Here is a 110386-nt window from a genome sequence, read left to right on the forward strand (position 1 = left end):
CTCAGTGGGTTAAACCTCTGCCTTAGGCTCAGGTCATGATCTCAGGGTCCTGGGATTGAGCCCCGCATCGGGCTCTCTGCTCGGCGGCAAGCCTGCTTCCCTTTCTCTCTGCCTACTTGTGATCTTTATCAAGTAAATAAATAAAATCTTTAAAAAACCAAAAAAAAACCAAAAAACTGGCATCTAAGGTTCAGGAACATCATCTGGACTCTTACAATTTATTGCAAATGTATTTATCAGGAAAATTAGATTTTGATAATGACCTCCAATCCACTCAAGGACTTTCTGTCTCTAACTCAGTTCTGATTAGAGATTTGGCTTCTCGTTCTTTTCTCTGGAAGGAGGAGGCCTTCACGGCAACAGGCAGCGCAGGTCCCAGTGAACACGCCCTCCCCGCTGTGACAGAGCTGTGTGTAAGGGTGCAGGGTGGAAGGCCCGATGGCGGTGTCCTCTTGGGGAGAGAAAAGAAAGGAAGGAAGGAAAAAGTACTCAGTCTTGTCTCTTTTTGCCCCTCACTGACTCAGTGACCCTGGGCAGGTATCCAGTCTGCTCGTCTGTGCAGAGGAGGGTCGGTGGCACTTGAGATGGTGCCTGCGGTCTGGCCCGCTTCCCTTCCGAGTCTGGGTTCTTCGCCTTCTGGCTCATTATGTCTGTGGTAAAGCCAGTTCCGGCTAAAGAGGAAATCCCTCAAAATGCCCTCAGTCAGCAGGCACAGAGCGCTGGTGAGAAAGAGTGCTTGGCCCCCTCCTAGAAGTTTTAAGACTGTTTCATCAGGTTGGAAGCCAACTTCCCACCACCCCCTTTCCTCCTTTAAATGCAGTTTGAAGAATTCTTTTTCAAGATTCCCCGGTGGACCTTTTGGTATCATGTGCTGTTTAGAAATAATCCCACAAAGTTGCTTTTGAGACCTGCATCCTAAAACCAAAATAGCTCGTGATACAGCCTCTAAGTCATCATTTATTGATTTACAGAGCACCCACCACATGGCGCAGGGGCTTTACAATACAGCAAACATCACAACAGAACTCACACAGTTAAATACAATCAAGGAGTTACAGAACTAAAAACAGCTGGAATGAAGCAACATTGTGTCAAATTTCAAAGATGCTGGGCGGTGTGGCAGGTACAAAGAAGGTAGTTCCACCAACTGGAGACCAGACGGGCAAAGATAGATACACAGGCAACACTGCCCAAAATGTGATCTGTAGGGGGTGAGTGAGCACACAGAATAAAATTTCACACCCGAGAATGAAGGCCATTGAAGATACCAGGACACCCAAGTGATCAGAGAACTCGTGGCATCGCCTCACAAAGAGACTGCCTTGTGATGACAAGGAAACCAATCCTGCGTGGATTTTAAACTCACAGAAGAGAGGCCAGAAAGCCACTGAGATCATCCGTCCCATTATGAGCACAGACTGAGATCTATAAGCCTTTACAAGAACTTGGAATCAATTTAAGAAACAGCCAACAGTTCTAAAACCCATAAGACTGTGTAGATGTTGTTGATAGTTGGCACAGAGTTGGGGAGAAAAATCCTTTCCTAAAGCAGAGAGGACTCGCCTCACACTAGTGATGAGACACTGGTGGCACAAAAGCCACCTGGATCAGTGCCACCTGAGAGTGGTTGAGTATCAAACATGGAGGTGTCAAGTTCACTGTCAGATGAACACGGGGAAAGGCACGGGAGACGCCCCTGGCAGAGAACAGGCCACACCACCTCCTGAGGCCCGTGTGTCCACATGCAGCACGCCAGGGCGCCAGGTGGAAAGGAGCGCGAAGGGAGGGGCACTGGTTCCTGGCTCGCCCTTCCACTCCCCTAGATCTAGCCCCAAAACACACACGGTCACACCGAAGTACCTGCATGAAAGTGGCACTTAGGGTTCAGTGAGAGTTGTCCCTGAGTGAGTAGGTCACTGGCTGCTCCCTGAGGACTCAAACCCCAGGTTCGAACCCAACAGACCACGAGCAGGATCACAGCCAAGAGGAGAGCAAAATTCAGACTCCGTTCCGCCTCCTGCAACCATGTGAAGTTTCTGATTTGAGAGTAAAAAGGACTGCATTCAGATCCCAGGAGGCTGTGCAGCACCAGCACTTTGGGGCAACAAGTTTTACAGCCTCTGAGTAAGAAAAGTCACAAAATGAAGTTCTTGAAGAAAATCAGCTCCAAGGGATCAAACACTTTCCACGTTCAGTCATTACGCATTGATGGGTCCCTACAATGCTTCAGAGTGCAGAACAGACGGACTCAGAAAAATCACTCTCTGCTGCGTCTACATCCTTAACCATTTTACTTCCGCTGAAAGAAGGACATGTGGAGTCGCAGGGATGGGCAACTCGTAGGGACCCTTCACTCTCTGCCAGAGTGTCTCTCCGAGCCCCATGGGCCAGAGAGCGCCGGTCCTCACAGAACCGTGTCCCATTGGGCACTGCTTCCGTTTCTGTCCCTTGCCCGCCAACTACTACACTTCCCAGCCCCAACCTCACACCCAACACAGGGGAACCTGGGCCTGCCGTTCACACCGCACACGGTCACTTCATCACTTCCTGAAGCTGCTTTAGAAGACATGATATGAAGTACACTTATGCTCAAACTTTAATAAAATCCAAGTGCACGGTGTCAGTGACAGAATCGATGTATCAGAGAGCAAAGCATTCACACCCTGGAATGCTTTGAAACCCACATAAGAACCTAGATAGAGCCCAGTACATACACTGCCATGGCCATGGGATTTTCAAGTATTAAGTCTGTTTGCATAAGGAATCAACCTGAGATTTTTCTAAACTGCACTTCTCTGGCATTCAGTATTATAACCTTCATTCAATACAATAAAAGTCAACAACTTGACGATTATTGGAAAAAAATTATATTTTGGAAGAACTCACTACATAAGGTGACAGAATTCCAAAATCAAATTACATGAAAATATACATCGCCATTTCTTTGTACAATAAGTGAGAAAAATCTGCAATATAGAAGAATAGAGGCAAAGAAACGCGGAGGACCGTGGAGAAGGGGATGGGGGGTCCACAGCATCTGTAAGAGCAAACTCACGAGTTAAGCAGAAAGCCTACAGCCGTGCACACTAATCCATCCAACCTGAACGCCCAGGGACCAACGGGAAGGCAAAAGCCAAACCAAACCAGATTTTGTTCTGTCTGGGGCAAATTTCAGTAAGTTGAATTCTGAACCAACTCTCTGTTGTTCTCAGGGATGACGGAGTTCAAGAGCTCTCAACAGCCAAAATGTGGTATTGCTCCACCCGATCCAAGAGACGGTGCAACCAGAGCACAAAACGACAAGCACCTAGTGATGACCAATGCTCTGAAGTCCTCGTCAAAATCAAGTAGTTGCTTACTAAGTGTTTCAGTACTGGAACTAAATGACTTGATAAACCTTCCGGCAGAGAGAAGAGAGAAAAGCAAAGGGGAGTGTGTCAAAACAAAGAAGATACAAAAGTTTAGTAAGTGAAAAGAGTTTAATGAAGCCTCAATGGTTTAAAGGAAATTAAATGGAAACTTTTAATCCTAATTGTTTTTCATCTGACATGCTTTAAGGAGTCTTTTAAAACTGATAAGAAACAATGAATAGGGAAAGAAAACCTGCTAAAATCTTTGAGAATTTACACGATTCTTGTCCTACTACAAGAGAGCATTATTTGGTACAAGGTGTATTGGTGGATGTACATGAATGGTATATATATTATCCGGATCATGTTGTGCTATGTACAGGTCTTTACAAGTCTTCCTGAAGGCTAAAACAGTTCATGAGAATTCAAACTGCGCAATCCCCTGTAAGTTGGCACTTGTTAGGCTCTTGTCAGCACGGTACTGGCTTGTTCTACTGCAGCCCAGCTCCAGCCAGTGTCCGCCAACTTGTTACAACAGAAGTCCAGCAATAGGTGGGTAGAGTGCAGGAAAACAGTGCCATGTTTCTCAGTTGGAGACCTGCAACGAAACAACAGCATTACATCATGAATTTGCAAATCACAAAAGAATCAACCGGTCAGACATTTTTATTTCTGTTCTAGTTTTTCGGAAACAAGCTCTTAATTTCAACTTAAGCTCATTTCTGTGCTCATCCAACATGGCAGCCAAGTAGGGCCATTTTATTTCAGTTTTAAATTATATAAATGAAATTTACATTTTCGTTCAAGTGCTCAATATGGCTGGTGACTACCATGCTGGACGGTACAGAGGTACAGCATTTCTACCTATCGGCACAGATAGCTCTATGGCACTTCCCTACTTTACATCATTTTCAATATCCCAAATGTCTTTCAACTTATATTGAATCTAGAGTCAAACACTGAACTACTTACAAGTCATGTGATTGGGAAATTTATTAAGTATTTAAGGATATTCAGAAAAACAATGTAAGACTGCCACATTTCGGGGCACTTGGGTGGCTCAGTGGGTTAAAGCCTCTGCCTTCAGCTCAGGTCATGATCCCAGCATCCTCAGATCAAGCCCCGCATCAGATCTCTGCTCGGCAGGAAACCTGCTTCCCCCCCCTTCTCTCTGCCTCTCTACCTACCTGTGATCTCTGTCAAATAAATAAATAAAATACTAAAATTAAAAAAAAAAAAAAAAAAAAAAAAAAGACTGCCACACTTCCCAACTTGTTAAATTTTATCCAACCCCAGAGGTTCAGTCTAAACCCATTTTCTACGTGAGGCTGCCCACGACAGACCGTCTACTCCAAGTACAGGTACTTCCACTATGTTGCGTCTGGCCAGTCTTTTGCCCTCAGCCAGCCCAGATGTCAAGAACCCCATCTACCTAAAAACAAACTTCTCTGGTGCAGTGTTCAGAGGTACCACACGAAGGAACTTCCCCCTATTTCACAGGGTAACTGAGACGAGGTGACGCCGCTGATAAGGGCAGGGTTTCCTGCTCAAAAACTGAGAAAAACTAGGTCCAATTAAGAAAAAAGTCTATGTTAATGATTGGACTTCCATTCAGACTTGCTCCTGTTCTACTGTGTGCTCTGAGCACACAGGGCAGCACGGGGGGGAGCAGGGAGGAGAGTGTCGGTCGTCTTCTTTCCGGTCCAGGCATTCCAGAAACTCACACACCTGTTGTCTGCCAAGCACGCTGCTGGGCACCAAGAACCTGAAGAGAAGGTGGCTGGAGACTCCAAGGACATAATAAGCTCCTAACAAATAAGTCAGGTATACTCAGAGTTAGGACAAAAATTTAAGTCACACCAGAGTGTGTCTTCCAATGTCCTGAACTAATTTATTAGCACCCAAGTTCAACCATATCACAGCTCTGCTGTGGGCAGAAACCAAGCAGCGGGCCTGTCCATGCATGGCCCTGCATATGCCCATTTCCCTGACTTGGGCACAAAAACAGCGCCTGCGAGGCAGAACGACTGCTCAATTTCCTTCCAAAGGGGCTGTGCCAGCTGACACGTTCGGCCCTGGCAAAGCTGGCAGTGCACCAAAAACGCGCGTATCACCGTCCCCAGAAGCGGGATCTTCCACTGGCACAAAGACACACAAAGTGTGCACAGATGTTCTGTTGGAAGATGGAAAGACGTTACTGAAATGAAGAAACACCATCACAGAACAGGCGTTATGTAGTTTTTAGGTGATGTTACTTGAATGTTTTCCCAAGGACTCGATCAACCACACCCACACTACTTCCTGGCCATTTAACCTCTCAGGGCTGAAGGAGAGCTGGGGACAGAGACTCTAATCATTCCCCGAGGACATGAACACAAAATTTCAGGGCTCTGAAACAGTCATTTAAAACTGTCTCTTTGTAAGGTTTTAAAAAGAAAATACTCCAGGGCGCCTGGGTGGCTCAGAGGGTTGAGCCTCTGCCTTCCGCTCAGGTCATGATCTCGGGGTCCTGGGATCGAGTCCCGCGTCGGGCTCTCTGCTCGGCGGGGAGCCTGCTTCCTCCTCTCTCTCTCTGCCTGCCTCTCTACCTGCTTGTGATCTCTGTCTGTCAAATAAATAAATAAAATCTTAAAAAAAAAATAATAAAATAAAATAAAATAAATAAAAAGAAAATACTTCAGAGGGGACTGACTGCTCAAAGTCATTAAACACCTAAAATCAAGCAACCCAGCTTTAAATAGCATTAACTTTTTCAGCAGGAACAGAAAAATCCATTTTCCCCTCATGAACAAAAGGTTCAGTACCGAAAAAGCAAGTCTGTCGGCTTTTCTCTAAAAAGATAAATGTGAGACTCGCTCTCCTGGCCACACCCTGTCCATTTAAACAGATGCTGCTGACCTCCGACGTCACTGACGTTGTGCATTGTCCTATCTCCAACCGCATCGGCCTGTTACTAAAATCACACACATTTTATATTAATTGAAATTCCTTCAATTGTATGTCTTTATGAAATAACTTTATTTTTTTTATAATCTCAAAACTTCGTATTAGTCCCTATTTTTAATCTACAAATCTGAAGATGGTTTCCCTCTACAGGACATTGGTACCTTGGTCTATTTATTTCTAAAACTAGAATCAAATGAATTTCCTATGCGGCTACACAACTTAATTTTTTTTTAAGTCTAAAAAAATACAAATCAGGCGAGCATGCTTCCAAATAAAAACTACTTTTGATGTTAAGGATAATAATACAAGGAATTCCACACTCTGGAATAAATGTTCCAGTAATCTCAACCATTCTCCACCGAGAGCAGTCCCTGTGTGGGGGGAGCTTCCCACTACCTTCCATACAGAGGACCCCGGTGCCCCTCTGCTTCCTGCCAGGGCCCTCGTGACCACCCAAAGCCACTTCCTTTCTGAGGCCCAAAGTACCTCACACAGTCTGGCTCCCCTCCTGTGACCAGCCAGCCCACAGATTTCTGTTTCTTCCTTCTGCCCCGACACGTGGCCCTTCTACATGAACGTCTTGTCTACTCTAGGGCCTTCCCATCTCAGCAGGACCCTCCCGTGGCAGCCATATGCCATATATGCCACACTCTCCCAAGACAACACCACCTGTGCAAATGGAAGGAAAGGAACCAATATTCGTTCACAAGAACAGACATGTGCTCGGGCCAGCTGTTCTTGGTGTCAGCTCCCATTTCAAAATACAAACCTTCATCCTTAATGATATGCCACTGTTAAAAAGCTGACCTATGTTCTCACACTGATACACATAAATCACATTGAACTAGCGAAGTATCAGAAAACCATGTTACATTTTTAAAACGTACTAGTCTCTGCCCACATTATTATACGCCCAACAGGGACGAGTCATGATACATTTTTAAAACGTACTCGTCTCTGCCCACATTATTATACGCCCAACACGGACGAGTCGTTATCACACACCCGACACGGACGAGACGTTATTACACACCTGACACAGACGTGACATTATCACACGCCCGACGCTGACGAGATGTTATTACACAACATGGATGAGACGTTATTACACGCCCAACATGGACAGACATTATTACACGCCTGACACCAACGAGACGTTATTACACAACACGGACAAGATGTTATTACAAGCCTGACACGGACGAGACATTATCACACACCTGACACCGACGAGATGTTATTACACAACATAGACGAGACGTTATTACACGCCCGACATGGACAGATGTTATCACACGCCCGACACCAATGAGACGTTATTACACAACACGGACGAGACGTTATTACATGCCCGACACAGATGCGACTTTATCACAAGCCCGACAACGACGAGACGTTAATACACAACACAGACGAGACGTTATTACACGCCCGACACGAACGTGATGTTATTACACGCCCGACACCGACGAGACATTATTACACACCCGACGCCACGCCCGACGCATACGTGAGTGTCGGGAGGAGTCACATCTCTGAAGATGAAGCCACCGTGTGTCAGGGGTTGACCCATCTGGGAACAGAACTGGGGCCATGACAGGACTTACTTTTCCTCACATGGACAAGCTTCCATCTCCAGAGTGTTGTCATGCCAGCTTTGTCCCTGTAGCTGGGAACAGGAGTGAGGACAGAAGAGGGGCAGGATGAAGAGGCAGGCAGGGAGCAGTTGGGCTGAGAAGGCACCGGGGCAGAGCCCTAGCTTGCATGCGTGAGGATGGAAGACACTTCCAGAGGTACTGTCAACAGTGTCAAGTCAAAGAGATTAAGAATCAACACCATGTGAAGCCACTGGGGCCAACACGCTGTCCCCAATGTCCCGGTCAGTTTAGTCTCCTGAGGGGAGGACAGAAGACGAGCCAACTGTTAAGGGGACAAGGCAAAGCCCCCTGCTCCCAGTGCACTCCTCCTCCCAAAGTTAAGTGCCACTGCAATCTTTGCGACTTTTGTGTGTTTCCTCAAGTCCCTGCTTTAAGAGAGAGAGCTCTTTACCACAGAGCAAGTACATACTTTTAACTTACATGAACAGCACCTTACTTGACGCTGTTTTTTCTTTTTTGCAAATTATTTTCCTACTCAAGACTGTTTCCTGAGATTGAACCACCCAGTGACCTACAGCTAAGTCTGTACCACGCACAAGGCCGGCTGCTGGTAGTTCTCCGCTGCATCAGTCCCAGCTGCGCACACTGCTGACGGGCCTCGTGACGACGACACACAGCATGGCCCAACGCCATGGCTCTCCAACGCCAACACGCCTGCACTCTCGCCCGACCTCAAGGACGCCGCTTCCCCAGATCCTCAACAGCACTTGGGTTTCTCGGACATTTTGATTTCTGACAATCCAGTCCATGTGATGGTACCTCCCTGCACTCTCCGAGTTCTGATTACAAACACAGTCATCTTTCACATGTGTAACAATTAGCTTTCTTTAGTACCGAGGCAGGTGATTTTCCTTAGTACCACTTGTTTTCTCACCGATTTACCCAAGCTGGTGTAGATTCTAGATACAATCCAGAACATCAGGTGGACGGTGATCTTTTCCCAGTCTATTGTTTTTAAAAGTCTATTGTCATAATATTTAAGTTTTCAGTTTTGACACAGATCGGTTTTTTCTCTTTTTCGGGTGTTTCCTGTGCCTAACAAGTCCTTCTCTGCCTTGCAATTCTCCCTTATTTTGTTCTACAATAGCTATGTTTTTCATACTTAATCTGTTGCCTTACCGGAGATGGCTAACAAGGTAAGGCTACCTGCTGGTGGGGGGGCCATGCTCCAAAAGCCCTGCAGTGGATTGGGCCAAGTGTTTCTTACGCACTCTTGCAGCCACACAGGAGGTTAGAAAGATGCAACACGGCAGGAGCCGTGATGGCTGGAAGCCTAGGTGAGACGTGGTATGAAACCCAGCAAGGACGCAGTCGGCTTGGGACCATCTCTTACTCCACATGTGGTCTTGACTAACCACTGGAGAGAATACGCACCCCCCACCACTTGTGCTTTTCACTTTCTCTCAAATAAAATCTTTTTTTAAAAATACTGTTTTGGGGCGCCTGGATGGCTCAGTGGGTTAAAGCCTCTGCCTTTGGCTCGGGTCATGGTCTCAGGGTCCTGGGATCGAGCCCCGCATCGGGCTCTCTGCTCAGTGGGGAGCCTGCTTCCTCCTCTCTCTCTCTCTGCCTGCCTCTCTGACTATTTCTGATCTGTCAAATAAATAAATAAAAATCTTAAAAAAAAAAAATACTGTTTTAAGCCCAAGGATTTTAGGTAATTTGGAACACAGCGCTAGAGACTACAATAATCCCTCTGGCCTTAAGGCAGAGCAGTGCACAGAGTCTTGCCGTCTGCTGGCCCAGATGTGGTCCCGCTGCTCATCCAAGGGATGGGAGGGAGGGTTCACTCCTCCCCTGTGTCCTCTCTTCCTCCCCTCCTGTACCGGAGGCCATTCAGGTCTTTACGGAGGACGAGGTACAAATATGAAGAAAAAGCGCAATAAGGAGACACAAACAACAGGACCCCAGTTCTAGGAGACACCCAAGGAACCAAACTCCTAGACGGGGCCTGACGGAGGGACTGGAGAGCGAGAAAAGCGCTTCCGTCAGGAGGAGGGTCTGTCGTGCACCAGGGCCGGTAAGAAGTGGGAAAAGGGCAAACCCATGTTTTTTAAAAAGTGAAATAACGTCTGCATCAAGTTCTTGAATGGCGATACTTCCATCTGTAGAAAGCACACGTCGTGGATCTGGACGGAGATTTTTTTAGAACAATTTTATTTTAAATTTTTTTACTTTATTTTTTTTTTTTAAGATTTTATTTATTTGACCGAGAGAGAGAAATCACAAGTAGGAAGAGAGGCAGGCAGAGAGAGAGATGGGGGAGGAAGCAGGCTCCCTGCAGAGCAGAGAGCCCGATGCAGGGCTTGATCCCAGGACCCTGGGATCATGACCTGAGCCAAAGGCAGAGGCTTTAACCCACTGAGCCACCCAGGCGCCCTTTTAGAACAATTTTAAATCTATTTTTGCTTCACCACAGGATTTATATTTCACATCTGCAGTCTATGGTGCCGACGGAAGCTGCTGAGGACACGCAGAAACCGCACGGTGATGAGTCACCAAGAGAACCAGACTTTATGAAGAGCCTGAGGGGCAAGCCCACCTGGCCATGCCTGCGGCCATGCCCCAGGTTCCTGTGATGTAGCCTCCCGCGGGACCTTGACAGAAGGACAAGGGCACATGAGGGTCATGCAGGCACCTGAGTCCAGCGTACGAGCGCCATGTGTTGCGGGGGCGGGGGAGGGCGCGCCACAGACCTGCTTTTAGAAGGCCTGAGTTGGGGCGCCTGGGGGCGCTCAGTGGGTTAAGCCTCTGCCTTCAGCTTAGGTCATGATCTCAGGGTCCTGGGATAGAGTCCCACATTGGGCTCTCTGCTCAGCGGGGAGCCTGCTTCCCCCCCACCCCCCTGCCTGCCTCTCTGCCTACTTGTGATCTGGTCTGTCAAATAAATAAATAAGTAAATAAATAATCTTTAGAAGGCCTGAGTTAAGTCATGGATTTTGATGCAAATTTTTTAAAGTCCAATTTTCAAATGGTTTCACTCTCCGTTAATCCAGAGATGACTGGGCTCAGGTGCTCACCGTGGGAACGTGGTAACAACAGGAGTAAAAGAACACTCATCCGTGACTGTGAGTTAGGGCCCTGAGCACTGTGAGGCTTGGGGCTGGGGGAGCACCTGTTGGAAGGGCAACTGCTTCATGAGAGAAGGAGGCCGAGACGGGCCTCGTCCCAGCTCGTGGCAGAACGAGGAGACGTGTGCCAGGGCCCAGGTGTGGAAACTAGCTCCCTCCTGGCCGCCACTCAAACACTCCCCGAGTGACGGGAAGATGCATCCCAGCGAGAGGAGAGCTACAGGAACAAAGGGGGAAACAACTAGGAATGTCTGACACACAACAGAGCTGGGGACTTGCATGCTGGTCGGGCAGGTCCGCATTAATATGCGTTGATCAGTGTTTCCCAAGGAATGTCGGTTGCTGCCCAGGGGTGAGCCAAACAGTCCTTCTGGTGAGCTTTGAACTGACAAGATACTAACTCCTTCATTCAGTTCTTACCAACGTAAGACACACACATTTCAAGCATGATCCTTTTTACACAAAATCCTGAGCTTAAGTAGTAACTACAGTGATCATTCACACAACTGGTTTACTAACTTTCTTTAAAATTCTGCTCTATCAAGGACTCTGGCTGCCAGGCCCTCTGCGGCGACACAGAGCCATCACAATGCACCCGGTGGACAGGCAACACCCGAGGGTGTTCTGCTACTGGCCTGTGTCGGTCAAGATTTCCCATCACTGCTTCCTTCCTCTCTCACGGAGGCTCTCGGTCCAGTGCCCTCAACCACAGTGTATCATATTTTCACTTAACCTGTTCTAGACCATCAGGTATTTTGAATCAACATTATTTCCTGCCTCCATCTTTCTGATGAGTGGACTTCACTCTTGATAAGTATGAACACGTGTGTGTGGTTTTTTTTTTTTAAGATTTATATATTTATTTGACACAGAGACAGAGATCACAAGTAGGCAGAGAGGCAGGCAGAGAGAGAGGGGTAAAAGGCTCCCCACTGAGCAGAGAGCCTGATGCAGGGCTCGATCCCAGGACCCTGGGATTATGACCTGAGCTGAAGGCAGAGGCTTAACCCACTGAGCGACCCAGGCGCCCAAACACCTGTGTGTTGTGAGCAGATATAAATTAACGGTAATTCCACTAGCAAAGGAAAGTATAAAATTCCTTACAAAATTTGTCTGTGGCCCCTCATTAGTATGTATATTTAACTAATTTGAAATATACTATCAAGGTAAATATAATAAAATTCTTGGTTATTTCTTAAATCTATTAAGTAGTTTAAGAGATGGAATCACGCGGGTACTTGGGCTTCAGTATCTGCAGTTCTGTCGCTGTCCAGCCCGTCTCTGACTGGGAGACCGTGTGGGAAGAGTCCCTTAGGATGTGGCCACACGCACGCAAGCACCAATGCAAAGATCAGGGAGGACGACCGGCATGGTGGGGCATCCAGGACAAGCACCTGGATGAAGGACCGGCAGGAATACCCACAGTCCCCGCAGACCGAGACATGGTCCAAGAAGAACAGTGGGAAGCAGGGACCATGTAGTAGATGGGAGGGAAGGGTGAGGTAAGGACATGAGGACAGGATTACTAACAAAGTGTAAGCAGGCGGGACAAGGATAAGCTACTGGAAAGCAGTGTGAAGGCCACGGGTCACTGCTATCCTCGGTCGCAACAGAAAGGAGGGCTGATCAGCGTTTCCGGTTATTATGAGGAGACCAGAAACCAGGGATCTCAAACACAGAAACAGGACAAGTGGTAGGCAGACTCAGTCTTTCTTCTGATTTGCACTTTGCATTTGATATAGTCATTATAGAAATAATAAAAATTAAAACAACATGAAGCTAGTTTAGGAGTAAGACAGGCCAACTCACAGAACACATTCAGGTCCGAAATAGATGAACACACCTGGAAATGGAATTACCTAGGACAACGGACCCTGAGTGTCAGGGGTGACAGAACCTGCCAACAATGGATGTGGCCCACGGTTTCTGCCCGGGGCGCGGACACAGCCGCGCCCTGCATGCCCAGCAATTCCAGGGCTTCAACACAGATACCAACGGGAAAACCGTATAACCTTCACCAGACAAGATGCAACGCGAATCTTCTGGTGTTATATAAGAAGCTAGAACACAAAACCTAGCTCCGTGCAGGAGAGGTCTAATACCTCTGCATTAAGATTAAGGATCTCCGTTCATCAGGGCGTCTGGGTGGCTCGGTTGAGTGTGCTTCTGGACGTCGGCTTGGGTCATGAGCTCAGGGTCATGATGAGCCTTGTGTCGGGCTCCGTGCACAGTGCCGTCTGCTTGAGACTCTCTCCCCCTCTCCCTCAGCCCCTCCGCTGGCTTCTGTGCACACACACTCTCTCTCTCTCTCTCAAAAAATCTGTTCATCCCGAGGTTCCACAAAGAAAGGGAACTGACCAGGGGACAAGTCCAGAGCTAACAGAACAGCCCAAAGAACAGGAATTTCGCAAACAGCCAAACACATGAAACGACAGTCAGCAGCACCGGCCACACCCGTCGGAGCAAGGGCTCACCCACCCGCTTCCATATGGAAAACTTCAGAGAATGCAGGGGCAGCTCTGGAGTAAATGGGAACATTATCCTTGTGAAAAGGAGTGAAAATAGATGCAGAACTCTGGTGACAACTTGGCATTATCCACTCAAAGTGATGTGCACAGACCCGAACTCAGTAACCCCACCCCCACACACAAAGCCGGAGAGCTCTCCTCACGAATGTGCACCAAGAAACAAGCCAGCCACACCCGCTCTGGCAGGGACACAAAGCAGATATGGGGCTGACAGACCTCTCCCCACACCGGAAGACAACTGCAGTCAGCAGCGAGGGCAAGATGGTGACTCAGCGACTGAGGTCTCACATGACAGTGACAACAGTTGGTACAACCAGACCCAACACAGGCCAGTGACAGGACAAGTCTGGGAGCAGTGCATGGCAGCTCCATGCACGGCGTTCAGAGGCCGGGGGCACACTCTTTAGGACGGACCAACCGGATGAAGGGACAGCGGAAAACCGTGGTAAGCCCAGACTAGGCATGGGAGAGGAGGCGGGGGCAGAGGGGAACGTGGGGTAAAACAGGCGGCAGGTCCAGCATGACTCATGATCCTTTACATGCTCCAAATCCTAAATAATTTTATCACCCCAACATTTAAAAAAAAAGGAAGAAAAGAAACCAAATAACTAAAATGTCACACATTTCGTCAGTGGTCCCCACTGTGTCCCCATCTATCCTAGACTCCATACTGGGTGCAATAAAAGCCTCTGGACACGGTGTACAACCTGACAGAGTGTATGACACGAGAGAGAACTGTCCTACTGGCCCTAATAGTAATAAACAGGGAGATAAAGACCAATGAAAACATGGAAACTAGCAGCGTCTGGGTGGCTCAGTCAGTTAAGCATCTGCTTTCGGCTCAGGTCATGATCCCACGGTCCTGGGATCAAGTCCCCCATTGGGATCCCTGCTCAACTGGGAGTCCGCTTCTCCCTCTGCCTCTGCTCGCTTGCTCTCTTTCTCTCTCTCTGCCTGTCTCTCAAATAAATGAATAAAAGCTTAAAAAAAAAAAATTTAAGAACAACATGGAAGATGATGTTTAATGGTCTTGCCAGTTCATTACAAAATATAATCTTCCTTTAAAAAAAATTAGGAAATGAAAATTCACATCATCCTTTGCTATAAACCACACAGAAATAGGCACTTTCCTCTCTCACCGTCAGTGAAAAAACAGAGATCACGACCCCACGCCAGCCCGTGTAACACAACTACCTAGATGAAGACGCGGAGTCTGTTGGAGCAAAACGCGGTGGGCTACACGGTTTCTGTTGAGAAAACAACAACAGACCACTGGACACTCCCGCTAAAAAATGAAGCTAGTGAAATCAGGCAATTCAAATATCCAAATCACACAATTCCCAAAAAACGTATATGCCATTTATCACAAGGCAAAGAGTAGGATTTTAAAATGAACTCACCCTGAAATAATGAAGTTATAGCTGTTGAACAAATGTCACTCGAAAGCTGTCTCTTGGCTTTTTCTTACACAGCGGGCAACTTTCCTTTTGAATTCTCCATTTCTGTCTTCCCTCCACTCTTTCTGTAGATACAAAAGTAACATGAAGTGACTTTATCCAAGCTCTTCTTAAAATCTCAAATACAACTTTTAATTCTGAATGTATCACTTTGGCAACATGCACATTTTTAAAACGCTGAAAAGCTGGTAAGTCGGAAAAAGCAGTCAAATACTTTTGCAGACTCTGCTGCGACCTAAGAGCAGAAATCACTCAGGCAAGTCACCTGTGCAGGTGCGGTTCTCCTAAAGAAAAAACTCCATGAAGAACATAGACGGTTCTCATTACTGGAAAAGGCGGTCTTGCCTTACACATTAGCTCTTCAGGCCCCGGGAAGGGCTGCGGGCTCCCTCCGGAGGCTCCAGAAATTTGAGCCGACACAAAAAGCAAAATTTCTTCCAGAAGACCAAAAGCAGACGGCAGAAGCATGAAGCATGCAGCAGAGGACAGAGGTCTCTGTGGAACGAGAGCAAGGAGGGGCACGGCCGACCGAGCAGCAGGCAGAGTTTAGACCGTCACTGAGATGCAGGACTGGACACAGAGGCCCAGCTCAACAGTTTGGCGTTTTCCTCCCACCCACATCCAAAAGTCAAATGCTCTCCTGAAACGGTGACCACCGTTATGACGCACAGATGCGCGCATATATGAAGAGCTCTCGACACAGGGCCACTAGTGGGGAGCAGAGGACGGAACTGCCTCTCAGCCTGGGGCTCAGGCAGGCTCGGGCCCTCACACCTGAGCCGAGCAGGCGCTCTGTGCGTGCACGTGCTCTCCTGGACCTGTGTGTCCGGTCGTCTGGGGTCACGCGCACAGCACTGTGCGGAAAGCCCACGGGTTCTGGCGCAGTCTTCAAAATACAGAAGAAACACAAAAGAAAACAATGGCCTCAGAGAATGACCAGAATTTAACTTGGAAAATTTTAATTTGAACTCCCACGAGATAGACCTATTAACTTCATCAAACAGCGACAAGATTTTATGAAAAAGATAATCAATGCAGAAAAGAACAAGCTACTTCAAATTAAGAGTAACAGCGCCAAAATGAGCATCCACCAGGGACTAGAGTCAGCAGCCGTGGAGGTGAAACCGAACACAAGAGTCAGTGTAGGCAACAGCTGCGCACCAGAGAAGCAGCGAGAACCACTCCAATAAGAACTTGATGAAAGACAAGAGGAGAGAACGCTGCACACGAGCTCAAGCCCTGCAAGTACACACTGACCCCAGGAGGCCCCCCAACCACCCAGCCACAGCTATGCCCCCTGTGGGCTTACCTGTCTCCCAGCCGACCCCGGGCTGTCCAGGAGCAGACAGTCCCCCATCGGACGTAACAGCAGGTCAACAGCATCCTCAGACCACACTGCTGGCTGAGTAGCTCGCCCTGTGGGCACGTGACCCTGTCACACCCTCACAAGTAGGGCGCGTGCGCAGGACACCAAGGTACTGAGAGCCCCACGGTCCCACGACTTTCATCACAGTGCACCATCCTAACTGCCCTATTTCATTACCAGTTACGGCTGTAAACCTCTCACTGAGCCCAACTCATAAACTAGACTCATCCTGTGTATGTACCTACAGAAGAAATCCTAATGCAGATAGGGTTGGTACCTATCACTGCTTTCAGGCATCCGCCAGGGGTCTCGGAACACACCCCTCACAGAGAAGGGGGGATACCGTACAGAAATGAAAATATCTTAAACTCTACACAACAACATGAAATTCCAAAGACCAAGAATCAGAATAGAATCTGAAGGGAACAGGGAAAACAGAGGAAGAAAGAAAAGGTCACCCATAATCAGCGACGCATCAACTTCCTCGTCAGCAACAATAAATGTGAAAAGATGAATTCTGGAGAAATCTGCATTCCTCCTCCAGAATTCTACAAACTGTCACTTAAGGCTAAGGGCAGGATAAACCCTTCCAGCCAGGTAAGGAAGGACCCAGGTCTTCATTCCCACCCAGCCTTCCTGAAGCACGACTCTCAGATAAGGTACAAAAACAGGAAGAAGTCAACCCAGAAAAAGGAACTGGGATCCGGGAAACAGAAGAGCAGGAAGGGCAAGTCCAAGGAAGGCAGCTGTGCAGCAGCTGAGCCAACCTAACCCAGAGCCCACGGATGGAGGGGTCCAGGAGAGGGATCACCAAGAAAAATGCAGGTTTCCTGGAGTAGCTTTCGCTGACTGAGAGGTCAGAAAAACAAACAGAAAACCTATGAAAATATGGCAAGGTGTACAATGAAAACATGAAAGGTAAATGAAACCGTGGCTTAACTAGGAGACGACTGACTGGTTATTTCAGCAAGGGCAGCAACGGCTTTCTAGCGACAACCGGACCGGTGCTGCACGGCCCATGGTGTGCAGATCTGAGTCCCATCTGCACGGCTCAGCTTCACACAGCATCAGGCCAGGACGGCCCTTCCTCAGGAGGCCTATGGTTCCAGGACCCAACTGCCTGGAAGATGAAGTGACTTCTGCAGTCATTCATCAGATACTTGCTCTGAATTTATCCTTAACTTTAACCTTCATGAAGATTAAGATACAGTTTGTCAGTTCTGATGTTACTGCAAAGAGGTATAGCTGATCACGAATCAAAGTGAACAAAAATTAGTTCTCACTCAAAATGATGCCCAGGATTCCTTCTCCCTCACACGTCTCTGACAGTGATCAGACTGACATTCCACTAAATAAGAGGCTAGGATGGCATTCTGTCAATTTTTTACTTCAATTTGATCACTAAATTAAAAAATAAGAGGCATACATTTAAAAAGAGTTTATCGAACTAGTGTTTTCCCACATAGACTAAATACGAACTCACCCCAGGGTTAGTCACCCATGTAACAGGCAAGTAGCAAAGTAAATTTCATCTCCTGGCTTTGATACATACTAACAAAAGTTCTAAGAATGAGAATTAGAATGAAAGGCTTTTCAAAGGAGAAGAGAAGGCTGAGACACTAGACTACTAGTAAAGGAGACTAATAAAACATGAACACAAGGGGCGCCTGGGTGGTTCAGTGGGTTAAACCTGTGCCTTCGGCTCAGGTCAGGATCTCAGGGTCCTGGGATCCAGCCCAGAGTTGGGCTCTCTGCTCAGCGGGGAGCCCGCTTCCCCCTCTCTCTCTGCCTGCCTCTCTGCCTACTTGTGATCTCTGTCAAATAAATAAAATCTTAGAAAAAAACAAAACAAAACAAAAAAACCCTACAAGAACACAAAATGAAATGAAATGCGGGTTTCCCAGATTCTGGATTTTAAAAAAAAGAAAACAAAAACCCAGATACAAGGAACAATACTGGAGCACACACCTGTGCATGCGACAGTATTATTGGAGGCAGACTTGTGCTGTGGTTACAAGGAAGGATGTCTGCACTCTCAGAAGAGGCCACAGCAGTATGCACACGTGGAGAGCCAGGGCATCGACAGACTCATCAAACAGGTTAGGGGAAAACAACATCTCCATAACCAGCGAATCTCAGCGGAAGAGTGTTTATAGCTATGAAAGACAGGTTCCTCATTCCTAAAAGATGAGGTTCAAGTACTTAGGGGTAAAGCTCAGTTACATCTATAACTATTTTTGGGCAGATTGAGGAGAAACTTAACTGTATGTAAATCAATCTGCAGATAGATACACATACACACACACACACACACACACACACACACACACACACACACTCGTCATCAAGTGTAGGGGAAGGGGAGGAGAGATTCCGGCATGACCACCTTACCGCAGCATCAACGTTAGCAGGTGAGTCTCCATTAGGGTCTGCCAGCATTGAAATGACACTAATCATGATGGTTTCCACAGTGTGAATAGGGAGCCAGCGTTCCTCTGGCTTTTCATAACCGTATTTATCTTCCCCGGGCTCATGAAGAATGGAAATGCATACATCACCATTTTTATCAACTGCAAAATTAGAGGATAACAGTACTGTTTAAAGTATTTAAAATAACAAAACAAAAAAAAGTATTTAAAATAATATGGTTAGGGCGCCTGGGTGGCTCAGTGGGTTAAGCGGCTGCCTTCGGCTCAGGTCATGATCTCAGGGTCCTGGGATCGAGTCCCGCATCGGGCTCTCTGCTCAGCAGGGAGTCTGCTTCCTCCTCTCTCTCTCTGCCTGCCTCTCTGCCTACTTGTGATCTCTCTCTGTCAAATAAATAAGTAAAATCTTTAAAAATAAAATAAAACAAAATGGTTACACATAAAGTACCTATTACAGACGTGGCCCTGGCTCCCGCAGTCCTTTATAAAACACTGAATATATACAGAAGACGATTTCCAAAATGGACCCCGTTCACTTTTCAGGAAGACCGCAGGTTTTACCAAACAGGACGCACGTGTCGGAGCCAACAGACACAGACATGGTGTTTCCCACTGGTGCAGGACTCCCTAGACAGCTGGCCCACCGACAGAATCTAGCATTTACACGCAGTGAAGACAATGAACCTGCTCTTTGTACATAAAGTGCACCATCCAAACACCAGAACCGAGTCTCTGTGTTAATGATGGCCTAGACTCCGCACTAACGGATCTACATGGGCGACAGTCAAACATTCTGAGACTCTCCTAAGAAAACAATGACAAGTAACCTCATAATGTACTTTTCAAATCACAGAAAGGCAAACTTACATTTTCAGGGAAAGAAGTGCACTCAAATTTACAAAAGGAACATGTCATATTGCTAGTGAAAATACATCAACATAAATGAAATTCATGAGGCATCTCTTCCATAAAACTAGGATTTAAAATCCAAGACAAATTAATTGTTGGTCAAAACAAAGGTGAGTTTCAACTCCACCAGCTCACTTTAATCACACAGACACTCCTTATTGCTCAAACTACCAGAATCGACACAAATCTCTTATGGTGAAGTTTGCTCTACTGCAAAATACAAAATAATAGTACAATAAAGTATGCTTACTTAGAAAATATAAGAGAAGACAGAAAAGTAAAGAAATTTTGGTGTAAAAAATGTCAATCAAATATCCAAATCCCATAAATCATCAATGGCAATATGTACGTCTGTTTCATTCCAAACTTCCTACCTAAAGTCTAACAGATTTTTAAAACATTTTATGTAATTATTCGGCAGAGAGAGAGCAAATGAGAGAGCACGCACAAGCAGGGGCAGAGGCAGGCAGAGGGAGAAGGAGAAGCAGGCTCCCTGCGGAGCTCCATCCCAGGATGCTGGGAGCATGACCGGAGCTGAAAGCAGACCTCCAGCCGACTGAGCCCCCAGGCGCCCCAGATCTGGGATCGGTATCATTCTCAAGGTTATTTTTTATCTCCTGACTTGGGCACTTCCCTGGCTGTTAAAAACTCCGGGGAAGCGGAGCCAGGGTCTGCACACACTGCTGCTCCCCGACAAACCCTTCCCAGTGTGCACTGGGCACACGGGCATGGAAGCGCAGACGGTGACAACCCCATGCACTGCGGGCTTGACTGGGCTCCTCTTCCCAGTGCCCCGTAAAATCTGCTGCGTGCAGTCACTAGATCGAGAGGCAAGAAAACTAACAGGCTGTGAGCACACTGCAAAGTCCAACACGAAATGCTATTCCCATCTCTTTTAGATAACCTCCTCACACTATACTTAAAAAGGATTTTTTCCAAGTCATTTTCTTTGAAAACATAGTATTAAATGTTTCTATAAAACTCTATCAGAGAGAGAGAATCAATGTAAGATCTATTTTCCTTTATTGGAAATTACTGTCATTATCTAGCATCTTTAAATGTTTAACCTTGAGTCCTTTCATTTTAAACGTAATTTTTTTAAATGAAAGGGTTCTTAGGCTTCAGACTTATTACCAAATTACAGTTTAAAATGGGAAACATGGGGGGCGCCTGGGTGGCTCAGTGGGTTAAAGCCTCTGCCTTCGGCTCAGGTCATGATCCCAGGGTACTGGGATCGAGCCCCGCATCGGGCCGTCCGCTCCGCGGAGAGCCTGCTTCCTCCCCTCTCTCTTTCTGCCTGCCTCTCTGCCTACTTGTGATCTCTGTCTGTCAAATAAATAAATAAATAAAATCTTTAAAAAAAAAAATAATAAAATGGGAAACATGGGTGGAGCATCTGGGTGGCTCAGTGGGTTAAGCATCCAACTCTTGGTTTCAGCTCAGGTTATGACCTCAGGGTCGTGAGATCGAGCCTCATGTTGGGCTTTGGGCTCAGTGGGTATTCTGCTAGAGATTCTCTCCCTCTCCCACTAAAATAAATAAATAAGTCTTTAAATAAAAAGGTGAAAAATAATCTGGTTTCTCTAAATGCTTTTGGGGGTGAAATTTCTCTAAGTACAGAAAATACACGTATTTCCTCTGGTGCAATGTCTGTTCTTATTCTTCACTCATTTATAGACCCAAATGTCTCGCTTTTTTTCTTGCCGAACTGCTTCTTTAATTTTCCGCACGTAACTTTCACCGCTACTTTAAGGCCTCAAGAGAGGTCTTCTCCCCGCCCTCAGTGACACTAGGCTCACTTGCCAGTCCTACTCTGCATTCGTTGCAACATTTATCTTTACTCTTCAGGCCGGGGTGCATGTGAAATTTTCTAATTTTCTCATTCTTGCCCCTAACACCCAGCAAACAGCTAATATTGTTTCTTTTAAGCCGCTGGCAAGTGTGGACTCCACTCACAGATTGGGAGTTTCCATCCCGTCTTCGAAACCCCGCCCCTGCATGCAGTGGCTGCCAGCCTCGCATCCACCAGCAAACCTCGTGTAGCTCCCAGGGACCCCCGAAGCTGTGCATGGGAAATGACAGAAACCAGCTGACGCCAGCCCCTCCGGACACCCACAGTAGAGTGTCCTCTCTCCCTCTCAACCTCTCTCCCATCGCCACGCTGGAAACTGGCTTCCCCCCTACCAGGGCACCACCACTGCTCAGGAAACGGTCTGCACAACCCTCTCCGCGGTGCTCACCGCGTCTCCCTTCCTGAGTCACAACGACCGACCCGAGGAAGGACGGCGCCCTCGGCCTCCGCTACCACTTCTTGGCGGGCTGCTGCCGACCTCACCCGCCCGCAGTCCTCAGTCCGGCCTCCAAAACGCTCCCACTCCGCAGCACTCGCCGGCTTTCTCGTGGGAGAGAACTCGTTCCTCCTGTCACAGTGCTCCCGGCCCCTCTGCTGGGCTGTCCTGATGGGGACCACGCAGTGTGGTGAGGGTGCGGTGCACGGTGACCTCAGACAAGCCCCCGTCACCCTGACGCGGGTCACTGCCAAGGCCCTACCCTCACGTTCACCCAATGAAGCAGACATGGCCAGGAAGCCTCGAGAAAACTCCCGCGGTGCCAGTGGCTCCGTGGGTGAAGCGTCCGCCTTCAGCTCAGGTCATGATCCCACCATCGGTCCTGGGATCCAGCCCCGCATCGGGCTCTCTGCTCAGTGGGGAGCCTGCTTCCCCCTCTCTCTCTGCCTGCCTCTCTGCCTACTTGTGATCTCTGCCTGTCAAATAAATAAGTAAAATCTTAAAAAAAAAAAAAAAAGGAAAAGAAAAGAAAACGGAGCGCACTTAAGCCACACACGTCTAGTTGCACCTCAGAACCCCGTTCCCGGCCATACCGCCAGGAAAGAGGCGCACGACAGTGGCGTCTCACGCGCTCACAGATCAGTGAACTGTCGCCGCGATCCACCCCGACGGCACGTCAGCCGAAGAGAAGGCGCATTCGCATCAGCGCTCTCTCCCCGGACTCTGCGCCCTTCCTAGAGCAGAGGCGGCATGACCTGACCTCCTGGCTCCAGGTCTGCCCGTGCATCGCACCCCGCTGGGCTCCTGGGACCGGCTCCGCGAGTGACGGCGCCGCCCTCGCGAACGTGCGGCTAAGGGGAGCGGGTTCCCCTCGTGCGGCGCCACGCCCCACTGTTTGCACCGTGGGCCGTCAGGAACGCAGCTGCTCGGACCGCTCCAGGCAGGTGCTCTGCGGGCGCTTGTCCAACGCTATGGCTTCTTGGCTCAGCCGCTGTGGCTGCGCCTCCCGCCGGGAGCACAGGAGCTGCGCCCGCGCGCATCCCCGCCGGCACCCCACGCCTGCTTCTGGGAGCGTGTCTGCAGCGCTACCCAGGCCGCGTGACCTTGTAGGTCACGCTTGGTTCTGCAGAGCCGGGGCGGGCGGGCTGTCGGCGCCACGCTCCGCCCTCCCTGCCACCCCACACCTGCAGCGTGGGAGAACGAGCCTCCCTTCCCGCCACGCCTCTGCGTTCGGGCATCCACGGCCGCTGGTCGCTGGCCGCAGCGAGCGGAAACCCACCGCAGGCCTGTCGCCACCCAGCCCGGCCTTCCCTGGCGGCGGGTTCCCGCATGAGACAGTCACGACCGACTGCCGCGGCTTCAGAGCACCGGGGTCCCGGGAGGCCGAGCCCGAGGAGCGCCATTCAGGCGGGCGTCTGCGGCCCGAACTCTGCTCGCAAGCCGCGCCCTCCACACGCGCTCCGGAGCGCCGCCCGCGACCGACGGCCACGCAGCAGCAGTGTCCCCTTGGTGGCCCGGCACGTCCGTTCCTCCCACGCACGGGCCCGGCCACCCTCACAGGGGCCACGGCTCCCGACCCGGCGTTCCCGCAGCGGCCCGCAGACGCCCCACGGGCAGCGCCCCTGCCCGCCCTCTCTGCAGTCGCCTGTTCCACTGGCCGCTTGCCTCTGCTCCCCTCAGGCCTGAAGCATGAACGTCCCCTCGACCCGACCACACACACCCCGCGTCTGCCGCCGTCCTCATGCCGCCCCTCAGCTGCCTCCCCCATGGCCGGTGGCCGCCGCATGCGCCCGGGCTCCCGTCCACTCCTCCAGCAGCCTCGGACCATGGCCCACAGCCCACGGCCCATGACGCACCAGGGGACCCAGCGACGGCCGGACAGACGGCCGAAGCCTCAGCAGACAGCGGCTCCGCAGCCTGAGGCAGACGGGGCCGCTCGGGCATCCGCGCCCCACGGACACGGTCCGCACCAGCCGCCTACGGGAGACGCCTGCCTCCCTCGGTGCTGCCACAGGAGGAGCGAGCCGTGTCCCTCCCCGGGACACCCACCAGTGGGCACGGCGCACCGCGGGGGCCCCGTTCCCGGTGGCTGTCCCCTCACCAGTCCATCTCCCCAGACCCACGCGTCTCACAGGCCACTGGGCCCCGCTATGCCCCAGTCCCCGTGGCAGAGCCTTCACGCCCGCCCTCCTCGGATGCAGACAGGAGCCCCTCTCCCCACGATGCAGCACCGCCGTGACATGCAGACCCCAGCAGGGCACCAAGTCAGAGGCCACAGCTCTCCTCAGGAAACACTGACCGCCAACACACTCAGCGAGGAAATGCGTGGGCTCCAGCACACAAAACAAGGCCAAAGTCCAGAGAGACTGCGCATCAACACATGGATCCAGCCTAACCTCTGGCTCGTAAAGTGGGTTTTAAATGGGGACACGTCTTTGGATAAAAATATTCAGCGTCACCACATCTCAGGCACAGCAGGACTGGGCGCTTTCCAGAGCTTCCAACACGCAGTGCACATCTCATCTGACCCTGCCGGTCACTGACGAGGTGGGCAGGACGTTCCCTGCTTAGCAGCTGGTCTAGGGAAAAAGTTAGGAGCTGCCCATGGTCTAAGAGTGAAGATGAGAAATATAAATTTTTTTTTTAAAAGATTTTATTTATTTATTTGACAGAGAGAGATCACAAGTAGACAGAGAGGCAGGCAGAGAGAGAGGGAAGCAGGCTCCCCGCTGAGCCGAGAGCCCGATGTGGGACTCGATCCCAGGACCCCGAGATCATGACCTGAGCCGAAGGCAGCGGCTTAACCCACTGAGCCACCCAGGCGCCCCAAGATGAGAAATATAAATTTTAAAACCAGGTGTGGTTACTCCTATGCTCTCTGTAATACCAATGAGTCACCTAATACCTTAGAAATTATCTCAGTTATAAGAGCTGTACTCACGTCAAGTATCACCCAGCAACTTGTCTCTAGTTTGGAACATCAGGATTCTCAAAAAGAGTTGAAAACGAAGTAGTAAATATTTTTATATGATCTCTATTCCTCCTGTTGTTCTAAACAAACTAATACAAGGCCATGTGCATAATGAACACAGTGAACATCACCGAGAACTACATCTTTCTTACTGACCTTGGAAACCTCAGTGACAGGCCACCACATTAACAAACGTAAAAGTAAAACTTGATAAACTTACCATTTGGGTGCCAGATCTCTGTAATGAATTTCATTTTAGGAGGCCGGAGGGGATAATCTTTTGGGAAAGTGAGATGAGCCTTAAAAACACCACCTTCACTGGAAGAAAAAAAAAACAAGTTCTTGCCTGTAAGTTCCCGCGTATCAAAGGACAATTATCAGACAAACATGAAGCCATGTGCAAGCGCTGACACTAGAAATGAACTGAATTAATAATATGGATCTCAAGCAGATCACCGACTCACACACTCACACCTGCTATCTCACCGGACTCCCACCCAGCCAGGAAAATGAAAGAAACAGTTGGCTGGAAACAGGCGGCTGTATCAGGTCACATGACTGCTGTGCTAACAATCTTTATCAAGTCCCATGGCACTTACATCAAAGTCCAGAGGCTTAAGTTGCCCGTCAGCTCTCCCTGCTGACCTCCAACCACCACCATTCCCCCCATTCCAGGCCGTCTTCTCTGCTCTTCAAGCACAATAAGCTCTTTTTCACTCAGAACTTAAACACATTTTGTTTGTTCCCTGTGTGGAAAGAGGTGCTGACCTTCCACTCATCCATTCATTTATTCATCTCATCATTTAACAAATATTTATTCAGCCTCTACACGTCAGACACTAGCAGTGAACGAGGTATAAGGTCTCTCAAAAAGTTTGTATTCCAGTGACTTTCCAAAGCAGTGCCGTCCAATGCAGCTTTCTGCGTACTGAAGACGTCCGAGTCATACTGTCCAAGGTGGTAGCCACAAGGTCCTTGAAACAGGGCTGGTGCAACTGAGGAACTCAATTTTTAATTTTTAAAAAAGATGTATTTATTTATTTGAGACCGAGAGAGAGAGAAAGTGCTTATGCAGGGAAGGGGAAGGGGGAGAGAAAGAATCTCAAGCAGACTCCCTACTGAGCACAGAGCCCAGTGTGGGGCTTGAACTCATGACCCTGAGATCATGACCTGAGCCAAAACCAAGAGCCAGTCACTCAACCAAATGCACTACCCAGATGCCGCTGAATTTTTAATTTTATGTAATTTAACAGCACATATGGCCAGTAACTGCTATATTCGTGCAGTCTTAGGTCAGTGCCACTTAGGAAATGTACTTGAAGAACTGTCAAAGCAGTACCAGTCATACTGTGTCAACAACAAACACCAATGAGATCAAGTCAGCCTCATGGGGCATATGACTGAATTCCTGCGTTATGTCAGTACTAACCATTTCCTAAGCCTGAAATACCCTTCTCCCCTTGTCTTCATTTACAACTCAGCTTTGGGGCCCCTAAGTGGCTCCGCAGAGTTGGTTAAGCATCGGCCTTTGGCTCAAATCATGATTCCAGGGTTCTGGGATCGCGCCACACGTCAGGCTCCCTGCTCAGCAGGGAGTCTGCTTCTCCCTCTCCCACTGCTCCTCCCCTGCTCTGCTCGCTCACTGGCTCATAGGAGTAAGATCTTACAGAGAGAGACTCAGCTTCAACGTTACCTCTTGAGACATCACTGGATTACCTAGTCCGAACTCTCTGCGGTGCCCCTGCCACACTGACCCCCTCCATTTCTTTACTCCAACACCTATTTGCACACCCTGTTCTCGTACTGTTCCGTGTGCACTCCTTCAGAGCAGGGCCATGTGAGTGTGTTTGTTTCGGATCCACTGAGAAGGACAATTCTGGCTCCTCAAATGGCTTTCATTCACTGAACAAAGAACACTGATTACCTGCCTGTGTGAGGAACTCTTTTATGTAAAATAATAAAACAGAGAAGACATTAGAGATGCTTGGTTTCGAGCACTTACCATTTTGGTAACAGAAGAAAGTATCAAGCAAAATACCACTGACAGCCCCTGGAATGGTCTGGGTGATCTAGTACTAAATGTTTAAACAGCCACGTGTCTATAGGATAAGCCCATTTGTCCTTACAAAGGGAAAATGGAGGAGTGCGCCTACACAACACAGAGAGAAAACCACCTGCAGACACAACCCCAGTACACAGCAGTGGTTTTTTTCTGGGGCGCGGGATTATGGACATCTTTTCCTTTCTGCTTTGTACATTTCAACACAGAATTCTAAGCACAAGTAAGTATTAATTTTTATTACCTTTTTCTGAGCATAAAGGATTTGGGGGGAGAGGGATTTAAAAACAGAGGCAGATCATTAATACCAAATACCTCTCGATACCTAGGGAAGGCCAATGGGCTCCCAGCACACAGGGTTATAGTGGTAACACAATCGTGATAAAAGCAACAGGAGGCCACAGAGGGTCAACGAGAGAATGGGGTGTCAAGGACAAGCATCATGAGCAAGACAATCTGAAAAGTCTGACAGTTTAAGGAACAGGGTAACTAACTAGATGGGGAAAGAGCACAAGGGGAAGACTTTAAAAAGGAGGGGAAAATCCTATCTGTTTACAAGGAGATGGGAAGGTGCTGGCAGAAAGACTAGAGACACTAGAAAAAGCAGAACTGAGCCATCAGAAGAGGAAAGAAAGTAAGGGGAGCAAGGGGCCTCACCAAGAAAAAGAACATCTTTTCCTTTTGCACTGGAAAAAGGAGAGAATGAATGTGGTACAGATATCCAGGGGTAAAATGGAAGAAAACGGACAAACTTTATGCCTGCTATATGGCCTCCATTTCGTAACTTACACAGTGATTTACTGGAGAGGCTCTGAGAGGTACATACCACACCACCCATCACCCCTGCTACCCTGACTACGCAGATTAATGCCTGATGGGCCCGGGGAACGTTAACTGTGTGGACTCCATTTTCAAACTGGGGGTGAATCACTAACCAGTCTTTTTAACAAATAAAAATCCCATAGAGGGGCGCCTGGGGGGCTCAGTGGGTTAAAGCCTCTGCCTTCAGGTCAGGTCATGATCTCAGGTCCTGGGATCGAGCGCCGCATCAGGCTCTCTGCTCAGCGGGGAGCCTGCTTCCCCTCTCTCTCTGTCTGCCTCTCTGCTTACTTGTGATCTCTGTCAAATTTGAAATTAAAGAAGAAAAAAAAAAAATCCAGCAGAAAACACGGCGCTATCACAGTCTGACTTACTTCATATCTGCAAGCATGTTTCTACTCACTACAACATACACCCATGATCATACACCCATGATCTCCATCGAGTCACGATGTGGAATGTTTATGATTGTGGGCTGTGGCGAAAAAAAGCCACAAACATAGAAAACAGCTAAGAATCTGTGCGAAAGGACCTCGAGAGAGCCGCCTACAGGCCCTCGCACTCCATCCACTGGGAAGGCTACTCCATGTGGGAAATCGCCTTCCTCGGTCCCCTCGTCTTGGTTGAAAAGACCCACTTTGTAGCAGCCGACTGGAATCCCTGTCCTGAAAAACCGTCTCCATCTCTTAAATTATCTTCAATCTTTAAAGCATCAAATTTCTTAACAGATGCATCTCGAAAGGTGTAAAAGCACATGGTTTTCCCTCTGTCCGCAGTACCCTCCCCACTCTGGACCAAGCACGTTATTCCTTCCAGTTTTTCTCCTATGGATGGGCTCCTTCTCTCTCAGTTGGGCCATCCTGCCTGTTCCCCTGAAACCGAGCTCCGGGGTCCTGGCCTGAGGGAGCAAACTGCCTGTGAAGAGCCAAATCAGCGAAGAGGGGCACGAACCCCCAGGACGGGGACACCGTCACCCGAACGTTAACACATCGTACAGTCACTACATTTTCAAACACACAAAGACAGCACTGCGATGAGTCAAACTGACAACCTATGACAAAGCATCTGGGAACTGAAAATACGCCCATTACACACACAGTCTCATCACACGTATGAATCGCACACCTACCGGCAGGATGGTAAAGAGCAGTAAAACCAAAAAAGGGTCACATTTGAAGAGACTGAGAAAGCTAAGCCTGGTTCAACTTTCTTCCACGAGCCTCGCTATTTTTATGTTGAACTGCGAAAATCTAACCTGGACCAGATCCTGTCATTCCATTCTGCCAGAGCCCACCCTTCTGTCGCATTTACTCGACTTCAATGCCACGCCGTACGCTACCATCTGAACTTCTGCTCGATACTGTTCTCATGGAAATGTTCCTGGTGATCCCTGTTTCTTGTCCGCTTCACTTGGCGCGTTTCTCCATGTACTACCACACTCGTGACTACCATAGTCGTTCTGCTACTACATGCAGGACACCAAACATCCCTAACCCTTCCTGGCACAGGTTTCTGCCCTAAACGCAAAGCTGCTAAGACCCAGCTGAAGCCATCGTTCAAAGTCCCGCAGCTAAGGCAGGTGGTGGGGTCAGGGAACTGCGCGGAGCCCCCAGCCTGTGTTCTGAAGCCCAAACGGGAAAGGCCGGGGTGTTGACGCCGCAGCCTGTGTGTGCAGCAGTGCTCACCAGACAGCGCGCGGGGCCTGTGTGCCCACGTCGGAAGGACAACTGTAAAGAGACTCTTGACTGTAATATCATTCCCACAGTCTGGGGAAGCGACTCTACATCTTCTGCATGTACTCAAGGAAAGGCAATACAACGAAATGCACACAATCTTCATATTCCTCAGTTTCCCACACCCTGGCCAGCAGTTAGGGACAAAGGAAACCACACTTCCCGAACAGACTGGCCGTTGAGATGAGAGAAGAAAAAGCAATAGAAGATGGTGCGCGTTCACCATTCACGAAGATTTTATGAAATTTATAATGACATGGTGGTTTCCGAGTGTCCTGAACTTCCTTGGAAAACGTGCTGCTGCTCTTGCCCGAAATGTCTGGTCCGTGGACACTGCCCGGTCATCGCAGGCTGGACGCAGCGGACATGCACACCAGTTTCGGCTTCCACAGGCAGACAACCCAAGGAGTCCATTCTCTGCGGATGATGGGGCAGAGCAGTCACGAACCTCAATGCCATGTAGCGACAAACGGACCGGCTGCACTCACGCTCGTGGCCAGGCTCCGTGTCCCAGGAATGGTGGAATACCCGGGTTCTTGATCACCTGAACAGAAAAGGGCACAGTGCCCTCTAGTGACTACATGAAGGCTAACGACACCCCAGAAAGGACACAACTGCTTTCCAAGAAGGTTTGCACATGAGTAATTCTTGCTACCACTACAGAAATGGCCTAACTACTAAGTGGTGACTTCATTAGCTGGGTCTGGGTTCCATCTAAGCCCACACTCGCTTTAACTGATTTACACCTGGGGTCTGCATGCCCATGCCCAGAAGACCCCTCCACCAACTGCAACATGGCCTCGCTCTCTCCACGCTGCTAGAGTACCAGAACACCAGTAACTTCCTTCCTGCTAAACCAACACACACCTTAAAATACTGGATTCCTGGCACTTTCAGGGAGCTTACTTCCAAACACACTTTCCTCTCTATCCACCCCCCTCGGAGACCCCCTCTCCGCACACACTCTCCTTCTCTCCCCACAGGCACCCCCAGCTCCCAGCCCATCTTTTTCACTAGAGACAAACTTTGAGGATAACAGTGTTAAGAGCAGATTTTTGTTGCAGAAATAAAATGCAAGTAAGGTGAAGGAAAATGAAATCCATGATCCCAAAATTAGGGTACCTGGGTTGTATGCTAGAAACCTAACTGGTGACTCCTGTTCTCAACAGTTGTGCTCTGTCCTCAGGACCAAAGACTGACCCAAACTCTTCAGCAGTGTTTATGAACTTTGAGTAGCCCCCTCCACTCCCTGCCCAGCCTCATTTCCTGACGTCCTGTGTGCTCGCCTCACTTCTTGGCCACACCACGACCCAGAGCTCCCCTGGGAAACACTGCAGCTCAGTCACTGCCCCCACGTCTCCCCACCTCTGCCAGAACACCTCTCCGGTTCACTCTGACCTCGCTGCTACTAGTTCCAAATCCTTTCCACTGCAGAACTGGTCTCTCCCAACTGCAGCCACTTCATTCATCTCACCAGTTACTGGGTGGCAGTGAGCAAGACTGCCACACAGGAGGCAAGAGCCAGTCAGCCGCAGAGCTCCTGCTGCACACAACAAACACCACACTAGGAAGAAGTGTTGCTTGCAGCCAAAAGCCTCCTAACTCTTTAGTTCCCACTTCAGATGGATCCTCCTCTGGCACAAGGCTGATCCATCCCAAACCTGCCACACCCCCAGTGAGTGCCCCTCTCCACCACGGCCATCAGCAGTCAAGTGACCGTGTGGTGACGTGCCTGCTCTCTGCAGTCAGGGACAACACTGAGCTGGTATCAGGTCGCGCTCCCAGTGTCCAACTTAAGACCTCTAGAAAACGACTGAGCGAGATGAATGAGCAGTGTAAGTGCTGGTGTGATGCTCTATTTTTCAATCATTCTAAGTAGAAAATTGCCCAAGGGATGGCCTAGACTCAGTAAATATTAAATAATAAATCCTAAACCTCTTGTTTTGAGAGCTTTAAAAAAACAATCTCAAGGCGCCTGGGTGGCTCAGTGGGTTAAAGCCTCTGCCTTCAGCTCTGGGTCATGATCCCAGGGTCCTGGGATCCAGCCCCGCATCTGGCTCTCTGCTCAGCAGGGAGCCTGCTTCCTCCTCTCCCTCTATCTGCCTCTCTGCCTACTTGTGATCTCTGTCAATAAATAAAATCTTTAAAAAAAACAAAAAACAAAAAAAACCAATCCCATAACTTCCATCACACTTGGATTTCAGAGATATTAACAAGAAGTAATCATGTCCAGGTTATTCTGGACGACGGTTACAACGTCTGTCAACTGCCATAAGGCCTCATTACTCACAGGGCATTCACCGTGCGTGTGGCATGGAGTTCAGCTCCCGCCCAACAGTCCCATCGGAAGGACTGTGCAAGTGGCTGCCAGCCGTCTCCTTGGGAAGCCCACACTCCAGAGGGCCCGCCACAAAGGCTTCTGCCACCCACATCTCACACCGGCAGCTGGCACTTTGTAAAGATAAACTGAAGGCCAGAAATAAGTTTTTAGTTGGCAGAAAGAATGGACTATCCGTCAGTACAGGGAGTGCTGAAATGTGGCTCTTTTTGGTGACGGTGAAGATACACATCAAATACAGGGGAGATGTGCCACCACGGCACAAGAAAGTGTGAGAATTCTGGGAGGCCCTTAGAGACGGAGCGTGGCCTGGAAGCCCAACTAACCCTCCAGACAGTCACCAGTTCAGAAGAATTCCTCCCGTTATCCCCTGTCGACAGCAGGGGTAGGTAACAAGATTCTGTCACTGGACTGTCACTGTGTCTTCTAAATAAACCTTCACGCAGTGTGATTAGCTTGAACACCTGAACTTCATCAGGCTTATAAACCAGGTTATTTGTACAGTTTTACGTGCAAAATTTAGTGAAAAATTTGCTTTCAAATAATTACATTAAGGTTGTGGGGGGATACCTCAAAGACGGTTTTCAATGGCTACTGTTATCTACCCAAACAAACACCACGGAATGACCAAACTGAGTTATTTTAGTTTTCAACAATCAGCAATACAAACATTGCACTGAGAAATATATCAGAAAAAAATTCTGGGGGTGCCTGGGTGGTTCAGTGGGTTAAAGCCTCTGCCTTCGGCTCGGGTCATGATCCCAGGGTTCTGGGATCGAGCCCCACATCCGGCTCTCTGCTCAGCAGGGAGCTTGCTTCCTCCTCTCTCTGCCTGCCTCTCTGCCTACTTGTGATCTGTCTGTCAAATAAATAAATAAAATCTTAAAAAAAAAAAAAATGAAACCAGGGAAATAAGTGTGACTGACTTCTTAAAAAAAAAAAAAAAATCTGATTGGAAACAATCATGACAAAACATGAGTCACCTTCCAGATGACAGAAAACCCAAAGTCCACACCATAGCTCGCCCTGTTTGTCCTGTGGCAGCCTGCCCTGGTACCAAGTAGCCAGAATTTTCTTTTCCATCAGGTAGGTATGACTATGGTGGGCAGGGCTTCCCCATCTCTGAACATCTAAGATGAAACTACCGTGGGGTGCCTGGGTGGCTCAGTGGCTTAAGCCGCTGCCTTCGGCTCAGGTCATGATCTCAGGGTCCTGGGATGGAGTCTCACATCGGGCTCTCTGCTCAGCAGGGGGCCTGCTTCCCTTCCTCTCTCTCTGCCTGCCTCTCTGCCTACTTGTAAATCACTCTCTGTCAAATAAATAAATAAAATCTTTAAAAAAAGAAAGAAAGAAAAAGAAACTACTGTAACCGAATCGTTGCCTGCTTAGCGCCACAGAGGACCAGAGCTGAGTGAGCAAGTGCAGTCCCCGAGAAACTCCGCTACACATCGGCCCCTCCGTTGTGGGGCCCAGTGGTGAGTGAGAAGTTCACTGCATTCTGTGCCATGCCGCCGCTTCCAGAAACAATATGGAGCTTATACTAGTCACTAACACAGGTGGGCACGACCCATCTTCTAGAACACTATTCCTAACTTTCAGTCAGTCTGCAAAACTCCAGAGCAGGAAGTAAGGCTGTGGCTTTTGAATCTAAACCATGGGACAGGACACTGAAGACATCGCGCCGCTCTCTCCAGCTCTTGGACTCCACTGCACTCTTGTTGGCTGACTTTGCATAGGTAATGAGGGCTAATTCAAAGAGATTAGCCGTGACCATCACAGTTACCATCACAGTTACGAACTGGGAGAAGGCAAACATCAGTTCTCATCAGTGCTCTGTGGGGACCCAATTCAAGCAGTGCTCCAAGTGATGACCTTGAGAGTCTCGGCCTGCAGACATGCCGTGTGAAACCGTGTTCCATATGAGTCTCCCAGGTGTAACACTGTGCTTTAATTAGACTGACAACGAGCTGGCAGTGGTAAAGACGGCTCTTTGAAATGACAACGTTCCCTTTGCAGGGGAGAAACATTTTAATAAAGACTTTCCTTCTAACCCCATCCTGCCAAAATTAACCCAATACCCAAGAAACAAGTAAAAAGTACATTATTTATATATACGTTCACCTTAAAAATAGCTTTTCTGTAATAAATGTATTCTAGGTATTAAGAATATCTGAATTTTTGAAACTGTCATATATTTAAGAAAGCAACAGGTTTTAGACACTAGAATTTCAGAACAGAAAAAAAAAGCAGAACACAAAAACCCTAGACATGATCATTTAGCACTAACGATTTCACCTAAACACAGCCATTTTGCCTGCTTTAAAAAATAATTTCACTTCAGTTTACCAAAGCAGTTTCCATCTGAATTAATTAAGAGAGCTACTTTAGTGTCTGTTCCATGGTACTTACTAAAGTGTGTCAGGGGGACCAATGATAAGGACTTCCCACCGGTAAAGATCATTGTCATCTATTAAACCTGCTGAAAAGCCTTCCACTGGATTTTTGTTGAGTTCTGTGGAAAAAAAAATTTTTTTGATCAAAACTTTTAGGCATATAATTTTCACTCGACAGATAAATTACAGAACCTGAATATACATGATAGAAAGTGCAAACCGTTCAGCAAATATACCTGGGTCTAGAAGCAAAACACTACCTGATGGCCGGAACATTCCTATTTCTGCACCAGAGGGCCCCAGTGGGGCAGCAAACCGTGCAGATCACATTCGGACCCCTCTCCCTTGCACGGTTGTTTCCAGCTGGGCCCTTAGCATCCCAGGGAGCCCTGCGGTGGTAGATGGAGCTAGTTCAGACCCAGATACTCAGGCACACCCCTCGCAGACTGTGCCCGCGACTAACCCCAACCAGCACCCCAGTCATTCTTCCACTGTGGTCTTCAGGGCACACTCTCAGAAGCACCAGCCAAGGCCCTAATACCCTTCTGTGGGAATTCACCGAACTTAGCCAACCTTCATTTATGCCAGCGCGCATCCGTGTGACAAGCCCTCTGTCACCTTTGGGACACACAGCTACAGCTGGTGTTCAGGTGGGGCTCGGCAGACTCCACACTCGACACACATGGGGAGAGCAGAATCCCCAGGACTCGCCCGTGTGTGCTGACCCCGATGCCAGCCAAGCTCCCAGCACACAGGACCAGCTTAATGGTAACAACCAGAGATGCGCCCAGCTGGCTCCATCTTGATCTCAGGGGCCTGGGTTTGAGCCCCACATGGGGTGTACAGAATGGGTTTTGAAGAAGACGATGGAGGAGTAGGAAGAGGAGGGGGAGGGAGGGGGAGAAGGAAGAGGAAGAAAACAACAGCTAGAGCCTATAGGAATGGCAGTGGCATCATGACTGTTTTCTCTTCCAGAGAGAGGGTTCTGTGGCGCGGATGGAAAATGATGGAAGCAGAGGGCCAGTGAGGTGGTGGCAGCATGGGGGGAGGGACGGTGGGTGGGGGGCAGGGACCCAGGCCAACAAGGGAGCTTACTGGATCAGGTCAGGAGTGCCATCTGACAGCTCCTAGACACATAGCACTTAATAACGACCTACTGATGATGGGTATTATGAACAGATTTATCTAAACAGCTGTTTAATGAGGCATAATTGACACTCAGTGAATTGTACGTATTTAAATTGGAAAATCTGATACATATTAATCCACATACACTCCTGCATAGTAGTAACACTAACACTGCGGTAACCAAGCACACACACTGTACACAGAAATCAGCAACAGGGAGGTCAGACGGGGAGCAATGGGGGCCAAGCACGGGAGACAGCGGGCAGGGAGGAGTGTGCCGAAGGCCTCAGTGGTGTGTGATTCTCACACCCGCCCTGCCATCAGCCTCAAGCATCTGATGGTGACCGTAAGCATGATGCAGCCCAGAGCGCTTTGACAGGACTGAACGGAGAAGATCTTAATTCTCTGAGGGATAAGGAGGTGTTGTGATTTCACTAACTAGGAGTTAACACCCCAACATGCCAGTGAAACACAGAGCTTAAAGGCACTTTGCCTTTGAATCTGCCTTTAATAATCGCTTCTCGGCCTTTTGGCTAAGATCAAGTGTAAATTTGCCTTTAATAAATAAATAAATAAGTAAATAAGTAAATAAATAAATAAATTTGCCTTTAAATACAAATGGCTTTTCTCAAAAGTTGAAAGATTATTTAGAAGTCTAAATTTTTGCCTAAAAGGCAACACAGACCTAACGTTTTAAATCAGTACACTATTTCAAAATGCAAGAAATGTATTTTTACTTTTACTTTTAAATAGCTTAGTCTAAGACGTTTTTAAAAAGATACTGAAAATGGAAAGACATGAAGATAGGAACTGCATTTCGTTCCTGCGCGTAAACATTCCCTGAGCAGCGGCGGCCACTGTGGGCTCACATGCAGGGAGGTGCCCCGAGCCCAGTCCCCAGGGCAGGACGCAGCACACAACACTGCAGGGATGGGCAGCCATGTTCTTTTTCTAGAGGAAAAATCATATTTCATCTTATCACATTTCTCAGACCGTTTTCTTCAACACTGTATTCAAGTCTTGTGGAAGATTCTAGAACTTATCTAGAAAATCAGTCTTGCTGCATTTTCCATCAGAATTCCAGTGGGGTTCTATAAATGAAGGTGGGTAAGTTCTGAAATTAGCATATATGGTCAAAATTACCGTTGAGAATTCCCTTATATGTCCCATAAAGTACATCACTGCTTCTCCCCTTTGTCAATACATCGTAATTTGTAAAACTCTCCTGCACATGCCCTCCTTGCTCTTCTCCTACAGGAGCGATCACACCCATGTTGAAGATGTCCACTACCTCACGTCTGGTGCGGCTTTTGCCCCGAGCAGGGGTCCCCCAGGGCCTGCACCCTGTCAGGTATCTGACACTCTGATGCCACACCTGCAAAATGCTTCCCTTTCCCATGGGGTCGTCCCTAAATAACTGACCAAATAATGGTCTTTTGCCTTCTGTTAAGTTCCCAGTAATTACACTCCTAGCCCACACTCCACCCCTGACACTCGAATCCTGCGGAGTCTCAACCCGATTCCCACGGAAGTAAACAGGTGAGCATCATGAGTGGTAAATGGGTCAACAGCAGCACAGAAATCTGCAGGGGCACAAAGAAGGGCACCTCATCACCAGGAAGAGGCAGAAAAGGGCTTCCAGAAAGACAGGAGACACCATACCACCCTGAACGCGCCTGATCTCGTCTGATCTTGGAAGCTAAGCAGGGTCGGGCCTGGTTAGTACTTGGATGGGAAATAAGAGGATCTGGGTGGCTGCTGCGAGGGTCACACAGAGGGTTAGTACACAAGAACCTGAAGCACGAACATCAGGAACTGCCTCGAACAAAGGCGACACGTGGCCGAGAGCCGCAGGAGGTCAGAAGCCGGGAAGCAAAGGGCCTTTATAAGCCCTGTATCCAGAGGGCAATGACAAGCCTTTGAAGGCTTTGTGTCTTGTTTTGTCTTTAAAACAATGAGGTGACCATGAGATTCACATTTTCAAAAACAAACCTTGCAGAGCATAGATGATACAGAATTAGGCCCTAGTGACAACCAAGAAACCAAAAAGGAAGCCATCAAGGTAACCCTGGAAAGCGTACCTTTAGTAGTAGGATGACCCTGGGAATCATGATTGAAAACAGGGACATTTAGGAGAATCAATCAACCAAACTTGGTGATGTGAGGGGTAAAATGACACAGATGTCCTCAGAAGGGGGGATTTAAAAAAAAGCCGCAGAAGTGACAAAGAACAGGAAGACAGTGAAATAGGAAGTAACCCAAGGAAAAAATCATATTGAAGAAGCCAAAGGAGAAAGTGGCCGACAGTAATAAACAGACAGTCCTCGGGAAAAGGGAGGTCTGAACCCAGTCCGCTAGGTGCGGCAGGAAGCAGCCCAGGGATGCCCCAGGCACGACGAGTCTCAGGGTGATGGGAAGTCATGGGCCACCCAGGCAACACTGAGCTGACAAAAAGATGAGGGGAAAAAACACAAGGCGAACCCTTTTCTAGAAATCTGTGGACAGAGAAGTGTAGCAGCCATACGAAGACGAAATGCCAGGTTTTTTCATGGAAAAGGCCGAAAAAAAATGTTCAAGCATCCTACTGACACCTAAATGTTGATAAGGGTACTTCACGCTATGTTCAAACCTGGATGCACTGCAAGACGTAATTAACCAATAAAACTTAATGAAAAGAAAATAGAGAATTTTTTTTCATAATGGGTTGGAGGTGGCCTTCCTATGCCACCTCCAACAACCAAAACGCAACACTCAGATGATATTGCACAAAACATTTTAAATCCAGACTAAAGCTTTAACACAAAGCAGAGACCAGGAGAGACTATCTGCAATGTAACGGGTGAAAGCTCGTGGCCCTAATACAGAAGAGAGGGGAGGCGCGCACCGTCCAAGTACAAGGCGGAGTGGATGCTGCGAACAGAGTCCGGGCCTGCTGAAGACACGCACGCACAGCCGTGCCCCAGCCTCCGCCTATACTCCATAAGGACCGCAAAGACACTTTCCGTGGGACAGACACGGACATTCAGCTTTCCGAACATACCTGGATACAATTTCAGGTGGAAAGAGCTCTCTTTTCCACAAATCACGACTGCTAAAGCAAAATTTTAAAGTTCTAAAACAGGCAAAACTACTAATGACTAGTACTTTTTAAAAAATTTTATTTATTTATTTGACAGAGATCCGAAGTAGGCAGAGAGGCAGGCAGAGGGAGGGGGGAAGCAGTCTCCTCGATAAGCAGAGAGCCCGATGTGGGACTTGATCCCAGGACCCTGAGACCACGACCTGAGCCAAAGGCAGAGGCTTTAACCCACTGAGCCACCCAGGCACCCTAATAATGACTAGTATCTGAAATCAGGACAAGACTGTCTTTTTTCTTTTTCTTTCAGAAAGGGAATGAGTAGTATCTGGAAGGAGGCATAAAAAGGGGCTTCAGGAATACTCGTAATGGCAGCTGCACAAAATATTTACGTACTTTTCTTTGTCTATGTTCTACTTCGATTTTTTTTTATATGAAACCTTTGTCTTTTTCTTTTTTTAAAAAAAGAGATTTTATTTATTTATTTGACAGAGACAGAGATCACAAGTAGGCACAGAGGCAGGCAGAGAGAGAGGGGGAAGCAGGCTCCCCACTGAGCAGAGAGCCCGACGTGGGGTTCGATCCCAGGACCCTGAGTCCATGACCTGAGCCGAAGGCAGAGGCTTTTACCCACTGAGCCACCCAGGTGCCCCACTACTTAATTTTTTTTTTTTTAAGATTTTATTTATTTGAGAGAGAGAGTAAGAGAAAGCAAGAAAGGGCAGAAGGTCAGAGGGAGCAGCAGACTCCCCACAGAGCTGGGAACCCAGTGCAGGACTTGATCCTGGGACTCCAAGATCATGACCCGAGCCGAAGGCAGACACCCAGCCAACTGAGCCAGTCAGGCACCCACTACTTCAATTTTTAAAACTCAGTAAATCCTGGAGTGTCACATCATTGTTAGATAAGCATTATGCATGTCTGCAGTCAATCTGGAAATTGCTGCAGGCCAAAGTGGTCTACAGAAGATGTCCTTGAGAATAACCATCTGCAGAGGGGTAAGGAGTGGACAATAATGCATGTACGCACTCCTGCGAGAGTTGTTACTCGAGGTGAGACCAGAAGAGAATGGGAATGGGGAGAGCATATGAAAACTAAGAACTCTATAATTTTGAATGTGAATCACAAGTTTCAGTAAGAATCCATGATTTAGCTTTAAAAATTCTGAGCTGTGTCCACTGAAAAGGTGGAGGAAAAATGACCAGCCCTGTAGAAATGAGCATCCCTAGTTCCCAGAATATGACTCCCAACAGGATTTCCTACTTACAGGGCCCAGGGACCTTCAGAGGAAGCGTTGATGGCAGGTCTAGGGCAGGACAGGTTCTAGGCTCATCTCATACAGACCAATTAAAAAGGAAGCTGTCAAATAATACCATGGTCTTCTTAAAAGGACTCATCCAACTTAGAGAGGTCGCCACTGGTCATATACAGGACAATCTGGGTATCAATGAAGCCAGTAATGATGAACAGTCTATAATAAACAGTGGTATCAAAAGCAACCCACCTATTGGTTCCACCATTTCTGGATGCTAATTATCTTTTTGTTTGTTGTAAAACCCAGTTTTTAAAAGATTTTATTTATTTATTTGTCAGAGACAGAGCACAAGTAGGAGGAGCAGCAGGTAGAGGGAGAAGCAGACTCCCCACCAAGCAGAGAGCTGATACAGGACTCAACCCCAGGACCTGAGATCATGACCTGAGCCGAAGGCAGACACTTGACTGACTGAGCCAGCCAGTCCTGTACAACCAATTTACAACAGCAAAAGATTCAAGATTTATTCTTCCTTTTATATACAAAATTGTACTACCAAGTAATCAAACAGTAATTAAAATTTGATCAAATAAGGTATCTCTCTATAGAAATAGCCCAATTAAAAAATGAAAAATGGACGCACTGCCATGCTGTCACTTTAGTGCAGGTACTTTAAGAAGGAAGACAAGCAGGTACTATGAATCTCCGGATGACCAAACCCCCATTCGGGAAGTGATCTTGCCTCACTACGCTGAGCCTGTCCACGCCCCGGACACAATGACCAATTTCAGGAACACACAGAGAAATGTGGTTACAGACGGCCCAGGAAATTCTAAAGGGCATGGCCTGGAGCCCTCAATAAGGACATCACGTGGGAACAAGAGAGGACCGAGCTCAGACTTCAGAAAGAATGTGCCCATCCCTGGGCACTAGAGATGCTCATTTCTACAAGTGAACATGAGAAGGCTGACCAGGTATTAGTAGTAAGATGTTAGTGCAACCTTAATAACACGAAACAATCATTGATTCTTTAGAATGTGGTAAGGCCATCTACTGGTGTTCCCACCCCAGTTGTTAGAGATGCAGACAAATGGTCACTGACATATGATACTTGTGACGAGCCTCAATACCCTACGGGACGGGGGAAACGGCTGCTCTTGACGGACAGCTGAGGTTAGGGGAGCCCAGGGAGACTCCTTACACCCATCAGGCTACTCTGCTGTTACTGTATATCTGACATTTGTCGAAGCCAGAAGAATACTAAAAAAGTCTGGGGCACCTGGGTGGCTCAGTGGGTTAAGCCGCTGCCTTCGGCTCGGGTCATGATCTCGGGGTCCTGGGATTGAGTCCCACGACGGGCTCTCTGCTCAGCGGGGAGCCTGCTTCCCTCTCTCTCTCTGCCTGCCTCTCTGCCTACTTGTGATCTATCTCTGTCAAATGAATAAATAAAATCTTTAAAAAAAAAAATACTAAAAAAGTCTGATAACGGGCTCTACTGTTTTTTATCGATCACATGGAAACCAACCATCACTGAGTCTCATCAGATATGGCAGGCCTGGGACAAACAAGTTCAAAGACCCAACTATGTACCACTTTACACTTGACTCTTAGGGAAATAAGCTGCTTTAACTCTAAGTGCGCCCTGCCAAGAGCACGGCACCTGCTACAAAGCCAACACACACTGGTATTCGTAGCCCAGCACGGATTTGCATGGCATCTGGGCAGCCGTGGTCTCCTGACCCAGGCCATGTGCATCCCTGTGGAGCTTATTTATGTAGCGCACAGCCAGGCTGTGGGTGCACTTCTGTAAAGTGACTATTCTTACACTGGCTTCTTTTTGAACTTCTGAAATTACAAAAAGAACCTTTTATCCAGACACTAATTATTCCTCCTAAGTACTGAGATGGTTTATTAAAACAATGTTGACCTTATTATAAGAATAAATTATCATTATAATCTAAAACATTAAAATCGCCACAAATCAACTCACCAAAATTAACAGAGAAAACATTAGTTTCCTCTAAGCTTCTCATTAGTTCGTCAATATCATGCAGAGTTTTTGTCAGTCGGACCTGTGTGGGAATGTCAGCGGTCTCCCTAGCCTTGTCCTGACGCGCCGGTCCTCGCCCACCCCCCTCACTCACTCACTCTTCCGAAGCTCCTCCTCCCATCAGTGAAGCAGGGTGCAACCCAGACAGCCCAGCCAGCCGGAGGAGCTCCTGTGTCGGCCACAGACCGCCCGCCTTAGAGCACAGGCTTAGCCACCTGCTCACTAGGCTGCAGGCCACCCCAAGAGGAACCCGTGTCCGCCAGAGTGCTGAAGTCCGAGGAGACACTACGCACCCACAGCGAATCCATCACGGCTACCACGCGTCTCTAGCAGGAGCCGTCGCGCACGGCCTCCACACCCAGGGCCCTGATACCAGGGAATGAACGCAGACGCAAGCCAGGAGAATGAGTTCTGGGAGATTTTTCAAACTGGAATTAAGAAAGGGAGTTCCAATCTCAAGGAGAAAGGCGATATGAGAAAGCAAAGCCAAAACGGAGATAAGTAAGCAGAAGTAAGCAACAGGAAGAGGCCCTACCAGCATTCCCGTTCCCGACACCTGGTGTCTCGCCCGCCCTCCCACCAATTTGGTTGAGGCAAATCTCCTTTATCTATACTTCATTCTAGTCCAACTCCTGTCCCTTCCAACTAAGGGCACCTATTTCTCCTCTGGAAGAGTAGTATTTTTTGAGCTTACATTTCCGGTGGACTCTGTTCCTTTCCGCCCTCCCATCCCGAATACAGCACAGCAATGGTCTGCGCTGTCTTCCACCCTCAAGCACCCCACTCAAGGATGGGGGACGGGGCGGGGACTGGCTCAGGGCAGGTGAGCGTGGAGAGTCTGTCCTATTGCCGCCAACACAGGGGAGTCATTACTCAACTTTACTTCAGCCCCGTTTTCTTAAGGATTGCTCAAACTAAATTCTGGGTATAAAATTTTCAAAACCAGGTTCGGTTTTATTTAGTATCTAACAGGTCTTATCTCCTTATCTACTTGTTTTTACACAATGAAATGAAGTCAAGTTACTCTATTTCTAATTATCAATACATCTGTTTTCTTTTGTATTCGCCTGCCCCATGGTCTCAGCAACCTCAAAGTGAAGTCCACCTCTCCTCACCCTGCCTTGTTACCACCAACTGCATCAAGAGACTCACAATAAAAAAAAGAAAAATCTCTCAACACAAGAATGAGGGGTTCGAATTGCTATCCCAAGTTCACTTTGACCATTTAATAACACATATAAAAATTCAGGAAAACAGGGCACCTGGGTAGCTCAGTGGGTTAAGCCTCCACCTTCAGCTCAGGTCATGATCCCAAGGTCCTGGGATCGAGCCCCATATCCGGACCTCTGCTCAGCAGGGAGCCTGCTTCCCCCGCTCCCCGCCTGCCTCTCTGTCTACTTGTCATCTCTGTCAAATAAATAAAATCTTTAAAAAATTTTTTTTCAGGAAAACTTCAGAAAAAGAATCTCAAAGAAATTACTATGAAATGATATCTTTTTTAAAAAAGACCTGAGGGCGCCTGGGTGGCTCAGTGGGTTAAGCCGCTGCCTTCGGCTCAGGTCATGATCTCAGGGTCCTGGGATCGAGTCCCGCATCGGGCTCTCTGCTCGGCAGGGAGCCTGCTTCCTTCTCTCTCTCTCTCTGCCTGCCTCTCAGTGTACTTGTAATTTCTCTCTGTCAAATAAATAAATAAAATCTTTAAAAAAAAAAAATAATAAAATAAAAAAAAAAAATAAAAAATAAAAAAGGACCTGAAAGGGCGCCTGGGTGGCTCAGTGGGTTAAGCCGCTGCCTTCGGCTCAGGTCATGATCTCGGGGTCCTGGGATCGAGTCCCGCATCGGGCTCTCTGCTCAGCAGGGAGCCTGCTTCCCTCTCTCTCTCTCTCTGCCTGCCTCTCCATCTACTTGTGATTTCTCTCTGTCAATAAATAAATTAAAAAAAAAAAATCTTTAAAAAAAAAAAAAAAAAAGACCTGAAAGAAGACATTAATTATAAAACAACAGAGACAGCCAAGCCAAGCAGGAACAACGTAAAGAAATAAAAGGAGAAAAAACAGAGACACGGATTACTGTCACATTGGAAAGGACAAAAATTTCTTAGAAATTGGTGCCTTAGTCGGTAAAGGGGCTGCCTTTAGCTCGGGTCATGGTCTCAGGGTCCTGGGATCAAGGCCTGCACGAGGCTCTCTGCTTAGCGGGGAGCCTGTTTCTCCCTCTCTCTCTGCCTGCCTCTCTGCCTACTTGTGATCTCTCTCTCTCTCTCTCTCTCTCTGTCAAATAAATAAAATTAAAAAAAAAAAAAAAACTTCTTAGAAACTGTAATAAAACAAATGGCCCTAACTTTAAGAAGGTGAACAACTAATTACACGCTTGAATGGAGTAAAGACGATAAAGGGAGATTTGGTATTCCTGAAGGGATTAGAATTCAAAAATGTGACCAATACACACATAAAACTCTCCTGTAATAAGGAACGAAACGCACAGATGGACCACACACTGCACAGGCCAGCACGAGTGCAGCCCGGGGCGCACGGCATGGAGCACCAGGAGACGAACCAAGCAGTGGGCAGCAGTGTCGCGGGCGGTGGGCCGGGGGCAGACGGCAGGTCGCGCCCAGCACGGGATGAGCAGCAAGTCTGAAGGCAAGCAGGGCATGAAAAGCACGAAACCAGAGGAGGCCAGGGTCCAATGGCAGGTGAGTGTCCCCAAGCCCTGTGAATGCAGGACTTTCGAGGGAAGGGGCCTTCCTGACGTGGTCCAATGGCAGGTGAGTGTCCCCAAGCCCTGTGAATGCAGGACTTTCGAGGGAAGGGGCCTTCCTGACGTAACTGCTGGGAAACGAACGAAAACACAGAAGGCTGCAGCGGGAAAGCCAGACCAAACGGCCAGTGCACTCCCTGACCCCGTGCCAACGCGGAAGTAAAACAGTCACTGTGACTGACGACAAGCTGTAAGAAGTACACTCTAACTGCTGCTCATGTAAAAACAGGGCTAACCTAAAAAACAAGATAGAACAGAAGGCAGGAAACAGGGGAGAGAGGAGGAAGACGCGTCCGAGCCTGCTCCGGCACACAGGCCACCATCAAGGGTTCTCGCAGGACTCCAAGAGGTTCTGATCACCGTCCCTCTGCTAGTGGGCTCACAGGAGCCACCCCACAGTGACGACTGTCTCTCCCACTTCAGGGCTGCCTCCAGTAACACCTTCCAGCTGCTTCTGTTTCGTTCAGGCAAACGCAACCGACAGGACGACCTTTAACTGGTGCCTACTCTAGTTCCGCATGCCCCCCGCACACACACTGCGAGGGTCTGGAGCGGACCCCACTGAACGCGGACGATGCTTACTGCTCAGTGGTGGGTTCTCTCAACTTCCTTTATACTTCGATTCTCTTAATTCTATTTAAAAAGCTATTTTATTCTAAAATAGCACAGGGAAATACAATATAAGCAATCTTCAATCTTCCTGCTCATCCTTCAAACAAACACTGCTAACAACTTGCTAGACCCACTCTTTCCAGTTTTGAATATACCCTTATGCTCAGAAAACAGAATCACTTTACACCTTGTGCGTCACACAGCTACAGCACAAACATCAGTTACTTGGCTCCCCCCATTTTTTTCAAGTATAAAAAACTGCCATAGAACATCTTTGTACTGTCCTTGTGCGTCTGAGGAGTAAACCCAGAATCTGGACTCCTGTAAGTTGAATTGTGGGTCAAAGGAACATGCACGTTATCCAGGAAAAGTTTGCTTTAACTCATATCTGTGGGAACACTGTGGGCACCCACTTCCCTGCAGCACTAACACTGACCACGGACCACTGACAATTTGTATCTCTTAATGTACTACCTGCTTGTGTTTTTTGCCCTTTTTAAAAACATTAAGTCAGGGACGCCTGGGTGGCTCAGTTGGTTAAGCAGCTGCCTTCGGCTCAGGTCATGATCCCAGCGTCCTGAGATCGAATCCCACATCAGGCTCCTTGCTCACCGAGGAGCCTGCTTCTCCCTCTGCCTCTGCTGCCACTCTGCCTGCCTGTGCTCACACTCTCTCTCTCTCTCTCTGGCAAATAAATAAATAAAATCTTAAAAAAACAAAAACAAAACAAAAAAACATTAAGTCATCTGCTTCTCACTCATTTGGGTGAGCCTTTTAAACACTATGGCCCTGGATAACTGCCATTTTATTTTAAAATATTCTTGATTTGTTTTAGCTTTGTAAATTTTCATTTTTTTGCTAAACAGAAGTCCAAGGAATGCACATTAAAAACAAACAAACAAACAAAAAAACAAGCTTCATGATTCCTTAGTCTGTCATGCATAGAAAACCCCCTCTGTCCACCCGGACTAAAATATTCTGGACTGCTTTCTTCTAACAGTCTTATCTCTTGTTTTATTTCAACTACTGGCTAATGGTCTGGGCATAGTCAGGTTCCAAATCTGCCAAACGGGGACAGCAGTGTCCACTTCATGTTTGAGGAATCGACTCACACACGTCCAGCATCTAACCTTGTACTCGGCACGTGATAAACACTCGGTAACTATCATGATCCTTTTAGAGTTCAGACAAACATAAAGCTATGGTCCCAGCTCCCATCTACCAATCGTAAACGGGACCAGTCAGTTGTTCTGGCAGTTTATGAAGTAAGTGGGACCAGTCAGTTGTTCCGGCAGTTTATGAAGTAAGCCATCCTTTCTCCAGGATTTGGGTCCACCTACTGCTGACCCTGGATGGAAGGTGGTCAGGCCCTCACTCACCACTCAGCTTCACACCCACCTGAAACGGCACTTCTCTCCCCTTGCGTATCTACCAAGAAACTGGAAAACCCCCCACCTGAAAGTCTATCATTTGTTGTGTTGTAAACACACACACACACACACACCCCTAAGTTGGCTACAGGGCACCTAGAAAGGGTTCCAAATAAACTACTAAAAATTAAACCCCTACATTTTCTGTAATACTTGTTTTTATGACTGGAAAAAGTGTATTTCAGGCAATGGGGAGAAAGGAAGAACTTAATGGTAGGGAATCTTTTTTAAAAATAGTTGGGAGTGGGCGGCAGCTCAGTGGGTTAAGCCTCTGCCTTCGGCTCAGGTCATGATCCCAGGGTCCTGGGATGGAGCCCCGCACTGGGCTCTCTGCTCCGCGGGGAGCCTGCTTCCTCCTCTCTCTCTGCCTGCCTCTCTACCTACTTGTGATCTGTCAAATAAATAAATAAAATCTTAAAAAAAAAAAAAAAAAAAGTCAGGAGCTAAAAGCTGATGGGGGTGAGTGCACATATGTGCTTTAGGTCTCCACTGGCTTTTCAGCATGTCTATAATGACCTAAGACACGTGTTCTGCAAAGTCCAGATACAATGTATGACAGACATGTGGACTATTTCCAGCTGGGGGGAACAGCAGATCCCTAAGAAAAGAAATGGAAATATACTATCATATAAGAAACAAAACAGAAATAAAATAAGTTAAAAGAAAAGGGAAAAAAGGGACTGGTACTGAGCTCAAGGCAGCTGGCCACTGACCACCCTCACAGAAAGCTGGCAGCTCTCCAGGTGCTGGAACCAATGCCCGAGCTCTCTGCCCTCTGCCGACCAGTGCTCTGGCTTCACTGCTTTCACGGCTTTAAAAGGACATAAGGAAACAACCACAAAGAGATGAGATGCAGCAGCCTAGGCCCCTGGAGCAGGGTTAGGACACACCCGCTGACACGCCAGCCATCCCCTCCACCCCACCCAACTTCCCGGATGAAGTCTACACTCAGACGCCACAGAAGGTGCAGGATGTAGGGCCAAGGGCACGTGGTGCTCACAGCAAACTGCCCTTGTTCCCTGGAGCTGGAGGCCAACACCTGCGAACAACCTGAGACGTGGATGCGCCAGGCGAGTCCAGCTCTCTTGCTGAGTCTCCAATGCTTCCTATGGAGGGAGAAAGAGCCAGGCTGCGTGTGAGACACTGTCGGTCAGAGTGACCAGCCTGGTCAGACAGGGCTCCCAACCGTCAGCACAGCTCTGCACCAGGCCTGGCCAGAGCTCAAGTAGGAAGTCCTCTCGGGGCCTTGGTTGCCGTGAAGAATGTGGAAGCACACATTTGTTTAAGCCAACGGTACCCACAGAGAAATGCAACCCAGGGTTCGAGAGGTGTTCCTGCAGATGTGCTGAATTCTGTCTAGTAAAGTCCCTACCTAAAACTGCTCAGACGCACAATAGCCCCAAACAACATTCTGGATTCTGATCAAGTAAACAAAAACCAATCCACTGTTCAATTAGGGTTAATTTACCTAAGTGAGGTGAATTTTATACACAAATTACCAATAAATAACATGCCATTCCTGTCACTTACTTTTACGCTTTTCATTTCTCTTAACTCATTTATTAAATAAAATCATCAATTTTTAAATATGCATTCAGATACCAATCTTAGCCCTCCTTTCTAACTTTCAGTTGATTTTCCTGGAGTTTTAAAGGAGATCTGCCTTTGGTAACATATCATTTGATTCGTTTCCATTATTCATGTCTTGCTTTTTGTCTTGTTTTGCTGTATTGGCTAGAACATTAATAAAAGTATGAACAATAATGGCAATATACACCTTTTTAGTATTCCTGACTTCTGATTATACCTATAATTAGTGCTGATTTTCAACAACTATTATTTACACATTAAAGCATTTCATTCTTTTCCTACGGCTCTAAATTGCTTTTTGTTGTTGTTCCCGTCTGGTTTCTAAAGGCTGAAAGCTGGATCTTTTCAAATGCCTTCTGACATGCACATGTACCGTCTCTGCCCCACACAGCCCACAGGACCGCAGCCCCTCTGATGCACCCACGTTACGGCTCCAACCGTCACAGGAAGACACCACCTGCACACTCCTCAGGAGAACCCCACTGGCCGTTTACTGTCCTGCAGGTTTCAATTTGCTAAGATCTTACTGAGGATGCTGGCATCTATACTGGGATTGGTCCAGAATGTTTTTAGTCTAGCTGACACACAATGTTACCTTAGCTTCAGGTGTACAGCGCAGTGGTTCGATGACGGTCACCACACGTGTGGCTGCCACACGACACTGTCACAGTACCACGAACCCTATTCCCTATGCTGTGCCTTTCACTCCCGGGGCTCATTCGGTCCACACCTGCAAGCCTGCTTCCCACTGCCCTTCACTCTGTCTGCCCACCCCTCTGGCCCAGAGTGTTTCCTTGCTGTCTCAGGTTTATAATTTTGGTCTCAAGGTTATAATGGGCTCAAATGAAATAGGAAACTTCATAATTTTCATGATGGAGTAACTGAAGTGAGATGAATAAAAGAATAATCAGGTCAATACAACATAACAGGCTCTTTGGGAATTTATAAAATTGTCCACTGGGAAAGAGAGGAGCAAGTCGAAAACTTTTATCACATTATACATTTACACACAATAAAAATTTTACCAAAATAATTTAAGTTTTGATTTTTTTTTTAAATTCTCTAGCTGGACTAAGCAAGATAACGAAACTCAGCTTTGTCTGCCCAGAAATGAATGATAAGGAAAAAATTACTAGGGGGACCTGGCTGGCTCAGCTGGTGGAACACATGACTCTTGATCTCAGGTTTGTGAGTTCAAGCCCTACGTTGGGCCTAGAGCTTACTTTAAAAAAAAAAAGAAAAGAAAAGAAAAGAAAAAGAAACGAAAGAAAGAAAAAAAAAATTCAGGTGCCTGGGTGGCTCAGTTGGTTGGGCGGCTGCCTTGGGCTCAGGTCATGATCCTGGAGTCCCAGGATCGAGTCCCACACTGAATCTTGCATTGGGCTCCCTGCTCAGCAGGGCGTCTGCCTCGCTCTCTGACCTTGTCCCCTCTCATGCTCTCTCTCACTCACTCTCTCAAATAAATAAATAAAAATCTTTTAAAAAAATTACTCACACATGACCAAGTTTTAATGCACTTTTGGTGCCTGTGTGAGAGGACTCCTATAACAAATACCAGAAAAGGTAAGGCACAAAGTAAAAACTAGGGTGGGTGATACACAGTAAGTCACAAATGTGTCTCAAACTCAATACTGACTCTTGGTTCTCTGAAGCAGGCCCAATCCCCGGGCCCTTGCGATGGAGAGACCACCTATGCAGCAGCCCGGCCAAGACTTCTTCCAAAGAGGAGAGACAGCAGGATGTACTGCTGCACTGACTTATGCCGTGTATTTGTGTGTGCGCGCATGTGCTTATATACGCATATACGTCACATGTACTTACATGTATAAATGTACTAATTCCTATGTTATTCATTAATTCATTCATGAATACATACGATACGCATCAATCCATTTTTCGGTGCCCCTCCCCCATCACACCTTGAACTCCTCTTCAAACCCTTTCCTAACGTAGCACTGACAGCCGACGTCCTTCTAATTCTAGTCACCATTTATTTGTGTGTGCTTTTTTATTATTGTAGTCACACCGGTAAAGGGAGAGGAGCCTGCTGCACGGCCAGAGATGCAGTGTGACAAAGCCTGACCCGCCACGCCCCCCCGTGCATTCCAGTGATCTGTACATGAGGCAAACACGGCTGCTAAGAAACCGGGACGTCCTGGGAAGATGCAGGTGAGCGCTGGCAGGAGGCCCAGAGGAGGACAGCCCTCCCAACAAAACCAACGACCACAGCCTGACTGTGACCGCACCTCCCTCTGCCACACATGAGACTTTCTGTGCGGAAGTAACGACGGAGATGCGGCCAGCCAGCATGGCACGGTGCTGCTCTGAGGAGCAGGGAGACCCCTGCACAACGCGTTTCCAACCAGAGTCTGCACGGCCACCACCGAGCACCACGCGGGCACAGCAATGGGCGCTCCAAGTCGGCAAAGGTGTGAAGCGGCAAAGAGCCAGACCAGGACGCAGCAGGAAAGTCACATTGCAGGGCAGGTCCTAGACCGTCTCAGAGGCTCAGAGCAGGCGCAAGACCACGTGCATTCAGTGTCACTGGTCACACAGCCTTTGCGGAGAGAAAGGCACAACACAGTCCCTAGTGACCGCAACAACTAGTAACAGACACGGTCACATCAGAAAGCAAACCGCTTATCTCTACAACAGGCCCTTTTTGGAAATGAAAGCCATCTTAAGTTTCCATTCTGCAAGGCTAACAAGGCTCACACACAGAAAAGCTGACAGAGAGGCTTGACCGAGGCCCCTGGCGGTGTCACTCTGACAACACAATGCTGGAGGGCAGCCTGGGTGGCTCCGTGGGCTGAGCACCTACCTCTTGATTTCGGCTCAGGCCGTGGTCTCCCTGTCCCGGGATCCGCCCCATGACAGGCTCCACGCTCAGTGCAAAGTCTGCTTGTCCTTCTCCCTCTGCCCCTCCCAGCTGTCTCTCTCAAATAAATAAAATCTTCTGAAAAAAATAAAATACTTGAGAAGATGTTGCAAAATGTTTTTTTAGATATATAGCTTTTTAGTACTTTTTAAAAATTATTTTTATTTATTTATTTTTCAGAGAGCGAGCAAGCGAGCACAAGCAGTGGGAGGGAAAAGCGGGAAACAGGCCCCAGGAGGAGCAGGGAGCCTGACTTGGAACTCCATCCCAGGACCTGACATCATGACCTGAGCCAGAGTCAGACACGTAAGCAACTCAGCCACCCAGGCATCCCGCTTTTTAGTATTTTTGAAAAAAATGGGAGGGGCACTTTTTAAAAAGCATTATGAATATTTTTATAATCTAAAAGCAAAGCAAATTTTCACGGCAGGAGGGGTACTGAATCTATTTTCATCCTACACATTCTCTCCCTTCTCACCACCTCCCAAGCCCCATTTCCTGACCCATGCAGGGTCAGGATTCACTCCCTGATTGCCTCCCTTCCATTTATGACTTGTCCCCTCACTGTAAATAAAGACCCCCTAGAGGCACCTGGGTAGCTCAGTGGGTTAAGTGTCTGCGTTCAGCTCAGGTCATGACCCCAGGGTCCTGGGACTGAGTACTGCATGTGGGTTCCCTACTCAGTGGGGAGCCTGCTTCTCCCTCTCCCTCTGCGTGTGCTTTCTCGCTTGCATGCTCTCTCAGATAAATAAATAAGATATTTTTTTAAAAGACTCTCTGGTCACCCACTCTTGATGTTCCTTCCTTCCAAAATGTCTCTAGCGTCTCTCTCCTTCCATCATTGCTACTGTTAACATCATTAGTCTAGGTTTAATCCTAAAACATGATAAAACTATCCCAACTGTTTTCCACCCATACTGAAAGCTGTCTTCTATATTTACTAGAAGGACTTTTTTGAGGGTGTTACTTATTATATTCAAATAGTACCTTCCTTATGAGGGAAGGCATTCAAGAGAAGTTTTCTGACCTCGGCAATGTGTAGGCTTCTTTGGAGCAAATGGCTTATTTTTTTATCTTATCTATTCGATGATCTGTGTAACTTACCAAACTGGCCTCTGAATTTTGCTGTGAGAATACTGAACAGCCAGTTTATACCGCAGTTAAGTACACAGAATTGCTTGGTATGTATTTTTATTAAAAGCTAATTTTAGTGAATACTCTGCCTGTATCCACTTTCCCCCTTTGCTCTCCCTTTTAACAGCTGATGTCAACTTGACTAAACTAACTCATCTATTCAGAAATGTCCCTGAGGATGTGCTAGGCACTGAGACACAGCAACGAGCAGGAAGCCGTTGCTCCCACTGCCCGTGAGAGAAGAGTCCCGTGGCCTGTCCATCTGGCCAGAAACACACGCACACGAGTACTATGTACAGCAAGTGGCAATGCGTCCTGGGAAGGAAAGCGCAGCCGCATCAGAGAACGAACAGGGGCGGGTCCGGCGTGGGCTGGAGACACATGCACACATTTAGGCATTTCAAGAATCCCCATAAACCACTGTTTGAGTAAGAGAGAGGAAGAACCAATAGTCCAACAACTCATCAAGCCAGTATATATTCAAACAGCCCTTTATGTCACAAGCTTCCCTACTTTCTGGGGATAACTAGAAAACTATTTCTCTTGAATGCCTTCCCTCATAAGAAAGGTACTATTTGAATATAATGTACTTTCCCTACATCTTTCTGGGGATAGCGATAGCTGCACAACCCCATGAACAGACGTCGTACCACGAAACTGTACCCTTCCAGATGCGTAACCCCTCTCTCCCTAGGAGAGCAACAGCTTCCTTAGAGCCCCATCCTGCTCATCTCGTGCCCTGGGCTTCCCCAACCACGGAGCTGGGCACACCGCCTGGGTTTAGGGATTACTCTCCCTCCGTACTTCCCTTCCCCTCCAGCCTTCCCTGCCTCGGGCTTCAGTGACCGTCTTCCTTCATTCCCCGTGCTTTCCCTCCATCTGCCCTCCAACAAGATCCCATCGTCTGCCCTTGTCCTTCAAGGGTGTGCACACAAGGAAGGCTTCAAGTTCCACCCTGTAGAGGCGATTACTTCCAAGTTTACCTTTCACAAGGTTTGGACAGTCCTACCAGAGCTCAACCTAAACTCACAGCCCCTCCAAAACCATTCTTCCACTTGACCTGACGTCACTCCCTCTCCTCTCCTCAGTCGCCCAGCCCTGGAGCCGGCGCCCAGTGGCCGACCTCTCTCCAACGAGCCTGCACGGCCTTTCCCAGCAACCCCACCTGCAAAGTGCCACCCGATTCTTCTTTCTCAGACATAATTCTGGTCCTCTGTGATCCAACTTCAAAATGTGAAGTTTTCCATTTACCTCTTATTATATGCCCTCTGCACCCCCAAGCACACCCACAGGGTGCTCGTGCTGACAACTGCTGAACTCCTTCCAAACAATATCCGACGCCCTGTCCACATACCAGACCAGGACTGTAAGTTAACACTCTCATCTGTGCTCCCCGGCACCTTGCATTACTGAGTTTGCTGCAGTCTGGCTCTACAGATTAACTTGGGTTTATTGTTAGAACACAATTCTACTGTACGTGCTCAAGGAGAGTGCAAATATAGGGCAGAGGAAATCACACGTGAACGCTTTGGCAGAAACCCTACACTTGAATTAAGAACCATGCAAACACATATTCTAGACCGCGCTTGTTGATCCAGAGAACATCTCTTAAGATCACATTTCAACCCAAGCAGTTCCAACGGATGCCCAGGTCCTCCTGACGAATGCGCAGAGCGCGGGCTCGGGGGGCCGTCACTGGGGCCGTCACTGGGGCCGTCACTGGCGCGGCCAGCTCGCGAAGGTGGGCTCCCACCAGCTCTCCTTTATGGCGCTGCAGCAGGCCCTGCTTCCCAGCGCCTCCGCTCCCTGCCCCGGCCCTTGGAGCTCCCGCCTGCAGATGACGACTTCACACGGGCACCTGGGTCCGGGCAGCACTCTCGGACGGAGATCCAGGCTCCAGGCGGTGTCGTCCTCCTGTGACCCCAGGCCCCCAGGAGGACATCCGATTCCTACAGTGTTCCTCCTGGAGCATCCTGAGAAACCGGCTTCTGTTTCCAGACCTCAGCTGACTACCCAGACTCTGCTTCCACGGTTCTGAGGCGTCACACAACCACATCGCCACCTGAGAGGCAGCAACGCGCTGCTGTATCTATGGCTCTCTAAACCACGTGTCACATGCACGCTCCCTGCATGTGAACACACAGCCTCAGAGTAAGGACAAACACTTGAAAGAGACCGAAAAAATATTTTTTTTAAAATGAGACCCTTAACCAAATTTTTACTTCAAATATGCAAAAAGTCCACCCAAAGAGATGTACAGATTCAATAAAATCCTTATCAGAATCTCAAAAGACATTTTTTGCAAAGAAAACCTAATATTCATACAGAATCTCAAGGGACCAAAGTGGCCAAAACAATCTTGAAAAAGAACAAAGATGAAAGATTCCTATTTTCTGATTTCAAAGCTTCCTACGAAGCTGCAATAATCGAAACAGTGTAGCAGTGACAAGAAAGGACACACAAGTCAATGGATTAGAATAAAAGCCCCACAATAAACCCTCACATACACGGTCACATGATTCTCGTCACCGAGACCAACAGCACTCAGCAGGGAAGGACCGTGTCTTCAATCAGTGATGCCGACCCCTACGGCATCCAAATTCAGAAATGGCGGTGAATCAAAGACCTGCACAGAACGACGAAAGCTATGATACTGTCTGAAGAAAACACAAGATATTAGATTTGGCAAGGATTTTTTTTTATGACACCAAAAGGAGAAAGGGTAAATGAGACTTCATCAAAACGAAAACCCTGCGTGTCATAGGCTCCCCACAGGACGGGAGAGATATGCCCATCCCGACACAGGACCGATGCCCAGGGCAGCAAGTTCATTCGCGCTCACACACGAACACCCAGTTCAAAAGAGGGTGAAGGGTCTGCACAGGCACTTCTCCAAAGCAGACCACAGACAGCTAGTGAGCCCTGGACAAGATGCCCAACATCACTTACCACCTGGGAAAACCAAACCAGGCTCCCGGAAGATGCCCCTTCACACTGTTTAGGATGCCTATTATTTAAAGAAAAACAGACCAAGTAGACAAGAATAAAACGAGACACCAAAGGATGGAGGACGGCGCGCACCCCTGCGCACCGCCAGCAGGAACGCCGAGCCAGCAGCCACTCACAGTGCTCTGAGGAGAGTCGCCCTGCAGCCCAGCGACAACACCACTGGCGATCTGCCCCGCAGATGAGAAGCAGGCGCCCCGACACACAGCGGTGCCAGTGTTCACGCGGCGTCTCTCGCAACAGCCCAACTGCACGTGGAATATTATGCTGCCTTTGAAAAGGAATCGACACACGCTACAATACGCACAAGCCTTGAGAACATGCTGCGTCCGACACAGGACACATACTGTGATCCGAAATGGGGTACCCAGAGCAGTCCAACGGAGATAGAAAACAGAATGGGGGCTACACAGGGCTCGAGGGGGACCACAGGTACAGAATCTCAGCGCAGGATGACGGAGACAGCCGTGGAGTGTGCTCACGGCCAGTGAACGACATGCTCAGGGTGACAGAAGTTCTGTTTTGAGTATTTCATCGCAACAATAAAAGCCCGAAGTCCAAGTTGGATCAGTGGGGAGCCTGCCAAACGGAAGGCCAGCGCCGTCCTGCCGCCTCATGTGGCAGATGCTGAGGCACTGACCACGGGCACCCCTGCTCGCGCTCCCTCGCCAGCCTGGGAGTGGGCCGGCCCGCACATCAGCCACCAGTCCTGGGACTCCAGACTGCTCAACACCACCCGCTGGGCAGCCGGCTCCAGCTGCACACACACATGAGACCGAAGTGCCTCTGAAACACACCTGCCCTTCTCCTCCCGCGACCAAAGGGGCGGTGTTCCCCTCTGTTCTCCGCAGGTGACAGGTCCACCAGCATCCCCAAGGTACCAGGAAGCCAGCACCCTCACCATCGCCGCAAAAGGCTCAGAAGACAGAAGCAACCTGCACGGACCCCAGACTGCTGGCGTTTCAAGGACACGTCAGATTCCACCAGGCTGAGGGGCCATCACTTCTACAGAACGGGAAGTCCCAGCCTAGACTAGTAAAATCAACGGCTAGTCTGGGTCTCCCAGCTGCAGACCAGAACAAGAAGATGAGCCAGTGTTGGTTTAAAAACAAACAAACAAAACTAGAAATACTTTCCACAAACTAACATTTTTTTTTAAAGATTTTATTTATTTGACAAACAGAGATCACAAGCAGGCAGTGAGAGAGGAGGAAGCAGGCTCCCTGCTGAGCAGAGGCTCCATCCCAGGATCCAAGGATGATGACCTGAGCTGAAGGCAGAGGCTTTAACCCACTGAGCCACCCAGGTGCCTCGACAAATTAACATTTTTAAGTACGTGTACAAGCTGCTAGTATTTTACACTCCTCAATGAAGTGACACACCGAATTATTTTTGCATAAGCACTTCGGTGCCTCATGCGTACCAAACTCTCGCTTCTCCCAGGGGGTAAACAGATATCATGAATTACAAATGGACGAACACCTCAGTAAGGCCTAAGGTTTGGCCTGAATTGCCGGCCTTGTGTGCTGATGACCAGAGGGACGGAAGGCGGAGTGCCAAGAACCCAGGACACAACTCTGAAATCATTTCAGAAATACTGAAATGCACACAGGAAACCTAAGCACCTACATGAAAAACTGGAATTAAAACATTTACAAAAAAGTCTAAATGAGAAATGATGTGATGGGCTCTTGTGCTGCATCCCCACGCACACTGAAAACAGCACAGCCGCACGGGCGACATGCGATCACAACACACGCAAACAAAATCAACACGAACAGTGAAGACAACGGCACAGCCGCACAGGCACTCTTCAGTAAGGAGGGCAACACATGGGATTATGAAATATCCAAACAAATCCATATTAAAAAGGTGGGAGAGGGGTGCCTGGCTGGCTCAGTGGGTTAATCCTTTGCCTTCGGCTCAGGTCATGATCTCAGGGTCCTGGGATCGAGCCCCGTATCGGGCTCTCTGCTCAGTGGGAAGCTTCTTCCCCCTCTATTTCTGCTGCCTGCTCTGCCTACTTATGACCTCTCTATGTCAAATAAATAAAATCTCTGAGGGGGAAAAAAAAGGCAGGAGAAAAAAATACACCAAAAGCATAAGTAATTGTGTTCAATTACACAGATTTTTCTCTTTACAATCAACATAGAAACTTTCTCAGATACAGGAATCTTAAAGATTTTAATACTTTGAAATTTCAGGACATTCTTCTGATAGTTAAGGATTCCAACGACCTCAAAAGACAGATCACCTCAACATAATACTGATCTCTCTTCCGCAGCCAGTTCGAAAACCAATTTCTTACTTTCCAGTATTAGCTCACTGTGCTACATGGCCCACTACCATGTAGACTTTTAAACATTTTTATAACATGTTGCTACATATAAATACCTTAAAATGTCAGTAAAAGTCCTACTAGTTTAAAATTAAATATGTTAATTTGTCCCCAAAAGGACTAAACTATCACCAGAAGTTCCTAATGGAATTATGCCAGATAGTGACAAACCCTCTGGACACACTCCATGACTCGTCAGAGAAAAAGCTCATGTAGCAAGGCCTCTGAGGGGAAGACTAGTTTGGCCAGAGGACCCAGAGCTCCAGGCTACTAGCAGTAATAACTCCTCAAACATCTAAAAAGCTTTACACGTTATAAAGTACTTTCACGGGGGGCGCCTGGGTGGCTCAGTGGGTTAAGCCACTGCCTTCGGCTTCAGGTCATGATCTCAGCGTCCTGGGATCGAGTCCCGCGTCGGGCTCTCTGCTCAGCAGGGAGCCTGCTTCCTTCTCTCTCTCTTTCTGCCTGCCTCTCAGTGTACTTGTAATTTCTCTCTGTCAAATAAATAAATAAAATCTTTAAAAAAAAAAAAAAAAAAAAAAGTACTTTCACGGAAGCCTCAACCAATTTAGCACCTCTCTAGTACAAAGCAAGACAGCTACAAACCAAAATTAAACGACCAGGATGGATTTTTCTCAACACAAGCCAAAGGCCAGCTGTGTTTAAAGAAACTGCTGTCAAGTTTCTCCCCCAACTTCCCGTTTCCAAGCGACCTTCAGATTTTCCATAGTCTTATCTGATCTTAAAAATAGGAAACATTTTTTTTAAAGATTTTATTTATTTGACAGACAGATATCACAAGTAGGCAGAGAAGCAGGCAGAGAGAGAGGGAGAAGCAGGCTCCCCGCTGAGCAGAGAGCCCGATGTGGGGCTCGATCCCAGGACCCCAAGATCATGACCTGAGCCGAAGGCAGAGGCTTAACCCACTGAACCACCCAGGCGCCCCAGGAGGAAACATTCTAAGTGTTCAAGAAAAAGAAGAAAACCCAAGAAACTGGACAAGTAAAACAAAACAAAACAAAACAAAAAACTCCCTGTCACAGCAGCCACAACCAACTGAGAGACAAGCAAGTGCTGTCACAAACCTCTAAAACATAGACACACACGAAACTCAGAACCATCAAGAAGGGTTCCAGCTTTCTCAGCAATTATTAAAACAGTCTTTTTACCGGCAGAATCAGACATTTTGAGAAGCCCCTGACGAGAGTGAGAACACAGCAAGACGTGAACTTGAAGACAATGACAGTGAGAATATAAATTAGCACAACCTTCCCAGAAGGCAACTGGGATACTCATGAAGAACCTCAAAACAGACAAAGTTCCGGTTACGAGATAAGGTCCAACGTCATGGCCACGGCAGTGACCCCTGAAAGTTCTCGTCAGAGGGGGAGAGGAACAACTTTCCACTCTGTGACTGTGTAGTGACGAAGGCTCACGATACTCGTGTGTTGTGCTGCCGCATACCTCACCTGCGCACAGTGCCATGAGCCAGCCGCAGCTCAGAACTGAGAGAAATGGGACCCTCAGAAACTGTTTCTCTTTGACGCAATGGCCACCACACCTAGATACTTATCCCAAGAGAAAGTAACCCAAGAGAACATGTGAATACTGTTCGTAAGGAATCTCCACAGAAGCATGAGCTATAATTTAAATAATCTGTAATTATGTATAAATCAAAACAACCTCCAAATCAAAGTTTGGGGGATATTCTGGTAATAGAATATGGAAAATTGCTATGCATCTATTTAAAGTACTTCGAAAGGGCATTTAATGACACAGAAATGTTTAAAATCTGTTTTAAAAAGACCAAATACTATAAATATTATCTCCGACTGCTAACAAACACACACAGCACGTATGAGAACACAGACAAAAAGCTGTGGTCCACTTCCAGCTCTATCCCGTTCATAAGGCCAGTGTGAGCCCACGTGTTCACTTCCTCTCCTTTCCAATAGTCAAATTCCTCTGAACAAATGTTAAAACCACCATGTGGGTGAAACTGCTCTGTTTAAAACAAGGAGACTAAAATAAATAAATAAATAAATAAATAAATAAATAAATAAATAAATAGAACAAGGAGACTGCGCACGGCTCCTGATGGCGGGAGCGGACAGGGGGAGGTGAGCGGATCAGGCCAAGTGCAGGGCACAGCACGGGCACCCCCAGCACAGTGGCTGCCGGCGGTGGCGGGGTGGGGGGGCGGTTCACCGTCTCGGCTGAGCCCTGGAGCCGCCTGCACCCCTCCATGAGCACCGGCGCCAGTGAGGAAGGTCAGCAGTGAGAAGTGGGACTGAAAACATTGGTCACAGCAACAAGTCAACAACGTCTAAAGTTGGCAAACAAAAATAAACACTACAAGCCTATTATTTACAAACAAGGAGCCCACAAAATCTGTACCAAAAAGGGGTTTCAAAAGTGGCTGGGAGTGGGCAAGCCTCATAAGCAAGCCTCTGGACACCCCACATTTAATTGCAGTTTAAGCGAAGCATGGACGTCATGTTGACTTGAAGTTCTTACTCTTTTTCATCACACCCCTCCCCCTCTCTCCTTACAGCCCCACAGCTTCCCTCCCAGGGCGGCAGAGGCCACTCGGGCACTCTGCAGGTGTTTCCCATCCAGGAGTCATGAGGTCACGAAATAGATCTGCAGGCCGGGGTGGGTGGGGCTGGGGGGTGGGTAACAGCAACACCTTCTTCCTAATACAAAGAAACAGTGAAACAGAGATACTGTTGGTGAAGCTTTCATTTCGGTCTGGAATGCTCACTCACATGTGTGGGGTGGTGACGCTGTGACTGAGCGTGTCCTCAAGCCGGCAGCCAGCGGGACCTTGTGGCACAGGTAAGTCTGGATCAGGCCAGCCCAGGGTGGCCTAGGCCCTGGCCTTTCAGAACCTGCCAGCATGTCCTGTCAACCTCCTACCCCCTTCCTTGGGCTTTGGCTAACTGCTCTTTCAGTGTCGGCCAAGTTTGAAGCACAACCCCCATACTCGCACACTCTCCCGCTGTCATCCCCTCTCCCTGTTTTATATCCCCCAGCCCTCCACAGCATTCCCCCAACTCTGTGCACCTCCCCCACCCCCACAGAGCACAGCTCTGAAAGGGCCCGGGTGTCTGCTTACTGACGGGGCCCCAGCAGTACGACTGGGCCAAGCTCCAGGCCTGGCAGGGCACACGCCCTTAACTCTCCGGCCATTAATGAGGGAGTTAAACACCCGAAGATCTCAGGAAGACACAGGCAAACAAGCTCTCAACTTAAGTGTGTGTTTAAGTTTTAAGTCTGGAACCCTTAAGACATGGATCAATTACAAAGATAAGCTATAACGGAGACCCTGGAGTAGTAAATTCAGGCTTTCCACAACAGAGTATGTTGCTAGGCCACACCACATGCCACACCGAAGATGCGTCTACACCGCTTACACACACAGTGACATCAAGAACGCTAGTGTGCTGGCCACAGGTAACGACAAATGGACAAACAGAACCTTGGGAGAACCCAGTCGCTGAACAGCAAGATACTCTGAAGCACACACATCTTGTGTAGAAGCCACAGTCTCGTTCTGAGGAACCACAATGTCCACACACTCAGTTTCACTGTGCCCTTCAACTCGGAAGGAAGGTCAAGGGCATAGTGCTGATCACCTCCCTCTTTCTTCAGAATAAAACCAGAGCAAGTCAGCAGAAGGACAAACCCGCATGGATGACAGCCCTGTGAGGCATGATTTCTATGAGGTTTCTCCTAGTTTACAGCTCACTGAGTAGAAAAAGAAAAAAAAATCAATAGATTTAATGATTAATAGGAAAGAACAGAAATAAAGTCTTGAACTCATCCACAAAAGCATACACGGCAGAAACAGACTTCTATCATGTACAAAGGAAGCTTATCCCATTGCAAAAAGAAGCACCTTTAAGCCCACTCATGAATAATGGCTTTTCCCTAATTCATGCCATTAATAAAAGCCATCTAACAGCATACCTGATAAGTCAATCTATTAAAACACTTGTTCATGTCCTTGGCGAATAAATTTTGTTATTAGCTGCTTTGTAACTGGTTTTACCCATCTTCTCAAAAAGATGTGGTTTTACCTGTTTTACCACAAGAAGTAATAAAGGCTTTTTCCAAAGGCGGAGAGAAACGAGACACACTGAAAGGGCTGCTTGCAGACGCTCACGCACGCACCCGCCAGTGTGCCGAAGCCTCCGGCCCCGTGAAAACCACCATCGGGAAGCGGCAGACCCCACGCTGGCGAGAACAACGCTGTGGAAGGAGAGACTATCTCAAGCGGGACATAGAACACAACAGAAAAGGACAAAGGGAGCATTCCAACAAACAACAAAATAAGGGGCAGAACAGGGAGATAAACGAGCACAGAAGTGCTGTTTCCTGAGGAAAGAAGATTCGGAAGGAGAGCGCAGCAGCCTGTTTTCAAGGAGGCGGTCTGACCGGACTGACATGGCTTAGGCGGAACAGGAAACCCTGCCAGGGAATCCCATCCAGACCGACATCCCAAAGAAGTTACTGCACTTCCAGGACAGAGAAAGAAGCCTCCCAACCGGGCAGAAGCAGTCACCTTTCTCTGGACTAATAACCCCAGATGCCAGAAGACAACAGAATAATGTTTACTAGGCTCTAAGGGAAGGTAATGTAACTCAAAACTTCTATAATCGGCCAAAATATCAGGTCACTTGTGAAAGCCACTGACAGATACTTCTAAACAAAACAAGCATTCCTCAAACAGACACCTACTGGAGAAACATAAAAGACAGTATATTAAAGCTACAACTTTATAAATAACGCGAACGATCACCAAACCGCCTGATCCTTTTCACCTGTGGCGCATCTGAATGCAGCACGTGGGTTCCAGTCGCCAGCACACCCCGGTTTCTTAGGCAGCACCTACCTAATTGGCGTAGCAGCTATCAGAGTTACGAGGTACCCTTACCGTCAAGGGTACCTCAGACATCATGAAATAGGAAATAGGGTATATAACTTACAAAATGAGATGGGGACAGCAAGTAAGAAAATAAACAATGTACCCTAAGGAGGAAAAAGAGGGGCGCCCAGGTGGCTCAGTCGTTAAGTGTCTGCCTTTGGCTCAATTCATGACCTTGCGGTCCTGGACAGGTCCTGGGATGGGTCCCCCACTCTGTGCACAGCAGGGAGTCTGCTTGCAATTCTCTCCCTCCCCCTGCCTCTACCCTGCCCAGGCCTGCACACACACTCTTTTTTAAAAAGTAAATAAATTAAATGCTTTCACTCGAAAACGAGAGAAAAAAAAAAACAAGCAGAAATAAAGAAAAGAGTATTACAGAAGCAAAACCAAACACATGACCTTAATGTAAATGAACATGAGGCCTCCCACACAGGCCCACAAAGCCTAACGTTCAGCCAAAAGGAGGGGGTTTCCACGGACAAACATAAAAACCAGACTATGGGAGGTTAGAAATGAAGGGAAGACACAAGTATACCAGGCCAGTATCAACAAGCTCCTAAAACCAGTTCAATTCCAAGTATACATGAAAGGTGGCAGGAAAGGGCTGCTTTTTATACTGATCCAGATCAGTCTATAAGGAAGATACGTTTATAAAACAATATATAACAAAACCTTCAAAGTAGATATATTCGGAGCCAAAACTTCAAGGAAACTGGGTAAACATAGAGGTGATCACCATTTCAGTCCTAAAAGACCAAAAGACAAAAATAATAAAATGGTTGACCACACAGCAGGAGAGCAGATCACTGATTTAGGCCACAACACCTCAAAATTTAGCCATCGAACTACTCCACTTGGTGAAGGAGACTCGACCACTTACGAGCTACCTCGTCCTCAGTTACTCCTTTCAAAGATGGAATCCAGGGGCACCTGGCTGGCCCAGCCAGGAGAGCGTGCAACTCTTGGTCTCACAGAGTGTGGAGTTAAAGCCCCAACCTGGGCACAGAGCTTACCTATTTAAAAAAAAAAAAAGATGGAGGGGCACATGGGGAGCTCAGTGGGAAAAGCCTCTGCCTTCGGCTCAGGTCATGGTCTCAGGGTCCTGGGATCGAGCCCCAGGTCGGGCTCTCTGCTCAGCAGGGAGCCTGCTTCTCCCCCATCTCTCTGCCTGCCTCTTGCTCCTTGTGATCTCTGTCAAATAAATAAAATATTTAAAAAAAAGATGGAAATCAAAATTAATACAGATTACCTAATAATTATAAAAACCACCTAGATAAAAGCCTTTGGTACACAAACAAAGCTATCCCCAGAAGAAGATCCAAGACTAAATACTATCAACCTAGTCAAGAATTAAAATTAAATGTATTAAGCTCTCAACTCAAGGACAGAAAATAAATACAACTAAATAAAAATCAGAATAAAGGCATTAAAGAAACACAAAGTTACTCAGAAAACAGAAGCTAACAGATTTAATTCTAAAACCTAGAAGCTACGTTTTGAAAATAACAAAAATAAACAGATAAACCGTAAAGCAGGACTAAAAAAACAATCATGTAAAAGCAGGGCTGATAAAGGAGGAGTTAGATGAAACTGAGGAAGCCAAAGTAAGTATGAGGTAAGTTTCCAGGAGGGCCTCCTGGGTGGCTCAATGGGATGGGTGTCTGCCTCTGGCACGGGTCATGGTCTCAGGGTCTCAGGGCCCTGCGATGGAGCCCTGCATCGGGCTCTCTGCTCAGCGAAGAGCCTCTTCCCCCTCCCTGCAGCTCCCCCTGCAGCGGCCTTAATTAAGTCCTAAAAAGAAGAAGAAGAAGAAGTCTCCAGCAAAAGTGAAGCTACTGAATGTTGTGACACAGACGAAGTAGATGGTTTTCAGGGAAAACCCAGAGTGTTCTCTAGTTCCACTCGATCCTACTGGACAGACGCCGCGGTGACCTCCACAAGGGTGAGTGCGAGGTCTGTCCCCTCCCCAGCAAATGCGGACAGCCGCCCCACAAGTTTTCACAGTGAATTCGACTCTTCTGCCTGAAGTTACTGACCTTTATTAGACCACAATCCAGAACACAAAGTCTCCGATCCCATGAAGCCGACCGTGCGTGCGCGGCAGAGAGAGCACCTTCGACAAAATCCCAAGAGTAAGAGCAAACTCTCCTGCATAGTATTTGCTGTGCTCTGGACGCTCGTCAGAGGAGCAGGGTATGTAACACTTGGTCCCCAAATGACCCGGCAAGCTGGAGGGCCAAAACATTTAGCAGCAGGTAGAGAAGACGCGCAGCCTGTCCGATGGGAGGAAGCCAGAACTCGGCTCTGTGGGAGCACAGCCCTGAAGGCCCTCTTTTGGGCCATGCATGACTCCTTGACTGGCCAGACCACAAGGAAGAAGGGGGCAAGCACATCCCAACATCAGTGCTTGTTCCGACGGGTTGACGAGCACTCCCCACCTTGAGCTGCCGCCGACCTCTCCACTTCACGGTGAGGAGGCCGACCTAAGAGAGCTTCGGTAACGCTGAGGCTGAGGCTGAACCCACACAATGAGGCCTGAGAGACTAGGCACTTAACCTCTCTCTAAAATAAAATATTAGTCAATATAACCCAACAATAAATTTCAAAAGTGTCAATCTTCCACAGATTCAAGAAAGGCTCGATCTTCCAGCAGACATCACATCAAGGCCCAAGGAGAAAAGGCATTCATCCTCACTGTTGTTGAAAATCCTCCATAAAATGCAGTATACATGATCTATTTTATGACACTAAATGGAAGAGAACCCCAATAAAACAGAGACAGATATAGTACCAATACAATGTCACTGAGAAAGACACACCACCTAATATACATTAAGCTGCAAATATGTGTGTATTCACTAAGGATCTTGTATACACACATAGCGCATCATGCCACTAAGGAGGAAATCACAAGTTTTCTCATTAAAGTCAGACAGCAAGACAAAACAAGGTCACCTGCCATGACAACTACCTCAGAAAGCAAGAAATGAAGATGAATAATAAAATGGATGTTCCTTGAGAAAAGAAAAAATAAAGACAAAAGTTAATGTATTATTATATGTTTATAAAAAATAAAAAATTTAAAAAAAGTTAATGTACTATTAATAAAAAATAATATAAATATTTAACACTGTTTTAGAACAACTGGGCAATGGACACAGGTTAAAAAAACAATTAAAGAGATCTGCATGATTACTGTACAGTTAGGAAAACTAAGCAAACCAAGTAAACACTATTAACAAAGCGGCTATTCAAAAATTAAGCAAATTAACAGGTTTCCTAAACATAACTACTAACTAATCAAAATACACTAAAAATGACTCTGTCCCCAGCAGGAACTGAAGTCTAAAGAGAACACAGGGGGCACTTTGAAATAAATGAATAAGCAAACAAATAAAATGCCCACTAAAGACACGATATGTAGGAAGTCAGATTCTGCCCCTGGAAACATAATTCAGTATGGGAAAGATATCAAATCTCCCTTAATTGATCTCTAAATCCAATGCCACTCACTGCATCCAGACTGTGTGTGGGGGAAAGGGAGAGCGTGGCAGTGAAGGGAACTTGACAAGGTGATTCCAGGGTGTGCGATCCTGGAGCAAACAGATGCCAGCATTCCTTCCTTAACATCTGAAGACCAGTATTAACATTTGCATTTTAAATAGTGTTCTGTATTTTTAAGTTTTTAAATTTGTAAAAATAATCTCAATGCAAAAAAAGGTTTAAATTTTAAGAAATTTAAACTTATTAAAATCATGTTAAACATACAGTCCAGTATTAACTGCTCACATAAGCTATTCAAGAACAAAACACTGGGGGCACCTGGGTGGCTCAGTGGGTTAAAGCCTCTGCCTTCCGCTCGTCATGATCTCAGGTCCTGGGATGGAGCCCCACCATCGGGCTCTCTCTGCTCAGCAGGGAGCCTCCTTCCCCTCTGCCTACTTGTGATCCCTGCCTGTCAAATAAATAACTAAAAATCTTTTTTAAAAAGTACTAAAAAAAAAAAAAAAAAAAAGAACAAAACACTGCACCAAAAATTTACCTACTTAAAACACACACACAAAAATATTTTAAGTCTGATCTAAAAAAATGTACAACTATTGTACCATTTGAATTTTTAAGCATTTGGGGGCAAACTTTTCTAGCTGTGGGAAAAGTGCATTCTAACTACTATTCCAAGTACATCTTCAGTAAGGCCGAGAGGTGAGTCCTTGTGTCAGAATAATACTATTCCAGTAGGAGTCAGATGGCGGCTGACTGACGGAATGACACCTTCCACGGCTCTCTACCCAAGTGCCAGCCCTGGTCCTTACCAGGGCCCACAAGACACAAGAGAACCAGACACACGCTGCCTTCCTCTTCAGCTGTCTGACCTCAGCTCCCACTCCTCTCCTGCTTAACCTCCCTACACGGTCCAATCAAGGTAACCTTATTAACAGAAGTTCCAGAAAGAGGTAACAGAGGAAACAGAAATGAGGTTACACACACAATTTTGTGAGAACTGAAAAATCCAAGTTTATAGCAGGGCCTTCAAAGTGCCCAAGATATTTAATGCAAAAGCTCATACTAAGAAGACACACACACACACAAATTTCAGAACACCAAATCCTGAAAGCTTATAGACAGAAAAAGTTGACTTTTCTTTTCAACCAAAATTTCAAAATTGAACTTCCCCAGTGATAAGGGACAAAGCACTGGTTTGAAATTTTGGTATATAAGGAATGACAGCATTTCAAATCAGGAGTGGGAAAAATGGGTTAGTCAAAACTGATGTGTTAGGACAGCTGGTTCATCCGAGAAAAAAGCCCATCTCTACCTAAATCTTACAACAAAAAATGTCCAAATACAAAAAATGTAAACATACAAACCAAAACTGTAAAAGTACAAACGAACATATATGGGAGGATGGGGTGGGAACATTCCTATGATCCTGGTTTAGGAAGAGCCTTAAATCTTAAAAAGAAAACCTTGAAGCAATAAATGATAAAAATGAATCTTGATGACACAAGAACTCTGAATTTCTGAAAGGTTTAAAGAGGGGGAGAAGGAATCCAAAAGACAAACTGAGGAGGAAACACGCACGACAGGGGTAATGGCAAAACAGGTAAGGCGCACTGACAAATCAATGAGAAATTAAACCGAACATCTGCACAGAGCCGTCAGTACCCATGTCCGATAGATGTATGTTAGCCTGTCTTTTAAAAATACAAGGAAATCACTTATATCTTAAGATTGGGAAGCGATCAACATGGACAGGACTGGAGGAGATGATGCTGAGTGAAGTAAGTCCAGCAGAGAGAGTCAATTATCATACGGTTTCAGTTATTTGTGGCACTAAAGGAACAGCATGGAGGACATTAGGAGAAGGAAGGGAAAATGAAGGGTGGAAATCAGTGGGGGAGATGAACCATGAGAGACTGTGGACTCTGAGAAACAAACCGGCTTTCAGAGGGGAGGGGGGAGGGGGATGGGTGAGCCCGGTGATGGGTATCGAGGGGAGCACGGGCTGCATGGAGCTCCGAGTGTTCCACACAAACAGTGAATCACAGAACACGACATCAAAAACTGATGACGAGCTATATGGTGACTAACATGACACTAAAAAAAAGAAAAAAAAAAAAAGGTTGGGAAGAGATTCTCCATTTTAACCACAACTGGCAAAGACACGGGCCAACAAACAACAGATGGAAACGCCGACTGATACATTTTTATATACAGCAAGTTGGCATTATTGGACTTTATTTTTTACCCTTTTGTTTACACTCAATTTTTTGGTTATTTTAGAGAAACACTGACACAATTGAGAAAAATGCCACTTGACTTCTCCTAATGCACCACACCTTCAAAGTTTTTAAAAAGTTTCTCATCAATTACATTCACATGATATTCACAAATACTTTTACTCACTCTTCCTAAAAACTCTGTGCTCCCTTTCTTACAGTTGCCTATCTGTTGCATTCTCTGCTAGATTTCTTCCATTTTATCTTCTAAGAGTTTCTTTTCTTTTTCATGGAGTTCTGTTCCTGTTGACAAATATCCAAGAGCATCTTGACTTTTTTAAATGTTTTCTTCTCCTAGTCTGAGTTGCACTTCCTCCTAATTGTTTTTCCATTTGTCAGTTTCTTTTGCGAAGGGACGCTCTTCCCTCATGGGATACAACTCTTCCCTCATGGGATACAACATGATGGTCAGAAGAGTGGGGGACTAGCAGGAGGGGGGCTGGGAGGGGCGGGTACCAGTCCCACCATGGAGGCCTGAGGAGGGGCAGGCTCCTTGCCACTAAATGGTACGGCTCGTGATTGGGGCAAAGAGAGAATCTCGCGTAGCTTGAACACAGCCTCCATGAGTGAGTGAAGTCCCTGCACTTTCAACATTCTTCAAAGCCTTGTGTAATCTTCCATAATAGACTTCCTGTCCTTGTCTGTTTTTCGAGTGGGCCCTTGTGCTTATTTATTTGTAAGAAATTTATTTCAAGAAATTTTATTTTTAAGTTGGGGCATCTGGGTGGCTCAGTGGATTAAAGCTTCTGCCTTCGGCTCAGGTCATGATCTCAGGATCCCTGAGATGGAGCCCTGCATCGGGCTCTCTGCTCGGCAGGGAGCCTGCTTCCTCCCCCCTTCTCTCTGCCTGCCTCTCTGCCTACTTGTGATCTGTCAAATAAATAAGTAAAATCTTAAAAAAAAAAAAAATCAGACTTTGCCTGTGTTATTGCAATTTTTAATAAAATTCACTTTAATTTTAAAAACTAAGAACACGGTAAATTGTTTTCCTGTGCTCACAGCTTTTTCCATTTCTATGTTCCTATGTTTTCCGAGCATATTCCCTTTCACAATGACAGAGCAATTTCTTTACGTGGCTGATAACTACGGGCGTTTACTTGTCTCACTCCTCACCCTCTACTCTTTCCCACCCGCCTACCCACAAGCTTCCAAAGCATTCACTGGGGGGAAGCCAGTGCTTGGGGGGAGGAAGGCATGTTCTGAGAAGTTCATTAGGATTTCATTTTCACCGGAACAATGTTTACCACGTCCAGACTCTTTCCTACCAATAACGGAACGGTCACAGAGACGTCCTCTCCAACACCTCCACCGTCTAGTTCCAGCAGCCGTCCCACAGCATCGCCTCCTCCTCTCACTAAAAGCGGTCCCCTCCTCCGACAGAAGCCCACAGCATCCCAACACTTACCTTCCTTTTGGAATGTTACCTCCCCTGGCTGGTAAACAGACTACAGGATCCATGTCTAAACATATTTTGTATTTTAGAACACTGTTTTCAAATGAAAACTCAGTGGAGAGGTGCCAGAAAACATAATTATAGGAAAATAACTTAGGTCCAAAGGCATTCCACACAGCAAACTTGAAATTCTTCTCAATCACCAACATTTGACTCCAATCAAGTCCTCTTTAACTGTCCCCCTCCGGTTTCCAGGGCCCCCAGATCACTGAAAAGCCTCCTCAAGGTTTCTGGCCATCCTAGGTCTTGCCCTACCAAACCCACCTGCTCCCGTCTTACCACCTCTTACCTAATAACCCAGTCAGAACCTGGGATCTAAGACCTTTTCTCCGTCAGAGCAACACCGTCTCTCACAGAAGTTCTGGATGTCTCCGACCACATGTGGACTATCTCCCTTTTCACCCTCACATCCTCCGTGTCACCCTAAAATCACACTCATGTACTTACAGATTTTAAGTATTCTCATTTTCAAAATAGGAATATTACCTAAAGCCAGTGACAGTCCAAGAAGAATTCCCAAGTCTCCCCAGGTCCCACTCTCCCAGATTCACATCTGGTCCTAAAGCTACCAATACAATTCCCATGAGTACAGGGGGATTTCCCTGCTACTTCTATCCTAACCCAAGTAGAAAAAGAATTGTTTTCTACTACACAATGTTACAGTTGGGTTAAAGGAATTTTCATTCACTTATTTAAAAAAACAACCTTCAAAACCACCCATATCAACTACAGTGTTTCTGATTCAAGGGATGGAAACCCTGATTTTCTAGGTTCATCTGCTTTGAGTAGCTGCACCTCCGGGGGCTCCTCTGCAGAAACCAGGACATAACTAGAAATCACTGCCTGATCCCCTGGCTGGAGTGAAAGGACAGTATTCCCAGAGGGTCAGGCAGAGATTCACAGAAATAACTGTAACTTTGTAGACAAACTGACCCCCTCCACAGCCTCATACACAAATGGCTTACAGCTCTCTGGAATCGACAGGGAGCACAGAGTCTCCTGATCACTCCTGATCCCTGGGGAAGGACTAACCTGGTCAGTCCTCACAGAAATCCCAGAGGGTAAGTACTGAAACTGACTACACCCCCCTGAATCTCTGCCCATACCCCCACCTATCACCCCACCACCTTCTCTGTGTTCTGGATGAACTCACCTGCTCCTCACTCAGGCTTCTCACCCGGCTGTAATGAGACCTCATCTCCCCCGCTCAGACACACAGCTCCGCTCCAGAAATTCCCACCTTCTCCTCGTCATCAATGCTCCCTTCTCTACTGAATTCAGTCCCATCAACAAACACGCTATCATTTCTCCAGCCTTTACAAAAAACAGGAAGCCCAAGCACGTTTCAGTTACTGTCCCATTTCTCCGCTCCCGCTTCACAGCTCAGCTTTGGAGGTGGGCGCTTTTATGAGAGCTCCTTTGTACCTATGCTCCCCATCCCTCCCTCCCATTCCCTCCCATTGATGTGACATCTGCCCCAGCACACCCCTGAAACCGTCCTTCTCACAGCCAGCATTCACCTCCAGTGATCCAGGTCACCTCCCTGTCTCCTTGAAACTTTCTTTGGTTGGCTTACAGGCTACCACATTCTGCTTTTCCACTTACCTCCCTGACCACTCCTCCTCATACCCCCCCACTTCACGACTTTCTGCTCATTTCTCTGACCACTAAACACTGGTGTGCCCCCAACTTCCTCCTTAACACTCTTCTCTCGGATGCCACCCAGCCTCTCGGTTTACAGACAATCACGTAACAACTTCCCAGTTACATCTCTGAGCCGAACCTCTTCACTGAACTTTTTTTTTTTAAATGATTTATTTATTTGACAGAGAGTGACAGAGGGAACACAAGCAGGGGGAGTGGGAAAGGGAGAAGCAGGCTTTCCGCGGAGCAGGGAACCCAACCATACAGGGCTCAATCCCAGGCCCTTGGGACCACGGCCTGAGCCAGAGGTGGACACCCAACGACTGAGCCATCCCAGCACCCCAGAACTCCTGGTCCTATCTGATAAGCTGCCTACATGACTCCTCTGCATCGGCATCTAACGGGCCATTCAAAACTGAGCCCCTGGTCATGTCCTGGTCCCACCGTCTTCCCACCTCACTGCCACGTCCATCCTTTCAGCGGCTCAGGCCAACAACCCCAGGTGCCCTGATGCATTCTCACACGTGGACCACTCCGAAGAACATTCCATCCACCAGTACACCCCGAAGCTCTGTTCAGAAAACAAAGAATTCAACCACTTATCCCCACTGCCACCTTCCTGGTCCCAGCCAATGCGGCACTGTGACTGACCTACTGCAGAAACCTCACGCCCGTCCTCCCGCAGCCCACATTCTTACACCACACGTCAAGGCGGAGCCTGTTCAAACAGGAGTCAGACCACGTCCCCCCACCCCAGCATTTTTTTTTTTTAGATTTATTTGCGAGTGAGCTAGCAGGCATGCCCCAGAGCAGCAGAGGGAGAGGGGATCTCAAGCAGACTCCCCACTGTGCATGGAGCCCCACCCGACGGGGGGCTCAAATCCCAGGACCCTGACATCAGGATCCGAGCAGAAACCAGAGCTGGACGCTTCACCGACTCCACCATCCGGGCACCCCATGCTGAAGAACTTCTACTGGCTTGTTTTACCTCCGAGTGAGAGCCAAAGCTGCCACTTCCCCCACCCCAGCACCCTGCTAGGCTGTTTTCCCACCTCGGAGGGCCAGGGGTCCAAAGCCAGAGAGAATGCCAGACACCGCCACGCCCCCCCACCTGTTCATTCCCTCTCTGCCTTCTTTTCTTGCTGGGGCACTTATCACAATCTAACACACCACATTTTTCACGTAATTATCTAGTTTATTATCTTCTTCCCACACTAAGTGTAAATGCTGCACCAGCAAGACTTTTACGTGCCGTTATCGTAAGTATTACTCGGAGAGAAAAAGGTACCCAAATATTTGTTAAATGGGTACAGAATTAAACTTATGGTATGTCAGCATTTTATTTTTTTTTAAAGATTTTATTTATTTGACAGACAGAGATCACAAGTAGGCAGAGAGGCAAGCAGAGAGAGAGGGGGAAGCAGGCTCCTGCTGAGCAGAGAGCCCGATGTAGGGCTTGATCCCAGGACCCTGGGATCATGACCTGAGCTGAAGGCAGAGGTTTTTTTTTTTTTTTTTTAAAAGATTTTATTTATTTATTTGACAGAGAGAGATCACAAGTAGGCACAGAGGCAGGCAGAGAGAGAGAGAGGCAGGCAGAGAGAGAGAAAGGGGAGGAAGCAGGCTCCCTGCTAAGCAGAGAGCCCGATGCGGGACTCGATCCCAGGACCCTGAGATCAAGACCCGAGCCGAAGGCAGTGACATAACCCACTGAGCCACTCAGGTGCCCTGAAGGCAGAGGTTTAACCCACTGAGCCACCCAGGTGCCCATTTTTACATGATCCTATGGCTTAAAAGCTATGAAATTTTCAAATAACATCAAGCCCTCTTTCCCCTAAGGGTACGAGATTTTACCATACTCTTCTTCAAACCGTTTTTCCAGAAAGAGGAAAAAAAATTACTGGTAAATTTCTCTTCGGTTGCAGCAGATACAAACTCTGGGGACCAAAGCCCCAGGGACATCTCTGGAAAAAAGCGGCAAAGACTTTTAGCCAAAAAAAAAAAAAGCCTGAGGCAGACGAATGCACTGGTGCCCCAGCAGGTTTCCAAAAGAGCACTAAGCCCTCCGCAGACTGAAGGCAGAATCAAGGTTATCCTCACCGTTAAAGCAAGTGACTGTGAGGAGTCAACAGTGTGACACGAAAACAAACAGTGAAGAACAGCTACTCACTGCTACGGACACTGAGCACACGACCTGACAGTCTGTCCCTCAAAGAATGTACAACCAGGAAGCCCAGTCAAAAATACAAGAAAAGGTTCTTAACACAGCTTGCTCCAGTCATCAAGCAAATGTCTGCGTAAAAGGGCCTTGGAAATAATTTTAATCCTATATTTAAAAGAAAAATCCTTTGCCCAACCAGGAGAACCATGAATAAACGAAGAAGGTGACAAAATAAAAAACTCTAATTACAGAGGCGCCTGGGTGGCTCAGTGGGTTAAGCCTCTGCCTTCGGCTCAGGTCATGATCCCAGGCTCCTGGGATCCCGCCCTGCATCGGGCTCTCTACTCACGGGAGAGCCTGCTTCCTCCTCTCTCTCTCACTGCCTGCCTCTCGGCCTACTTGTGATCTCTGTCAAATAAATATATAAAATCCTTAAAAAAAAAAAAAAAAAGAAAACTCTAACTACAGAGAACACAAATAACCTCATAGTATTAATAACATAAATTTCTTTCAAATCTCTTTTTTATCTTAAATGTTAGGGAAAGGTTTCATTTTAACTGTGTAATACATCCATGCTTAATTCAATTCTCACGGTTTTTCCTGAATCTTCTGATAACCCTACAGTTCAAGAATATTTACACCATGTTTTTTTTCCTGTAGTTTTGGGTATACCCTAGCAAAATGTATACCATCGGACAAGCAGGAATTGATGACAAACTAGAGTAACCCTACGTTTGAAAAAATAAGGCATGAATCTAAGTTTCACAGATAACTCAAATTATAAATACCATCACCAAAAAGTTCAACTGGTCTGAGTCTGACTACATCATTCAAGAAAAAACATTTAACAGTTGAGATCACAAATTTTCCTCACACATACCTGAATTTGATGCAATTCAGATAGGATCAAGCAAGCATCAACATATAGGACTTTTAAAACTTGGCAGCTTTTCAGTAGACAAGTAGAATAATAAAATGGCACAGTGCGTACCGACCACGCAAGGGTCACCGGCACACGGCCCACCTCATTTCCCTGTACCCTAACCCTAACTGTCAACCTGGATTTCAGAGTAAATTCCAGCTGTCCTCCTTCAGTGGGGGCCGGGGAGGTTACTGAGTAACGGATCTGACCGACGGCTGAAGGAGCTTTACTTCCCGGTCCCTCCTTGCACGAAGTCTCACTGGTCTCCTCCCTCTTGGCCTGCAGCAGCTCTCCAGAGGGCCCATGCACATCCTAGGTCTTACACCTGTGGGCCCCAGCCCACTCAGCCTGCGGTTCTTGCCGGCCTTGTCTGCCTTCAGCTTGTGAATGCGTCCCGAGAATCTGCTCGTCTGCACACAGTACACTTCTCTCAGGTACGGGCCGTGACCCATGCAGTGGCCAACCTTGTCAGATTCGTGGGCACAGAGCTCTCCTCCTCCTCGGCCAGGCCCCCTTCTCGGGCATACATACGAGCACTTCAGGCCCATTCCACTGACCAGCAGAGAGTTGGGAAGGGACAGTCACAGGCTTCTGTGTGACCAGCTCATTGCCCATCAGTTTCCAGATCTACCGGCACCAGCTGGCACTGGTGCTCTCACCAGTATCACGGGGTCCACCCCACCTCCTGTTTGTCACAGAGCAGGGCCTAGAGGCCAGCCCCTTCTGAAGCTGGGCACTCGTGGCTGCAGCCGCAGCACAAAAGGCACACCAGACGTCCCAGTTCCATCCACCAATATTTCAGTGCAAGTTCTAAAACACGACCCAATATTATCGTACCCTGAGACAGAGTTCCAACCTTAGCACCACCTATCTGCGCTCAAATTTCCCCTTTTGCTCCTTAAGGCTAATTTAAAATTAGTTGGTTAGAACCAGGATCCATCCAAACAAGATCCCCATGTAAATATGCCTCTTTAATTTATAGGTTCTCTGAGCTGTCTTCTTTTCTTGTCACTTACTTGTTGAAACCAAGACCCCTGTCCTATCGAGTTTACTTCTGGATTTTACAAGTGCACCCTCCCATGGGGTCTTCATGTTCCTCTGTACCTTGTATTTCCTATAAATTGGCAAATCTAAAAGCCTGATTAGGTTCAGAATCAGGTTTTTTACAAGAAAATTGCACAGGGTGCCACTGCATCACATCAGGACACACATGTCTTGGCTGGTTCCTCTTTCTATGATCTGTGGGTGCAGGAGACCTACCGGCTTCAGCAGTTGTCAGCGATCACTGCCTTCGTCAATTTCATTAGGCTGTGACACGGAGATATCCTGATTCTTTCACTTCTTCATTAGCTGGGTTACTATTACAAACAAAAACTCCTCTTTATCAACTACTGGGTTACCGAGGACAGTCCTGGAAGATGAATACTTGATTCTTTACTCTTACCCTGGAGTACGCTGGTGCCACATCTTCCAAGGCGACCGTTAAGATGTTTTGCTGTTACAGCTGTTGTTGCTATCACTGGTGTGAGGATTAAGAAGTCAAGGACTGTAACACACTATGTTTAATCCATGATTAGTACTCATTTTATCCACCCTAACTGTCCCGTGGACCGATCTGTCCAATGGGAACCCTGCCCAGCGATAAAGTTGTCTGCCCATCGACCTCTGATAACTTTCTTGCTTTCTGGTACATAAGACAGGATGTTCTGAACATTTCCAATCCCAGACAAATTACCCATTTCTCTATGGTTTTATGTAATGAGAGCCAGTAATAAGTATGTTCTCACAACCAGTGGGCCTTTCTCCTGAAATCTCCTGCCCTCCTTCTCCACACCGTAACAGCGTTGACACGGGCACCACTGCCTATCCAACAAACAAAGCTCCACATGGCTATCTACCCACATCCAGTATGTCTATCTCACACAGATTAAGGAAAAAAGGGGAGAGGGGAGCACGCAAAACTCAGGGGGAAAAAATGATATAACTTAAAAAACAACTAAAGGACTTAGCACACCAATGTCAAAGATCAAACTGAATATACAGACAAACCAGAATTTAATAAGTGGTTAAGAGTTCAAGTGTAGGACGGGCGCCTGGGTGGCTCAGTGGGTTAAGCCGCTGCCTTTGGCTCAGGTCATGATCTCGGGGTCCTGGGATCGAGTCCCGCATCGGGCTCTCTGCTCAGCAGGGAGCCTGCTTCTCTCTCTCACTCTCTGCCTGCCTTTCTGCCTACTTGTGATCTCTGTCAGTCAAATAAACAAAATCTTTAAAAAAAAAAAAAAAAAAGAGTTCAAGTGTAGGAAAATGCTGAATTAAGTGTTCTAACTGCCTTTAGAAATTTCCTCTGATTCAAACAAGTTTTGTTTACTATATGCATTCATGTGTTTAAGAAATAAAAGATCAAACTTTATCTTAAAAACAAAATTATCTGCTGGGGCGCCTGGGTGGCTCAGTGGTTAAGCCGCTGCCTTCGGCTCAGGTCATGATCTCGGGGTCCTGGGATCGAGTCCCGCATCGGGCTCTCTGCTCAGCGGGGAGCCTGCTTCCTCCTCTCTCTCTCTCTGCCTGCCTCTCTGCCTACTTGTGATTTCTCTCTGTCAAATAAATAAATAAAAAATCTTTAAAAAAAAAAAAAAAAAATTATCTGAAAATTTTACATCAGCTTTGCAAAGTAAATGGACTCCTAATTAAAGTCTGATATGATGTCCTCTTAGGCCAGACACCCAGAAGGAACCAGTGGAATGATAACATCAGACAGCCAGAAATGCAAGCTCCAATCCCCTAAACAAGCAACTTAATGTGAATCACTTTGAGGGGGAAAAGGGCGTCATTAGGTCTTCTCTGCAATGTTAGCAAAGGGAATCTAAGTAATCAAAGAATTCAACCCAGCCCCAAGCAGGTCCTAATGCCCTGGAAAGAATAAATGTTGCTGCACTTGAATCTTATACAGTACGGTTTCACTTTCATTTCATAAGGAAGATGTGGTTTGGTCTACAAGACATTTTTTAATTCAACAGTCCTGGCTTCCAGTAATTCGTAAATATTTCATATATATTTTACTTTCAGTGGTCCCTTAAAAAAGAGCTAAAAAAATAAACATATAGAATATAAAGCTTCAAAAATGCTCCTTTAAAAAAAAAAAAAAAAAAAAAACACTTCTAGCAACCCCTCACAGAAAAAACCAACTATTGCATTTATTCTGGAATTTTCTTTAGTCACAGTACCACGAGACATTTCATAAAAGAAATTGCTGTTACTGAAAACACCTGATTCAATGAATGTTTACCAACTTACTAAGAACTGTTTACCCTAACAGTCACCTATTACCCACTTCTCCCCTTACAAGAGATCTCTCGTTGATCTGCAGAGCATGAAATCAGAGACTGCGTAAGGACGCAGGCCCACAAGTAAAAATAGAACAGACTCCAGAGACTCACACGGAGAAGGGGGAGGAAAAACACAGCAAACCGTGTCTAAGAAAACAACCTTGGGTACAATGCCAAAATCAAAAAAGGGATGTTATTTCACGTAATCTGAACAAAGAACATTAAGGAAGTCATGACGGCGCAGCGGGACCGCTAACGGGATAGTAACATCTGCTCTTGATGTGTCAACAAATAGTACACAGAGCTGCGATGCCACTTACAATCGCTCTTCTTTATGAGAACGACTATGATTTCCTTAAGACACGGATATCATCTCCTGCCTTTGACGTGAAGGCCAGCGTGAGGCTCACGGGAAGGTGTGCCTCGCACCTCCTGAGAGAAGGCTGCAGGTGCCCGCCGTCTTCACCCCGGCCAGGGAGCGTCAGTGTCGGGGTGGTCAGGGGTGAGTATCAACACTGCAACCAGACCGAAGCCAAAGTAACCCTCAAGACAGCGATTGGACAGTCAGACAGCTGCCACCGCCCGCAAAGCAGGTAAGACACAGCTCACACTTTCGAAAGAAGGCATGAGAGGAGGGGTCACCAGAGGAAAGGGACAAAGATGCCTGAGAAGAAGGTACTGATGAGGAAGCAGACACAGCGGCAGAAGTTCAAGAATAAAGACCGCCTGCGGGCGCCTGGAGCTCTGTGGGCTGAGCAGCTGAGCATCCGACTCCTGGTTGCGGCTTAGGTTGTGGTCTCGGGGTCGCCAGACTGAGCCCCCAGGCAGAGCTGAGCCGAGCCGGATGTGCAGTGTGCTGAAGAGTCTCTCTTCCCGGGGCACCTGGGGGGCTCCCTGGTTAAGCGTCTGTCTGCCTCCAGCTCAGGGCATGAGGGTCCTGGGATCGAGTCCCACATCGGGCTCCCTGCTCAGCTTGGGGCCTGCTTCACCCTCTACCCGCTGCTGCCTCCTCTCCCCCACCACCCCTGTCAACCGAACAGAGCCTGTCTCTGGCCGTGTCTGTGATGCTCACCGCACCATACGAGAAACCCAGAGAGCAGAGACCTCTGCCAACCTGAGCCCACGAGAAATCAACCCATGTTTTAAGCCACTGGGACTTAGCCCATTCTAACATAAGGAGTGATCACGTATTGATCATGTATGATCCTACTGATCATGTCTCTCCTCCTCACAAGCGGTCTACTGCTAAGCTACGTCTCCCTGACCTCATACAATTTTTTTTAAAGACAAATAACTACTAACTACTATTTAAGCAAACTTCCTGCCCAACTATAGAAAACTGTCTAAATCCTGATTTTATCAACAAACCTAATGGTTATTCAATTTCTGTGATTCGTACAAATTTTGTATATACAGTAAAGTCTTCAAATGATTACTTTTTGGAATGTGATCGATCAAGTTCAGGAACCCTGAGGCAAGCGGGCAGAATGTCCGTCAGGACTAATACAAGCCAATCACTCGCCACCACGGTTATAAATGTTCAGCTGTACACACGTCCCATCTGAGATATGCCTTAAGGATAAAGAAAAAACTTGAGCAGAGAGGGTAAAAGTTCACTAAAAATAGGTCGGGCCCTAATCTAGACATGTTCTCAATGCCAATGGCCTTGAAAAACTATTTCGCAAGGGTCAGGATGTTGGAGAAGACGTCCAAGCAGCAAAAACATTTACACTACTGGTCCTTTACCATAAAGGGTGAGTTTGTTTTACTAACCCGAGATGGGAAAAAGAACAGAACAGTCTTAAGTAAAAAGTATGTGTTACATAGGGAAAGGAATATGTAACAAAAGACGAAACCTCTGAACACAGAGGGGTTTTTCCTTTTTTAAGTATCCTATCCTGCCCCCCAAGTAAAATATGCTTTATAGAGATACATAAAATACAAAGTAAGTTAGAAACGGAGGAGAAAGAGAAACCATGAAGAACATTTAATGTAATCAGAAATACGAACATTATAAAAATGCATAGGACAGGGCACCTGGGTGGCTCAGGTGGCTAAGTGTCTGCCTTTGGCTCAGGTCATGATCCCCGGGTCCTGGGATGGAGCCCCGCATTGGGCTCCCTGCTCAGCAGGAAGCCTGCTTCTCTGTCTCCCTACACCCCGCCCCTCCCTCATGTTCTCTCTCTCAAATATTTTTTTTAAGAAATGCGTATGACTCTCCCTCCTCCTTCCTTCTGTCCTTTTTTCTCTCTCTCTCAAGTAAATAAATACAATATATTTAAAAGAGGGGAGGCCCTGGGTGGCTCAGTCTGTTAAGGGTCTGCCTTCAACTCAGGTCGAGCCCCATATCGGGCTCCCTGCTGCGTGGGGAACCTGCTTCTCCCTCTCCCTCTGCCTGCTGCTCCCCCTGCTCCTGTGTGCATGTGCTTTCTCTCTCTGTCAAATAAATAAATAAAATCTTTATTTAAAAAAAATTATATAATATTTAAACAGTTATTTGCATTGCTAGCAAAAAAAAAAAAAAAAAAAAAAAGAATCTTCTCCTGCAGGCCTCCCTAGAAAGGACACTGTAACGCACTGCCTTCATAATAACCACGCGCGGGCCAGGGGGCTGCCGACAGCACAGCTCCCTGGGTGGCAGACGGCAGTGACAGCATCCCAAGTACAGACCAGTCAAGACCCCTCTCTATGGAACAGGTGTGCAGCTCTTCACAGCCTGACGAGGCCCTTAAGGGGACCCCAGCAGGAGTCGGGGGTGGGGACAGTTAGGGGTCAGCTGAAAGGTGGTCTCAAGACCCTGTGAGAATCCAATTAAAGGGACAGGTCCTCCCTTCCCTTCACCCAAGACACAATTCTGACTATAATTTCAAGGGACTGCAGACTGCAATGTCCACCCAAGACCTCCAGAAGAAGGGGTGGTCTGCAGAGCCTTTAGTCAACCCTCAAAGACAGTCTAGGCCAGGCCGCACAGAATACGCAGGAGCAGATGGCAACCGCACATGCTGGCTGGAGACCTCAAGTGCAGTCACGCAGAGCCCACGTTGACAACGGAGAGTGACGCAGGGGAGAGCGGACGTCCTCTCAGTGGTCACTTACAATGGCTCAACACTGCTCCCAGACTGCCACCATCACCCCCAACCACTCTGGACTTCTTGTGGTTTAACGTGGAACTAAAATTCTATTCTGGGCAACAAGCTATCACCAAGCTCGTTAGGCTTTTGGCCTGTTCTGACCCTTTTCAAGGTCTGGCGAGTTCCTAGCTTGGCTGTCTTCTCCATAGCGATGCTCTCCCCAACTCCTCCATAAAACACAACCCCCACATTTTACCCAATTACAAACGTGACCGTCTTCCCTGCTCAACAGACAAGCTTCCTGCAAGAGCAGTTTCTCCAGGGTCCCCAGCCCACCAGCACAGCCAACTCTCCAACAACACGGATTTGAACTGCACAGGTCCACTTACACACGGATTTTTTTCAATAAATGTATTAAAGTTTTTTGGGGATGGGGAGAAATACAGTTCTGTAAATGTATTTTCTCTTATGGTTTGCTCAGTAACATTTTCTTTATCTCACTTTTCTGTCAGGATATAGTACATAATACACACAACACACAAAACATGTGTTAATCAAGTCTTTGTGTTATCGGTAAGGCTTCCAGTTAACAACAGGCTATTACTAGGTAAGGCATGGGGAGTCGAAAGTCACACAGAGATTTCCAACTGTGCAGGGAGTGGGCACTGCCAACGCTAACATTGCTCAAGGGTTGAATGTATCTAAAGTCAGCGCTCAAACATTTGCCTGAAGAAGAAGACCACCTCTGGTGAAAAGGCAGTTCACCTAGAAGTGTTATGATCTCCCTTCTGACACACAAATGAGCAAACTTCTGTCTCACAAAATATGGCTCAGGCACCTAGCGGAGAACATGGTCGAGGCAGTCATATCCAAATGCCACCCTGAACACTTCAAAATAAATAATAAAGCATTCAGAGAATGTCTGGCTTTGAGCAGTTACCTTTTCCTGTCCTCTCCAAATTAAACTATTTGTAGAAAAGGCACCCAGGGACTGAAAGAAGCAACTTATAATTAAGTGGCAGGGCCACTGTTATTTATCTAAACCACTGTTAGATAATCTATCTCCATCCTAAGACTGCCTTCCCATTCTCTCTACAGAAAAAGCTTCCATGTAATTAACTCAAAAGCGGTATCAGATCATGAAGGAGCCATTAAAAAGGACACTGGCCAGAACACAATCATTTCTGCCTCTCCAATGTTCATCATTACTTGACCCATACAGAAACAGTCTCCCAGGGACCCTAAGAATGATCCATATGATAAAGTGAAGTGTACCAGTCAAAGTTCAGGGCAGAAAACAGGAAATAGAGTAGGTGTTTCAAGGACAAGGAATTCAATGAGGAATTGGGTGCTTACAAATTACTAGAAGGGCTAACAGAAGGAGTTAGAAAGACCACCAGAGAAATACAGAAATGACCCACCCCGAGCCCTAGAGCTGAGAGTTCAGGAGTAGAGTACAGTGACTGCTAGCCACATTCAGAAAGATGAAATCAAGGAGAAATGACATTACTTGAACTTGCAACACTGTCCTGCAGATAACAGCCAGGGCAAGAAGAAAAAGAGGGGCGCCCAGGTGACCCAGTCAGTCAAGCCTCCGCCTTCGGCTCAGGTCATGATCCCGGGGTCCTGGGATGGAGCCCCGCATTGGGCTCCCTGCTCAGCGGGAGCCTGCTTCTTCCTCTCCTCCTAACTCATGCTCTCCCTCTCTCAAGTAAGTTTTAAAAAAAAGAAGAAGAAGAAGAAAAAGAAATAAACGGCACACAAATCAAAGAAGTAAAACCATGTTGATTTGCAGACCATCACATATGCGGAAACCCCTACAGAATATGTAAAAAAGCTAACTCAATTTAGTAAGCCTGCACAACACATGGTTAAAATTCAAACACCTTTTTTTTTTTTTTTGAGAGAGAGAGAGAGATAGCCTGGGGGCGGGTGGGGGACGCAAGGGGGACGCAGGGGTGAATGCGGTGCTGAAGAGGTCTCAAGAGAATCTCAACTTGGTGCCACACCCAGCACAGAGCCTAACGTGGGGCTTGATCTCAGAACCCCGTGAGATCATGCCTTGAGCCTAAATCAAGAGTTAGACACTTAACCAACAGGTGCCCCTGTTTTATTTCTATATATAAGCAATGAACTGGAAAACAAAATTTTAGATAATTTAACTAATGGCAACATTAAAAAGATGAAATTTGGATGGATACGTTCAACGAAGCAGGTATAAGATCTACACACAGAAAACGACAAACTTTGCTAAAATGTAAAAAGACCTAAATAAATGGATAGGTAAGCCACATTCACAGGACTCAAACTGTTCACTCTCTGCAAATTCATCTAGCTGCTCACTCGACTCCCCTCAAAATCACGGCAAGGCTCTTCTGTGGAAATCATCAAATTGATCTGAAAAGACTTCAACATACCAAAACAATCCCCACAAAGAAAAACAAAGTTGGAAGGCTTCCACCACACGATTTCAGGATTTAATACACAACGATATTCAAGAACTACGACAGTGGCTGAAGGACAGGCACAGAGACCCAACGTCACAGAATACAGCCCAAAAGAGATCTGCACAATAGGTCAGTCAACAGATTTTCAAAAGTTTGAAGATAATTCAGAGCAGGATAGTGCTTTCAACACTGATGCCTGAACAACAGCTCTCTCCACAGCACGGATCAACCGTAAAAATAATATGCCAAGGGAAAGAAGCCATACACAGAAGAACACATAATGTATTATCTCATTTACACGAAATGTCCAGAAAAGGCAAGTTCATGGGGACAAAAAGTAAATCAGTCGTTGACTGGGAAGGTGACCACTCACAGGCACAAGGTTTCCTTCCGTGGTGGTAGAAACATTCTGAAATTACACTGTGATGATGGTTCCAACTGTAAATGTACTAAAAGCACAGAATTCTACATCTACACCAAGAAGACTTTACGCACGCAAATTAAACCTCAATAAACCTGTTTAAAAAATAAACTTCTGGAGGGAGAAAAGAAGAGAAGTTGTTCTTGGGTATTAGAAATACAATTGCCAAATGAAAAACTTCAGTGGCCAAACTAAATGACAAAACCAAGTCACTAACATGGGAGGAAAAGTAGAGAAAATCTCCAAAATATACTAACAAAAGATAGAAAATGAACAATGTGAAAATAAAGATGCAAAGAAACAAGATTAAGGAGCTCCAACACCTGACCGGCAGAAGTTCCAAAGAATGGGTTCTGCTGGAGAATGCAAAGATGACAACAGAGCAAAAGAAGGACATTCCTGAGCTGAACACAGACCTAAGCCCACAACCCAGAAGAGCCCACTGACAGTCTGAAACAGGGAATACTTACCAGACACACATGGGTAAAACTGTACAAGTCTACGCATAAAGGAATCTCTTTGGAATCTGACAACAGTACCCCACAGGAAGAAACAGGAGACTGGCCGTGTGCTCCCGAGGAGCTCTGGGCACCACAGACCCCGTTCTGTGGGGAAAAGAGGCTGAAGCCAGAACTCCCAGAAAACCCGTCAGTCGCATGGCAGGACAAAACAAAGGCATTTTCCAATGTGCAAGGACTCACAATTTGCAACCCACACATGCTTTATAAAACTAAGAACTACCGGGGACGCCTGGGAGGCTCAGTCAGTAGAGCATCCGACTGCCCTCCTCGGCTCAGGTCAGGGTCTCAGGGTTGTGGATCGAGCCCCACGTCAGACACTGCACTGGACGTGTAGCCAGCTGAGGAGTCTCTCTCTGCGACCACCCCCTCCCCTGGGCACCTCTTTCTCCTACTCTAAAAAATAAAAAATAAATGAAGAAATACTAAAGTGAGGACAGTGTGAGCTAAAGGAGGAGTGGCACAACCCAGAGCACAAGGAATGAGACTTGGGGTGGGGATTGAAAATCCCCTCTAACAGAGTTTCACTGACGAGAGTGCACACCCTCCTCTTTAGGCCCCAAATCATTATTTGGTATTACAGTGAATACATTAACATAATCACATAAATGCTATTTTTCTCGTTTTCCTTTTCTGAGACTTGATAAGCCCAGAAGACTATTTCAGTTATAAAAGAGAATGTAAGTGTTATAAACCCTGACAATATAAAAATAATATAATCAATTAACAAAATCTGTAGGAGGAAGATAATCAGGGACAGCTCATTTCTTTATCTTTCACAGCAGGGACTCCTAGGTAAGACTGATGAATCACTTCATTAACAGTAATAAAGACAATCAGCAGAAGAGCTACAAGTATATAATAAGAATTAGGGAAGGGTGTTACTACATTAAAATCTTCACCCTTCACATAAATCATACTGGTAACCACGCACATCAACTCTGAAGTCCTGTCTAGAGAACGGAGGAAGGAGGAGATCAGACCTTTCAGTCTATTCTCTTTTGCAGAACTCATATTTTTTGCCAGGAATATGCAATACTTTCATAATTTAAAGAATTGTTTTAATGAAAAGTGCATAATGTTTTAGCCATACAGTGGAACACGGTGTAGGTTTCCAAGAACAAAGTAAGTTCTCTATGTGCAAGTCCATAAGGAAAACTCCACTAAGGGCAGCTGGGCGGCTCAGCCAGTTAAGTGTCTGACTCTTGATTTCAGCTCCAGTCATGATCTCAGGGTCATGGGCTCAAGCCCTGGGTCCAGCTCTGCACTGGTCAGAGTTCACCTGGGAGCCTCTCCCTCTGCCCTCTCCCTCCCCCACCACATTCTCCCACACACATGCTCTCTAAAATAAATCAATCTCTTAAAAAAAACTAAAAAAATTATCTCCCCCACCCAAAAAAAGATGGCTACACCGTATTAGGTGAAAAATCAAGATTAAGAACAAAGCATCAAGATGGTACGTATTTAGGGGTCCTGGGTGGCTCGTTAAGCGTCTGCCTTTGGTTCAGGTCATGATCTCGAAGTCCTGGGATCAAGTCCCACATCGGGCTCCCTGCTCAGCCAGGACAGCCTGCTTCTTCCTCTTCCATTCCCCTGCTTGTGCTCTCTCTCAAATAAATAAATAAAATATTAAAATTTAAAAAAGGGGGAGGTAGTACATTTTTAAAATAAAATGTGGGGTACAGCGACTTCAGAAGACAATTTGGCAGTTTCTTATCAAGTTAAACATACTCTTACCACACAATCCTTAATCATACTCTTCGGAATTTATGCAAATGAACGGAAAACCTATGTGCACACAAAAACATGTACACAAATGTTGGCAGCAGCTTCATTCATGGTCCTTAAAAACTGGAAACACCACGAGAGCCTTCAGCATGGAAATGGGACAGGCAAACTGATCCAAAGAAATACACACAGCAGGAGGGTATACAAGGGAATGACACTCACTGATAAAAAGGAACGGGCTACTAATTCACGCACCCGCGTGGACGAATTTAAAATACACACCGCTAAGTCAAAGAAGCCAGACCCTAAAAGCTGCATATGATATTCTGGAAAAGGCAAACTACAGGAACAGAAAACAGATCAGTGTTTGCCAGGACAGGTGGAGTGGGGAGTGACTGCAATGGGGACATCTGGGGGAATTTCAGGTAATACAACTAGTCTCGGGGTCCTGCAGTGGTGGACAGGAGACTCGACGCACTTGTCACACCCACAGAAATGTTGATCTCAAAGAATAAACTGTGATGTATGCAAAATCAATTTGAAAAATCAACATGGACAGAATGAAGACTGTTACAAATAACTTTAACTGTATCACTAACGCGTGACAAAACCTCACTGAAGGGATGGCAGGGAAAGGAGAAGACCTAAGTAACACTAGATATCAAGGTTCTGACTCTATAAACTGGAAAAAGAAGGACAAGAACTGTGCATTAGAGCTAAGTTCTAGCAGGGAATCTGTTTCCCACAAGGGTATTTAGCAATTCTGGAACTGCTTTCACAGAAGTGGTAGGGGCTGGTTTCTCAGCGTCAGAGGGAGGAGCTAAAAAAAAAACCCAGAAGGGAAGGCCAGAAGGGACACCCGGCACCCTGGCACTTTCTTGGAGTCAGAACCATCAGGAGGAGGCTAGGTGTGGCCTGACCGAGACACAGACGGACAACAGAAGCACTGCAGATGCACACACACGCAGGTGAGTGTAGGCACAGAGGGCCTACCTCCTACGAAGAACAACCCTCCAGGAGCAACAAGTGCCTCCAACGCACAGACCTGGGTTTCTAGATACGTTTCACATTGGAAAGACGCTGATTCTCAGGCTGGGCTAGAGAAAATACAAGACAGGTCTGATGCATTCTAGAGTCATCAGGAAAGAAGGGTGCTCAAAAATTTAAAAAATGAGTGCATGTCAGAGGAACACCAGACCTGAAAGAACTCTCAATGACCAACGCCGGAAAAATGTGAGAACAAAATAAATGACATAAGAAACAAAACACGTGCCAGTTCATTTTATGTGACAACATGACCAGGCCACAGGTATCTGATCAAATATTACTGCAGGTGTTTCTGTGAAGGTAGTTTTCAGGCAAGATCACAATTTAAATCAGTAAATTTTTTTATTTTTTAAAGATTTTACTCATTTATCTGACAGAGCACAAGGAGGGGAAGCAGCAGTGGGAGAAGGAGAAGCAGGCTCCCGCTGAACAGGGAGCCCAAGGCAGGGCTCAATCCCAGGACCCTGAGATCACGATTTGAGCCGAAGGCAGAGGCTCAACCAACTGAGCCACCGATGCGCCCCTAAATCAGTAAACTCTGAGTAAAGATGATCCCCCTCCATAAGGTGAGTGGGCCTCATCCAGACTGTTGAAGGCCTTAATGTTTCGAAGGCTGACGTCCCCCGTGAGGGCGTTCTGCCCTCCCGCTACCTTCAGAGCCCAACTGCAGCACCACGTCTTCCCCGGAGCTCCTGGCTACCCTGCGGATCCAGGACTAGTCAGCCTCTACGACTGCACACCATGACACATGGATACACAGGTACAGACACACATATACGTCTCCATCCCATCGGCGCCGTTTTCTCCAGAGAACCCTACTAATACAGATTTTTTTTTTTTAAAGATTTTATTTATTTATTTGACAGAGAGAGATTACAAGTAGGCAGAGAGGCAGAGAGAGAGAGGAGGAAGCAGGCTCCCTGCTGAGCAGAGAGCCCGATGCGGGACTCGATCCCAGGACCCTGAGATCATGACCTGAGCCGAAGGCAGCGGCTTAACCCACTGAGCCACCCAGGCGCCCACTAATACAGATTTTAACCCAAAGTAGAAAATAAAATACACAAGTCTGTGGGGGACCTGGCTGGCTCAGTCAGTAGAACCTGTGACTCTTTATCTCAGGGTCAGGAGTTCGAGCCCCATACTGGGTGTGGCACCAACTTAAAATTTCAACATGCACACACACACAGGTCTATACACAATACATGACTGAATTATCAAACAAGTGGGGGAGAAGGGACAAGTCTTCCTGAGAGAAGAGTTCCGATAACATGAAGTAAATATTCTCTCTGACATGAGGTGGGGGGTCTAGTCCCTCCTTCCCCCATGAGTGTGGGCTGGACTTAGCAGCTTACAAACAAAAGGGTAGGAAAGGTGGAGAACTAACTTTACAGTGAGGAACCTGATCAACACTGCCTTACCCAGGTGACCAAAGTTCACACAACCATTGCTGTCGTGTGGTCACCGTGGGCCACTGGGCTGATGTGACAGGAAGCGCACTGCATCTCTGCAGTTTTCTTTCCTAAAACCCACTACCCCATTCTAATCATGAGAAAAACATTAGAAAAAAACAATTTGAGGGACATTCTACAATATACCTAACCGGTATTCCTCAAAACTGTAAAAGCCACAAGAAACAGCACTCTGAGAACAGAAAACTCCCAGCACAGAGCCACTTCCTAGAAGACCAGGAAGAACGCTGGCTAGATGCGAGGCGGCGTCCCAGATGGGCTCCTGGAGCAGAGAAATGGACGGCAGCAAAACCCAGGAGAAACTGAAGGGCGGACTCTAGGTAGTGACACCGTGTAAGCGCTGGTCCGCTCGCTGCATCGGATGTACCACACTCACGTGAGACGTCAGCAGTGGGCGCCCGGCCACAGAGCGCACAGCCACTCTCTGTACTGTTGCTGCAAGTTTTCTATAAATCTGAAAACTGTTCTAAAATTAAAAGTTTAGAGAAAGAAGAAAAAAGCCTATCACAGTGGTGCTCCCTCCCTGCCAGCCACGAACCACATGTCTCGGACCCCGAAGAGAACAGCAGGAAACACGGGGCTCACCCAGACCATCACTGCACCTGCAAGAGTTAAAACAGAAACTAAATTGGACGACAGTTTTGTTCTGTTTCCACCAAGCAAATGCTAAAGGTAGAAGCAGCAGCAAGGGTATAATCCTAAGGGACAGATGTAGAAACAGCCAGAGAAGACACTGAAAAATACAGTACCTCCCGGGGGAACCACCACACCATCAAACAGCAGTGTGAAAAAAGACGTCAGCATGTCCTAAAGTCCTGACCTCTAATGACAACATAAACTACGCCTTGCACCGCTAAGTAAGTAAATACATAAAATCCTCTATTTACCTAGAGTAAAAAAGGGAAGTAAAGTCTCAGGGTAACACCCCTCTCTACATAAGCCTGAAATAGACATTTTAGTTTTAGAATCCTCCAACACAAAAGATGAGGAACAAACCCAAAATATCAGGTGAGGCCATGAACAATAGTAATTTGCCTCCTGAAAGTCACCAGGATTTCAGAATTTAACACACAACGTGCTATTAAGGCGACCTAGTTTGAAACCTAGTTTGAAACCTATTGCTGCCACTTACTTGCTAAATGAATTTGGAAAAACAACTTCTTGATCTTGGGCTAGGTTTCTTAATGGTAATCAAGCATTTAAAAGGAATATCAATGAACTCAACTCCAAAGAATATGATTTCCGCTAAAATTCTTAACACTAAAGATCCTTCCTTCCAGAATTTCATTTTACTATAAAGGCAAAATACAACAAAAGAAAAATAATCAAATGTTAACAGAAGCTTTAAAGGGATGGCTGATATTTCTATCACATATATATATTTTTTCAAAATCTACATTAATCATGTTCATTTGTAAGTTCTTTTAAAACATACATATGAGGGTGCCTGGGTGGCTCAGTGGGTTAAGCCGCTGCCTTCAGCTCAGGTCATGATCTCAGGGTCCTGGGATCAAGTCCCGCATCCGGCTCTCTGCTCAGCAGGGAGCCTGCTTCCTCCTCTCTCTCTGCCTGCCTCTCTGCCTACTTGTGATCTCTCTCTGTCAAATAAATAAATAAACTCTTTAAAAAAAAATACATATGACATTTTCCTCTAGACTATCTTGATTCAGGTTACCTAAGATTTATTCAAATGCATCTGACTCACCCTGAGAAAAGTAAAAAACCAAAGGGACATATGACTGCAGAGATACCCTAGGACTTAAGTAGAAAGGGGTAACTGAATCAACTCACTTTTATATTCTCTATGTAGATCTAATTTTAAATACTGTTAAAGACAGGCTCAGAGATTAATGGAATCTAGTTGTCTTGGTTTTGCTACTGTAAGTAAGTCAAACCTAGTTAGTTTCCTCTTCTGGAAAATGTGGTCAGCCACCTGGGTGAAAGCCCAAGGGTAGGTAAGGTAGAACACCAGAGAAAAATCTTTGAAAACATTAAAAAAAAAAAAAAAAGGATAAAGAAAAGCCAAAGGCTTGGGAGGCAGGGTATAACCTTTAATTTCTCTGGCAATTCATAAATTATTAAGAGTTGTGAAAACTAGGGATGACTGGGGGCCTCAGTGGGTTAAGCCGCTGCCTTCAGCTCAGATCATGATCTCAGGGTCCTGGGATCTAGGATCTGGGATCGAGCCCCGCATGGGCCCTCTGCTCAGCGGGGAGCCTGCTTCTCCCTCCACCTCTGCCTGCTCTCTGCCTGCTTGTGCTGGCGCGCGCGCTCTCTCTCTCTCTCTCTCTCTCTCTGACAAATAAATAAATAAATAAATATCTTAAAAAAAAAAAAAAAAAGTTGTGAAAACTATGGCCATAGTAGATAGAACTGCCCATTAAAGAAATCGCTTTGAGAGAAATAATTTGAACCCTGCTGAAACACAGAAGATCCAAGAGTCCTTTGGTCAAAGCTACACTTGTAGAAAGGGCACCAATGTCTACACGAATGTGCTGGAAGAACCACTTCTAATTATTAACAATGTCTATAAAACTTTGCCTTCCCCACTAGAAAGGGGAGCCAGGGATCCTATCGTGTATCCCTACAGCCAAGCACAGAGAAGGAATTAAACGTTTACTCAATGAAAGGATCTTGCTTTAGTTTCTACCTTCAAGATTTAGTTCACATGTCCTTGAGTCCTCAGGGAAACAAAATCGAGTATTCTAGCTCTAACTCATTCAATACCTACTACTCGGTTGCCTGCTACATTTCAGTGACCCTTCTAGGCATCTGTGTGGGCAGCTACCAGACAAAAGCGAGCGTCTCTGTGCCCAGTGCAGGCCGAGGGAAACACACACTGGGGATAAGGGCCGGGCTCTCCTGACGCGCGCTGGGAAACGTACAGGGCTATCGAATGCACGAAGGCAACACAGCCGTCGCTCACACCGGACTGAAAACCTCTGACCCGACTGCGTTAACAGAATGCAGTCCCAGCGCCACCCCGCACCCTGTCCACAGCCGCCACACTCAAAGCCCGCGCCATTCACAGCAGGCCGATTCCTGGTCTGTGATGCGGGAAGCTGGAGGAAGGATCCAGAAGCTCATAAAAGCAATCGGAAAGGCACTTCACATGAACCTAGTATTACAAAGGCTGGGCTCAAATTTATGTCTTTTTAATTTAATTTCTCTAAAAACTCATCTTTATTGTTTTTCTAAGTACCATTACAAATAAATGAGAATTTTCCTCAGAGTTAGTCTTCCATCACAGATCATTTGAGCAGCACTGGTCCAACTCACTTTGACCACATCACTTCTCCCCTCCTCAAACAGAATAAAACTTTCAACATTTTAAAAATTTTCCACAAATACCAGCCTTTCCAGATATTGTTTTCCCACTAGATGAGTTTATCATATGCTCCAACCACACTGAATTGTTTTCAGTACAAACCTTCTGTCTTGCTTGCTCTTTTCCCTCAATGTTAAATACTTTCTCATTTATGTGTCATCAAACTTTATATATGCTTTAAAAGTCAAATGCCACCAACTCCTCAAAGCCTTCTACCAACCGGACAGGCAGAAGTAAGCATTCCCTGATGTTCTCCAATACCTCAAAGCAGCTCTCACAGGACTTTCTACAGAATACAAGTTTCTGGAACCTAAGAACAACACTGCATTCATCTGGCAACCCTATAGCACACAAAACGGGTCACCCAACTTGCTGAATGATGTTAAGACACAGCATTCTATATACATATGCCTAGGTATATACAGAGCATATGCACAAATGAACTTCACTCAAGAGATCAGAATACTCTGAAATTATACCAAACTAAGTATGTCCACTTTTCTTAAATTGTCCAGAGTCTTAAGAAACTACTACTCTGGGAAGAGCTCAGGTTTCATCAGCCCACAGACCTGTTTCTGCTGCCCAGGTCCACCAGGGCTAGCTTGGGGAAATTACCAGATAGACTATAAACCTCAATTTCCTTACCTCAAAAAGGTGGTAACATTTACTTCAAACATTTGCTGTGAGACCTGAATGTGACCACCAGTGGAAAGTCCTGGGATCAGGAAGAGTATGTGACAAGCACTCAATGATTTGCTTCCTTTCTGCCCTCCTCTCTCTTAAATAAGTTTCTATAGCAGTGAAGCGAGCAGGCTTAGGTCCTTTAAAGCTGTCTTAAATTACAAATTGCTGCCATCCCTTGAAAGATGTGTTCAGACTCTTTTCTTGGAAATTGTCAACAGGGTTAGCTGTCTCTCAGAAACACCTATGTGTTTCAAATTTATCAACTTTAAATTGCAGCCCATCAACCAATTCTAATTACTATTTTTTTTCCTGATAAACAAAGGATTTTCTTAAAAGTATATAACCCAACACTCTTAAGAGAAGGGACATCCTGATTTTAATGCATCCAAATATAGCTCTTTTCCTAGGAAGCCTTCCCTGACCTCACTGTACACCCCCCGCCCCCATTAATCTCTCTTTCTTCCACACCTTTGGGTTTACACATCCATCAACTTCTAAGTAACACCACACCTCAAGGGAGGGTTAGTTAGCACTTCGTCCTCACATCCCCCAGCATTTCTGAGCACAACTGCACAAAGGAGCTCCATAAATCAACTCGGATACCTTCCTTCCATTTTCCAAATGGCAGCACAAGATGTTTAAATAAGGGTTATTTAAAATTAAGATGGAATTTCTATCTCAAACTGTAGATTTCTCTTTCAACTTCCCATTCTCTCAAAGTGTTAATGCAGCAATTATACTGTTGCTTGCAACTATGAATAGTAAGTTTAAAATGGGAGTTCTCATGAAAAAACATTGATAAAAATGCTTTGGCGACAAGTGACATTTTAAAACTTTTTATTTTGAAGTACAGATCTATAGGACAACAGAAAACATGGTACAGAAAGGCCTCCTCTACCCTTTACCCAGTTCTTCCCCAGTGCTGACATCCTACATCACTTGGTAGATCAAAAGGAAGAAAATGGCGTGGATACAACCCATACACTGTATGTAGATTTCACACTCAGTGTTTCTACAGCTCTATGCAATTTTATCACATTTGCAGATCTATGTAACCACTACAAGATACCACCAAGATCCCTCAGACTCCCACCACCCTACAACCACACACCACTATCGTCCCAATTCCCTGAACACCACCAGCAATCCATTCTCTAGCTCCATAATTGCATCATTTCAAGAATTCTATACAGGTATCAAGACCACTCAGTGTGGGAAAGCACCGTCTCTTCAAAGAATGGTGGTGAGAAACCTGGATATCCGCATGCAGAAGATCGAAGTGAACCCTCATCTTACACCAGGTACGAGATGAACAGACGATCTCGCGTTAAGACCTAAAACTACAGAACCACTGGAAGAGCGCACAGGACAAACGCCTGATGGCACCAGGCGTGGCGACGGTCTCCTGGCTACAGCACCAAAGGCACAGACAATACAAGCAGAAACAGACAAATGGAGCACCCAACTCAAAGACTTTCGTATGCCAAAGGACACAATCCAGAGTGAAAGACAACCTACAGAATGGGAGAATACTCGCAAATCATATTTATTACCTAAAAAGGACTAATATCCTGAGTACATAAAGAACTCCTACAACTTGACAAAAAATCAAATAACCTGGTTAAAAATTGGTAGAGACTTGAACAGACATTTCTCCAAAGATGATTATTCAAAGAACCAACAAGCACATGAGAAGTTGCTCAACACCACAAGCCATCAGAGAAATGCAAATTGAAACTGTAAGAGACCATCTAACGCCGTGAGGATGGCCGCCGTTCAAAACAGACCGGATAATGACAAGTGTCGGCGAGGATGTGGAGAATGTGGAACCCTTGTGCACTGTGGCGGGAACGTAAAATGGTGTTACCACAAGGGAAAATATGGAGGTTCCTCAAAAACATTAAAAACGGAACTGCTCAATGTAGGTTCAACAACTGTGACACAGGCGCCCCTCACTGGATGTGCACTGATCATTAGGGGAGAGGCACGGTGCATGTGGGGGGCAGAGAGTATACGAGAAATCTCTGTAGTGTTTGCTCAATTTTGCTGTGAACCTGAACTATTCTAAAAATAAAGTCTATTTAAAAAAAAAAAAAAAAACCACCCAGAACTACCATATGATCCAGCAATCCCCCTTCTGGATTTATACCCCAAAAAACTGAAAGCAGGATCTCAAAAAGGTATTTACACACCCATGTTCACAGCAGCAATAACCAGAAGAGGCTAGAGGTGGAGGTGAGCCAGCGGCATGCCTACGCATGAATGGAGAAACACCACGAGGCAGACGCTTGAGACGGAACACGACGTAGCTTTAAAACGGAAGGACCCCGTGTCTGAGGCTACAGCTCGGATGACCCTCTAGAGCGTCACAGTAAGTGAACAAGCCAACCAGAAAACACCAATACTGTAAGATTCCACTGACAGGAGGTAAAGTTATTAAATTAGAAACAAAAAGTAAAATGGTTACAAGCGAGGCGCAAGAGGGAAGGGGAAAGGAAAGGGACAGTTGTTCAATGGGTGAACAGCTTCGGTTTTTCAAGATAAAAAAGTTCTGCAGATCTGGTTCCACAACTGTGTGAATGTACTTAACACTACTGAAGTGGACACTTAAAAATAGTTAAGATAGCCAATTTTGCGGTTTTTTACCACAATAAAAAACATTTAATGTAAATGGAATCATTCGGTATTGTAACCTTGTGAGATGAGCTCTTCTTCACCTGGCAGAACTTCCCCCGAGAGTATCCCGCGAGTTTTGTCACCAGTCGTTGTTTCTCTGCCCACTGGGACGTGGGCTCCACAGGACGGACACACTGCGGTCTATTCACCCCCCGAAGGCTATCTGGGTCATCTGCAGTTTCAGCTCTACTAAAGCCACTACAACCGTTCACAGGTTTTTACAAGGACGTAAGTTTCATTTCTCTAAATGCCCAAACGTGCACCTGATGGGCGCTCAGTTGTACAAGAAGCTGCAAACGGTCTTCCCCAGTGGCCGCTCCGTTTCACATCCCCTGCCCCCCGACAAATGTAGGAGACCAAGTTCCTCTGCACCCACTGGACAGCATTTGGTGTTTCTTTACTTTTTTTTTAAATTTTAGCTATTCTAGTAGGTATGTAGTGACAACTTAGTGTGGTTTAAACGTGCACTTCCCTAATGTCTAATAATGTGAACCATCTTCTCATCTGCCCATGTGCCACCTGAAATGCCTGTTCACACCTCTTGCTCATTTTCTAAAAGGACTGTTCTTCTTTGTTGCTGACTTTGGAGAGTTCTTTACATACTCTACAGCAACCCTTGCCAGATATTTAATGTGCAAATATATTCTTCCCGTCTGTAGCTCACCTTCTCATTTGTCTCTCACAAACCTAAGTTTTTTCATGTTGGTGATGTGCAGTTTACCAATATTCCTCTTTAAAAAAAAAAAAAAAGATTTTATTTGTCAGGGGGCGGGGCAAGGCAGGGGGAGGAGCAGGCAGAGGGAGAAGCAGACTCCCCGCTGAGCACAGCTCCATCCCAGGACCCCAGGATCATGACCTGAGCCAAAGGCAGACTCTTAACCAATCGAGCCACCCAGACAACCCACCAGCAGTCCTCTTAAAGATCTTGCTCTCAACGCTGTGCATGGAAACTCTCCACCTAGCACCCCACTGTCTTGAAACTGAAACTCTAATACATACACGAGACATAAGAATAAGAAAATGACTACACGCACCGTTAAAACGTGAGCACACTCAGAAGCAAATCCACACGATGCCTCCTAACATAACGGACACTTAGGAAAAAGTCCTAAATGTGATTTACTGTTCTTTAAAAGCAATGCTTACTTTACAAGATTAAACCAAAAACAGCTTTAAAAATGTTTACTGCCAGGTAAAAATTTAAATAGGTTCTTTGTTGTTTACACTTTTTTTAACAGACCCTAACCAATGGGAATATGGACAAGAAAGCTGGAGAGAAGTCAAGAAGGAGCAAATGCAGCTTTTCTAAGTTATTAGATGCTCACAGAAAGCATAAATAAAAGGAAAATTTCCTCTTACCAAGCTTAACTTTTCACATATCTTCTAGAACTGCACATCATAAAAAGAGGAATACATCTCTACAGCAACAACAGAAAGATACTGTAACTTCCCCAGCCCTTTCTCAGAGTGCCAGAATCAGACGCAGGAACAGCACTGATAAAAATCTCTGACTTACCTCAAAAAGGCTAATACTACCACCGTGCATTAGGGGGAAAAATTTCTAAAGCTGTATTTTAACATGTATGTATCTTATTTCCTAAAGAGGCGTTTTATTCTTATACTCCCATCTGTTCATTACCATAATTTGCAAAATGTTTGTTTTTCCTGTCTGTACTTTACTGTACCTGGACAATGCCATCAACCAGATATAACACACCATGTTTACCTTGTCAGACTGTTTCCATACGCATATTCTGTGCCTTTTCTCTGAGAAGTTATTTCCTACAAACATGGTATTAAACAGAACTTTGGAGTCATTATTTCATGTTTCAAATTCTAGCAAAAATATTTCTCAATAATTAAGAAAGGTAAAATTTTTACTCCTAAATGAAACTGGGTCTGTTAAAACAAAAGAACACTTGACATCTACTTGCTTGAAGCAAGAACACATTCACACCACAGTTAACCATAAAATTAGTGTGCCCCCCTCCAAAGAAAACAGAAGAGGAAGAAGAATTTGCATTGAAGGACCCAAAACCAAATAATCCAAGGACTGAAACTCACGCTGATCATGTAAACGAATACTCCACCTGAGGAAAGGAAATCAAAAAGCAGCAACACAGAGACCGTCAACCAATTTCCAGGTTTCCCCACACAGGACCCTGCTCTACTAAGGCTCAATGCATCTTCACGTCAGGATCACGTGCACAAGCATCACCAAACACAAGGTGTATTTACACAGAAACTACATAATAAAACCATAGACTCTGGTGGTATGTTACAGCAAATGCAGAAGACTATTATACTAACATCTACAGATAATATAATTTGCTTCAACTTTTAATATGCTCAGCAACATTTCAGGAACTAAGATCATCCATTACAAAAGACTAATGGACTATGTTTCATTCTGAGGTAGTTTATAGGAAATTAAGCTACTATTGTTTATAAAAAAACTAAATTTCATTGTATTATCAAAAATAGTCACTGAATGACAGAAATTATTACTTAAAAATCACTGACTCCCTAATGTTCAGAAAATTCACTTACTCACTGAAATATTAAGACTTTCCCCCATTGGGGTGTCTGGGTGGCTCAGTCGGTTTAAGCATCTGCCTTTGGCTCAGGTCATGATCCTGGGGTCGTGGGATGCAGCAGTGAGTGGGCTTCGCCCTCTCCCTCCTCTGCCTGCACTCTCTCTCATTCACTCTCTCTTTCCCTCTCGAATAAATAAAATCTTTTAAAAAAAATTAAGGCAGACTTTCCCCCAGTTTCACTGAGACGCAATGGACATCTAACACCGTACTTTTAAGGCATACAGCATAATGACTCGATGTGTGTGCATACAGCAAAATGAGGCTGAGAGTCTGGGCCACCACACGTCACACACGCAATTCCTGCACTACAGGGGATGTGGTAAATGATACAACACCCCTCCCTCAATCACACAGTTTCACTTACGCTTTTTTTCTGACAGCATAAAAGATGTGGCAGCTCCACTATTTCCATAATACAGGAATTCACTTCTGGATATAAAAATTCCCAGACTGTTAAACATTTAGGAGTATGATGCAATATAAATTTACTTTCAGACTTCTCCTCCATTTCCATATTTTTAAACATTTTCTTCCATATGAGTTAAACAACTATTAAGAACATTAATAATTAGGAGGCACCTTAATGGATTCAGTTGATAGAGCTTCCTGATCTCAGGACTGTCAGTCTGAACCCCATGTTGGGTGTAGAGATTCCCTAAACACATTTTTTTAATCTTAAATATATATATATTAACAGCATCTAATAAAGGGGGGAGGGTTGCAGAGCAGTTCAGTTGGTTAAGTAACCAAGTCCTCCTCCTGGCTCAGATCATGATCTCCCGGTCCTACCATCCACCATGTCAAGCTCCGCCCCTAGTGGGGAGTCGGCTCCCCCCCCCCCCCCCCCCCCCCCCCCCCCCCGGCACCTAGTCCCCCCCAACCTCCCCTCACCCGTTGCTGTACACAATCTGAAGTGCACATGCACTCTCTCTAAAATAAATAACATATTTTTTAAAAATCCATTGAGGGGCACCTGGGTGTCTCAGCTGGTGGAGCATCCAAGTCTGGAATCAGCTCTCGTCTTGATCTTGGGGTTGCAAGTTCAAACCCTGTCCTGGGCTCCACAATGGACATGGAGCCGACTTAAAAATATGTATGTGTGTGTGTCTGTGTGTGTGTGTGCATGTGTGCATCTGTATAAAACATCGTGTTCATCACAGAATCTTCCACCACTAGAGTATTCCTGTCAATTTCTGCTTGTTTTAAATCGTTAATGAAATTGTATGTTAGAGTGCCAATATATTCTAGAAAGGCCAAGAAATATTAAATCTTTCAAATACCTCCTTTTAAGTGTATTCTCTGAATATCCTACCAAGCCCAGGGCTGCTAATGAAACAGCACAGCACAAAACCAGGAACTGCAGGGAGCGCGGCAGGGGAAAGAGCTCAGAGTACCCACCACAGTACGGCTCTGAACCCCCCCGCTTCACAGCCACCTACAGAACTCCTTTCAAAAGTGGATTATCCTGAGCATCAAGATATGTAGACTCTTTGGGCATGAGACCAGGAATCTGTGTTTCCCCAAGTGATTCCACTGCACATCAAGCCTAAGAAACACACTTAACAAACTCAGCCCAACAACCTACTTTATAAGGGTAGTCAAGGAGATGAAGATTTGGGAGTCATCCGGATTACTTTAAAATACACAATCAAAATTTCTACAGTAAAAGATGCGTAATTATTTCATTGTTACTGTATAAAAAAAATTCTTCCTAGTTCTGGAATGACAGGTGCCTATAAGACCCTAACTCTTAAAAATCTATTCCCCCAATGTTTAAAAAAAACCAAACACACCTCAAGTCATCTTTAAAAAAGGGGGCGAGAGGAGGCAAAAACTTCCTTGTATTCCTTATAAATGCTTGCCATATCATAAAATTGAGTACAGTAAGAGTAGAGAGCAAGTCCAACTAGTCCAAAGGGTGCCTGGGTGGCTCAGTTGGTTAAGCAATGGCTCTCGATCTCAGGGTCATGAGTTCAAGCCTCACAACCGGCTCCACGCTGCGGAGTGTGGAGCCTACTTTTTTAAAAAAATAAATAAATAATGTTTCTAAGTCCAACTAGTCCAAAATTTTTCTCATAGCTAACCACCAACACCAAAAGCTCAGCCCTACTTTCAGCTTAACTCCCTGATTCTGCACTGTTGGCCTTAAGCATACAACGGCTACAATGTTTTCTCATCATTACTTTAGGAAGGAAGACCCCTTAGATTTTAATGTGTAGTGTTTTGTACAACACATTTTATTAAGATAGAAACATTTCCACAGTCATTCTGGTAGTTACTGGATAAATTAACTCTGAATATTAAAATTTGTAAAATACTATTTCATGTTTGTGGTAATTACTGTTCCCTGGGAGGCAATACAGCCAATTAAAAACAACAAAGACAAAAATAAAACAAGTAAATAATAAGCAAATAAATGCAAACAACAAAGTCTGCAAAATAAGGCCGCCCGCAATTTGAATGCACCTGGACCACGCACTTATTCCTACCCCTCGACTCTAAGCACGTGACTCAACCTCTGGAAGCCACCATTTCCTTATCAGGAGGATTAAATGAGATAATCAAGGTGAAGCAGGCCACAGAGTGCCCAGCACCGGCTAGTCCTCAGGAAAGGTATGTACACATGAAAGAGATACAAGAAAGTCTCTGAAAAGGCACCCAGGAATACCACTGACTGCTGGGTCTGAGCACAGAACCTGGGGCCCTCCGGGGGAGTGGAAAGACTACACCATTTTGTGCTCTGTATTTTTAACCAGTGCACGTAATACTTTCCCAAGAAATAAAACAATTCTGAAGTACCTGTGACGGGTCAGATTTCTCAGCGTTGAGGAGCAGGCTCTGCTGCTGAACCCAGGAAGGAGCCAGAGTCTAAGAATACCCACAAAGAAACACATGGCCTATCTGATTTCCAGCGCCTGTCAGGTGATCTCATTTGCTTCACAACAGCCACCATGATCTTAACCAAACAACCCTAAACCAGGGATTTTTCAGACTGGGTTGGTTTTAATCCCTCAGGGGACACTGGCAACAGAGACAGGTCTGGCTGTCACAACCAAAGGGGTGTACTACTACTGGCACCTGGTGGGTAGAGGCCAAGAATGCTGCTAAGCATTCTGGAAGGCACAGTATCTGCCCCAAATGTCAGCAGTCCTGAGTCGGAGAAGGTCTGCAACCAAAGGAACCAGGCTCCTAACCCCAGTTCCCAACCAAACAGACACACAGAGTAAAATGTCCCCTCAAGTGATGCGTGATGAATTCCAACCGTGACAGGTCAGCCTCATAAAGCTAACCAGCACCGCCACTGCTATTTATGCCTCTGAGATCCCAGCAGCTAGAACGGCTTCTAGGTTCGTCTTCCAAACTCCACTCAACTCATTTCAAGACTTTAAAGCATTTATCACTAAGCCTGTCAAAGTTCACGCTCAATGACTTTTAAGAGATGACCGTTCTTTCCCGTTTCCAAATAACATCTGAGGAGCCACAAACTCAAACGATGCCCTACTGATACAACAGGGCCTTGGCGCTAGCAAGTCGTTCTCACGTCTTTCCAGAGACCGTGATATTCTGACGTTTCACTTAATACACTGTCTTGGCATACTGTTCTGTCCATGTTAATTAAAATCCTCCAAATGCTGAAGAAATTAGGAAGAGTCCGTTGTTTCTGATCAAGAAGACAAGAAAAATTAATCAGCAGTTCAGCAACTTTATAAGGAGGCTTGGAAAACGACACACCATAAATTCTCCCCTCTTTAACCGGCCTTATCACAAAGTCCACCACTGTGGCGCGGCTGGCTCCGTCCGCGGAGCGTGCGGGAGTCCTGATCTCCGGGTTGCTGGTTTGGGTCCCATGGGAGGCCTAGGGATTACTTAACAATAAAATCTTAAAAAAGAGTCAACCACGAATGAAGAACTTTGGGAAATATTTTATCAACATTTGGGATTCGTCTTGCCAAAAAGTGCAAAACTGAACCGAGAGGACACCGATCTCTAGCGTTGAGCAGGAACGTCCCTCTGCGGACACTGTTGGTCACACTTTACTGTCCTGGTAACTGCCTGGCTTCTCGTGCCCCTTTTAAAGTGCATGTGCTCCCCGCCAGGCGGGCGCCAGACCCTGTCTTAACACACCCAGTATGCCCGCACTAACAGACCCTCAGGAAGGACCCCCCGCGAAGAGAAGCACACCCTGATCCTCCCTCCGAGACCAAACAGACACACCTACAACAACACATCCACAAAAACCCGAGGTGCGGCAGAGCTGCCCCGTCCCCCCGGAGTCCCTCTCCGTGCGCACCCACAACTTTGTCCCGGTCCAAACCTGCTGGTTCATGATCTAATAATAACCCTAACCCTGACACGGTCTCTACCAGCCCCTGACGACCTTCTTCTGGAAGCCACCGGGTGACTGAGGCAGCGGCGGCGGTCTCGGGGCGCCGGGGGAGCCAGGGGGACTCGGGGGGCTCCGGACGCGCCCCCTCCGTCCAGCCGGCCGCCGCTCGGCCGCTCCCCACGCCTGCAGCACGTGTGCCGGCATTGTGAGCCCGCGCACCCCCCGCGCACCCCGCGCACGCCCGGCCCAGTGCGCATGCCCCGCTCGCACCGTCCTGGCGGAGTCGGAGCCAACCCCCTAAAAAGTCCACCTGGAAGCCGCAAACGGCCGAGGCCGGGACGATGGGGGGAGGGGGCCGCGGGCCCCGCCGGGAGGCCGCCCGGGGCGCCGTCCCCGCCCGGCCCGAGCGCCGCGGCCCCCGGGGCTCAGCAGGCAGGCGCGGGGGGCCGCGGCGCTCACAGCACAAAGCCCGGGGCCGGCCCGCTCCCACCCTCCCCGGCGGGCGGGCGAGGCGGGCGGCGGGAGCCGTGCCAGGCGAAGGCAGGCCGGGCGGCCCCGCGCACCCGCCCGCCCGCCGAACCCCGTGCGCCGCGGCCGCCCAGGCCGGCGCTTTTGTTGTCCGCCCCAACTCCGCGGCGCCGCGCGGCCGCCAGAAGTTTTGCGCGCCTCCCCTCCGCGGCCGGGCCGCCTCCCCTCACCCGCCCGGGCCCCGCCCGCCCCGGCCCGGCCCCCCGCGGCCCCCGACGCCCCCCCCACCGGGCGCCCCCCTCCCCGCGCCCGCGGCACCTGAGCCCCGGGGCCCGCCCCTCGGGGCACCCGCAGCCCCTCCCCCGCAACGTCCTACCGGGTGGTGGGGGAGGGGGCGGGCGCCGGGCCCGGTGCCCGCGGCGGGGCTGCTTCCCCGCTCCCGACCCCCCTCCCGACGCCGGCCCAGCGCCGGGCCCGGCCGGAGGGGCGCCCCCGGCTCGCCCGCGGCCCGCCCGCCCCGGAGGAGGGAGTACTCGGCGGCCGCCGCTCCCCGCGGCCCGGCCCGGCCGGAGCCCCGCCGCCAGCCCGCGCTCACCTGCCAGCTGTCTCCGCAGCAGCAGCGCCGACTGCAGCTCCGTCATCCTCCCGCCGAGGGCCCGGGCCGGCGCCGGGGCTTCCGGGAGGCCGAGGGCGGGCTGCGGCGGCGCCGGGAGCCGGAGGTGCTGAGGAGCGCGGGCCTCCGCGACGGGAGCGCCGGAGCCGGGGCAGGCCGGGCCGGGGCGGCGGGAGCAGCGCCTCGCTGCCGGCGCGGGTCCGCTCGGCTCGGCTCCGCACGGCGCCTCACGCCCGGAAGGGGAGGACGCCCGGGCGACCGCGGCGCGCACTGGGACTCCGCTCGCCCGCTTCCCTCCTCAGCCCGCCCGTCGGCCCCGCCGGTGCCTTCCCCCCGCCACTGCCTCACTGCACGCAGGGCCGCTCCGCGCAGGCGCGCTGGGGCTGCCCACCTCGACTCGGTCCGCCCGCAAGCCCGACCCCTGGGCGGCCCGGCCCCGCCTCCGGCGACGGAACCCCGCCCCCCCGCGCGCCGCCGCCCGGCCGCCGCCATCTTGAGGAGGTCCGGCCTGGCCGACCCCCTCCCCCCCACCGCCCCGCGGACGCCATGACGGGGAGGTTTCGGAGCGCCCGGACGTCACCCCCCGGGTGGCGGCAGGTAGGCGGGAGCGCCAGGGCCGACGAGAGCGGCGGCCGGTCGGTCGGTCGAGCCGAGCTTGGCCCCGGTGTGCCCCGCTTTAAGTGGACCCCAAACGGGCTGCCCGTGCGCTGCTAGTTCACGTTACAGAAGGCGCGGAGACTCCGGGGGCGCAGGGCCTCGCGGCGACCGACACACGGAGCGACCCCGGGGCAGGGGCAGCGCGGAGAGGCCGACTCCGGCCCGTGCGGTTCAAAACGCGGTGCAGGGGGCGCCTGCGGGGCGGAGATGCGGGGCGCCCCCTGTCCCCGCGGCGCGGCCCGGGCCGGAAACCGCGAGGGCGCCGGCGCGGACCCGTTCCCTCCGGGACGCCGGTCCAGGCCGCCCGACGCCGCCGCGGGCGCGGGAAGGACGCGGGCAAGTGCGGCCCCCGCCCACCCGGAACGCCTGAGTCCCGCGAGACCCCCGCGAGACCCCGCGCCCCGCCCCGCGCGCCGGGAACGCTAGGCGACCTCGCAGATCCCGGCGCGTGAGGCCGAACGGGCCCTCAGCGCGCTCGAGGGTGTCTGCGTGGAGGCGGCGAGCCGCCCGGGACGGCCCGGGTCTGGGATCGCTTGGGCGGCGCTCCGGAGGGCGGCCGCCCCGGCTGGAGGAAAGCAGGCCTCTGGGGGCCCTGCAGCTGCCCCCGCTCCCGCTGAACAAGCAGCCCCGCTTTCTGCGCGGGACGCCTCCCTTTTAAAACTTTGGTTTTATGGAAGCAGCCAGTGCGCAGAGTTCGTCATCACTGCGTCCCGGCGCTTGGAGATGCCCTCTCCGCCCCGAAATCCTGCTGCCCCTGCCGACCCCCGTCCGTCTCAAAGCCCCTTCTTCTGGGAGCTACGTCCATTTACTCCGCATAATCCTCGATAATGCTGTTCCTGACTTGGCCGTTTCAGACCCTCTGTGCTCCTGCTGCATCAGATGACGGTTTAACTGTATGTTACCTTCCACCAGTCATTCCCCTAATATCATTAAATCGTCACATTATATCAATCGGTAGTTTTTATGTTAATAGTTGGTAGGTCAAGAGAAATTTGTACACTTTTGTGACTTTGTAAATGTTGACTGTAATGGTTTATAATTGCATTTGTTCCTTAAAACAGACTTTTTTTTTTTTTTTTTTTTTGGCCTAGAGTTTCTGATGATACCTTGTTTTCCTTGCAGTGTCTGGAGTATAATCAATATCCTTACCTTCCCCATCCTACTCCACCCCCCGTTATTGTAGTCTATCAAGCCCTTTTTCTTAGAAATCTCCTTCCATGAAGGCTGTGCACACCCTCTTATCAGGCCTGGTTGTCTTGAGCCATGCCTGCCATAAGGACGTCTTCTAGGGTTCCCCCGGACCACTCTCCTGGGCTCCATCTACATCATCCCATATCTCAAGCATAATTCTTCTTTGTGTATTCTTTCCTTTTGCTGGAGCATATTATCAGATCATTCTGAGACATATGTATGGGGCAAATTTTCTAAGTCCTTCTATGTCCAAAAATGTCAAAGTTTTAAACATCTAAAACTTAATGCCATCTTAGCTGGGTATAGAATTTTATGTTTAAAATCATGTTTTTTCTTCAGCAATATTAAATTATTGATCCATTGTCTTTTGGCATTCCACGATGCTGTTAATTCTTATTCCGTGGTAGATGATCTATTTTTTTTTCTTGGATATTTGTTGCATTCTCTTATTACATCTAGTATTTTAAGGTATGGTGATAGCATACCTTGGTATGTCTATAGGGTGCTCTCTTTTTGTAATTGTGCTCAGAGTGAATTTTGCGGTGAGACAATGGTTGTTTCATTTACATGTAGAGATGAACATAGGATAATGAGATAGTCTGCATTTACCTGCAGTATAAAAAAATATTTTAAAAAGCAATTGATAGGTGCCTGGGTGGCTCAGTCAGTTAAGCTTCTGCCTTTGGCCCAGGTCATAATCCTGGGGTCCTGGGATTGAGCCTTGCTTTGGGCTCCCTGCTCATCGGGGAGCCTGCTTCTCCCTCTGCCTCTGCCCCTCCTTGCTGCTCATGCTCTCTCTCTCTCTTTCTTGCTCTCTTGCTCTCTCTCTCAAAGAAACAAATAAAATCTTTAAAAAAAAAAAAAAAGCAATTGAGGGGCACCTGGGTGGGTCAGTGGGTTAAGCCTCTGCCTTCGGCTCAGGTCATGATCTCAGCGTCCTGGGATCGAGCCCCGCATCGGGCTCTCTGCCCTCTTTGCCTGCTTCTCTGCCTACTTGTGATATCTCTCTCTCTCTCTCTCTGTGTCAAATAAATAAATAAAATATATTTTTTAAATAGATTAAAAAAATTAAAAAGCAATTGATATTTGTATGTTGATCCAGACACTTCGCTAAGCTCTAATCACTTATGTATAGATTATTTTGATTTTCTACAAAAATAATATGTGTACAAATAATGTCATTTCTATGTCTTTCTTTTGAAACATTGCTTCTCTTTGTTTCCTCTCCATGCAGGCTAGGATCTCCAGCAGAGTTGCCTAGAAGACATGGTAGTGGGCGCCCTTGTCTTCTTCCATTTTTAAAGGGACTATTTCAGTGTTTTGCTATTAAGTCTCACGCTACAATTTGGTTTTTGGTTTGGTGGGGGGGTTGTTTGTTTATTTTGTTTGTTTTTTGGGAGGTTTTTTTGTTGTTTTTTGTTTTTTGTTTTGTAGATCCTTTTAACAGATTAAGGAAGTTCCCTGCCATACCTTGCTAATTTAGATTTATTCTTATAATAATCCCCAAATCTTTATCTCCTCTTTAGATCTTTCACCAGAAGCTGCTATTGGCACACTCCCCTAACATTGTATTCACTTACTTCGCAAGTGTTTGTTGAGCACCTGCTATAAGCTAAAGGTGGATTTTAGGGGCATCTGGTGGTTCAGTTGGCTGAGTGTCTGACTCTTGATTTCCACTCAGGTCACAATGTCTGGGTTGTGAGGTTGAGCCCTGTGTCAGGCTCTGTTCTCAGCATGGAATCTGCTTGGGATTCTCTCCTCCCTCTACCCTTTCCACTCATGTGCGCTCTCTCTCTCTAAAATAAATAAATTAATAAAATATTTAATTAAAATAATAAATATGGGGGCACCTGGGTGACTCAGTGGGTTAAGCTTCTGCCTTCAGCTCAGATCATGATCCCAGGGTCCTGGGATCGAGCCCCGCATCGGGCTCTCTGCTTAGCCGGGAGCCTGCTTCCCCCTCTCTCTCTGCCTACTTGTGATCTCTCTCTCTCTGTCAAATAAATAAAATTTTTTTAATTAATAAAATAATAAATGTGATTTTTAAGACAAGGTCTGGGAGTAAACTAGGCACATCATCTCAGATCCCTACTGTCATGGCACCAGTAACCAGTAGGAGAGAACAGTTGGTAAAAAAAAACCTAAACAAATATGGAACAATTCAGCTTTGGATTACAATCAGGGATATGATGGAAATAAATAGGGTGAGTGAATGACGCAAGAAAAAGGGTCAATACTAGATAAGGTAGTCAGGGAAGTCCTCTCCCAAGAGAAGGTATTTGGACTGAGCTCTGCATTCCAAACAGGAGATAACAATTTGAGGATTCCGGGCAGGGGAAGCAGCTACTGTTCAGGCCCTCAGAGAGGTAAGAGGTCAGCTTGTCCAAAGGCTAGAAAGCTGAGCATGGGTGGGCTGGGTCCACTGGAGCCCAGTGAGGAGGGCCTCAAGAGAGGCAGGCAGGGACCATCTTGCAAGGGACCTTGCTGACCACAGCAGAGAGTCTGGATTTTAGCTCAGTTGTGGTGGAAGCCTTGGCAGGGGTGTGATCTGATTTACATGGTCGAAATCTCCCTTGGTGCTTATAGAAAAGAGAAGAGTTTTCTGGAAGACCCGTTGGAAGGCTACTGCACAAGATGAGGCAAAAAAATGGGATGACTCGAGTCAGGACAGGAGTGGGGATGGTAACAGGCGTGAGAAAGGGGATGGGGAATGGATTTGAGATACATCCTGGGAGTAAGAAGGAAGGGCTTGCTGGCAGATTGAATGTAGGTGAATGAGAAAGACGATTCCTAGGTTTATGACTCCTGGAATAAATGAGATGGTTTGAAAAAGACAGAAGGGAAAATGGGCTTTTGTGTGGGGTTATCTACTTGGAGGACGTCTGTTTTAGCTGTTTATTAGGCATCTAAGCAGAGATGTTGAATTAGCAGACACATACCTACACCTGGACTGCAGAGAAGAGAGAGACGAGGCCAAAGCTTCAAGATAACACATTGGGAGATAGCAGCATAGGCTTCCCAGGGAGAACGTGTAAGTGTGATAAGATTTTTTTTTCCTTAAGCCTAAAAATGAGCCCAGCCATCTGAGCATCCAGCCCTCTGAGGTCAGGTAGAGGAGGAGGAACTGGCAGTGGAGGCTGAGAATGTGGACAAAAGGAGAAAACCTCAGATGGGAGGACATGTTCCCAGGAGGAAGGAACGGTCAGCTGTCACGTGCTGCTGAGAAGGATGTGGGCCAAGACGCGTACACTGAACCTTGAACCCAGGCACCTGTTGCTCGCCTGGACCAGAGAAGCTTTGTAGAGCACACTTGAGCGCCGTGGGCTGAAGGCTGAACGCGGTGAGAGACCATGGTTCTCGGTGCTGAGGGCTTACACGCAGTTTGTGGTCAGGAACTGAAAGCTCATAGATCCAGCTCAGTAGTACTTTTTTCTGGTGATGCTCAACTGGTCGGGTGCATGTGGAGAAGGACGATCGGTGGGTGCCCCGATCTGTAAGTGGAGAGAGATGGAGACAGGCGAGTGCGTCGAGGGTATGTGAAGAAAGCGACTGTGTCTTGTCTGAATAGACAGGGATGTGGAAACTGGAAGGAGCTGATCGGTAGCAGAGAAATGACACCAACAATCAATGGAGTCTTGATGAGGTTGAAGAACGTGGTATAGTCACTAGACCAAACGAGCTGGGAGGACCGGAAATGCCGGTCATGGTGCGTGGCTTGGAATCCAGAATCTGTTTATGGTGTCAAGGCTGTGTCACGTGAAGGTGGGACAGGCTGGCTGGTGGGTGGGGGGCGGCGGTCAAGGAGGGGACAGGCAGGAGTCCTGGATAGGTCATTCCTGTGGGTCATGAAGTCCCCAAGGACAATGACTGCCGTGGGATGGAGAGGATGGCTACGAGGCAGGGGCTAAAGTCATTGGTGAAGGGGTCCGTCAGGACTGGCAGTGGACCCACCAGATGGCATTGGCTTGGGAAGAGCTCAGGGTCAGGGAATAAAAAGGAGAAACATCTGGAAAGCAGCAACGGGGGCAGCAGAAGCTAGGTCTGCCGGCACGGGGACCAGCAGAGAGTCAGTGAAACAGCCTTCCTTTGGGAGGGTGAGGACACGGTCCTTATGTGAGGGGCGCCGTGCGTACCTCTGACCACGCGTCAGAAGCTCAGTGCTTCCTCTCCAGACCTCCATCACGAGCAATGGTGCCCACTCACCTTGGTCAGACACCGGACGGTCAGCCTTGGTGCCTCCCTCTCCCCACTAGAGTTGGCCGATCACCAAGGCCTAAATGTTCCCTCCTTCCTATTCCTGTGGACACTCCTGGATCCAGGCCTGTGGCCACTACCAGGGCCTCAGTGAGGGTCTCCTGGCCACTGGTCTTGACACTCTCTCCCCTCATCTAGTCTCTGCAGCAACAGAGAAACATCCAAAATGCAAACCTGCTGTTGTCTCATTCCGACTGGAAGCTCCGCAGTGGCCCTGTATGAGGCTTAGATCGAAGCTCCCGGAAACCATCTGCCCTCCCCTGGGGCTCCAGCTCCATCCTGAATCTCTCCTCCTCTGCCTCTTGTGAACACTCTCCACCCCAGACAGCACTTTTCTCCGTCCTCCGAAAAGTCAAACTGTTTGAGTTCTGTTTATTGTTTCTTTGCATGTTTGTTTTTGGCACCTTTGCTATAGCAATGGCCCAGAATATTCTTTCCTAATAGGCATCTGGGGGACTCCTGCTAATTCATTATTCAGGTCGTTGAACCAATTCCCTCCTTTCTCATTCTCAAAAGTAATCTTACTTTCTGCTTCCCATGCCCAGCGTATACACCATCTCGTGTTCCCGCACTGTCGTGCACATCGTGGTGTTTTTCCTATTCATGTGTCTGTAAGCCTTGTGACAGCAGTTTCCTTCTCTGTCCTCAGAACTCAAAGCAACGATGCATGGTGGGCACTCGGCAAATATCTGTTGAGTGAATAAGGCTACTCCATTAAATTAATAACAGGATAATCTTTCAAAATTACTGTAGGCTGATGCTTATTAAATCCGGCACAGAGTGGTGTGGCAAGGTGTTCTTAAAGCTGCAGAAGAAGCCTCTCTTGGGTTGTTAGTCTGGTTCATTTTTTTGAGATTAGCGAGTAAACAGCCCTTAAAGCTAACCCTATAACTGTACAGGCTTGTGTCAGGAAAGAAGAAAGAACACTTCACAAGCTAAGTATCTACTGGACAAGTCAGAAAAGCAAAGTAAGCCCCAAGAATGGCATCGAGGCCTCTGGACAGCCCACGTACAAAACACGTGCAGCGGGACCCCTACCTCACGCCACATGCGAAAATGACCTTGAAATGGATCAGGCGTGTAAAGACAAGGGCTGAAACTAGAAAAC

The 110386-nt window shown here is 47.3% G+C and overlaps 1 protein-coding gene across 2 annotated transcripts; it reads right to left on the bottom strand.

Annotated features, from left to right (window-relative positions):
* Positions 1–937: 937 nt before the first annotated feature.
* UBE2G1 (ubiquitin conjugating enzyme E2 G1) lies at positions 938–102374 on the bottom strand. Of its 2 annotated transcripts, XR_004280445.1 has the most exons (7): positions 102133–102374; positions 34329–34431; positions 25191–25288; positions 18768–18946; positions 14954–15075; positions 7904–7965; positions 938–3948 (listed from the first exon to the last, which is right to left on the bottom strand). XR_004280445.1 is itself a non-coding variant. In XM_032320105.1 (6 exons), exons 1-5 carry the CDS (start codon positions 102350–102352, stop codon positions 14989–14991), a joined length of 687 nt encoding a protein of 228 aa, XP_032175996.1. In that variant the 5' UTR covers positions 102353–102367; the 3' UTR covers positions 938–3948; positions 14954–14988. The 2 variants fall into 2 exon arrangements, 1 of the variants encoding a protein (XP_032175996.1); XM_032320105.1 differs by lacking the exon at positions 7904–7965 and having other exon boundaries at positions 102133–102367.
* Positions 102375–110386: the final 8012 nt, after the last annotated feature.

The sequence above is a fragment of the Mustela erminea genome, chromosome 18, assembly GCF_009829155.1.
Source record: "Mustela erminea isolate mMusErm1 chromosome 18, mMusErm1.Pri, whole genome shotgun sequence".
Taxonomy (NCBI): domain Eukaryota; kingdom Metazoa; phylum Chordata; class Mammalia; order Carnivora; family Mustelidae; genus Mustela; species Mustela erminea.

Excerpts from the sequence above, each read along its gene's own strand:
- UBE2G1 (XM_032320105.1), bottom strand. The coding sequence starts at position 102,352 with ATGCGCACTGGGCCGGGCGTGCGCGGGGTGCGCGGGGGGTGCGCGGGC. Across the intron at positions 18,947-25,190 it reads AGAGATCTGGCACCCAAATG|TTGATAAAAATGGTGATGTA; the intron begins GTAAGTTTATCA and ends CTAATTTTGCAG. Across the intron at positions 15,076-18,767 it reads CTGCTAACGTTGATGCTGCG|AAAGAGTGGAGGGAAGACAG; the intron begins GTAAGGTGGTCA and ends TTGTATCTACAG.